The 144,179-nt window shown below is 40.5% G+C and overlaps 2 protein-coding genes across 5 annotated transcripts; one reads left to right on the top strand and one right to left on the bottom strand.

Moving 5' to 3' along the window:
- Positions 1–23,422: 23,422 nt before the first annotated feature.
- lsm6 (LSM6 homolog, U6 small nuclear RNA and mRNA degradation associated) lies at positions 23,423–25,544 on the bottom strand. The gene is made up of 4 exons (XM_058078974.2): positions 25,471–25,544; positions 24,696–24,810; positions 24,506–24,619; positions 23,423–23,593 (listed from the first exon to the last, which is right to left on the bottom strand). The coding sequence occupies exons 2-4, from the start codon at positions 24,787–24,789 to the stop codon at positions 23,559–23,561; spliced, it is 243 nt and encodes an 80-aa protein (XP_057934957.1). The 5' UTR covers positions 24,790–24,810; positions 25,471–25,544; the 3' UTR covers positions 23,423–23,558.
- A 23,655-nt stretch (positions 25,545–49,199) lies between these two features.
- On the top strand, positions 49,200–131,232 carry znf827 (zinc finger protein 827). Of its 4 annotated transcripts, none has more exons than XR_013628152.1 (15): positions 49,205–49,691; positions 76,849–78,090; positions 83,573–83,745; positions 84,956–85,445; positions 95,761–96,033; positions 107,881–108,114; positions 110,866–110,920; positions 111,593–111,693; positions 115,913–116,050; positions 118,034–118,208; positions 120,238–120,404; positions 126,417–126,629; positions 126,686–126,872; positions 127,929–127,979; positions 128,206–128,304. XR_013628152.1 is itself a non-coding variant. In XM_058066947.2 (15 exons), exons 1-14 carry the CDS (start codon positions 49,649–49,651, stop codon positions 127,975–127,977), a joined length of 3,531 nt encoding a protein of 1,176 aa, XP_057922930.2. In that variant the 5' UTR covers positions 49,206–49,648; the 3' UTR covers positions 127,978–127,979; positions 128,206–128,352. The 4 variants fall into 4 exon arrangements, 3 of the variants coding, with proteins under 3 accessions (XP_057922756.2, XP_057923014.2, XP_057922930.2); XM_058066947.2 differs by having other exon boundaries at positions 49,206–49,691; positions 126,686–126,863; positions 128,206–128,352; XM_058066773.2 differs by lacking the exon at positions 127,929–127,979 and having other exon boundaries at positions 49,200–49,691; positions 126,686–126,863; positions 128,206–131,232.
- The last annotated feature ends 12,947 nt before the right edge of the window (positions 131,233–144,179 follow it).

Here is a 144,179-nt window from a genome sequence, read left to right as displayed (position 1 = left end):
AGAAACAATAATAGTGTTTACTGTATTCCTTTCTTGTCACCCCCCCCTCACCCCCTCTCCCCCTGCCCCCGTTGTCCATCCCGGGCGGGAAAACAGGCAGCGGGGACGCGAGATGCCGCACGGAGGAGTATGAAAAATTGATCAGCGTTTTCCATTTGAATCCAAGGTAGGCATCACTCCGGGTAAGTAGGCCTGTCTCTTTAAATCAGAGGAACTGTCGCCAGTCTGATTGGCTGTTTACAAAATAGGAGGCTGAAAATGAGACCTGCTCCCTGCGGACAAGCTCCTTGTCGAAATATGAATAATGAAAATTAGATAAATAATTTCCGGCCCTTTTAAATAATGCACGCAGCCACCAAAAATTCACTTACACCGCTCCAAAGTAAGTTGTTTGCGCTGGTACAATAGGGGGCGGGGTCATCGGGGGAGTTTGTGGTGACCCCGCGTCGCCCCCTGCGTGCTTGCTCGTGTGCATGCTAACGGCGTGTTTGGAATCACGTTTCATAAAGATAAGAGAAAATCTCTTCTAAAATATCCGATTTTTTCTGCAAAAAAACAAAAATTAATTTCATCTATGATGTCATGGAATTACCTAAAAGCGCTTAGGTAAGAAGAAAACAATGACTGCTCACAGCCACTAGGGGGCGCCAATGTTGTGTGGTATAGTCCTGGATTTACAGTATGTGCTATTTCGATTAACAGCAGGATATGCAGTTTATATTTGTATTTTTTAAAATTATTTATTTATGTATTGTACTTACATTTTTGTTGCTATTTTTCTAATATTTTTGGGATAATTTATTTATAATGTTTTAACCCTTAACACATTTCTTTTTTACTTTTTTAAAGTACTTTTATTTTTATTATTATTATTACATTATTAGCATTTTTTGCTTGTATCCAAAACACAATGAAATTTTCTGGAATAAAACAAGAAAATTATTTATGTTTTTATTATAATTAATCATATTTTATTTTATTATTATTTATTATTATTATTATTTAATAAATAAAAATAAATAATAATAATAATTAACAATTTTCTTACATTACATTATGTATTTTTTTACATATTACTTTTCTTTACAAACACATTTATTAACTTTAACATTTTTTGACATTCTCATTATATTTTTAATAACTTTATACAAGTCTAAGGTCACTTTATTTCACTTTTGAACTATTATTATCATAATATATTTATATTTTATGATACAGTTAGTCGTATCGCTGTTCATTTCCAGACTAACGGCTACATAATTAACAGAGAACCATTGTAACAAACACACAGTTAACCTTTGAGTTAGCTGGGGTAGGCTCCAGCTTCTCCGTGTGCCTGAGCAGGATAAACGGTAGAAAAAAATGTATCAAATTTTTGCATCACCCAAAAATTTTGCCCCCCCCCACCACCCAAGGCCCACCTGTACATTCCGCATTTGGAGGACAATGATGCCAGCCTCCTCCGTGTGTCCTCTACAGCCGCAGCCGATGAAGAAGTCATGTGATAAATGGCTCATTATGGGACGTCTTGTTCCAACGCTAAAACTGTAATTAGCCTTAATTGGCTAATTGGATAGAGTTTGGTGGATGGCATCAGCTTAATTGCCCCCCCCTCCCCACCTCCTCGCCCTTCTTCAAAGCTTTTACTGTAAAATGGAGTTCCACTGAATCAATTAGTTGGACTCGGGGCTTCCCAAAAAGGACCGCCATAACCCGTTTGATTGACGAGGTGGATCGTATAATAACGCCATCGAGCATTCACACCCTCCAAATAGGTTCATGTAGGGGGGGGGGGGCATCTACCATTAAGCAACAACATTAACTGGCCTGACTGGTTCAAGTGAGAATGTGAGAAGTCGCCCCAATATTTATCTCATAACATGACAAAAAACATAAACATGGCATCCATTGGAAGTGGCGCTATGTACTACGTATACTGGGGGTACTTTGGAGCTCTTAATACATAGAAATATATATCATATACTATATTATATTTGTCCTGTCATTTAACTACAATGGGCACATCGTGGCAAATAGTGATTAAATAGGGAATAATTAGTTTGGGAATTGATTAATTTGATTAAAGAGAGGCGAGGTACACCCTGGACTGGTTGCCAGCCAATTACAGGGCATTTTTATTTTTATTTTTATTTATTTATTTATTTATTTTTATTTTTTTTTATTTTTTTTTTTTTATTTTTATTTATTTATTTTTATTTTTTTTTTTATTAGATTTTTACCAGATTACATGGACAAATCATTTTAAAATGTTTTAGATTTTTTTATATATATTTGTACATATATATTCATATGTTGTTTTATTTATATATTTTTTTAATAAGAATTTAATATGTCTTAATTCAAAATGACATACTGTTAAGTAATATGTATTTCAGTATAAAACATTACAATAAGTTGCCACATTGAACATGAAATCAGATTTTATGAAGCAAACCTGCCCAATTTTATTCATTTCATTTTGTACCGTACATAAACTCTAATGGATGCTAAAAAGTATATATTTATTCTGAACAATACAAATTATGTATCAATGATAAGTGCATTGTATGTGTAGTCTATGAATAAAGAATAAAAATTAAAAAAATCAGTTCTTTATAAACATATTTTTGTAGTTCTTCTTTCATTAATTGATGTAAAGTATTGGCATTTTATTATGTAACTTATATATGTGCAATTAAAAAAAAAAGCTATTTAAAATTGTTTGTTGTTTAAAAAGGATATTGATTAAATTTTAATTTGGTTATTTTTATTTTTAATATTTAAATAATAAATTAAAATATTTGTAAAAATTATAGAATAATAAACATAATAATAAAAAATAATAATATTATTATTTTTATCTATTTTTTTTATTTTATTTTCTGAGTTGGTTCATTCATAGCCATACTTACCATACTTGGTGTTAGCCTGACCCCTAGTGGACATCCGGTATTATTGTGTTGAAAGGGGGGGGGGGGTAACTCAACTCCATTCATCACACAAAAATCTTTCCAAAGAAAACAAGCCATAAAGTTGTTGTATTTTCTGCGGTTAAAAAATAAATAACGTATCCAGAGACGGGATTTTGATTCAGCGGGCGATACGTTGTCGCCCGTGTCGCCCTGGGTCGTCTGCCTTGTTGGTGTGATGTCAACATTTATTCTACTGTGTAGCATAAATGAAGCCATTATTCATCAAAGTCAGGAAATGAAACTGTAGCTTAGCATGTTTCACAGCAACTCATACATGAGTGGAGTTGTAGTACCATTAGCCACCACTAGAGGGTGCTAAAGTCAAGAGGAACCATTTGCCAGGGTGGAAGCTCATTGCTGCCAACTCGCCTTGGCCTTGACCGCCCACTGGGGAGGCAGACTTTTATTTTTGGAACCCTGGATGGTCACAGTCGGGTGGGGGGGGGGGTGTTAGGAAAGGAATGAGGAGGGAGATGTCAGGAAGGATGCAGGGAAGCGAAAAGAGTATGGAATTAAATATGATAAGGAATGAGGACATACAGGATGCAGGGACAAGGAGGGGTGCAGTAAGACGGAATAGGACATGAGAGAGGGTACTTAGGAGAGGAAATAAGGAGACGAGAGATGCAACAGGAGGACAGAGGAGAAAGGTAAGGATGCAAAGTCAACGAGGTTAAGGAGACAGAAAGGTAGCAAAATGAGGATAAGGACAGATGGTGAGGAATGAGGTGAGGTGCAAGGAAACGAGGATAAGGAGGCATGCAAAAGGGGGGTAGGAAACTAAAGTAAGGATCACGGTGACACAAAAAGCCTTGTCCTGATTTAGGACTTGTGAGCTTTTGCCTCCCTTTTGGCCTAAGATGGTTCTCATATTTAATTAGCACAAACCCACCCACTCCCACTTCCACACCCACCCACTCTCACTCACACAATGGTCATAAAGTTGTCATCAGACTTTCATGTCGAGGAGTTAAAGCAGCGATGAGTCACGGAGAAAGCTGAGTGTGATTCATGGCTGCAAAGGGACAAATAAAACCAATGAGGAGTAGGGAGGAGCAGCAGGAGGAGGAGGAGGAGGAATTGATCCTTAAATAGACTTTATGTGGCCCGCTAGCATTGCTACATGGCGTACTATATTACTATGATTTATCATGCGTTATACATTTGCTCCACGACTGACTAACGTTAGCTTTAACGCTACAATTAGCATCCACGCTCAAATTTTCTATGCCACGTGCTGGAGCCTATCCCAGCCAATCACAGGGCACATATAGACAAACAACCGTTCATACTCATATTCATAGCTATGGACAATTTGGAGTCACATTAGCATTTTATTAATATTAACTAAGCTACAGTCATATTGTTATTGTAGGATTTAACACTGAAGAACTACTTTTCTGGCGTAGTGACACAGTGCACAACACTGATTACAGATTGGAGACCAATACTTTGTCCAAATATGTTATACATTCATCTGTCCATTTTTCTTTCATTTATTCTCATGAGGGTCATGGGCGTTCGATCCCTTTTATTTTATTTTATTTTATTTTATTTTATTTTATTTTATTTTATTTTATTTTATTTTATTTTATTTTATTTTATTTTATTTTATTTTATTTTATTTTATTTATTTATTTTATTTATTTATTTTATTTTTTAAAATTTTTTTTCATTTTATTTTTGTCACATACCGAAGTATGAGGTGATATGACCATACAATAACATAATGGGTACCATAATAACTGTCACGGGCACATTGTGGCAAATGGTGATTAATCAGGATTAATTCGTTTGGAAATTGATTTAATTTGATTAAAAATGTTCATTCATTCATTCATTCAATTTCTACCGCTTATCCTCACGAGGGTCGCGGGGGTTGCTGGAGCCTATCCCAGCTGTCTTCGGGCGAGAGAGGCGGGGTACACCCTGAACTGGTGGCCAGCCAATCACAGGGCACATATAGACAAACAACCATTCACACTCACATTCATACCTATGGACAATTTGGAGTCGCTAATTAACCTAGCATGTTTTTTTGGAATGGGGGAGGAAACCGGAATACCCGTATAGAAAACCCCAAACTCCACACAGAGAGGGTGGAATTGAACTTGGGTTTCTTAGCTGTGAGGCATGTGTGCTAACCACTCGACCACCGTGCAGCCAAAAGCAAAAAAAATTGTGTCAATATGAAAGTTATGCTTGAAAAGTATCTTTTCATAAAATGTTGTTTTGTTTCTTTTTGTTGGGAACCCATATTTCCCTGAAACTACTTCTACTGCTGAATACTAAAGAATGTGAAAAAGTTATAAACTTTTCTGATAAAAAGACAAATCTAATTTTGTTTTTGGTAGGTTCCGTGTTTATATAATCATATCACAACTTGATAAAAAACAACATTGGGTTAAAATATGAACCCAATATGCAAACCACCACCACAATAGCAAATATGTCAGTCAAAAGAAATCATTTTTTACGTGATTCAGCTCCGGCGTCGAGTGTAAATAAGTCATTAAGTTTGATTTTTTTTTTTTCTTTTTTCTCCAATAACTAGAATCTTCTCATTTCAATTTCAGCATGTTTTCATCGAGTGACCTTGTAGAGGAGGTGCGGTATCGATCCTCTCGGCGGTGATGTTGATGATGTGGCATTAATACGTAAACCGCTCACGCCGATATCATCTTGTTTATTGTTTTGCACGTGTCCCGTTTGTGTACGATTTCTGACTTTTTTTTTAAAAATCGTTGTCTATAAGTTTAACACGGCAACAAAGTCGCTGTGAATATTTTTACCGTCTCAAGGCGCTATGGAATAAGGATACACACGCTCGGATAAATATATGCCTTCTTCAATGAACTGACATCCAAATGTATCGAAATTCCCATCTCCATTATCCGGGAAAATGCATATTTCTTAATTATTCATCGAGCAGGCACATTGAAAGCACCCAGGTCTTTTTAATTTTTCATTTCTGCACAGCTTCAAACAGGCATCTTATAAAAGGGGACCCATTTTTGGGGTGGTGCTTGGGGGGGGTGAAGGGTGGGTATGGGAATTGCTGCGGGGGCGGAGCTGACAGGGATTTCTTGTTTGTTACGCTGCGGCAAAGGAAACCTATCCAGGTCAATTCATAATAAAGGACAAGAACAGGGAGGCCTCACTCAGTACAGGATGCTGGAGGATGGGGTGCACTGCTGATGTTGGCCACTAGATGGCACAAAAGGATCAGGCTTTGAAGAAGAACTGGGTTGGAAATAATACATAAAAAATAATAATATAGAAATATGACGTTTTTTCCTGCAGGATTAAAATAATCTTATTAATATATAAATATAATTTTAATTTTATTCATATAAATAATTATATATATATATACAAACTTAAATATCTAAATACATCAATAAAATATGAAATACAAATACGTTTTTATATGCACTTTAAGCAATACAATAACAGTAATTATAATATTTTTTTAACTAGACTACATTGAGTTGCCGTCCACACAAAAGAAGAAGAACTAGGTTTGAAATAATACATTAAAAATAATAATATAGAAATATGACGTTTTTCCTGCAGGATTAAAATGATCTAATATTAATATAATATTAATTTTATTAATTTATATAATTACATATATATATATATAGACTTAAAATATCTAAATACATCAATAAAATATTAAATATTAATTGTATTAATTTTTTAAATTATTTTATATAATATATATGTATATATAGACTTAAAATATCTAAATACATCAATAAAATATGAAATACAAATACGTTTTTATATGCACTTCAAGCAATAAAATAACAGTAATTATGATTTTTTTTTAACTAGACGACATTGAGTTGCCGTGCACACAAAAACCACAACAAATTTGACAACAATAATACACATTTTCCAGTCATTGATCATGTTCAATTTTCTGTGTCGTTCAGAAATAATTTGGGACTCCAGCAAACCACAGTGAGAGATATTATCCTTCCCAGGAGTGGCCTCACTTGATTCAGTTAAGGTCAGTGTTCATGACTCCACTATACGAAAGGTTCATTAAGGCATGTATCCCAACATAGCAACAGTAAAATATGGTGGTGGTAGTGTGATGGTCTGGGGCTGTTTTGCTGCTTCGGGACCTGGAAGACTTGCTGTGAACTTTTTGGAAGGCGTGTATCCCATCATAGCAACAGTAAAATATAGTGGTGGTAGTGTGATGGTCTGGGGCTGTTTTGCTGCTTCGGGACCTGGAAGACTTGTGAACTTTTTGGAGGGTGACACAGTAAAATATGGTGGTGGTAGTGTAATGGTCTGGGCCTGTTTTGCTGCTTCAGGACCTGGAAGACTTGCTGTGAACTCTTTGGTAGGCGTGTATCCCATCATAGCAACAGTAAAATATGGTGGTGGTAGTGTGATGGTCTGGGGCTGTTTTGCTGCTTCGGGACCTGGAAGACTTGCTGTGAACTTTTTGGAAGGCGTGTATCCCATCATAGCAACAGTAAAATATGGTGGTGGTAGTGTGATGGTCTGGGGCTGTTTTGCTGCTTCAGGACCTGGAAAACTTGCTGTGAACTTTTTGGAGGGCGTGTATCCCATCATAGCAACAGTAAAATAAGGTGGTGGTAGTGTGATGGTCTGGTGCTATTTTGCTGCTTCAGGACCTGGAAGACTTGCTGTGAACTTTTTGGATGGCGTGTATCCCATCATAGCAACAGTAAAATATGGTGGTGGTAGTGTGATGGTCTGGGGCTGTTTTGCTGCTTCGGGACCTGGAAGACTTGTTGTGAACTTTTTGGAGGGTGACACAGTAAAATATGGTGGTGGTAGTGTAATGGTCTGGGCCTGTTTTGCTGCTTCAGGACCTGGAAGACTTGCTGTGAACTCTTTGGTAGGCGTGTATCCCATCATAGCAACAGTAAAATATGGTGGTGGTAGTGTGATGGTCTGGGGCTGTTTTGCTGCTTCGGGACCTGGAAGACTTGCTGTGAACTTTTTGGAAGGCGTGTATCCCATCATAGCAACAGTAAAATATGGTGGTGGTAGTGTGATGGTCTGGTGCTATTTTGCTGCTTCAGGACCTGGAAGACTTGCTGTGAACTTTTTGGAGGGCGTGTATCCCATCATAGCAACAGTAAAATATGGTAGTGGTAGTGTGATGGTCTGTGCCTGTTTTGCTGCTTCAGGACCTTTTATGTGGCTTGTCAAAAGTGTCAAAGTGACACACCCCGGAAAAAGTCAGGTGACAGTGACAGAGGTGTGTATAGGGGGTGTTTGGTGTCACATTGAATTTAATGGTCTCTTGTTCCTGCCAGAAAGCAAGGTCCTTGGTCTGCCTCGTAATATGTTGTCATATACATGATCACACACACACGTATGCTGGCCCACGTCCAGATTACATACTATATATATATATATGTGTGTGTGTGTGTGTGTGTGTGTGTATGTTTTTGCAAAACGAATGTGTGTGTTGACTCTCCTTGCGACCGCCCTGACAAGTCGTAATTCTCCAGTCTGGCTTTTTTTTTTTCTTTACCCTTGAGCAAGATCACAAACGGCCTGGTAACCGCGGGATCAAACCCGCTCTTTAGCGCGGTTACAATATGTATGATGAGTGTTAGCGCTAGCTTTGAAGCTACGATGCACATGCAGCTTTTCTGGCCAAAGATTATGTTCTCCTGTCAGGGTTAGAACCCGACTGATTTTATTCTTCATCAGAAAAGTTGATACCTTTTTCACATTCTTTAGTAATCAGCAGTAGAAGTAGTTTCAGGGAAATATCGGTTCCCAACAAAAAAAGAGACAAAACAGCTTTTTTGTGAAAAGATACTTTTCAAGCGTAACTTTAATATCGACACAATTGTTTGGCTTTTGGCTGCACGGTGGACGAGTGCTTAGCATGCAGGCCTCACAGCTAGGAGACCCGAGTTCAATTCCACCCTTTGCCATCCAGGTATGAATGTGAGTGTGAATGGTTGTTTTTTATTATTTAATTTTATTTAATATTTAATATTTTATGTTTAATATTTAATTAAAAAATAAAACGAATAAATAATAAATTAAAACGAATACATAATAATAATAAATAAAAAATAAATAAATAATAAATAATAAATAATAAATAATAAATAATAAATAATAAATAATAAATAATAAATAATAAATAATAAATAATAAATAAATGTAATTTTTAATAAATAAATATATTTTTAATAAATAAATATATTTTTTAATAAATAAATATATTTTTTAATAAATAAATATAATTTTTAGTTACGAAAATAAAAATTTAAAAACTTTAATTATATTATTATTATTATATTATATTCGTACTTCGATATGTGACTCAAAATAATAAAAAAATAACAAATAAATTTTTTTTATTATTTTTAATTAGAAAAAAAAACCTGAAACTATATTATGAAAGCAGGAAGTGAACAAATGTAACAGTTACTGATTGTAAAAGTACCAGAAGGAGGGGTAGGATTTAATAAGCTTTGCTTCTTCCTACTCCTTTTGGACATGTGGAACTGGGAACTGATTCAATTGTAATCTGATACATGTTCAAATGAAATTAAACCATTACCATTACCATTACCATTACCATTACCATTACCATTACCATTACCATTACCATTACCATTACCATTACTTGCATAAACGGAGATGAAAGGTCATCCAGGTACATGTCAGTGACCTACATGAATGAATGAGCAATGAGAATGTACGCCATGATTGATTAGTTTCCAAAGTTGCTTCTTGTTTTGGCGCCCTGTGACCCCCCCCCCAACCCCCCCACAAGCTCTTTATTTAGCCTGGAGGACGCTCGACCTTCACCAGAAATGCGACCCTTCCCCTTCTTCTTATCCGGGAGGAAGCTATTCTCAGGCTTCCGTCATGCAGCCTGGCTCCGAGTGGTGGCGGGCGTGATGCAGATGGCGAGGTCAGAGCGGAGCGTAACCAGCGCGCCCTTCAGGAAGCCCGGGAACAAACAGTATTGTAGCTCTTGCTGAGCCTTCATATGTTGCGTGCGAGCTAGCTAGCGTGAGTGAGTGAGTGATGGCGGATGCAAAGCAGGCGGGAGAAGTCTCATCAGCAAGAAGAGAAGCCCATTCACAAAATTGTTTGAGCCCGATTATGCAAAAGAACATAACGCACACAACTAATTATTGCAAAATATTGAATTTTAATAATCTATCTATCAATATTTACTCGTGTAGCGCCTTTGTATAGCGCTTATTATCAACAACTAGTTTACAAAGTGCTGTACACAATGCAATCATCCATCCATTTTCTATGCCGCTTATCCTCACTATGGTTGCAGGGTATGCAGGAGCCTATCCCAGCAGAGGTTGCTAAACACACATACTTCCATACAAATAGTTTATGGTGTTATATATGTCAATGTCTGGGACATTTATCTTCACAAAACGCTGTTTTTCTACCTTTTTTTAGTTGGGAACATATATTTTCCTGAAACTTACCAATGTTCTACAGCTGAAAAAAACATTCTAATGAAAGACAAAAGTGTCATTTTTCTTTTGGTTCCATGTTTGCATGGACATACTACACAATATATATTGTACTGTGAAAGATCGAATTACCGGTACTGAAGGAATTAAAAAAAATTAATAAAAATGGCTGGAACTGAATGAGTTAATAAGATGTATAACTCAATATTTACACATTATGATTTGCTTGTGTACTGTATAAACCAGAACTTGTTTTAAATAGCCGAGCAGTCAGCTATCCACAGTCGGCATCGTTTAACTGTAGTGTTTTTGTATCCTTGTTATCAGGACTGTTTTTGCTGGATGTACATACAGAGCTGAAATGGAAATATTTGGACACATCTTCAAGTCTCAAATGAGTATAGGACACACTCTAATGGTAAGTAAACACGATAACACACATGTAAAAGATCACAGATCTAATACACCACAAGGACGCAGAATAGAATACACCTTAAACTGTTAAAAACGGCAAATTTTTGTGGCTATTTTTATTTTTTTTATGAATGACTTCATAAGATGTATAACTCATTATGGTTTGCTTGTGTACTGTATAAACCAGAACTTGTTTTAAACAGCCGAGCAGTCAGCTATCCACAGTCGGCATCGTTCAACTGTAGCGTTTTTTGTATCCTTGTTAAACATATTACTGCTGTAGTAGTATCTTACTCCTTCTCCTGAAATGAACCGAATATTAATTTCCAGTATTCCATAATTGCGATCATACAACTATGTGTACGAATGAGATTGTTTGACAATGGTCCACAGTAGAACAAAACGGGTTCTCCTTTAGCCAATCAGGACTGTTGTTGCTGGATGTACATACAAAGCTGAAACGGAAATATTTGGACACATCTTCAAGTCTCAAACGAGTATTGGACACAGTCTACTGGTAGTAAACACGATAACACACATGGACGCAGTCAGCTATCTACAGTCGGCATCGTTCAACTGTAGCGTTTTTGTATCCTTGTTAAACATATTACTGGTGTAGTAGTATCTTACTCCTTCTCCTGAAATGAACCGAATATTAATTTCCAGTATTCCATAATTGCGATCATACAACTATGATCACACGATAAGATCACAGATCTAATACACCACAAGGACGCAGAATAGAATACACCTTAAACTGTTAAAAACACCAAATTTTTGTGGCTATTTTTATTTTTTTTATGAATGAGTTAATAAGATGTATAACTCAATATTTACACATTATGATTTGCTTGTGTACTGTATAAACCAGAACTTGTTTTAAATAGCCGAGCAGTCAGCTATCCACAGTCGGCATCGTTTAACTGTAGTGTTTTTGTATCCTTGTTAAACATATTACTGCTGTAGTAGTATCTTACTCCTTCTCCTGAAATGAACTGAATATTAATTTCCAGTATTCCATAATTGCGATCATACAACTATGTGTACGAATGAGATTGTTTGACAATGGTCCACAGTAGAACAAAACGGGTTCTCCCTTAGCCAATCAGGACTGTTGTTGCTGGATGTACATACAGAGCTGAAACGGAAATATTTGGATTATTGGACACACTCTAATGGTAGTCAACACGATAACACACGATAACACACACGATGACGCAGTCAGCTATCCACAGTCGGCATCGTTTAACTGTAGTGTTTTTGTATCCTTGTTAAACATATTACTGGTGTAGTAGTATCTTACTCCTTCTCCTGAAATGAACCGAATATTAATTTCCAGTATTCCATAATTGCGATCATTCAACTATGATCACACGATAAGATCACAGATCTAATACACCACAAGGATGCAGAATACAATACACCTTAAACTGTTAAAAACACCAATTTTTTGTGGATATTTTTATTTTTATATATATATATATATATATATATATATATATATAATGGCTCGTACTCAGGTTTGCCTGCGACCCGTCGGAGATTTGTTTGAAACACAAACTAACCCTGCACTCAAGCAATTAGCCTCCATTACTCTGGCACGCAGATTGCCAATTTGTCTGCCGTGCAAAGTAATCCACAGAGTGTCTGGCAGCCGCCCAGAACTGTAATATGTTTAGAGAGAGGGGGGGGGGGGGGGGAGAAAAAAAAAAAAAAAAAAGAAGTAATTTGTTGTTTTGCTGCCAGGCTAAGCACCGAAATACGGCTGCTGTCATTGGATGAGTTGCATCCTCGCACAATTACCCAAATGCCTGCTAATGCTACTGTGTTTCCTAACATTTGCATTGATGGAAATGATGAGACAAAAAGCCAAGCGTTTGTCCTTGTCTGATGTGAAAAGGCGAGACGGTCATGCTGCAGTGATCAGTCAGGGTCAAAGTCATACCCCCCCGCCCCGCCGCCCCCCCCCATACACACACACACACACACACCGCCCTCTGTCGCCGTGTAGTGCTGCAGCTCAAGCAGATGGTGGTGCTGCAAGCCTTAACTGTCTTTACGTTGCTTTTTTTTTTGTTTTTTTGTTTTTTTGTGTTTTTTTTTTACAGCTCCTGTCACCTAGCCTTACCTCCTTTGTCCTCTCGCCTCCATCGCTCACCTTTGTGGACAGACCTCCGCAGTGGATGATGCATGCAGGACACAACATTAGGCACACCTGCTGCACAATCCCAGCACAAAGATAATAAATGATCGCTTTTGGAAATAGAATACTTGTCGTCGATTGATGTTTGTGTATGTAGCTTAACCACCAAATTGATTATTAGTACAGTATTTTCCGATATCTGCACTTTGCTTGATTAAGCTAACTGATGCTTCCGGACAGGTGCTAAATGCTAATTCTAAAATACTAAACAAATAATAATAAAAGGTACAAAATTTTATTGTTACTATATTATATTTTTATGAATTAATACTAGAATAAAATAGTATTTTTAAATGTATGTTGAGGAATTTAATTCCTTTTAAAAAAAATGATAATTTAAATTTACATTATATTACACTATGACTAGTTGTTTTATTTAGAAAAGAATTTAAATAAATTCAGTAAATATTACATAATTATATACTGTATTGTGTAAGTTACTAAAAAAATTTAATTTGTATAAAAATAAACAAATACTAAAAATAATAATGTAAGGGGTTAGTATGTCGTTTTTTTCATTTTTTTCAACTTGCTTCTAATGCACTTTTCTGGTCAAAAAAACAAGGGAAACCTCACACACACTCAACAGGGGCCCCAGGAGCACCCAAAAATGGCATAAAATGCCAAAATTTTAGGGCGTACATTTTTGAAAAAAACGTAAGGTTAGTATGTCGTTTTTTTCATTTTTTTCAACTTGCTTCTAATGCACTTTTCTGGTCAAAAAAACTGGGGAAACCTCACACACACTCAACAGGGGCCCCAGGAGCACCCAAAAATGGCATAAAATGCCAAAATTTTAGGGCGTCAATTTTTGAAAAAAACGTAAGGGGTTAGTATGTCGTTTTTTTCATTTTTTTCAACTTGCTTCTAATGCACTTTTCTGGTCAAAAAAACTGGGGAAACCTCACACACACTCAACAGGGGCCCCAGGAGCACCCAAAAATGGCATAAAATGCCAAAATTTTAGGGCGTCAATTTTTTAAAAAAACGTAAGGGGTTAGTATGTCGTTTTTTTCAGTTTTTTCAACTTGCTTCCAATGCACTTTTCTGGTCAAAAAAACTGGGGAAACCTCACACACACTCAACAGGGGCCCCAGGAGCACCCAAAAATGTCATAAAATGCCAAAATCTTAGGACGTCAATTTTTGACAAAAAACGTAAGGGGTTAGTATGTCGTTTTTTTCATGTTTTTCAACTCTCTTTTAATGCACTTTTCTGGTCAAAAAAACTGGGGAAACCTCACACACACTCAACAGGGGCCCCAGGAGCACCCAAAAATGGCATAAAATGCCAACATTTTAGGGCGTCAATTTTTGAAAAAAACGTAAGGGGTTAGTATGTCGTTTTTTTCAGTTTTTTCAACTTGCTTCTAATGCACTTTTCTGGTCAAAAAAACAAGGGAAACCTCACACACACTCAACAGGGGCCCCAGGAGCACCCAAAAATGGCATAAAATGCCAACATTTTAGGGCGTCAATTTTTGAAAAAAACGTAAGGGGTTAGTATGTCGTTTTTTCATTTTTTTCAACTTGCTTCTAATGCACTTTTCAGGTAAAAAAAACAGGGGAAACCTCACACACACTCAACAGGGGCCCCAGGAGCACCCAAAAATGGCATAAAATGCCAACATTTTAGGGCGTCAATTTTTGAAAAAAACGTAAGGGGTTAGTATGTCGTTTTTTTCATTTTTTTCAACTTGCTTCTAATGCACTTTTCTGGTCAAAAAAACTGGGGAAACCTCACACACACTCAACAGGGGCCCCAGGAGCACCCAAAAATGGCATAAAATGCCAACATTTTAGGGCGTCAATTTTTTAAAAAAACGTAAGGGGTTAGTATGTCGTTTTTTTCATTTTTTTCAACTTGCTTCCAATGCACTTTTCTGGTCAAAAAAACTGGGGAAACCTCACACACACTCAACAGGGGCCCCAGGAGCACCCAAAAATGGCATAAAATGCCAAAATTTTAGGGCGTCAATTTTTGAAAAAAACGTAAGGGGTTAGTATGTCGTTTTTTTCAGTTTTTTTCAACTTGCTTCTAATGCACTTTTCTGGTCACAAAAACAGGGGAAACCTCACACACACTCAACAGGGGCCCCAGGAGCACCCAAAAATGGCATAAAATGCCAAAACTTTAGGGCGTCCATTTTTGAAAAAAACGTAAGGGGTTAGTATGTCGTTTTTTTCATTTTTTTCAACTTGCTTCTAATACACTTTTCTGGTCAAAAAAACAGGGGAAACCTCACACACACTCAACAGGGGCCCCAGGAGCACCCAAAAATGGCATAAAATGCCAAAATTTTAGGGCGTCAATTTTTGAAAAAAACGTAAGGGGTTAGTATGTCGTTTTTTTCATTTTTTTCAACTTGCTTCTAATACACTTTTCTGGTCAAAAAAACAGGGGAAACCTCACACACACTCAACAGGGGCCCCAGGAGCACCCAAAAATGGCATAAAATGCCAAAATTTTAGGGCGTAAATTTTTGAAAAAAACGTAAGGGGTTAGTATGTCGTTTTTTTCATTTTTTTCAACTTGCTTCTAATGCACTTTTCTGGTCAAAAAAACTGGGGAAACCTCACACACACTCAACAGGGGCCCCAGGAGCACCCAAAAATGGCATAAAATGCCAAAATTTTAGGGCGTCAATTTTTGAAAAAAACGTAAGGGGTTAGTATGTCGTTTTTTTCATTTTTTCAACTTGCTTCCAATGCACTTTTCTGGTCAAAAAAACTGGGGAAACCTCACACACACTCAACAGGGGCCCCAGGAGCACCCAAAAATGGCATAAAATGCCAAAATTTTAGGGCGTCAATTTTTGAAAAAAACGTAAGGGGTTAGTATGTCGTTTTTTTCATTTTTTTGCAACTTGCTTCTAATGCACTTTTCCGGTCAAAAAAACAGGGGAAACCTCACACACACTCAACAGGGGCCCCAGGAGCACCCAAAAATGGCATAAAATGCCAAAATTTTAGGGCGTCAATATTTGAAAAAAACGTAAGGGGTTAGTATGTCGTTTTTTTTCTTTTTTTTCAACTTGCTTCTAATGCACTTTTCTGGTCAAAAAAACAGGGGAAACCTCACACACACTCAACAGGGGCCCCAGGAGCACCCAAAAATGGCATAAAATGCCAACATTTTAGGGCGTCAATTTTTGGAAAAAACGTAAGGGGTTAGTATGTCGTTTTTTTCATTTTTTTCAACTTGCTTCTAATGCACTTTTCTGGTCAAAAAAACAAGGGAAACCTCACACACACTCAACAGGGGCCCCAGGAGCACCCAAAAATGGCATAAAATGCCAACATTTTAGGGCGTCAATTTTTGAAAAAAACGTAAGGGGTTAGTATGTCGTTTTTTTCAGTTTTTTCAACTTGCTTCCAATGCACTTTTCTGGTCAAAAAAACTGGGGAAACCTCACACACACTCAACAGGGGCCCCAGGAGCACCCAAAAATGGCATAAAATGCCAAAATTTTAGGGCGTCAATTTTTGAAAAAAACATAAGGGGTTAGTATGTTGTTTTTTTTCATTTTTTTCATTTTTTTTCAACTTGCTTTTAATGCACTTTTCTGGTCAAAAAACAAGGGAAACCTCACACACACTCAACAGGGGCCCCAGGATCACCCAAAAATGTCATAAAATGCCAACATTTTAGGGCGTCAATTTTTGAAAAAAACGTAAGGGGTTAGTATGTCGTTTTTTTCATTTTTTTCAACTTGCTTCTAATGCACTTTTCTGGTCAAAAAAACAGGGGAAACCTCACACACACTCAACAGGGGCCCCAGGAGCACCCAAAAATGGCATAAAATGCCAACATTTTAGGGCGTCAATTTTTGAAAAAAACGTAAGGGGTTAGTATGTCGTTTTTTCATTTTTTTCAACTTGCTTCTAATGCACTTTTCAGGTAAAAAAAACAGGGGAAACCTCACACACACTCAACAGGGGCCCCAGGAGCACCCAAAAATGGCATAAAATGCCAAAATTTTAGGGCGTCAATTTTTGAAAAAAACGTAAGGGGTTAGTATGTCGTTTTTTTCAGTTTTTTCAACTTGCTTCCAATGCACTTTTCTGGTCAAAAAAACTGGGGAAACCTCACACACACTCAACAGGGGCCCCAGGAGCACCCAAAAATGGCATAAAATGCCAAAATTTTAGGGCGTCAATTTTTGAAAAAAACGTAAGGGGTTAGTATGTCGTTTTTTTCAGTTTTTTTCAACTTGCTTCTAATGCACTTTTCTGGTCACAAAAACAGGGGAAACCTCACACACACTCAACAGGGGCCCCAGGAGCACCCAAAAATGGCATAAAATGCCAACATTTTAGGGCGTCAATTTTTGAAAAAAACGTAAGGGGTTAGTATGTCGTTTTTTCATTTTTTTCAACTTGCTTCTAATGCACTTTTCTGGTCAAAAAAACAGGGGAAACCTCACACACACTCAACAGGGGCCCCAGGAGCACCCAAAAATGGCATAAAATGCCAACATTTTAGGGCGTCAATTTTTGAAAAAAACGTAAGGGGTTAGTATGTCGTTTTTTTCAGTTTTTTCAACTTGCTTCCAATGCACTTTTCTGGTCAAAAAAACTGGGGAAACCTCACACACACTCAACAGGGGCCCCAGGAGCACCCAAAAATGGCATAAAATGCCAAAATTTTAGGGCGTCAATTTTTGAAAAAAACGTAAGGGGTTAGTATGTCGTTTTTTTCAGTTTTTTCAACTTGCTTCCAATGCACTTTTCTGGTCAAAAAACTGGGGAAACCTCACACACACTCAACAGGGGCCCCAGGAGCACCCAAAAATGGCATAAAATGCCAAAATTTTAGGGCGTCAATTTTTGAAAAAAACGTAAGGGGTTAGTATGTCGTTTTTTTCAGTTTTTTTCAACTTGCTTCTAATGCACTTTTCTGGTCACAAAAACAGGGGAAACCTCACACACACTCAACAGGGGCCCCAGGAGCACCCAAAAATGGCATAAAATGCCAAAACTTTAGGGCGTCCATTTTTGAAAAAAACGTAAGGGGTTAGTATGTCGTTTTTTTTCATTTTTTTCAACTTGCTTCTAATACACTTTTCTGGTCAAAAAAACAGGGGAAACCTCACACACACTCAACAGGGGCCCCAGGAGCACCCAAAAATGGCATAAAATGCCAACATTTTAGGGCGTCAATTTTTGAAAAAAAACGTAAGGGGTTAGTATGTCGTTTTTTTCATTTTTTTCAACTTGCTTCTAATACACTTTTCTGGTCAAAAAAACAGGGGAAACCTCACACACACTCAACAGGGGCCCCAGGAGCACCCAAAAATGGCATAAAATGCCAACATTTTAGGGCGTCAATTTTTGAAAAAAACGTAAGGGGTTAGTATGTCGTTTTTTTCAGTTTTTTCAACTTGCTTCCAATGCACTTTTCTGGTCAAAAAACTGGGGAAACCTCACACACACTCAACAGGGGCCCCAGGAGCACCCAAAAATGGCATAAAATGCCAAAATTTTAGGGCGTCAATTTTTGAAAAAAACGTAAGGGGTTAGTATGTCGTTTTTTTCAGTTTTTTTCAACTTGCTTCTAATGCACTTTTCTGGTCACAAAAACAGGGGAAACCTCACACACACTCAACAGGGGCCCCAGGAGCACCCAAAAATGGCATAAAATGCCAAAACTTTAGGGCGTCCATTTTTGAAAAAAACGTAAGGGGTTAGTATGTCGTTTTTTTCATTTTTTTCAACTTGCTTCTAATACACTTTTCTGGTCAAAAAAACAGGGGAAACCTCACACACACTCAACAGGGGCCCCAGGAGCACCCAAAAATGGCATAAAATGCCAAAATTTTAGGGCGTCAATTTTTGAAAAAAACGTAAGGGGTTAGTATGTCGTTTTTTTCATTTTTTTCAACTTGCTTCTAATACACTTTTCTGGTCAAAAAAACAGGGGAAACCTCACACACACTCAACAGGGGCCCCAGGAGCACCCAAAAATGGCATAAAATGCCAAAATTTTAGGGCGTAAATTTTTGAAAAAAACGTAAGGGGTTAGTATGTCGTTTTTTTCATTTTTTTCAACTTGCTTCTAATGCACTTTTCTGGTCAAAAAAACTGGGGAAACCTCACACACACTCAACAGGGGCCCCAGGAGCACCCAAAAATGGCATAAAATGCCAAAATTTTAGGGCGTCAATTTTTGAAAAAAACGTAAGGGGTTAGTATGTCGTTTTTTTCATTTTTTTCAACTTGCTTCTAATACACTTTTCTGGTCAAAAAAACAGGGGAAACCTCACACACACTCAACAGGGGCCCCAGGAGCACCCAAAAATGGCATAAAATGCCAACATTTTAGGGCGTCAATTTTTGGAAAAAACGTAAGGGGTTAGTATGTCGTTTTTTTCATTTTTTTCAACTTGCTTCTAATGCACTTTTCTGGTCAAAAAAACAAGGGAAACCTCACACACACTCAACAGGGGCCCCAGGAGCACCCAAAAATGGCATAAAATGCCAACATTTTAGGGCGTCAATTTTTGAAAAAAACGTAAGGGGTTAGTATGTCGTTTTTTTCAGTTTTTTCAACTTGCTTCCAATGCACTTTTCTGGTCAAAAAAACTGGGGAAACCTCACACACACTCAACAGGGGCCCCAGGAGCACCCAAAAATGGCATAAAATGCCAACATTTTAGGGCGTCAATTTTTGAAAAAAACATAAGGGGTTAGTATGTTGTTTTTTTCATTTTTTTCATTTTTTTTCAACTTGCTTTTAATGCACTTTTCTGGTCAAAAAACAAGGGAAACCTCACACACACTCAACAGGGGCCCCAGGATCACCCAAAAATGTCATAAAATGCCAACATTTTAGGGCGTCAATTTTTGAAAAAAACGTAAGGGGTTAGTATGTCGTTTTTTTCATTTTTTTCAACTTGCTTCTAATGCACTTTTCTGGTCAAAAAAACAGGGGAAACCTCACACACACTCAACAGGGGCCCCAGGAGCACCCAAAAATGGCATAAAATGCCAACATTTTAGGGCGTCAATTTTTGAAAAAAACGTAAGGGGTTAGTATGTCGTTTTTTCATTTTTTTCAACTTGCTTCTAATGCACTTTTCAGGTAAAAAAAACAGGGGAAACCTCACACACACTCAACAGGGGCCCCAGGAGCACCCAAAAATGGCATAAAATGCCAAAATTTTAGGGCGTCAATTTTTGAAAAAAACGTAAGGGGTTAGTATGTCGTTTTTTTCAGTTTTTTCAACTTGCTTCCAATGCACTTTTCTGGTCAAAAAAACTAGGGAAACCTCACACACACTCAACAGGGGCCCCAGGAGCACCCAAAAATGGCATAAAATGCCAACATTTTAGGGCGTCAATTTTTGAAAAAAACGTAAGGGGTTAGTATGTCGTTTTTTTCATTTTTTTTCAACTTGCTTCTAATGCATTTTTCTGGTTAAAAAAACTGCATTCTTTTTTATTATTATTAATGTATCTTAATATCTATTAGGATTGTTTTTATTATTTAAAAAAATTACTGAATCAAATAATTTGGAATTTAATTTTTTATAAATTAATTATAGAATTTTTTTTTTATTGTTTATTGTAAAATATGCATACAATTTGCAATAAACAAATAACTTGCTATAGACTATAGACATAAATGACATCAGACAAAAATCGGTGTCGGTGATAAAGCATCTGTTTAGTTGTTTTTTTAAGTAGCGTGATGTCACGTCACATGTGTGAAACCTATTCACTAATTGGGTTCGCCGGCAGGTCGTGCAACAGCCAGCGGCTCAGTTATGGCTCCAGTGGGTAAATATTTGCCTGTACGAACGCCATCGCCGGGCGCCATAATGCATCCCAGTGTGTACACGTTAGTCAATGCCGACATCTTCCTCTATAGCTCCTCCCTCCCTTTGCTCTGTTTTTTTTACAACTGTAGGGCCTGATCAATAACGTGTCCTTCATCCTCGAGTCAAGTCTGACCTTGGCAGCCCTTTGTCTCCTTGCAAGGGGCCAGAGTGTGCATGAACAGGTTGAAAAAGCTTTATTTATAAAGGGTGTTTTCAACAAAAAGAGAAGAATCAATGGCCGTGCTAGTATGTAACATACAGCCTTCTTCTTCTTCATGAATCCCATTAAAGATGTCTCCAGCTGAATGATGATGCTTTGGAAAAATGAACAGTCGCAACATTTTCAACGCCATGGTATCATGCGAAAGAGGATCTTTTCTTGAAATCTCAGATTATTTGAAGTTTTGGTCATAACCGCCATTACCTGAGACAGCTATGAAAAGGAAAGCCTTACAAGTCATGCATGCGTGGGTTTTTTTCAGACAAAATGAAACATAAAAATGTTTATGAATAAAATATTTTTAAATGTATGTTGAGAAATTTTTTCCTTTAAAACATTTTTTTAATTAACATTATACTACACTATGACCAGTTTTTTTAGAAAAATATTTAAATAAATTCATCAAATATTACGTAATGTTACTAAAAACAAGTATTATTTAAATTTGTATAAAAATGAACAAATACTAAAAATAAAGTACAGTATTTATATATTATTATAAATTAATTTGAATTAGACAAAAATGTATATTCATGAAATTGTATTTTACAATGTATTATGATACATTTGATACATTTTCTTAAAAAATATCTAAATAAATTAATGATTGATGGATGATTTGAAATGACTTGAGTTAAATTTCTTTAAAAAACAATTTTAATAAATTAATACAATGTTATATAATAACAATTGTTATTGAAAAAACAAAGAATTCATTTTGGTTAAATATTAAAAATTATAAACATTTTAAAGAAACATATTTGCATTTGTTTGAAAAATAAATGTAATTATTGAAAGTGAAATATTGTCTATATTATATTATAATAATTATTAATATTAATTGTATTAATATAACAAAATGTTATTAATATAATACATTTTAATAATTTAATAAATTTGATTAATATTACAAAATTTTATTAATAAAATATATTAGTAATTATATTAATAATTATATTAACATCAAATATTAATAACATTCACCTTAAAAATGCATAATGCCAAAATGACTGTTTACTTTCGTATTCCATATAAATCCAGCCTAATAATCTCTGCCGTTTAGTAAACAACGGTCACTATAAAGAGCAAATCCAGTCTTGCATCCAAAGGGTGTACAGCAGTTGAGAGAGGGGGCGGGCTCGTGGGAGTTGATTGACAGATCGGTGTTCACAGACCTGTACACAGACTGCAGGTGGCAGCCATCCTGCAGCCACGCTCCCATTGTGCATGGAGCTAATGGGATATTTGAATGGCCGCATAAGTGACGGACTTCCCCCGCATTGTGCAGCATTTCCACGGCGATCCTCGCCGCAGCCTGTAGCACGAAGTGAAGCGTTACAACACGGAAGCGTTGGGCGGCGTGTCAAAAAATCTTATCTGATGTACAAATGCGACTAGACTGCTTCTATATTTTCTTCTGCGGGTTGCTATGAAATGAGCGCAACACAAAAGGTCATCCAGTAATGAGTTTCTCGGTGCAAGCAAGTTCTTATCAAGATCAATTACAAATTTATACACACACACACACAATATTATCTGTTTGAAGCCTTGTGGTTAAAAACAGTAGTAGAAACTGGCTTTATTGCTCGCTCCGGGGATAGAAACTTGGAATGATTTTGTTTCATTTAATGCGCCGCTAAACTGCCACCGGCTGTGGAGAAGATTAAGATATTATTCCTAAGAATTTCATCTTAGGAGGTAATTTAAAAAAATACTAAGTACTGTTTTACTATTGAAATTATTGCAATATACATTTGATATTTGTACATAGCACTAGAAAGGATTACACATGCAATACCAACAAAAATGAAAAAAGGTGATGATAACCATAGAACAGGAATATGCCATTATAATGCGGCAGAAGAGTATATATATTATTTAATAATATAATTATTATTATTATATACTACATTATATATAACATAATATTCAATTGGATTTTTTGAGAACTTCACAATGAAGTGAACCCGTTATTTATTTATGCGCTGGTGGTGGTGATAACTTACATCTGTAGCCACAACGTGCTCTACCTCCTGAACCACTACCACACTAATGAATTTCCCTCCATAATGGCGAATATGCAGATGATTAATGTTAACTTCACGCCTATGTTAAATGACGCAAGACGCATGGCGTCAAACTGCTTAGAGTATGCCACGTCTTCACGTGCTCCATGGGGTATGTTGCTTAGCTTATTTTTACACTTGTAGGTCTAAAAATGTTTGATCCTGGAAGTAAAGAATTTTCCACAATTGCAAACAAAAACAAAACGATTGTACTTATTTAAATGACTTTCAGGAATCCAAAAATGTTAGCAAACTCAAATCTAAGTCAAAACTCAGGAGGATTTATTAGCAATTTCCACTTTTACAAAAAAAAAATTCACAAAAAATTGCTCAGTACTGAAGATTCAAACACAATATCTCCACAAGAACAAAAAGAAGAAAAAAAAGTCAGTGGGCTAGACTTTCCTCTTCTGTGTGCTGATATAGAGAACTGTGGAGACAGGAAGCAAAGACAAAGGTCAATGAGCAACATGATGACACGGTGACAAAACATCCTGAATTGAGGGTGTTTGATGACTTAAAATCAACTGAATAATAAAATTAAACAGGTTTAAAAACATTTTTTTTTATAAAATTTTGTGAGAAAAATTATATAAATAGAAACTCACCAACTGCCACAAATTCTAACTCAAACATACAGTTTTAGTACTATTGAAATTATTTTTTTTCTGGATGAGTCATAAAATAATGTTATATATATATACATATATATATAAAAGGTCAGTAACTTGAATATTATTTGGAAATGTATGGCTAGAAATTTTATAATTTGTTTCAAAATATAGTTAAATTAAATTATTGAAAGACTAGTTATAAATTATGACTGATTATTCTGAATAGCGTCAATTAAGATGGTATTATAAATGTACTGAGAGAATTATCAAAAATATTTAAAATATTTTTAAATAATTTAAAGAATTATTTAGGAACTAGAATTAATTAAAAAACTATTAAAATTATCAAAATCGAATACAAGTTTATGAAATGATTGAAAATTGAAAAACATCTAACATTTTAATATGCATTATAGTTATTTTAAATAGACTTTATACATATTTTTTCTTTTATATATAATTTAATGATTAGTAGACTATCACAAAACAGCAGAGTACATGTTTTTTAAATGATTGTAATATTTAACAATATTTTATTTTTAAAATGCTACATTTTGTAATATAAATATTAAATGGTTAATTAATGTGGAAAATCATGTGACATTTTAACTTACTACTGTAAAAATGATATTAGATGATAAGCAAAACACAGTATTTGCAGTGCATTGCAGTACATTTTATTTTTATTATTTATGTTTGTAAAAAACTCCAAAATATTGAATGCTTACCGTTGTTTCCTCGTAGAAATGCATCCCCATATTTGTTCTTGAGCTGTCCATTGACATACTCCTCTGTCTGCTCGATGGCGATGTTCATGTAACCATCCAGACAGGCCAGGACACCTGTACAAATATTAGTATCACTCTTGTAGATTATTTCTTTCAAAAGCAATCCATAATAAATCATAACAATAATTACCTCGGTAGTCGACACCTGAGTTCAGCTTGACCACCACCGGCCTGCCGATGATCTGCTTCAAGAAATCACTGGGTGTTTGTTTTCTTAGACTCATCCTTACTTCGTGTTTGGAATTCTACACAGAAAAACAACGTTAAATGATAAGTTGGCTAACAATAGTAGTTGCTAGGAATGTAAACATATCACGAAGAGCTACTTCCGCTAACCACCTGCTGTCGCTAATTTCCGTTAACCACAATGGCGCTTGACAGGGCCTGTGAGCTGCTGCTCTTTACCATTATTCGGATATTCGCACATTAGCTGCTGCGTTTGTTAAAAATATAAGAAGTTGCCCTGGAAAACTAGCTACTAATGCTATTATCCAACTCCACATAGACGGTTTAATATACATTAGCGGTTACTTCCGGTAACCAGGCTAGCTAACATCCGGTTACCCATATTAGCCGCTAACGCTGCTAACCAAACTAGCTGCAACACTTCAGATACACACATTTTATTTACCTTTACCATTTTATTTTTACCTTTACCTTTAAAAGAGCTCGTTTCACGTGTACATGTTACGAGTGAGGCCGAAAGTAGTGGCTGTGAAAGGTGCTTGCTAATAGCTACCTAGCTAGCGGCTAAACCGGCTAATAATAGAACTCGGTACTGCACAAAATAAGGAATTAAATCCGGGCGAGGGGGTTTTCTTATGTTAGTAATAGAGTCACATTAGACTATACACGATTCTACACTCTACGTTTCATTATTGTTGAAGACGAAGCCGTCGCATTACCTTGCTTTATCCTTTAAACGCTGCCCAAACGACGCCAGCATGGAGTAGAGGAACCGTACGGCGGCCGAGTGAGGACAAAAAGGATTACACGGCAGCAATACAGTGTGATGGCACGATAGTCGTATAATTCAAAATAATTTATAACAATATAATAATATATAAATACTGTACATTATTATTTTTAGTATCTGTTTATTGTATACAAATTTTAATAATATTTCTTTTTCATGCAAACTCCACACAGAGATGGCCGAGGGTGGGATTGAACTCTAGTCTCCTCGCTGTGAGGTCTGCACGCTAACCACTCGTCCGCCGTACAGCTGAAATTAAGATACATTCATAATTTAAAAAAAAATGATTGCATTTTCAGTTCAAATAATTAAATTAATTTTTTTAACAAATGTAAATATGTTTTCTTTGTCATGTTTATAATTTTTAATATTTAATCAAAATTAATTATTTGTTTTTTAATAACAATTGGTCATTATATAACATTGTATTAATTTATCAAAATTGTTTTTAAAGAAATTTAAAACAAGTCATTTCAAATTATACATCAATCCTTCATTTATTTAGATATTTTTTAAGGAAATTTCATGAATACACATTTTTGTCTGATTCAAAATAATTTATAATAATATAAAAATATATATTTACATTAATAATTTAAAAAAATGATTCCATTTTCAGTTTAAATAATTAAATTTATTTTTTAAACAAATGTAAATATGTTTCTTTCTTTAACATGTTTATCATTTTTAATATTTAATCAAAATGAATTATTTGTTTTTTAATAACAATTGGTCATTATATAACATTGTATTAATTTAAAAATAATTTTGAAAGAAATTTAAATTTTTCTCAAAATTATTTAGATATTGTTTAAGGAAATGTATCATTGTAAAATACAATTTCATGAATACACATTTTTGTCTTATTCAAAATAATTTATAATAATATACTAATATATAAATACTATACATTATTATTTTTAGTATTTGTTTATTTTTATACAAATTTAAATAATATTTGTTTTTAGTAACTTACACAATACAGTATACATGCTAACTCCACACAGAGATGGCCGAGGGTAGGAATTTCAAAAATATGTTTTTCTTTATGTTTTTCGTGCTGCCTGAAGTTAGAAAGCCGGTATATATTTATAGCTATGGCCTCCACTCTACTTGATGTCACGTCTCAACCAATCGCAAGAGCGACGTCTTCCCAACCTTCAGTAATTAGCTACCTGGGTATATATATATTGGGTGTGTGACCAAAGGTCTCCTCTCAAATAGATACCTTACTTATGTAGAAACAAATGTCCGGTATTCCATTTGAAGCAACCTTGAGGTCTTACTTGACTTTTTTTTTCCCCGTCATTGTCATTACTGCTACGTCCAGACAGTTTACAGCAAAGGGTTAAGAGTGAGCGTAACGTCTGATAACACCACGGTCACACAGCTCCGGCGGTACATGAAAAATGATGTCCAGGAGGGCTTGAAAAGATAAAGGAGGAGGAGGACGGAGGGAGGGAAGGAGGGAAGGAGGGAGGACGTGCTCGCGTGTCTCGACAGGTCTCTTGTTAGCAGGGCATGGCTAGCACCGCTGAGGCTAGAGGTTAATTTGCTATCTGGCTCGGTGTCCAACGCGGGTCACTGCTACAAGTCCTTAAGTCATAAACAAGAGTGGTTAGGAGCCACATCTAATGAATATTCCATGGCGGTTTATTATTTATTATTTTACTTGTGGTTTTTAGGGGGAAATTGGAATAGTAATGGTTTTATTTCATTTGAACATGCATCAGATTATAATTGAATGCATCCCATAATCAGTTCACAGTTCCACATGTCCAAAAGGAGTAGGAAGAAGCAAAGTTTATTAAATCCTACCCCTCCACCTGGTACTTTTACAATCAGTAACTGTTACATTTGTTCACTTCCTGCTTTCATAATATAATTTAATTTTTTTTACTTTTACTTATTTTTTTAATTTTATATTTTTTTCACGTACCAAAGTACTGGGTGTTTTTTTAGTATTTTTTTAAATTAAAAATGTTTTTAATTTTTTATTTTTTATTTTTAATTTTTTAATTTTTATTTTTTATTTTTTACTTTTTACTTTTTACTTTTTACTTTTTATTTTTTATTTTTTATTTTTTATTTTTTATTTTTTATTTTTTATTTATTTTTTATTTCTTATTTATTTTTTATGTTTTATTTTTTATGTTTTATTTTGTATTTTTTATTTTGTATTTTGTATTTTGTATTTTTTATTTTGTATTTTGTATTTTGTATTTTTTATTTTTTATTTTTTTTTTTTTATTTTTTTTTTTATTTTTTATTTTTTATTTTTTATTTTTTATTTTTTATTTTTTATTTTGAGTCACATACCCAAGTATGAACTATATCAGCAAGTTGAAGTATTTATGATTTTAGAAATAAAGAGTTAGTATGTTCTCTGTAGGCGGCATTATGAATTATCCTTACTGACCTTTTTTTTGCAGTACATTTAGCCAGTGAAGATTGCTTTTATAGTTATTAGCCCATATTTCCACACAATAAATAAGATATGGTAGAACCAGAGAGCAATAAAGAGTGTGGAGTGATTTCTGATTTAGAACAAATTTAGCTTTGTTCAATATTGAAATATTTCTTTCCACCTTATGTTGTATATTTGTAATATGAGGTTTCCAGATCATATTTTCATCTATTGTGATCCCCAGAAATGTATTTTCGTTCACCCTTTCAATGTCTACACCGTCTATTTGTATTTGCTGGTATGTGTCCTTTCTGCTGTTAGCAAACAGCATGATTTTAGTTTTATTTAAGTTCAAGCACAATCTATTATCATCAAAGCATCTTTTTAGTGTTGTTTTAAAAATTGTTATTCAAAGTGCTTATTCAAAGCGTCATGTGTATGTTTTTATGTTTTTATGTTGCACAAAAGCTGTTGAAAATTTGTATAGCGCTTTTCAAAATACTCAATATACACAAAATAATACATGTAGCAGTGTCCAGAGGAGCACTTGAAAATCCATAAACGCTTGTTAATAATTGAGGATATAATAGGAGGGCGTTAATAGTATCCGCTGACACTCGTCTGCATCACATGACATGACTTCACATTACGCACCAATGATGGAGGGTAGCATTCTGCCGCTAAAACACTACAGTGTTTTCAAAAAACGAGGGAAAAAAACGCCACGGCGTTCAGTTGGATTTATATTTTTGCTTCTACTGACCAATTAGTCCCGCAGTCGATATATTAGATTTAGCATTTGTAGGCTTTTAGCAAGTATAAGCATTGCATGTGTTTTTTTTTTCTTTCTTTTTTTTAAGCCGTGATATATTAAGTCTAAAATAATGCTACCTCTTTAGCTGTTTTTAAATGTGAAACAATCTTTGTGGCTTTTATAATTTACACTAAATCAGTTTTGTTTGTTTTGTTTTGTTTATATCAGTGGTATACATATTTTTCCCACGGAAGGCCAAATATTGGAAAATGAAAAGATGCGAAAAACTAAGAAATCTGTATCTCAGTTTTGTGACATCAGTAAGAAAGTCATCAGTAGGCATGAACTTCTGTCTTATGTACATTTTTTTTGTTGCAATATAACAACTTTATTTGCAGAATATTTTGACTTTATAACCATAGTATTATAATTTTTTTTAAACTTTCAATATTTTTGTAAATGTATTTATATAAATTTATGTATTATCATGACTCTAGTCCCATAATATTTTGATTTCCCATGATGAAATTTTCAGAAAATTTGCAACTTAATTTGTTCTTTTTTTTTCACATAACAAGACCAAAAAAAATTAATAAGTAAATATTATGCAACTGAAATTTTTCCTCATAATAGTACAGCGTTATTCTTGAACTTTTTTTGTTAGAGTACAACTGTTTTGAGTAATATTTTGACTTTTTATTTTGATTGATTATTGATTATTATTATGTATATTATATAATAATATTATTATTATTATATATTTGATTATTATTGATTATTTTGATTTTTATATATTAATACGACTCTAGTCCCATAATATTTTGATTTCCCATGATGAAATTTTCAGAAAAATTGCAAATTAATTTGTTCTTTTTTTCATATAATAAGACAAAAAAAATTAAATATTATGCTACTGAAATGTTTCCTCATAATAGTACAGCGTTATTCTTGTATACTTACAACTTTTTTTTGTTAGATGACAACTGTTTTGAGTAATATTTTGACTTTATTCTTGTAAAATTACTGCTGTTTTTTTCCATTTTGGTTGCAGTTTTCTCGTTAAATTACATTATTAGAGTGTTTTTTTTTTTTGCCTGAACAATTTGCCACTGTTAGCTAGCCTGTTTGATTTGCCAAAATACAACAAAAATGGTGGCTTTTTATGTAATTATTTACAAAAGAAATATTTGGAAAAAAACGGGAAAAAAGACCATCGTTTTGGAGCCGACCCGTGTAAAAATGTATGTTCATCCGGCATAGGCAAGAGGTTATGTTTTGATCACAATTTTCTGGCGTAATTTAGTGTTCTTGCCTGTTTCCTGGTATCTCTCGTAACAGTTTGTCATATTTAGCGAAAAGTTCTTTAACTGTTTGCGCAGATGAAAAAAAAAAAAAACTTTAATATTTCAATTATTTGCTAGTTAAAAACGACTTTATTTTTCCTCATAATATTACAAGTTTATTCTGGTAAAATTGCGACTATTTTCTGTGTCTTTTGCTTAATATTTTAACTTTCAATATTCTTGTAAATGTTCCATTTAGATAATATTTTGATTTCCCACGATGAAATTTTCAGAAAAAATGCAAATTAATTTGTTCTTTTTTTCACATAATAAGACAAAAAAAAAATATAATTAAATATTATGCTACTGAAATTTTTCCTCATAATAGTACAGCGTTATTTTTGTAAACTTACAACTTCTTCTCGTTAGATGACAACTGTTTTGAGTAATATTTTGACTTTATTCTTGTAAAATTACTGTTTTTTTTCCATTTTGGTTGCAGTTTTCTGGTAAAAATATATTATTAGAGTGTTTTTTTGGAGCCTGAACAATTTGCCACTGTTAGCTAGCCTGTTTGATTAGATAGATAATATTTTGATTTCCCACGATGACATTTTCAGAAAAATTGCAAATTAATTTGTTATTTTTTTCATACAATAAGACAAAAAAAATTATAATTAAATATTATGCCACTGAAATTATTATGATTTATATATTATTACGACTCTAGTCCCATAATATTTTGATTTACCACAATGAAATTTTCAGGAAAAATTGCAAATTAATAAATTTTTTTTCACATAATAAGACAAAAAAAATTATAATTAAATATTATGCTACTGAAATTTTTCCTCATAATAGTACAGCGTTATTCTCGTAAAGAGGCATAGGCAAGAGGTTATGTTTTGATCGTATTTTGCTGGCGTAATTTGGTGTTCTTGTATTGGCGTCTGTCGTATTTAGCGAAAAGTTCTTTAACTGTTTGCGCGGATGAAAAAAGCGAGCCGAATAAGTCGTAACAGCTTTGTCGAGCATTTTATTAGAAGCTGCCGGGAATTAAGGATGCAACCTTTTTAGTTTTATCACTTCCGAGCCATTACCCGAAGAAGAAAAAAAAGGCCGGGTTCTATTCCGATCTATTTCTCTGTCCACGCCTGTTTTTATATGAAAACACCCTCAAGCTTTTTCCATTATCCTCTCCATATCAAGCTTGACCTCCAGAGAAAACCTGGCCTCGGAGGGGTCACCGCCGCCCAGACGCACTTTGCCTCATCTTGCACCGGCGCCAAGCCCCACCTGTGCCCCCCCCGTCCCTGCTTATTGCTTTAGGATACAAGACCCCCCCCACCCGCCTCGATGATGCCGCCCCCCTGCACCAGCACCTTGCGCCAACTCTCCTCACATCGATTCTTTTGGTTCCCTATTTCCCACCTACAATGGCATCTCCAGTCAGTGTAATCTTTCTATTTCACGAGGTGGTCTCTCGGGGGGGTTAAGGGTCCCGGAGATGGAGCAGAGATTTGTCTCTCAATTGATGGCGCTGCTGTTGCTGCTTTCTGTCTAACAAGTCTTATCCTGGGTGGTAGCCGTGCTACATGGTTATTATTATTATTATTTTTTATCTTTAAAGACCACAAACTCATGTATCAATGCCACAGCAATTGTGGAAATAAGCAAAAATTAATGTTTTTCAAATACAGGCTAGCGACTAGCACATTAGCCGCAGCCCAAATGTCAATTTTTTACCTGAGATGCTAATGCTAATTCGGTTAAACAAACAAGCCGGCTAACATAGGCACTGTTTTTAAATGTTTCCACTTACAAAATACATTCAGGCATCGAAATAAATGTTGCAATTTTTTGACGTTTTTTGGCAGCTTCAGCTAATCAAACAAGCTAGCTAATCTGGGCTAAATTTTTTTCATGCTCTTCAATCATGTAAACAAACAAAAACATTTTTTAGCGTACAGTGTATAAGAAAGCTAACCAAAATGGTGGCTGCTTTGGCTAATCCCTCAAGCTAACTAGCCTGGGCGAACATTTTTTAGGCTACGATTAAACAAACAAAGCTAAAAAAAAAAAAAAAAAAGCTTAAAAGCTAACCATGCTAGCTGCAGCACCACTTTTGTTGTATTTTGGCAAATCAAACAGGCTAGCTAACAGTGGCAAATTGTTCAGGCAAAAAAAAAAAACACTCTAATAATGTAATTTAACGAGAAAACTGCAACCAAAATGGAAAAAAACAGCAGTAATTTTACAAGAATAAAGTCAAAATATTACTCAAAACAGTTGTTATCTAACAAAAAAAGTTGTAAGTTTACAAAAATAACGCTGTACTATTATGAGGAAACATTTCAGTAGCATAATATTTAATTATTATTTTTTTTGTCTTATTATGTGAAAAAAAGAACAAATTAATTTGCATTTTTTCTGAAAATTTCATCGTGGGAAATCAAAATATTATCTAAATGGAACATTTACAAGAATATTGAAAGTTAAAATATTAAGCGAAAGACACAGAAAATAGTCGCAATTTTACCAGAATAAACTTGTAATATTATGAGGAAAAATAAAGTCATTTTTAACCAGCAAATAATTGAAATATTAAAGATTTTTTTTTTTTCATCTGCGCAAACAGTTAAAGAACTTTTTGCTAAATACGACAAACTGTGTCGAGAGATACCAGGAAACAGGCAAGAACACTAAATTACGCCAGAAAATTGTGATCAAAACATAACCTCTTGCCTATGCCGGATGAACATACATTTTTACACGGGTCGGCTCCAAAACGATGGTCTTTTTTCCCGTTTTTTCCAAATATTTCTTTTGTAAATAATTTTTGTTGTATTTTGGCAAATCAAACAGGCTAGCTAACAGTGGCAAATTGTTCAGGCAAAAAAAAAAAACACTCTAATAATATCATTTAACGAGAAAACTGCAACCAAAATGGAAAAAAACAGCAGTAATTTTACAAGAATAAAGTCAAAATATTACTCAAAACAGTTGTCATCTAACAAAAAAAAGTTGTAAGTTTACGAAAATAACGCTGTACTATTATGAGAAAACATTTCAGTAGCAGAATATTAAATTTTTTTTGTCTTATTATATGAAAAAAAGAACAAATTAATTTGCAATTTTTCTGAAATTTTCTTCCATGGGAAGAACATGCAAACTCCACACAGAGATGGCCGAGGGTGGAATTGAACTCGGGTCTCCTAGCTGTGAGGCCTGCGTACTAACCACTCAAACACAGTGCAGCCAAAAGCAAAACAGTTTCAAAATGAAAGTCATGCTTGAAAAGTATCTTTTCACAAAAAACTGTTTTTGTCTCTTTTAGTTGGGAACCGATATTTCCCTGAAACTACTTCTACGGCTGAATACTAAAGAATGTGAAAAAGGTATCAACTTTTTTGATGAAAGACATGAAAAATTAAAAATGAAACAAATTGACCGGCTCTGATGCTGCAGGAGACGGTACCTACACCAGGAGGGGGGCGCCTCAAGTTCAAAGGTCTGGGGGTTTTGTCAAATCAGATAACCAAGGGGGAAAATACCACTATGTGGCACGTAGTACATGCAACCATCAGGCTGGGGGGGGGGGGGTTGACCCTGATTCCAGCCATGCCAATGACGCATGGCACCAGAACCGTTTAATGACTCAGCTTTGACAACTGACAGTTTCGTCTCAGCCCCCCACCCCCCTACCCCCCTACCCCCCTTGGCGCAATGTCATTAAAATAAGGAAGAATTCCACTTTATCCCGAGCTGGTCTTCTTCTCCCCGGCAAGCCTCAGTAGTGAAGTTCAGACATCCAATTCTGTCGACTCGGCGTTCCCCAAGGGGTCAGCTCATGCAGGGGACCATCGCGCCTCAGCTACCACCCTGGAGCTACGTTCCCTCCCCAAGGATCGGTGCAGGCAGACAGCCCGGCTGGCTGTCCTGTGCTGCACACGACACAGGGAACAACTCTCCTGAGGTTTTCTCCACGGAATGCTGGCTGCTCTTTTCTTTGCTCCTTTCTTTCCGGCATCATCCCTCCACCCATCTTGCACCATCTCTTTTTAACATATGAAGGGAGGTTTGGGTATTAGCGGCATACATGAAATATAGCATATTATATTGGACGCAGGCCTCCGCCAAGGCTGAATTCATACAAATTATATCCGGAAAAAGTATGGAATTTTGAAATGCCGACTTGGTAGGAATCCTGTACCTAAATTTACTGTAATGCTGTATATAAATACTGTAATATTAAGACCATGCAACACCCCTCCGCAAACCATCCATTCAACCAACATCATTTTGTTTTCATGCAATCCATAACTATGCTATCAAAATACCATATTTTCCGGACTGGAAAGTATAATAATTTTATTTAATAATAATAATAAAATAATAATAATAATAATAATAATAATAATAATAATAATAATAATAATAATAATAACAATAATAATATAAAGTATTATAAATAATAATAATGATAATATAATAATATAATAATATAATAAAATATTATAAATAATAATATAATAATAGTAATAAAAATAAATTAGTATTATTATTATTGAATTATTATTGAATTGTATAATATAATATAGATATAATAATAATTTATTCTTATTATTATATAACAATAATATAATAATAAATATATAATAAATAATATATATATATTATATTATTATATTATATTATATATATTATATAATAATATAATAAATCAAAACATGAATGAATGAATAATTTATTATTATTATTATTATTATTATTATTATTATTATTATTATATAACAATAATATAATAATAAATGTATAATAAATAATATAATAATAAAATAAATTATTCATTCATTCATTTTCTACCGCTTTTCCTCACAAGGGTCGCTGGGGTTGCTGGAGCCTATCCCAGCTGTCTTCGGGCAAGAGGCGGGGTACACCCTGGACTGGTGGCCAGCCAATCACAGGGCACATATAGACAAACAACCATTCACACTCACATTCATACCTACGGACAATTTGGAGTGGTAAGTGATTTTTTTGCAAAGTAGTATTCGATTTTAACAAGCAGAATATATTTGTAGTTTTTACCATGATTAGAGCTTTGTAGATATGAAGTAGCACCCCTATAGTCACTTTTATTCTTTGTTTACCCCACATTTGTCCTTATTTGGGTCCTTAATGTATTATTAGTGTACATCATCAAGTCATTTTAAAGCCCTGATTTGGTGACAAACTGTGGCTCGATCGCCGACGAGGTCTTTTGTTGGCTTTTGTCAGTGTGCCACCAAGTTGTCAAAGTGACGTTGTAGTGTGTGTATGTGTGTGTGTGTGTTTTTTTTAATACTTGATAGATGGTGAATGGTGCTTATACAAGGAGCCACTCCAGAGCGCCCATAAATATGCAATGGTGACATTTGGAACAAAGCCACTCGTCCTCTCTCTTTCCTGATGAGCTGTGCTCTGGGCATGCTATAACATATTGCCATAGCGTCCCACCTTGTGTTTCATAGCCAATCTCTCTGTTCATCAACTTGGCAGATAACCTCCAGACGCTGACAGATGATGTGGAAGAGCAGAGGGGCGGGAGAGGGCCGTTTGCGCAAAAGCGCCAACGTTATTTCCCTCAAATTGATGCTAATACAAGTAATTAATGGTCTGTGCGCTGTCTGTTCTCCAGACAGTTTGGAGGTGAAGGCCGTTACATTTCGCTATTGATTGCCAGCAGGTCAGTTTTCCTTTTTTTTTTTTTTTTTTTTACAAGGAATGACTATCCGAGATGGCCGGAAGCGATTTCTTTCAAATCCCACACAAATGCTAGCTTTTTGACTGCCCGTGCTTCCTGACTCAACGGCCGGAATAAAGTACTTGAATATTCATAGCAGACGCTAGTAGCCGTCCATCTACGTTTGGATCAAAGGAAGTGCGTTCCGGAGATGTAGGAATGTCATCCATGTTGGAAGGCATATTAGGGAATACTGACACTAGGCCAGTGGTGTCCTCATGAGGACTACTAAGACTAAACATAATAATAATAATAATAATAATACAGCTGGGATAGGCTCCAGCACCCCCGCGACCCTCGTGAGAAAAAAGTGTTAGAAAATGAATAATAATAATAATAATAATAATAATAATAATAATAATAATAATAATAATAACAATAATAATAATAATAATAATAATAATAATAATAATAACAATAATAATACAGCTGGGATAGGCTCCAGCACCCCCGCGACCCTCGTGAGAAAAAAGTGTTAGAAAATGAATAATAATAATAATAATAATAACAATAATAATAATAATAATAATAATAATAATAATAATAATAACAATAATAATAATAATAATAATAATAATAATAAAAATAATAATACAGCTGGGATAGGCTCCAGCATCCCCTTGACCCTCATGAGAAAAAAGTGGTAGAAAATGAATGAATGAATGAACGAATGAATAATAATAATAATAGTAATAATAATAGTAATAATAATAGTAATAATAATAATAATAACAATACAGATGGGATAGGCTCCAGCACCCCCGCGACCTTCGTGAGAAAAAAGTGGTAGAAAATGAATAATAATAACAATAGTAATAATAATAATAATAATAATAATAATAATAATAATAATAATATTAATAATACAGCTGGGATAGGCTCCAACATCCCCGCGACCCTCATGAGAAAAAAGTGGTAGAAAATGAATGAATGAATGAACGAATGAGTAATAATAATAATAATAATAATAATAATAATAATAATAATAATAATAATAGTAATAATAATAATAATAATAATAATAATATCAGAGTACCTGGAGAAAACCAAACTCCATACAGACCTCCTGTGCGGCCTACATGCTAACCACTCGTCCAGCGTGCTGGAGCCTATCCCAGCTGTCTTCGAGCGAGAGGCGGGGTACACCCTGGACTGGTGGCCAGCCAATCACAGGGCACATATAGACAAACAACCATTCACACTCACATTCATACCTATGGACAATTTGGAGTCGCTAATTAACCTAGCATGTTTTTGGAATGTGGGAGGAAACCGAGGGTGAAATCGAACTCAGGTCTCATAGTTGTGAGGCCTGCGCATGAACCACTAACCACCGTGCAGCCCTATATTTTCACAATAAGACTTTTTTTAATTGAGTAGTGATATTTTGCTGATGTTCTACTGCAGATTACTAAAGAACAGAAAAAGGTAGAAAACAAATTTTTTGTCTATTCTTTCTTTTTGTATATTCCATATCTATATTGCGCAATAAGAAAATATTGAAAATCATCAAAAATGGCCAGCACTGAAAGGGACAGTGCTGGGATTGAATGAGTTAAGATAATTATTAATAACACAACATATTGTACGCTAACCAGAGAATGGACACAAACCAGGACAAAAGTATGTTAACCAAAAAAAAAGCGAGCAAGATGACTGCTTTCAACACAACTTCACTCCCTCTGTCCTGGCATTCCCTTTTTCACAGGTGCCGTCTGTCCTCTGTTAGGACACGGATACCCGGACGGCTTCATCCCTCCATTCCGAGTGTCAGGAATACCAAAGATAGTCGCCATCCATCTTCCATCCCGCCACATTCATATAAAAGGAGGTGCGTCGGGAAGGATATACGGACGTAATGGAACATTTTAAAATGACCAAAGAGGAGGGGCATGAGGTGGGGTGGGGGTGGGGGGGTGTTGGGGGGGGGGGGGTGTTTTACACTAATTCCCTCATTCCTTTTCGCAGGAGCGCCATGTTACAAGAGAATTCCTAAGGCGAGCCAATGGCCCGATAAATCTGCCGGAGCTCGTTCCCGTCTCTCTCTCTCTCTCTCTCTTTCTAACTCTCCGTCAATTTGTCTCCACGGAATGTCACTTGGCGAGCGTCCAGACACGGAGAAGCTCATTTCACAATGCGCCAATCTAGCAGACGAGATCCCAACATCGGAGCCGGCGTGGATGAATTCATTTTAGCCTTCATCCGGAGCATCTTTATATGAAGGCCGCTTCCGAACGCTAACCCGGAATGCTGACACGGACAGGAGAGGATAAAAAAACCAAGAGCAACGCTCCGACACATGCTCTGCCAAAATGCTTGAGTGAAACACAAAATGGTCCTGTTTTGGTGTCGCTCCCACATAGCCGGGTCCAGGTGGCGGAATGGCAGAGTGGGAGAACAGACTATGTTTGTGTGAAGATGCAACAACTATCTCCCTCTCTCTCTCCTCTCTTTTTCTCTTGCATCCTCTCCTTCCTTCTTCTGCCATCTCTGGTCAAACCGTCTTTGTTGTCTATTTAAAGGTTGCCTTTTGTCATGGCTGGAATCGTCCATTCCTTGACATGGAATCATCCATTCCTTGACATAACATCCGTGCATTCTATTTTCCATAGACAAAAACAGTAAATCCTGACTTTGACACCGCGCTGCAACTTTAAGGGTGTTTAACTCAATCACCGTGAAATCTTCACCTTCAGCCGACAGATGGAGGGATGACCTGACGTTGGATGCTGTGAGCAGACAATGGAGGCACATACACGAGGAGGGCGGCGCCCGACCGTGGATGGTGGAGGCGGGATCGATTGATTTTTAGCAGACAGGCCAACGTGGACGCACACATTTGGACACATTTGGTGTACTCATTTTGCCGGTTTACCCTTACTTACTCTAACTCCTACTCTTTTGAGTTCAGTCTGTGAAATCTGGTTAATACTCCGGTTAATACTTTGGTTAATACTCCGGTTAATACTCTGGTTAATACGCTGGTTAATACTCTGGTTAATACTCCGGTTAATACTCTGGTTAATACTACGATTAATATTCAGGTTATTACTCCAGTTAATACTCTGGTTAAAACTCCAGTTAATACTCCGGTTAATACTCCGGTTAATACTCCGGTTAATACTCCGGTTAGTACTCCGTTTAATACTCCAGTTAATACTCCTGTTAATACTCTGGTTAATACTCCGGTTAATACTCTGGTTAATACTCCGATTAATATTCAGGTTATTACTCCAGTTAATACTCTGGTTAAAACTACAGTTAATACTCCATTTAATACTCCAGTTAATACTCCGGTTAATACTCCTGTTGATACTCTGGTTAATACTCCTGTTAATACTCTGGTTAATACTCTGGCTAATACTCTGGTTAATACTCCGGTTAATATTCAGGTTATTACTCTGGTTAATATTCTGGTTAATACTCCGGTTCATACTCCGGTTCATACTCCGGTTAATACTCCGGTTAACACTCCGGTTAACACTCTGTTTAATACTCCAGTTAATACTATGGTTAATACTCCGGTTAATATTCTGGTTCATACTGCGGTTCATACTCCGGTTAATACTCTGGTTAATAATCCTGTTAATACTCCGGTTAATACTCCTGTTAATACTGCGGTTAATACTCCAGTTAATACTCCGGTTAATACTCTGGTTAAAACTCCGGTTAATACTCCGGTTAATACTCTGGTTAAAACGCCGGTTAATACTCCAGTGAATACTCCTGTTAATATTCTGGTTAATACTCCAGTTAATACTCCGGTTAATATTCTGTTTAATACTCCGGTTCATACTACGGTTAAAACGCCGGTGAACACTCCGTTTAATACTACTGTTAATACTCTGGTTAATACTCCGGTTAATAGGTTAATACTCCGGTTAATACTGCGATTCATACTCAGGTTTATACTCTGGTTAATATTCCGGTTAATACTACGGTTAATACTCCGCTTAATACGATGGTCAATATTCCGGTTAATACTCCGGTTAATATTCCTGTTAATACTCCAGTTAATACTCTTACCTCAGGAAAAAATATAGCATTAGCATCACGCACTGTAAAGACTGTAGAACATTGTAGACTTGTAGAACTTGTAGAACATTATTTCCTGTGTGTTTATGACTCCTTCCCTTCTGATTTTGGATCAACATTTGCAATAAAAATGACCGGGTGGTTAGTTGACCAGACATTGGACATCGTCACCATCTCCAGGCGTCCCCTAATACTATCATTGGTATTATTTCACCTTATTTGAGAAAATGATACCAGACTTTAGTCAAACAAAGCGCACCAATAAGGTCACGACAACGCAGCGTGTGCGTGTGCGTGTGCGTGTGCGTGTGCGTGTGCGTGTGCGTGTGCGACGCTTCGACGGAAGGAGCGAATGACGCAGACGGCGGTTGCAAACAACAGAGGCCAGCTCACAAATGTATTTAAGGGGTTCATGTTACTGCGTGACAGTTGGCACGAGCGTGAACCAGACGAGCGCCAAGCGGCGCTGCCAGTAGCTCAGCATGGCCGCTTTTAATATTTGAATGTGTTTCGCTACAACACTACGGGGCCAGATAGCCTTTCTCACACACACACACACACACACACACACACACACAATTGTCCACAAATGAACAAGATTATGTGACACAGCTCCCCCAGCCACTTATCTGATGGTAGCCTAGCAACAGATCCCTGACCTGGCTTTGACCTGCGCTGGATAAGGTCAACACCTGAAGGCGCTCCCATTGGAGGGCTGCCTTGCAAAGAGAGGCGGGGCTTAGGGGAGCTATAGGGAGACAAAGGAGCGTACAGAGCAAAGAAAGGTTGCCTCTATTCTGCATACACTTCCCTGCACCCTGCTGATAAAAAAAAATAAATAAAACTGCGTACATTTGCCGCTACGCCAACAAATACACATTAGCAAATTACCAAAGCAGTGCCAAAAAATGACCCCCTCAACCTTTATCGTAAAGGAAACTATTACCATCACAAATAGAAAATAACGCCAAAAAAAAAAAAAAAAAAAAAAATGCAAGCGCTGAGTGTGGCATTTATCAGCGAGCTAGCCCGTCTGTGTCGTTTATTTGAGCGCAGCGATATGGAAGTTAATCCAAATTGTGATCGTGGCAATATCCTATTAAAGCGTGGCAATAAAAATCAAGCTGAGACTGGTAGCGCATTATGGAGATCAGACTGCTCCATTAGGCGACGGGGGTCCTGTTATGCACACACACACACACACACACACACACACACACAGGCATAAAATGCAAATCATACGCAGACGTAGCAAAACCTTCATAGTCTGTTCAGCGACGCTGAAATTGTTCTAGTTTTGAAACTGGTTCTCTCATTTCAACTCAAAACTGAATTCCGTTCATCCATGCTTAATAAAACCTTTATTAACGGAATCAATATAGATTATGTGCAAAACAATACGCTGCTAAAAAAAATGACGTACTCAAGAGGGAATAATAGGTTAGCTATAGCAATACTATCACCTAGTGGCGTTTTATAGGTATTGCTAGAATCGCAATGCACATTAAGTGTAGTTCTGATAGGTCACATTCATTTGTGTATGGAATTACTCGATTCATGTGTCACAGCGTCCTGTTCTATGGCTATCATCACCAAAACTTTTTTTTTTGTATTTTATTTTATTTTTTTTTACTTTTTATGCAGTTTTTTCCCCCCAAAAAATGTATGTTGAACTGTACCAGTTTTGCAGTAAAAAGTAATTTTGGTAATGTAATACATGCCACATCCAGGAATTATTCAAATAAGGATCCTGATTAATCCTGATTAATCAAAGACATTTGGAAATTTTTTCTTTATTCATCACATTGTAGTGCACTTTACCCCCCCTTTAACATCATCACCTGCAATTTGTATTTATTATTAACTGATTATTTACTTACTTTTTATCATTTAATTAGTTTTATTTATTTATTATTCAATTCATTATTTGTAATTATTTATTAATTTGTATTTATTATTTGCTTTTCTTTATTATCATTTAATCGGTTTTATTTATTTATTATTTAATTACTAATTTTTAATTATATATAAATTTGTATTTATTATTTAATTTCTTTCATTATAATTCAATTAGTTTTATTTATTCATTATTTAATTACTTGTTTTTAATTATTTAATAATTTGTATTTATTATTTATTTACTTTTATTATTGTTTAATTAGTTTTATTTATTTATTATTTATTTACTTATTTTTAATAATTTGTTCATTTGTATTTATTATTTACTTACTTTCATTTTCATTTAATTTGTTTTATTTATTTATTAATTATTTACTTATTTTTAATAATTTGTTCATTTGTATTTATTATTTATTTACTTTCATTTTCATTTAATTTTTGTATTTATTTATTATTTATTTACTTATTTTAAATAATTTATTAATGTGTATATATTATTTACTTACTTTCATTTTCATTTAATTTGTTTTATTTATTTACTTATTTTCCTTATAATTTAATTAGTTTTATTTATTCCTATTTATTATTACTTACATATTTGTAATTTTTATTTATTTAGTTTAATTTATCAAATTTTATGTGTATTTTTTGAACAGTATTAAATGACCATATTTCACTGCAGTCATTTTGATGTAAAACAGCAAACTGTTTTACATGAAGTTGGATTTTGCCCAAAAAAAAAATGCGGCGCTAATTTCCACAAACCAATGTAGGGTGATGATACACCATGGAAGAAACCTTCCAAGTTTGGTGAGAATCTGGCTAAAGGTGCAGAAACAGGACTCTCATCCCCAGGATTATAATGGTACAACTTGGCTTTTACCAACCAGGAAGTAGACTACTAATTAAGAAACATGTGGACACCAAAATACATTTTTTCCTTGCTCGTTTAAATAGTTCATCCTTGGCGGTGGCCTGCACTCTACGAAACGGCGTCATCACGATATTGTATCCGCCTCATGAAACATTAAAGACTTTTGCAGTATCGCACGACGTCGCTGTATAATATAAGTTATAATAAAGTTTTAAAAGTTTTTTTTTCATTGTGTATTCCACAGCAGCACTTGTCCAGGTTGCGTCCTTCCGAGGTTTAAAATAACTCTCGTGTCCTCGTGTCATAGGACCTTCACTTCCCTCCAGAGGCCTTTCACAAGACCTCTGGCCCAGTTCACCCGGGGCAACCTAGGCTCCTCCTCTGTGCGTGTGCAAATGTGTGTGTGTGTATGTGTGTGTGCTTGTACTGTCTCTTTACTGCAGAGCGACCGTTGAAGGTCAAAGGGCAGGAAGTTGGCCACCTGCCTCTGTCACGCTCGTCAGCGAGGAGGGAGGAAGTGGTTGCGAGAGACTTGACTGAGAGAGACTTTGAGAATGAACAAGGTCGTCCCCGATAAGAACGCACGGCAGGATCACACGGGGGACGTTGGGCTGGCCGAGCCAAACCGCGTACAGTATCGACAATAGCGCCTCCTACGGGATCCAAACCCGCTTTTCCCATATCGGGAGTCGAGGAAATACAAGTGTAAAAATAAGTTAACCACCATTAATATTCCAAAGTAAAAATAACCAAAATAAAAATGATGCAAAAAGAAGCTCACCACTAAAAAATAAAAACTCAGTGATTGGGAAAATTGGATTTCAACCAACATTTTTCAAAAAAAATAAAAATAAAAGTCACACAAAAACTTGTCAGTGGTCGGACAAATTAATTTGAACTCAACCAAAATGTCCCATATCGGGATTCGAGGAAATACAAATAGTCCTTTCCAGGGTCAAAACCTCCATTTAGAAGTACAGGTATAGTTTTAAAGCAACATTTTAATGTTCTTGACAGTCATAAAAGTGTAAAAATAAGTTATCCAACATTAATATTCCCAAGTAAAAATAACCAAAATAAAAATTATGTAAAAAGAAGCTCACCACTAAAAAAAATAAAAACTCAGTGATTGGGAAAATTGGATTTCAACCAACATTTTTCCCAAAAAAATAATAATAAAAGTCACACAAAAACTTGGAAACTGTTACCATGTGAGATTTCAGTGTCAGTGGTCGGACAAATTAATTGCCAAAATGTCTAAATATCGGGATTCGAGGAAATACAAATAGTCCTTTCCAGGGTCAAAACCTCCACTTAGAAGTACAAGTATAGTTTTAAAGCAACATTTTAATGTTCTTGACAGTCATAAAAGTGTAAAAAATAAGTTATCCAACATTAATATTCCCAAGTAAAAATAACCAAAATAAAAGTTATGTAAAAAGAAGCTCACCACTAAAAAATAAAAACTCAGTCATTGGGAAAATTGGATTTCAACCAACATTTTTCAAAAAAATATATATATATTAATAAATAAAAGTAGAGGTTGCACGGTGATCGAGTGGTTAGCGCACAGACCTCACAGCTAGGAGACCAGGGTTCAATTCCACCCTCGGCCATGTTCATGCATGCGTGGGTTTTCTCCGGGTACTCCGGTTTCCTCCCACATTCCAAAAACATGCTAGGTTAATTAGTGACTCCAAATTGTCCATAGGTATGAATGTGAGTGTGAATGGTTGTTTGTCTATATGTGCCCTGTGATTGGCTGGCCACCAGTCCAGGGTGTACCCCGCCTCTCGCCCGAAGACAGCTGGGATAGCGGTAGAAAATAAATGAATGAATGAATGATGTTTTGTTGTTTTGCTAATTTGGAGTGGTCAGACTGGAGCAGGAGGGGATAGAAAAGAAGAAAAAAGAAAACAGACAAGGGAGTGCATTTTTAGACAAAATGTCTAAACAACGATGCCACAACGATGCTACTCCCGTTTTCTCCCACATTGCAAAAACATGCTAGGTTAATTAGCGACTCCAAATTGTCCATAGGTATGAATGTGAGTGTGAATGGTTGTTTGTCTATATGTGCCCTGTGATTGGCTGGCCACCAGTCCAGGGTGTACCCCGCCTCTCGCACAAAGGCAGCTGGGATAGGCTCCAGCACCCCTGCAACCCTTGTGAGGATAAGCGGTAGAAAATGAATGAATAAATGATGTTTTGTTGTTTTGCAAATTTGGAGTGGTCAGACCGGAGCAGGAGGGGATAGAAAAGAAGAAAAACATGACAACAGGTCAGCATTACAGTCGTTACACTGGATTGATATTCCTTTTCTCTCGCCCCCCCCCCAACCCCCCTCCAAAGCGAAATGTGCCAGCCGTGTCGGTGTACCTAATGAAGTGTCCGCTAAGCGGTAAACAGAGGCCTGCAAACAGGGCCCGGTTCCCTCGTTAGCCTGTGTTTGCCTTCCAGCTGGGAAATGTGAGAGCTGTTGATGGTTACATATCCCAGGAGCCCTGACGAATGACCTTTAGGTTCAACCCCGGAGCGAGGTCGTGGCAGCGTTGCCATGGCGACTATCGGCCAGCCCCGCACCGTTGCCAGCATTACCTCAGCGGCCTGGCATTGTCGGGGGTCGGAAAACAGGCTGTGACCTCCAACGAGGAGCAAAATATAAAAACAACAGCTCTTGTGTTACGTTGCCTTTAGTGTATTTCTTCATCATGCTTACGCAGATGTGTCGGGAACCCGGTTCGATTTCACTTATTTTATCGTCGTGTTGGAGTTCACCAAGAAATTGGACACACACAGTTAGCAGGATTTGGTGGAAAAATCTTCCTTTTAAATAATAACGAGTGGTTAGCGCACAGGCCACACAGCTATGAGACCCGAGTTCGATTCCACCATCTCTGTGTGGAGTTTGCATGTTCCCCCCGTGCATGCGTGGGTTTTCTCCGGGTACTCCGTTTTCCTCCCACATTCCAAAAACATGCTAGGTTAATTAGCGACTCCAAATTGTCCATAGGTATTATCTATATTGTCTATATGTGACCTGTGATTGGCTGGCCACCAGTCCAGAGTGACAGCTGGGATAGGCTCCAGCACCCCCGCAAGCCTTGTGAGGATAAGGAAAAAAATGAATCAATGAATCTTCTTTTTACACTTGTGGGACTTAAAATAGATTTTATGGTGGTCACAGGTTGACCCTGGAACAGATGAATTCATTTGCTATGGAGGAAATCTTTGTTATTTTAAATTGTATGTTGAATTGAATTTCATCATCCATAGTGAATATACACTACCGCTTTTTTGCACGGTGGTCTAGTGGTTAGCGAACAGACCTCACAGCTAGGAGACCAGGGTTTGATTCCATCCTCGGCCATCTCTGTGTGGAGTTTGCATGTTCTTGTGCATGCGTGGGTTTTCTCCGGGTACTCCGGTTTCCTCCATCATTACAAAAACATGCTAGGTTAATTAGCGACTCCAAATTGTCCATAGGTATGAATGTGAGTGTGAATGGTTGTTTGTCTATATGTGCCCTGTGATTGGCTGGCCACCAGCTGTCTCGCCTGAAGACAGCTGGGATAGGCTCCAGCACCCCTGTGACCCTTGTGAGGATAAGCGGTAGAAAATGAATGAATGAATGATGTTTTGAAAATTTGGAGTGGTCAGACCGGAGCAGGAGGGGATAGAAAAGAAGAAAAAAGAAAACAGACAAGGGAGTGCATTTTTAGACAAAATGCCACAATGATGCTACTCCCGTTTCCTCCCACATTCCAAAAACATGCTAGCTTAATTAGCGACTCCATATTGTCCACAGGTATGAATGTGAGTGTGAATGGTTGTTTGTCTATATGTGCCCTGTGATTGGCTGGCCACCAGGGATAGGCTCCAGCACCCCCGTGACCTTTGTGAGGATAAGCGGTAGAAAATGAATGAATGAATGATGTTTTGAAAATTTGGAGTGGTCAGACCGGAGCAGGAGGGGATAGAAAAGAAGAAAAAAGAAAACAGAAGGGGGAGTGCATTTTTAGACAAAATGTCTAAACCACGATGCCACAACGATGCTACTCCGGTTTCCTCCCACATTCCAAAAACATGCTAGCTTAATTAGCGACTCCAAATTGTCCATAGGTATGAATGTGAGTGTGAATGGTTGTTTGTCTATATGTGCCCTGTGATTGGCTGGACAATTGGCCGGGGTGTACCCGCCTCTTGCCTGAAGACAGCTGGGATAGGCTCCAGCATGAAAATGAATGAATGAATGAATGAATTCCACATTGTAAGTCCAGTGAACAATAGAACCCATTCCTGATTTTTCATTTTAAAGTGCTTAACTTGAAATATTTCTATATGATACATCAATATCACAAATGAATATAATAATAGATGTAGTAATATATGGCCCTAATATAGAATAACTATATCATCAGTCCAATCATGTTGTTCTGTTTCCTCATTAGCAGAAATACAAAGTGTCTTTGTCACCTATGGGCAGCCAAGAGGGCTAATTTGAGCTCTTTTTTTGCACTAATTGCCACGGTAACGAGCCTCCTGCGCCTCCACTGTGTATGTGTGTGTGTGTGTGTGTGAGAGAGAGAGAAAGAGAGGAGAGAGAGGAGGTGGAGGGAAAGACTGAAGGATGGAGGGATGAAGACATGAAGACACAGTCCTCCTCACACACGCGTCCAAGGTGTGAAAGAACGCGGCAGGCCAAAAGGAGGCAGCCCGGAGGAGTCCAACGGCGAGGAGCAGCATGAGCTGTGAAAAAAAAAAAAAAAAAAAAAGCAGAGAGGAGGAGGAGGATTCAGCTTAGGCCATTTTTTTTTTTTGGTCTCCTAACTTTGATGAGAGGATGAGACAGAGGACGAGATAATTGCTGGACGTTATTCTGACACCTTTTATTGTAGCCATGTGATTTATTTCTGCTACCTTGTTACTGCTCTTTTTAAAAAGACACTTTTTTTGGTATAACTCAGTAGGCAGTCGTTAAATTAGGAGGCCTGGCATGTATGGCGCCTTTGTAGGACAAGTTGGTGTGTACAATGTTATGGTGGTGGTACAACAACATCACCGTGCTTATACTGGGCCTGAAATACTTCAACGTTCTGCACCAATCGCAAGTTCTAATCTTAGGAGAGGATGCTACACAGTATATGCTAACCAAATAAGTACTTTCATTAATTATTTCAAAAGTTATGAGACAATTTGTCATTCGACTGCATGAACAAGTGACCGGTAAAATATATTAGATACTTATACTTATGTACTTATGTCTAGATCAGGGGTGGGCAAATATTTTGACTTGTTGGCCGCAATGAGTTAACAAAATTACATAACATATATTTATGTTTATATTTATATTATACATTTATAATATATTATTATATATTAATATATTATATTTAACACACACACTATTTTGTGCTTATAATTTTCCTTGAATTATTTCTCTAATTTTATTACTAAATATCAGACCACATCAAACTATGTAATTTAATTTTACTTTTTTTTAGTTTTTTTTTTTTTTTTTTTTTTTAATAAATAAGACATCCGACTTGAAAGTCATGTTGCCAGTTTGCACGTTAAAAGTTGAAATACTTAAAAAGCAACTAGCGGGCCGAATTCAGACGCTTTGTGGGCCGTATGTGGCCCCCGGGCTTCAGTTTGCCCACCCCTGGTCTAGATGTACTATAGCAGATGTAGAAGGCAGCATCGTGATTTATAAATAATAATAAAAATAATACTAAAATTTTATTATAAGAGTGAATAATTTAATTTTACTTTTTTTTTTAACGTAATAAGACATCCGGCTTGTAAGTCATGATGCCAGTTTGCATGTTAAAAGTTGAAATTGTGGACCGTATGTGGCCCCTGGGCCGTAGTTTGCCCACCCGTGGTCTAGATGTACTATATGTAGAAGTGTAGAAGGCAGCATCATGATTTATAAATAATATAAATAAAATAACATTACGCAAATTAGACATGAATGTGTCAGTATGATGCAGCAAACTACAGGTATTATAATAAAAATTGATTATAAGAGTGAATAATGATTATAACCTATAATAAACATTGTTTATAATAATGAATAATGATTATTATTAATCATTATGCAAGCAAAGGCACATTTTTGGTGGGTATATTATTGTACCATTTGCCCAAATAAAGTTGCCATAGCGTGTGTAAATTTACATGACAATATTAAAACCAAAAACTTGTCCAGTTATGTAACAGTTTTGTGATGTAAACAGTTCGAATCCATTTACTATACATGCATTACTATGGGATACAATGGTTTTGGTCACAATTGTGTTATTGTTTTGCTATTGTGGGTCATTGTTTCATAGTCAAATGTACCTGTTGTTAAACATGTACGTCATAAATAATGACATTCGTGTTAAAAACGTCACATTAAGAATGGAACACGTCACTGTTTTATTCAAAAAGAAAGTCAATTTCTTACTGTGATAGACGTAAAAAAAAAATACAATGATGCCATTTTGACGTGTAATTTGACCTGTCCAATATGGTGGCCGCTGTCAGACACGTTTCTTTTCCGGTAGTACCCGCTCGAGAGCTTTGGGGGGCACCTTGTCCGTACGCCACTCTCGGGGGCGAGCACGTGCGTGCGAGAGTAAAGCGAGCGAGTCAGCGAGCGAGGGAGTGCGTGAGCGCGCGCGCACGCCCGCCCGCCCGCGTCTGCTCTGCTGTTGCTGCCCTTTGATCCCTGCATTAGTGTTAGTTAGTTGGGGGCTCCGAGGAGACACAGGCAGGCAAAGCAAGGCAAGCAAGCGGCGGCGGTGGTGGTGGTACTGGTGCTGGTGCCTCCTCCTTCCTCCTTCTCCTCCTCCGCCTTGCCCGGGCTCCCCTCTTTCCCCCTCCTTGCCCGACGGTCCACTTGAAGACAACCAGCCAGCCAAGCCAGGTGCACGACCGCAAGCCAGAGAGTCCACCCCCCCGTTGCCGTCAAGCTCCCGGGCTCCCCGGCGGTCTCCTCAAATGGGGAGCAAGCCTCTTCCCTTCGTCGCCCCGCAGCAGGACGAGGAGAATGTGATTTAAAAAAACAACGGAGGAGGAAAATGCCAAGGAGGAAGCAGGAGCAACCCAAGCGCCTGCCTTCACGTAAGTCGTCTTTTTTTTACGCCATTCTCGCTGTAGTTGTCGAGGTTAAAGAGGTGAAAGAGACAAAAGGCTGCCTTTTTTTTTAGCGGGTCCGAGCGAGGCAGCCATGTTGTTAGCATAGCGTCGCCTTTTATTATTACGCGATTACAAAAAAAAAATAAAGAAGAAGCAGCTTCTCAAAGGTTGCGCTCACTTGGCAACAATGTGTGTCGCCTTCTTCGCCCACCGCCGCCGGGGGTGTTTTTTCGCTAACATGTCCGCCTCTTTTTACCTCTTCTCGGGTACGGAGAGGGGGGGGTATATGATCTGGTGGAAGTGTGGCCGCAATAAAATGAAGGGTCAGCCGGATCAGACGAGCCGGAGTCTGGCTGCCCTGCTACTCGAGTGGTCCCTGTTAGCATTAGCATTAGCTCAACTTCATTCCTCGTCACTCTTTAAACAGACATATTTTTATGTTTTTTAATGTTTTTTTTAGCTATTAAGAGTGCTGTCTGTTAAGAAATGTGGCCATGATCGGTCACCTGAAGTTTAGGGTTTTCCCCTCCTCCTCCTCCTCTACTCCTCCTTCTGCTCCTCCTCGTCTTCTTATTCGTCTTATGCCTTTGCAGCCATTCATTGCAGACAGACTCCGATCAATAAGACCAGGAGGGACAAATGCTACAGCCGTGCTGCAGTAGCCACCTTTTAATAACATGTCTCCTTTCTTGCTGTTGGCTTGCTTTTTAAATGTTGACCCTCCATAATAACGGATGTGTCCTGTTTGGATCCCTTTATCAGTGCAGGGAATTGGGGGAGGAAGGCTGCAGTTACACACTCTGATCGCTAGGGGACTGTTTTGCGGTTGCAAAGATGAGTGAAGGAATGATTCTTTTTTTTTTTTGCATCTTTTTTTCAGTTTAGTCATATTGGTATGCAAATAGATGGAATCATTGAGTGATGCGTCTGATGTGATGAGTCAGTGTAACCACAACATAAGCTCTCTTTGACCGCAGAGCAGTTTATTAACAAGTTAGAACACAGTAACAACAGAACCAATGTTGTAATTATGGTAAGGCGCAGGAGTTTTTCTCTTTCCGAATGACCTTTCCGAAAGCAATGGTATACATGGAAAGGAATATTCCAATCGCGTGTCTACATGCGCCGCTATAATCAATATGGTCATCATATCTATCTCTGCATGCGCATTAAAATATTGGTTGTACTTCTTAGTTCTTGGTATGAAACTCATGTGTTGCCGTTCTATTGTTTAACTCCGATAAACAAGGTATTACTATGTAGTTGTTAATGACGATGTGTTTCCCTTTTTCCACTTTCTCACGTGCTCCAAATCCAGGTAAATATAAGCTCTGGCAATAATTAATTTTTATTTAAGGTAACCACATAATTCTGACTAAAGGATTCGGTAAACCCAAATCCCAATCAGTCTAGTCTCAAGTTATCTTCTGTGAACCAAGAAGTAGCCCACTAACTAACAGATAGCTAAACAACAACATTATTGACATTAGCCACGTTTACATGAGTTTTTCTCTATCTGAATGACCTTTCCGAAAGCAATGATACACATGGAAAGGAATATTCCAATTGCGTGTCTACATGCGGCGCTATAATCAACCAGAATAGTCAACGGGGCATGCGCAGTAAAACGTAAACACCAACATCACGTGATACCGGGTCATTTATGAACAATTATTACAACACAGAACCAATTTTGTAGTGGCAGTAATGCGCAAACTGCTCAGTCTGCATTAATACCGCTGTTGTAAACAACAGTACAGCAAGTGTCACACGGACGCTAACCACTCGTCATACTTCAAGTTGCAGACATGTACAGTATGTAAATATTTAAAATGTAAAAAATAAAATATTAATAAAATAAAAAAATAAATAAAATTACAATTAAAAAAAAATATATATGTATAGCAGTTGTTAATGCACACATGTACAATGAGATTTAAAGCAACTCCTTGCAGACATGTACAGTATGTAAATATTAAAAATGTAAAATCCTTCTTTTTAAATTCGTGATGAGATTGGCGGTATTAAACTTGCCACCACGGGAAACATGTGAATGACAGGTTTTGTTGTTTTCGGACCTTGAAGTAAAACAGACTCACAGCTGCTAAACATGCTAGCACACACTGTTATGATCACATGGTTTGTGTGCTGAAGCGAAGGCCTGGTACTCTTGGACTGCTTGCTTGGAAGTTTTAGATACAGGTTGATATATTCCGATATTGGACCAATATCTGATACCAATATTGGTATCAATATCCTGGTTTTTGTTCAACTTGGGAGGCATATTCATTCGAAATATTTTAGCTGTCCAATCTGGAGGTGTCCCACTCAGGTGCGCCACCCCAACTTGAACTTGCAGACAGACTGCTGTCACAGGACAGGAAGGACGACGTGCATATGGAACTGTGAAAGAGATGTTTGGCTCGCGAGCCGATGCGCAGCTAAAGGAGTAAAGGAAGACCGGTTTTCACACATGAACTGGCGGGACGTTGTGGCAGGAAGAATCAGCTCGGTGTTGTCATTTCACACGTGCCGCAGACAACGGGACATTGTGCTTGTCTGGCTAGTTCTCACCTACTGAATCATAAAAACACAAGGAAGGTATGGGAAAGAAGGGACTTGTGTTGGTACAAAACAACTGTCATGCAGATGTTTGATACTGGCTTATAAACAAGTGTTGAAGCTATTCTTTTCATTTTTGCGGAATAATTTAGATGTCAGACATTTTTTTTCCCACCATCTTTGTAGTGTATACTCCTGTCTCAGTGTGACAAAAAACAGTCTTCAACATGTGCATATAGACTAGGATGCTGTGGCAAGTCCATTTTAATATTGTTCCATCAGGCTTTATTTTGACTGTTCTGCTGAACTGTTATATTATTATGGTAATGGTTTTATTTCATTTGAACATGCATCAGATTACAATTGAATACATCCCATAATCAGTTCACAGTTCCACATGTCCAAAAGGAGTAGGAAGAAGCAAAGCTTATTAAATCCTACCCCTCCATCTGGTACTTTTACAATCAGTAACTGTTACATTTGTTCACTTCCTGATTTCCTAATAATAGTTTTAAGGTTTTTTACTTGATTAATTTTGCTTTTTTTTTTAGTTTTATTTATTTTTTTAATTTTATTTTTTGTCACGTACCGAAGTAGGAGGTGATATGAGCATCCAATGACATAATGGGTACCATAGTAAGTGTCAATATAGTGATATATATAGCACATCATGACTGGTTCAAGACTCTTCATCCTTGTATTTAGCAAACATCAACTGCTTGTATTGTTTCTTGAATTGGCTCATCGTTGTGCATTGTTTGAGGTCCTTACTCAATCCATTCCATAGTTTGATTCCACATACTGAAATGCTATGCTAATGCTAACGTAGTCCTAGCATATAAGTGTTTCAAATGTACTTCTTCCCTGAGATCATATTTCTCCTCTCTAGTAGAGAAGTATTGGATGACATTTTTAGCTAATTGGTTGTTTTTAGCCTTATGCATTATTTTAGCTGTTTGAAGATTAGCTATATCAGCAAGTTGAAGTATATGTGATTTTAGAAATAAGGAGTTAGTATGTTCTCTGTAGGCGGCATTATGAATTATCCTTACTGGCCTTTTTTTGCAGTACATTTAACGAGTGAAGATTGCTTTTATAGTTATTAGCCCATATTTCCACACAATAAATAAGATATGGTAGAACCAGAGAGCAATAAAGAGTGTGGAGTGATTTCTGATTAAGAAATTTTGCTTTGTTCAATCTGGAATTATAGCTACAGGTCGATTTAAGTATCTGAAGCTATGTTCATTCTGCAGGTCTTTTCCTGTATCTGATGTTTTTCATGTCAATGTGAACAGCACAATTCAGATTTTTTCAAACGCAAGTCAGACCTCATTGGTATGTGGATATTATAATCCGATATGTATGCAATGCAACCGCAGTATTAAAGGTCAGGTCGCATATATCCGACGTATATGTCATAGAGAGCCGTGTAATTCCATGCTTCCCGAGAGGTCAGTCAAGGAAAAGCGTGATTTTTCCATGCAAAACTTAGATATACTCTAGGAACCGATCACCGATGTCGGCAAAAGTTCTTCTTCACATCCACAAAGTAGCTCTCGTCATGTATCACCACTCCAGCCACCCACACCCACATCCACATTGGAACACAGGCAGCAGCATGTTGTCTATAAATTGGCATAGCCCAAATTCCAAAAAGACTGGAACGAAGGAAAAACTGGCAATACGGAGTTATTCCGACAAGTGAAAGAAAAACTGGAGGAAGTCGGTATCACGTGATGTTGGTGTTTACGTTTTACTGGGCATGCCCCATTGACTATTCTGGTTGATTATAGCGCCGCATGTAGACACGCCATTGGAATATTCCTTTCCATGTATACCATTGCTTTTGGAAAGGTCATTCGGAAAGAGAAAAACTCATCATGAAAACGTGGCTATTGTTGTTTTTTTCAATACACAAATGAGGAAAAATTCAGAAAGTAAAAATAAATATGGCAATTTCCGAAATAGTATCAAATGTGTTGATACTAGTCATCTTATGCAGCAATCACATTTTAGTCTGACAAATCTTAAGTACCTTCCAAATGACATGCGCCTTTTTGTTTAAATGAAAGCCTTTTCCAAATGACATTCCGGTTCTCCTCCTCAGTTAACAAACTGTCAGCGAAAAAACTGTCAGAGTTGGACGTGTCCACAACCCATGTCATTTGCTGTCAGTCTGTGTGTTGTCATTATCCAGCCAACAACACCCTAGCAGAGCCTCACATATATATATGTATGTGTGTGGTAGTGGGGGGGGGCATCTTTACACAGACTTTACACACTCTCTGTGGCACAGCTAGTGAGTGGAGATTAAGCATTGGCCAGTTACTAGTTTCACGGTATAAAGAAGTCACAAATGAGGTAAAGTGGAGGTTTGATGTGTTGAAACCACAGGGGTGGCCGCTGTTGCCAAAAGTTGTGCCATTTCGGAATAGATAACAGCGACGTTAGGTGCCTTGTTAGCGTCGAGCTGTGCTGCCGCGCTGATGTCGGTCGACATATTACTCACGTCGAGGGTCACCAAATGTGGAAATGTGATTGAGAACAAGTCAGGAGTTGAAGATAAGTGGTGTAAACAGTTTACACTCTACCGAACAACAAGCAGCAACCGCCATCAGATATACTGAGCAGGGGTTGCTGGAGCCTATCCCAGCTGGCTTCAGGCGAGAGGCAGGGTACACCCCGGACTGGTGGCCAGCCAATCACAGGGCACATATAGACAAACAACCATTCACACTCACATTCATACCTATGGACAATTTGGAGTCACCAATTAGCTTAGCATGTTTTTATTTTTTGTAATGTGGGAGGAAACCGGAGTACCCGGAGAAAACCCACACATGCACGGGGATAACATGCAAACGCCACACTGAGATGGAATTAGGGTGGAATTGAACCCTGGTCTCCTTGCTGCGAGGTCTGCGTGCTTACCACTCTTCCACCGTGCAGCACCGATGCCCATATTAATATTCATTCATTTTCTACCGCTTATTCTCATGAGGGTTGCGGGGGTGCTGGAGCCTATCCCAGCTATCTTCGGGTGAGAGGCGGGGTACACCCTGGACTGGTGGCCAGCCAATCACAGGGCACATATAGACAAACAACCATTCACACTCACATTCATACCTATGGACAATTTGGAGTCGCCAATTAACCTAGCATGAACCCAGCAGGCCGAGGGTGGAATTGAACCGTTATTTAACGTTATTTATTTTAAATACATGTGTTCAACTTCAGGCTGCACGGTGGTCGAGTGGTTAGCACGCAGACCTCACAGCTAGGAGACTGGAGTTCAGTCCCAATCCCACCTTTGGCCATCTCTGTGTGGAGTTTGCATGTTCTCCCCGTGCATGCGTGGGTTTTCTCCAGGTACTCCGGTTTCCTCCCACATTCCAAAAACATGCTAGGTTAATTAGCCACTCCAAATTGTCCATAGGTATGAATGTGAGTGTGAATGGTTGTTTGTCTATATGTGCCCTGTGATTGGCTGGCCACCAGTCCAGGGTGTACCCCGCCTCTTGCACGAAGACAGCTGGGATAGGCTCCAGCACCCCCGCAACCTTTGTGAGGATAAGCGGTAGAAAATGAATGAATGAGTGAATTTCTAAATACCACATTTTTCATAGTAATGAACTGTGATAGTGTAAAACCATAATACTTTTGCCTAAGGTTATCATGCCGTCAAATCTTTTACCCGCTCCTGCTTTGGGAAGACTCATTGTTTATGTGCGGCATGTTAAAGAGAGCATGCAAATGTGTGTGTGTGTGTGTGTGTGTATAAGCCAGCAATGGAGGTCACAGTACAGTATGGCGCCTTCACTCTTGACAAGTAAACATGACCTCAGGTGCCATGGTGAAAACTACTCTTCTTCCTTCTGTGACCTTGCCGTGTGTTTTTGCATTTGTATCATTTTACTTCCTTATTAGCAGGCCCGTCCATAAATTCCACCAGGAACATTCAAACGATGTTTCCACTGTGTATTGTAGTACACTTCACACAACTGTAAAGGTCAGCGCCTCCTCTGTCTCAAGGCCTTATAAGGCATAAGGCATTGCAACAGTTCTAAACTACCAGAGGTGATGCCCCACTAAGGCATCAAAGCACATGTTTAGGTTACAATTAGACTGCCTTTATTTCCCCATCTGTCACACAGCTTGCTGCCTATGAGGCGGCATCATGACATCAGTAGCTGTCATCCAAGTAACGTAGTCGTGTCGCGAGTGACTCACATCAGCCTCTGACAAAATGGAACGTAGAAACTTTTAGGTTAGTTCAAAGTGGATGTTTGGTTAGTTTAATTCTTTGGCCGCAATATGTACACTGAACGGCTACATTGGCTAAAACAGTACAGTACAGTAGCCACGTATACATGGACCCAAATATTCTGATTCCATTCGGGTTATTTGCTCAAACGGAAAAAATCTAACCATTGTGTACACCTCATTCCGAAAGAAAAGCGCCAATCCGAATGAATATATAATCGGATTCACAGGGGTGGAATATTCCTTTCCCCAATCCGATTGAGGTATCTTGTACCCGCTCAATCGGAAAGTTGTCAGACTGCGTTCTTTTTCTCCTTCTGTTGTTTATTGGCGGTTGGCAAGCAGCTTTCGTGTGCATTAGCGCCATCTGTGGAACAGAATCTAAACCCTTCTATACGCCATTCACAAGTCCACTTTTATTAAAAAATAAAAAAATACATATCTATATAAAACATGTGCCGAGCTTAATTATAAAATATTAGCAAGATTGAACGTTATCTTTTCCTGTTCCCGGGTGCGACCAAGCTAAATAACTATTGACATCTTGTTTTTAACAGGTATCTCCATCGCCCACAAGAACTGTCCTTAAAAATTATGTCACCTCACACATTGAATTTGTTTTGAAGATATGCAAAAATGAGTATGATTGTAAAGACAAAAGCAAATCAAGGACAGATTACAAATATTACACATAATGCGTATAATAATGGCGTTGAGAAGATGGACATTACTGGTGCTGCAACAGTTTTAGCCCCTAGCGATGTCCATCCATCCATCCATTTTCTAGGCCGCTTATCCTCATGTTTACTTCTGTTACTCGGTGTTTAAGTATGTAGCATTAAAGCGGTTAGGTTTTTCTTCAAGGTCTGACAAAAGGTATTCAGGATAAATGCAATATTAATAATTTATTGACAAATTATGGGTGTAGGAGTTTGGTGTCAACTAAAGATAGGAACCGGTTTTGTGGTCGAGGTATGTGTCAGAGCACTGGACACAAAAATAACATCACCTTGTTTCCATTGGTTGTACTAGTCTCGAGAGAGAAGGTTTTGTCTTTCAACCATCAATCTACGTGATTGACAAGAATGATTTGTTACGCCGCTGTTCCAGATATTTTTTTAATACGCATACCTATCCTACCTACATAATAGAAACTCATGTCATGAATCTCAGGTGTGCCGTCTTTGCCCTGATGTTAATGCCAGAGGAAGTTAGGAACCCTGTAGTTATTGAGTCAGCACAGCGTTGGCGACTTTTATGCACCTCGGCACTCGGTGACCCCACGCTCCGCGGTCTGCAACGTTGTGCGGCTGAGCTGCTGTGGTTCGAGTACAACACCTACTTTTTGAGACTAATGCTGCTTAGAAGATTGTGGCATATCCGAGAGGGAGGAGATGACACAAGACAATTAGTTGCAATTGAGGCATCCTATTACAATGTGACTCTAAAAAGTCAGGTTTTGGTTCTTCAATGGCAAATGAGACTGAACGTCCATCCATCTGTAGGGCTGTGGGTATGCTGGAGCCTATCCCAGCTGTCTTCGGGCCAGCCAATCACAGGGCACATATAGACAAACAACCATTCACACTCACATTCATACCTATGGACAATATAGAGTCACCAATTAACCTAATTAACGGGCTGCACGGCGGTCGAGTGGTTAGCGCACAGACATCACTGGGTTCTATTCCACTCTCTGTGTGGAGTTTGAATGCTCTCCGTGCATGCGTGGGTTTTCTCTGGGGACTCCGGTTTCCTCCCACATTCCAAAAACATGCTAGGTTAATTGCCGACTCCAAATTGTCCATAGGTATGAATGTGAGTGTGAATGGTTGTTTGTCTATATGTGCCCTGTGATTGGCTGGCCACCAGTCCAGGGTGTACCCCTACTCTCGCCCGAAGACAGCGAGGATAGGCTCCAGCACCCCATGTGGCCCTCATGAGGATAATGAATGGATGGATGAATGATGTTTTGTTGTTTTGTAAATTTGGAGTGGTTAGACCGGAGCAGGAGGGGATAGAAAAGAAGAAAAAAGAAAAGGAGGGGGTGCATTTTTAGACAAAATGTCTAAACAACGATGCCACAACGATGCTACCCCGATTTCCTCCCACATTCCAAAAACATGCTAGGTTAATTAGCGACTCCAAATTGTCTATGAAAGGTATGAATGTGGGTGTGAATGGTTGTTTGTCTATATGTGCCCTGTGATTGGCTGGCGACCAGTCCAGGGTGTACACCGCCTCTCGCCCGAAGACAGCTGGGATAGGCTCCAGCACCCTCAGACCCTCATGAGGACAAAGAAAGAAGGTAGAAAATGAATGAATGAATGGTTATACATTTGGTAGAAGATGAATGACAGTCACTTCCCAAGTGTCCAAAGTATTTCATGCGATATTCCCAACATAAAACTACACATTGAAAGACATGTATTCCAAGTTCAAGTACAACGGATGATTCTAAGTCACCCCGGTGTCTATACGTGTGCCGTCATTTGTCTGGAGCTGCAAATAAGGTTAACATTTATGTGTCAGTATTGATCCAAACATAGGGTCCTTGCTGCTTTGGTGAAACCGGGCCCATTAAACCTTACCCCGCCAACTGTTAATCCTCATCAGCCCCAATGATTTCAGCTACTATCAAATAAAACACAGCGCAGCGCTGCCAATGAGAACGGATGCCCTAAAAGCGAGTGTTTGTGCTCCCTGTGACAGCGCGTGGTGTGGATTCATTTCCCAGTTCAAGCTTGTGTATCATTTTTCGCTTGAGCTGCGATCGAACGACATAGACCAGAGACCCCAATGACCATCCATCTGAGCAGGCAGGGCTCGTGTGTGTGTGTGTGTGGTGTGAGAGTAGGGGGATTCTTGGCAGAATATTTCCCTTAAATTTTATGCCAAGGGCGAAATGGAAACCTCCTCTCATTTTCCTTTCCTCTTAATCCAGTGTTTTCAAGTCCGGGCCCCACCAAGGTCATTATAATCATAGCCAGTGGAAGGCAGCCAGAGAGCCGCCATGGCGGTAAGGTAGACCACGACCCAGCCGTCAGCTGTTTGCTGACAATGGAGGGCAGAAGAACTGGCAAGTGGCAATGTTAAATGTTTCGGATGGGGATATACGGTAGCGGCGATAACGAGATGAACCGCCGAGTCAACTGTTGTTGTCGTGTTCGTGGTCTACAAAGGCAAATAACCGCCATTTCTAATTGGCGCCAAATCATAAAACTTCGGCATAAACTACAGCCATGGTTGTAGGCAGGTTTTTTTGGAGTACTTCACATGGTCATCATATCTATCTCTGCATGTGTATTAAAATATTGGTTGTACTTCTTAGTTGTTGGTATGAAACTCATGTGTTGCCGTTCTGTTGTTTAACACCGATAAACAAGGTATTACTGTACAGTTGCTAATGACAATTTCCCTTTCCACTTTCTCACGCGCTCCAAATCCATTATTAACTCTTTGAGATAAATATAAGCTCTGGCATTCATTAATTTTTATTTACAGTAACCACATAATTCTGACTAAAGGATTCGGTAAACCAAAATCCCAATCAGTCTAGTCTCAAGTTATCTTCCGTGAACCAAGAAGTAGCCCACTAACTAACAGATAGCTAAACAACAACAATATTGACATTAGCCACGTTTACATGAGGAGTTTTTCTCTATCCGAATGACCTTTCCGAAAACAATGGTATATATGGAAAGGAATATTCCAATCTCTTGTGCTGCGGAAAGTTTGTTTTCGATTCAAACTAAATTTCAAGACTGGAACGAAGGAAAAACTGGCAATACGGAGTTATTCCGACAAGTGAAAGAAAAACTGGAGGAAGTCGGTATCACGTGATGTTGGTGTTTACGTTTTACTGCGCATGCCCCTTTGACTATTCCGGTTGATTATAGCGCCGCATGTAGACACGCCATTGGAATATTCCTTTCCATGTATACCATTGCTTTCGGAAAAAGAGAAAAACTCCTCATGTAAACGTGGCTATTGTCTAATTTGCACAGTTGTCCCGATGTTGATGTTGGATATTAGCCAGACAAGCAAAAAAATAAAAAATTACATCTGCCATATAAACAAGGAGCGGGAGTGATGGCAGTAAATGGCCGTGTGGCAGTAGAATGACACTGCAGCTAAGTGCAAAACTTGCCATGCACAAGTTTCCTGTGGTGGCACAGAACTGTTTAGAGGTTTAGTACGATGAAAAAGTGATAATGGGAGTCCTTTTAGGTGGTCACTGGTCAGTAATGCTGGGTTTAAACCCAGAACACGAAATCATCCTGCACTGTTGTTGCTGTCAAGTATTTTGTATTTCGTCTAATTATCTGATTGCTGGAATGCTATGTTACTGTGGGACAGGGCGGTAATATTACATTTTTGCTGTTTTTTTTGTATGAAATGCACCGGTGAATAACTGTAATTGGCCAATTCCAGACCTGCACACAGCAGATCTTAGCATCCCTGTCTACTTCATCAAGAGTGATCTCCTGTGAAACATCAAAGTTTTCCTAATGGATCCAGTTCTGTGTGGTATTAATCAGAACTCGCACCACGTTCCTCCTGTGCGGAATGGAAGTGCTTGAGTTTTGCTAACGATTTTTCCCCCCCTGTGTTGACAAGTCACAACATGGAGATCTACAGCTCGGAGAGCAGCCCTTTGGCTAAGCAGGAGCCTCGCTCGCACTGAGTAATAGCAATCTCACAGGAGTAGCGAGCTTTCAGCTGGCAGCGTTTCATACGGAACAGCTCGCCGGTGCAGCTGGGAAAGACAGAGCGAAGAGCGATAGAGCGAGCTGGTGGTGGCTGCAGCTAGAGAGAGCGAGAGAGAGAGCGATGGAGAGAGGAAGTGGAGAGGAAAAGCTGTTAAGAGCTTTGGGCGGTTTCTCTGTTGTTGTACCACACAAGTGCATCCAGGCCCTGCAGGACAAGCCTTTAACAGGCATGAGGGATGGGGAGAGCATGAGAGAGGCGGAGGAGGTGGAAGCGGTGGCGGTGGTGGTGATGGTGGTCCTTTTGGAGCCCGGGCTGGTTGGTCTTGCCAGACGACCACTCTAAACAGCGTGGTGATTTATTGCTGGACACTCACGTTTCGCTCCTAGAAAGCCACTAAATTACTTTGTAGGGAAATAAAGCACAGCTTAAATCATCTTAAGAGGAAGGAGCGGATGGCCTGTGGGTTTCCGGATAAATCCAGAACATGCATAGCATTCCTAACCAATGTGTGAAATTGGAAAGTTTGCACATTTTAATTAAGTTTTGAATTCAAAATGACTTGGCCCGTGTTCCCACATACTGTACACGGACTGCTTACTTAAGTGGTATAATATTGTCTAAGCGCTAGTAATCAGCAATGTATACGTTTTCCAGGCTGCTTAAAATGGCTGCTGGCCAACACGTTGATCTTTGTCCCTCTTCGCTGAATGCACTCTGCTTGGCGTAGTGCTATGAGATGACCTCACTTCCTGTGTGGGTAGGCGAGGGCAGCAGGCATCTTATGCACTCTCTCGTTGCACAGCCTGCCTCTATTTAGCCTTTAATGCGCTAGCCAGGCTAACCCCCATCTCCGCTCTACTCCTCTTAGTGTGTTTTCACACTGGCCAAGTCAAGAGGAAGCCATAGGCTAATGTCTTTAACTAGCCTGGCTAACATCTGTGTGCCTGCAGCAGTTAAACAGGGACAACGTGTAGAGTCGATGTGGAGGTGATGTTATTTTATTATTATTTTTAAACCCACCGACGTGGGTTAGTAGCTCTTCAGGGAAACACTATCACCTCTAAAAAGAGTGAAAGTGTTTGGCAGCCGGACAAAAAAAAAAAAAAAATCCCGGAAAATCATCAATGTGATGTCATCTCTCAGAGAAAAGCCATTGTCGGTGCGGCGGAGAGGGTTATTTATGAGGTTCCAAATGTAGTTGGAATCATCCAGGGATATTTAGGAGTAGAGAACATCACAGTTCGAGTGTACTTATAGGCGTAATATAATGCAGGCCTACAGGGTGCGCTGTTTCTACAGTTATGTTGTATCATTTGGCGTCATTTTGGGTGAGGAGCTTGTGGAACATCTTAATTTTCCTCTTGTGTTAGGGTCGACACCGACCCGTTTTACGTTTTAATGCATAACAAGAATCACATAACATTTGTAGGAAGAAGCAAAGCTTATTAAATCCTACCCCTCCATCTGATACTTCACTTCCTGCTTTCCTAGTTTTTTTTTTTTTTGGCGACATTGTGAACTGATAATGAAGGTGGTTAACAAGCTACGCAAGTGACGACTGTCATGGTTGCTCACCGGAGAACACGCTGTTCCCTGATTTTTCAGTGGATATTTGCTCAGCACTCGTCCTCAGTGCAGAACATGGAAACGTCGGACGGGATGGCATTGTGACTACGCAGAGGCGTAAATCAAGCTTTAGTCACCATTGTTCACTAACGACAAAGGAAGCTAACAAGTTGACGAGTGATGAGTGAAAAAACATCCTGTACGCACAGATCTTTGAAAGCATCTCAATTATCGAGCCCTATGAAGTGTTATTTATTTTCCCCCAAAAAAATTTCCGCCTGCATGAAACACCTATATGCTAGGACTATGTTAAAAAGCCATAGCATTTCAGTATATGGGAATCAAACTATGGAATGGATTGAGTAAGGACCTCAAACAATGCACAACGATGAGCCAATTCAAGAAACAATACAAGCAGTTGATGTTTGCTAAATACAAGGATGAAGAGTCTTGAACCAGTCATGATGTGCTATATATATCACTATATTGACACTTACTATGGTACCCATTATGTCATTGGATGCTCATATCACCTCGTACTTCGGTACGTGACAACAAAAAAAAATTTGAAAAATAAATAAAACTAAAAAAAAAGCAAAATTAATCAAGTAAAAAAACCTTAAAACTATAATAAATAAAAAAAACTTAAATTATATTAGGAAAGCAGGAAGTGAACAAATGTAACAGTTACTGATTGTAAAGAAGTGGTCAACACAACACGATGTAAACACACTCATGCAACCAGGCTAACCTTGCTAGCTTCCCTTCACGCTTTGTGAGCGTTGTCTTTCTAAATGTTCACGCCAACATTCACCAGTATTTCCAGTATTACCAGTACAAATAGTTTGCCACACGAGCGCACGTTGTCCTCACAACGACAGCATTTTATCCACAATTTGTCAATTTCAGGGAGATCCCGCGTTTAAGAGCAGACTCGGTTCACGTGGAGATCATAGGGCCCGACAATTATATTCACAAAATGTGTTCTCATAGGTTCCCACTCTGGTGTTGTGTTTTGAATGGGGGCCATGTTGGTTCTTAATCCCCCTTACTCTGCAGGGGAGTGGTCAGTGGCAGATGCATTTGCTTTTTCTCCAGAAGGTTTTTGAGATTAGCACAAATCCTCCTAAAATACACTCTGTCGCTCGCCAAAGATGACCACCATCGCCACTTCCTGCGTGACGGCGTATAATTGTTTAAAAACTCTTGTTCTTGTCCTGTCGCGGGCGGTCCACTTTTCCCACCTTCAGCGCGCTCTGACCTTGTTGTATCCAGCAGCTAGCAAATGAGATCATCAAGAGCGGAGACGAGAAGCTGACACGTCTCCTCCACCTACCCGCGGCTTTAAGTGATGGTTGTCATAGCAATCATTATGCCACGGAGCCGACTCGGCGGGTGAAGGATGGCTTTGAATGCGGCAGCCTCGGGTCACAACCTGGTTATGGCAGGAAAGATGGAGCGGCCGCTTTTGCAGTATTCACAGAGTAAACAAGCGCATACTGTATGTGGCGGTGTCTTTATGCCGTGGAAGAAAGCAAGGCAGGTATCCGTGGAACGGAGTGGGAAAGAGCAGCCGAACAATGCCTCTCATTCCCATCAGCTGCCCCGGCCAGCATTTAACATGGAGATTGGAAACGGAATAAGCCCCCACCACCCCTCCCTCCGTCCTCCATAGACCTGCATGTAAATGAGGTTAGCAGTTAGCATTTCCTGCTGTGCCACGGCCATTCCTCTCTCTGGCTGGTCTGCCCTTTTCCTCTTTTTTTTTTGTCAAGTCTGAAAGTGATACCTAGCCTTTCCTTGGGGTAGAGACCGGGACAAATCCTGATTAGTGTTCTTGTCCTGAGCGAAAGTCCAAGGAGACACTGGCCAAAGAGATGTCAAAGCAACAACACCGCTGAATAAACACCCATTTTTTCACTTCTTTTCGAATACTGGGGAAAGAGCACTTGTGTGGGGGGGTACGATTACTACAACCTTAAGAAGGTGAAACCTGTCTCTTGAGTATTTGTAAAAAAAAAAAAAAATGTCAATAGAATCTCTGTATACACGAGGCAAAACATAATGTCTTTATGTATACGTTTGTGTTGTTTAGATACTGTAAATGCTTTAATTAAAGCCGCAAGTAGGCTATATCATTTATTCATTTTCTACCATTTTTCCTCACGAGGGTCACGGGGGGTGCTGGAGCCTATCCCAGCGGGGTACACCCTGGACTGGTGGCCAGCCAATCACAGGGCACATATAGACAAACAACCATTCACACTCACATTAATTTCTGGGACGCTAATCCATTATTTGTTTTCCCCATACTTTATTCATTCATTTATTTTCTACTGCTTTTTCCTCACGAGGGTCGCGGGGTGCTGGAGCCTATCCCAGCTGAGGCGGGGTACACCCTGGACTGGTGACCAGCCAATCACAGTGCACATATAGACAAACAACCATTCACACTCACATTCATACCTATGGACAATTTGGGGTCGCTAATTAACCTAGCATGTTTTTGGAATGTGGGAGGAAACCGGAGTACCCGTGAGAAAACCTGGGGAGAACATGCAAACTCCACACAGAGATGGCAGAGGGTGGAATTGAACCCTGGTCTCCTAGCTGTGAGGTCTGCGCGCTAACCACTAGACCGCCTTGCAGCCTTAAATAAAGTAATCAATGAAAATGATCATCACATAATTAAATAAATAGTGAATACATTTTATTTTTATGTATTTATTGTTATTAAATATTCATTCATTCATTTTCTACCGCTTATCCTGAGTATAAAATAAAATAATAAATTATAAAAATAATAATAAAATAAATAAAAAAAATAGGAAAGCAGGAAGTGAGCAAATGTAACAGTTAGTGATTGTAAAAGTACCATATGGAGGGGTAGGATTTAATAAGCTTTGCTTCTTCCAACTCCTTTTGGACATGTGGAACTGTGAACTGATTATGGGATGCACTCAATTGTAATCTGATGCATGTTCAAATGAAATAAAACCATTACCATTAGCATATATGCTGTAATAAGGGCTATGATGTAACAGAATTGACTAAATCGCCACTGGTTGTGGTTTGAGAGTGTCACATTTGTACATAGTTTGTCACACTATTTAGCACCCTTTCATTGGCTGCAACAGAACCCAACAGCGTGAGACACTGCGGTCTTTTGCAAGTCGACAGCAACACTGGATATTAAAGCGATGTTCCTCTATTTGCGTATCTGACGCAGCTAACTCGCCTACGCGCTACACGGGAGAAACGCACGCCTGATCCAGGTTTTTCCCGATATGAAATACGATAGATGATGAATCCATCCCAACGATGCCACAACTACGGGGAACACAGTGTTCCCTGAAACATAAAGGAAGACATAAAGAATGACCTCACTATGCCACCATCTCCCTGCGGAATACGCTTCGTATCCCCCCCCGGGTGGACTGGCAGCTATAAGAGCCGACTGTCCCTTTTCGCCAGTATGGCAATTTCCAAACAATACATGGACGCCTCACACACTCCCACCTTCCACCCTCCTACTCTCTCTCTTTCTCTCTCTCTCTCTCTCTCGCTTCTCTTCCACAGACACACAATCACCTCTGTGAGACGCTTTGGCATGCCAGAAAACTACACAGCAGGGTGATGGCCTGTTCTTTTCACACTTCTTTTTTTTATTCATCCAAAAGAATTGCAGCCTGTCTTCCTGAGATTGCCACTTTGACACCTGCGTGTCTTATGTGAATACATTTTTTTCTCGACATCGTCTTTAGTATTTAATGGTAATAGTAATGGTTTTATTTCATTTGAACATGCATCAGATTACAATTGAGTGCATCCCATAATCAGTTCACAGTTCCACATGTCCAAAAGGAGTAGGAAGAAGCAAAGCTTATTAAATCCTACCCCTCCATCTGGCACTTTTACAATCAGTAACTGTTACATTTGTTCACTTCCTGCTTTCCTAATATTTTTTATTTTTATAATTTATTATTTTATTTTATTTTATACTCAGGATAAGCGGTAGAAAATGAATGAATGAATATTTAATAACAATAAATACATAAAAATAAAATGTATTCACTATTTATTTAATTATATAATTATTATTTTCATTGATTACTTTATTTAAGGCTGCACGGTGGACGAGTGGTTAGCGCGCAGACCTCACAGCTAGGAGACCCGGGTTCAATTCCACCCTCGGCCATCTCTGTGTGGAGTTTGCATGTTCTCCCCGTGCATGCGTGGGTTTTCTCCGGGTACTCCGGTTTCCTCCCACATTCCAAAAACATGCTAGGTTAATTAGCGACTCCAAATTGTCCATAGGTATGAATGTGAGTGTGAATGGTTGTTTGTCTATATGTGCCCTGTGATTGGCTGGCCACCAGTCCAGGGTGTACCCCGCTTCTCGCCCGAAGACAGCTGTGATAGGCTCCAGCACCCCCGCGACCCTCATGAGGATAAGCGGTAGAAAATGAACGAATGAACGATGTTTTGCAAATTTGGAGTGGTCAGACCAGAGCAGGAGGGGATAGAAAAGAAGAAAAACGAAAACAGACAAGGGAGTGCATTTTTAGACAAAATGTCTAAACAACGATGCCACAACGATGCTACTCCGGTTTCCTCCCACATTCCAAAAAACATGCTAGGTTAATTAGCGGCTCCAAATTGTCCATAGGTATGAATGTGAGTGTGAATGGTTGTTTGTCTATATGTGCCCTGTGATTGGCTGGCCACCAGTCAAGGGTAGAAAATGGTATAAAAATCAGTAGAAAATGAATGAATGCTTCATGTTTGACTATTTCCTATTATTAGTAAAAATGATGGAATACAAATCAGTAGTAGTAGTAGTCTGGTCACGAGTTTAGAAGAAATAAATAAGAGGCTATCGTTAACTTGCGATATGCTAGGAACGGCGGCCACCTTTATGTCCTTGCAGTGATCTCGCCTTGTCTCGTTCTTGCGGACCCCAGCTTGTGTGTCACGTGACATCCCTACTCAGTACTAATACATGCCTGTGTGTATATTTTTGTGGTTTCTCTAATACCGAGATCAGATGTACGACTAGTTGTGACTTATCCAGGGAATGTTCAGTAAAGTTCGGAATATTAAGCCATTATCTGTTTTTGTCATCTTGTGTCGAAAGACGTGACCTACGACTTCGCCCCCCCCCCCCTTCAGCAGCTTAGTCCCATTGACTCGACGACACATCTAAGGCTATACAACCCAGACTGTGCATGCATGTGTGTGTGTGTGTGTGTGTGTGTGTGTGTGTGTTTTCTTTTTTACTCCTGTAATGTGAGATGCCAAAAATGGAGGAGAAAAATAAACCATGGGGGTAAAGTGCACTTCATCTGCAATGAGGAATTTCAGAGGGTCCAGGGAGCTTTTCAGTCGTCTCATTCTCCTCCAAGAACACTTCTCCTTCCTGTTTCACCTCTGGCGCGCCGCCCGAAGAAAGCCACAAACCACCGAGGCCAAGGCCAAAAATACACAGATGGTAATTTGCACTACATTTCAATACAAGTCAATGACCATTTATATATATATATGTAAACATATATATACATATATATACAGCCCTGCTAGCTGATCCTCATCATTGAAGGCATCATCTCACCTCAGATGGCAGCTAAAAGATGCACTTTTTAGGTCTGCTAATGGAAGAGTAGAACGGTTGTCCAACAATTCAATGTTGCTGACCGATGATAGCAGCACTTGACAACGATGTTGTTGATGGTCAGTGTCACATGACATCGCCAAGGTTTAGCTAATGGCCGTTCAATTGAAGGATTACTGGTGTAAAAAAAAAATACCATCATAACATTGCACAGGACAATCATCAGCTCATAGCAGATTGTCCACCTTTGTACCATCTAGTGCTCGTGTTTGGGGTAAAATTGACCTTTTCCGACGTTCAACCAGGATGTCAAAGTGGAGTCTGAGATGAATAAAGTGTCTACCTACTGACCTACTGTGGTTAAAACTAATAATAATAGAAGTTCATCTCATCATTTCATGCCTACAGGGCTCTAATAACATTAAAAAACATTTAGAAAGTCAACCTGTTTTTTTATGCTTTAATGATGAAAATATTCTGTTTATTAATATTGAATCTTAATTTGCGGAAATTCATTCATCAAGGTCTGGTCTGGAACCAATTACATAGGATTAACGAGGGAAGACTGCACAACATTGGAAAACATTCTGGGACGCTAATCCATTATTTGTTTTCCCCATACTTCATTCATTCATTCATTCTCTACAGCTTTTTCCTCACGAGGGTCGCAGAGGTTGCTGGAGCCTATCCCAGCTGGCGAGAGGCAGGGTACACCTCGGACTGGTGGCCAGTCAATCACAGGGCACATAGAGACAAACAACCATTCACACTCACATTCATACCTATGGACAATTTGGAGTCGCTAATTAACCTAGCATGTTTTTGGAATGTGGGAGGAAACCGGAGTAGCATCGTTGTGGCATCGTTGTTTAGACATTTTGTCTAAAAATGCACTCCCTTGTCTGTTTTCTTTTTTCTTCTTTTCTATCCCCTTCTGCTCCGGTCTGACCACTCCAAATTTGCAAAACAACAAAACACCATTCATTCATTAATTCATTTTCTACCGCTTATCCTCACAAGGGTTACGGGGGTGCTGGAGCCTATCCCAGCTGTTTTCGGGCGAGAGGCGGGGTACACCCTGGACTGGTAGCCAGCCAATCACAGGGCACATATAGACAAACAACCATTCACACTCACATTCATACCTATGGACAATTTGGAGTCGCTAATTAACCTAGCATGTTTTTTGGAATGTTTATGGTCGAGTGGTTAGTGCGCAGACCTCACAGCTAGGAGACCAGGGTTCAATCCCACCCTCGGCTATCTCTGTGTGGAGTTTGCATGTTCTCCCCGTGCATGCGTGGGTTCCCCTGAGTACTCCGGTTTCCTCCCACATTCCAAAAACATGCTAGGTTACTCTACATTGTCCATAGGTATGAATGTGAGTGTGAGTGGTTGTTTGACTACAGTAAATATGCCCTGTGATTGGCTGGCCACCAGTCCAGGTTTGTACCCGCCTCTCGACACATCGTCAAATGATCAATTTACAAACAAATACAGTAGTAACTTATTGCAGTCATCAGCCATCTTTTTTGTTAACTTCTAATTGGAACGTTTATGGCGGAACCTCATAAGCCGTAAGTGGGCAATTTCTCAGCAGTCTCGAACGCGGCGCGAGTCCTCGCGGTTCCTGGTGACAGGTGATGGTGACATTAAGAAGAGTGCGAGGGAGTTCGAGTGAAGGATTCTTGACGAAGCAAAAAGGGAAGCCATCCTGATCCGGCTTGTCCCAATTAATGGAATTACCTTCCTCCTCGGGAGGACCGTTAGTCATTTGCCAAGACTCGGGGCCCGTCAGTTCGTGCGTCTCTCCCACCATATTGCCCGGCTAGCGCTAATAAGGCAGCCCTGACCGCCGGGGTGTGCTCATTAGCATAGCCTGCAGCCGTGGCAACCCCTGCCAGGGCCCGGCCGGACACTTAATTACTGCCTCCGCTCCTCCTTCACGACATCCATACTCGCTGCCTTCCTTCCTGTGTTGTCACCCCCCCCCCCCTCTCCCCGCCCTAACCTTCTTAACCCACCCACGAGAAACTTCACCGTGGCGTACATTTGACCATGTGGTTTAGCTTCGCTGTCGTAGCCGTAGCCGCTCCCTTGTTGCGGTATTAGTTCACCGACTCTCCTTTTTGACATGGCTACGGTATTGATGCACCCCCCCCCGTCCCCGTACGCCCTTAATCGGCTAATGGCCTCTTCTTCTTTTCCAAGCCCTCCCTTCCCCATCCTTCTATCTGTCCCTTTTGCCTTCCCGTCTCATAGCCTCTCTCCACTGTTCAGGCCCGAGGTCAGCGAGGCCAATTTTCATGCCTGGCTAAGTGACAGAATGGCTTTGTGTATCTACTGTATGGGAGGGAGAGGAGAAAGCAGGAATACGTTACGCAGAAGCCTTGCACAAGTCATGTGGCTGCTGACCCCCCCGTCCCCCCCTCCCCTTCCGACGACCTACCTAGTCCGTGTTTTTCCCCTCCTATTTTACTGACATGACCTCTTCCTTTCTTCGGTAATGACAGTCACAAGACATGGCGACGTGTGTTGCAACCTAGTTTCAAGTACAAGTACTATAGGACTCACAGGACTATAATGCTGTCCATTACTGTTTTCATTATTTCAATGTATAGTAAATAAGCTTAATTCAGCACATTTACAAAAATAGCACAGCGGAACCTTGGTTAGCACCATTAATTGGTTTCAGAATATATGACTCTAACTAAAACAGACCAAATTCTCCCATAAGAAATAATTCATTCATTCATTTTCTACTGCTTTTCTTCATAAGGGTCGTGGGGGGTGCTGGAGCCTATCCCAGCTGTCTTCGGGCCAGCCAACCACAGGGCACATATAGACAAACAACCATTCACACTCACATTCATACCTATGGACAATTTGGAGTCGCTAATTAACCTAGCATGTTTTTTGGAATGTGAGAGCAAACCAGAGTACCCGGAGAAAACCCACGCATGCCCGGGGAGAACATGCAAACTCCACACAGAGATGGTCAAGGGTGAAATCGAACTCGGGTCTTTTCGCTGCGTGGCCTGCGTGCTAACCACTCGTGGTATTGCTAACACAATATTTATTCATTCATTCATTTTCTACCGCTTATCCTCACGAGGGCCGCGGAGAGTGCTGGAGCCTATCCCAGCTGTCTTGGGGCGAGAGGCGGCGTACACCCTGGACTGGTTGCCAGCCAATCACAGGGCACATATAGACAAACAACCATTCACACTCACATTCATACCTATGGACAATTTGGAGTCGCTAATTAACCTAGCATGTTTTTGGAATGTGGGAGGAAACCGGAGTATGAGCGGGTACAAGATACCTCAATCGGATTGGGGAAAGGAATATTCCACCCCTGGGAATCCGATTATATATTATATATTCATTGGCACTTTTCTTTGGGAATGAGGTGTATCCAAAGGTTAGATTCTTTCCGTTTGAGCAAATAACCTGAATGGAATTGGAATATTTGGGTCCTTGTATACGTGGGTACTGTTGATAATGCGGCGCGGCGATGTAACATCCAAGTGTTTTTACTGTATTTACAGGGTTTGACTCCCTGCCGCTTTACTTGTGAAAGGTTAATACAGCCAACATCGCTCTGGCACCACAGTGGACTGTACGGTCTACCTTTATTGGCCCGCTATTTGTGCGGCCTGGCTTTGCACTCTGACTCCATACGGCTCCCTCTTTGTCTATAATGTGCCGGAGTTCTACGTCCGTGTGACCCACAGAGAACATTCCTGGCCACCGCACCACTGAATCACTTGCGTGTGTGAGTGATAACGCGTCCAGACTGTTGCGCGCCCTGCAGCTGTTTGTCTCAACATGCATTACGCTGCTAAATGCTTCCCCTTTCAGTAGCAGACGCTCGCCGCCTCGGCCCGTAGCGCCCCGGCTCCATCACTGGAGTAAGGGAGGGGGCGGGCTTGCAGTTACTGTTGCCGAGCTCTAGCCACTGTACCGGAGGCTAAGCAGTTGTATGTGTGCTCTGCATGGAATCGCATCCTCTGCCAGGTCTGGTCAACGGGCGACCCGGGGGCCAAATCCAGCCCATAAATGACATCAGACCGGCCTAACGTCGTTGCAGCAGATTCCTAAAAACACCAGAGCTCTCTTGTTATATATATATATATAGGACCTCTTCGCTTTCCTTTTGTCAGTAAATACCCCCTGTGGAATATCCGTTTTCTGGATTTTTTTTCATATTCTGTCTGCTTCAGTTACAATAAACAAACCATCTCTTTAAGGGGCTAAATGCACATTGAGTACTACTTATATACAGGATCTTAGCCATGCTTTTTTAGCAGGCTGTCCTTCATATAGTGGATCTTTAATTAGCATTTTGTGGTCAGTCCATATTGAGGATCTTTGGTTAGCTCTTTTTCTGAGTCATATGCAGGATCTTTGATGGGCGTAAACATGTTGATTCTATCTTATGATTTTATTTATGACTATACAGCCATGCAAATAAATATTACATCACTGTGTTTATTCTGTTTCTTGTTCATTTTAATGTCTGGTACAACTAAAGTTACAGTTGTTTGGACAGATATAAGTTATATTTTTTGTATAAATTTTGTATATATATTTTTGTATACATTTTTTATATATTCTTTTATTGTTCTACCTAATTATGCATTTTTGGCCTTTTGCGACTTATACTCCAGTGCGACTTATGTATGTTTTTTTCTACCCAATTATACATTTTTGGCCTTGTGTGACTTATGTATGTTTTTTTCTACCCAATTATGCATTTTTGGCCTAGCGCGACTTATACTCCAGTGCGACTTATGTATGTTTTTTTCTACCCAATTATGCATTTTCGGCCTTGTGTGACTTATGTATGTTTTTTTCCACCTAATTGTGCAATTTTGACCTTGTGCGACTTATACTCCAGTGCGACTTATGTATGTTTTTTTCTACCTAATTGTGCATTTTTGGCCTTGTGCGACTTATACTCCGGAGCGACTTATAGTGCATAAAATATGGTATACATTATTACTGAATACAAAAGAATAGAAGTGAATGTTCCTTAACATTTAGAAAATATGGCCCCCAAAACAGCCGTATGTTTGAAGCATGACGTTGCTGTCTTGACAGATCTCATTTGGACCCGAGTGAGATCGGATGTCAGTGATGTGTCCACAACTCCATGCCCCACCTGGAGCCTTTACTTGACCCCGTGAAATGTCATTGGACCCACATGGTGGCTCACCTGTGATGAGACAAAGCCCCACGTAGCATTGTTGTTGCTAAAGCAGAAAAGGCACAGTATTGAACTTGCGTCTAGCCCCGAGGTTCAAGACGGAGGTTCACCCTCAAAGCAGCAGACCTTGGGTCAGCAAGCTAGTGAATTGACACTAACCACATTAGAGCCATTAGTGGCTCTCACTTTTTTTTTTTCGCATGTCACATGGAAATGGGTCAAGCCCCTGCCCTGCATGACTCACATTGGCTCTTTCACTTACTGGTCTTTCTTTGGTTCAAGCCAACCCTGCTCGGGTTGCAAAATGGCCTTGGTATACCATGTACAGTAACCCCTCGTTTAGCACGGGTAATTGGTCCCAGATCCAACCAGGATAAGTGAATTTCCATGCCGTGCCGCTGTTTTTTATTGTTATTTATTTTTTGTCACATCTGTTACATTTGTTCACTTCCTGCTTTCTTAATAGAATTTAAATTTTTATTTTTTATTTATTTTTTGTCACATCTGTAACATTTGTTCACTTCCTGCTTTCTTAATAGAATTTAAGTTTTTATTTTGTAATTTATTAATTAAATTTTTTTTTGTCACGTACCAAAGTAGGAGGTGATATGAGCATCCAATGACATAATGGGTACCATAGTAAGTGTCAATATAGTGATATATATAGCACATCATGACTGGTTCAAGACTCTTCATCCTTGTATTTAGAAAATTTATTTTATTTATTAATTTATTTTATTAATTTTTATTAAAATTTTTTGTTTTTTAAAATTTATTGCATTTTTAAATTTTGTTTAGTTTTTTTCACGTACCGAATTACGAGGTGATATGAGCATCCAATGACATAATGGGTACCTGAGTAAGTGTATATAGTGATATATATAGCACATCATGTTTTCCTAATATATATTTTTTATTTTTAATTTATGTTTTTAAATTTTATTTTATTAATTGAAATTTTTTTATTTTATTTTTATTACATTTTTTTATTTTATTTTAATTGTTTTTAATTTTTTTGGTCACATATTTGTATTGGCCAATTCCGATCGCAAATTCCGTTATTGCGCAAATCATAGGGCCCTCTACATGATGATTCCTTGTACCACATTTGGGGTCTTTCCAGTGGTCATGGAGGGGAATACAAATTGTATTAAAGTGCTTGGACATGAGGCAGACATTAATATTAATATATGATGCTTGTGTAAGATACATAACAGTATTTCTTTCATCAAAAAGATTGTTTACAGCCAGTATATAAAGAAGTGCAACACCGAAGTCTGCATGGGATGTTGAATTGTGGTCCGGTTCTTTTGGAACCCGTTTCATATCACATTGCAGGGGGAAGGTGGGGGTTAGCGGTCGTGGCGGGTTTGTGATTGTGGTCACCTTTTTTCATGATCACGGTCAGCCGTCGCGGGCCAGATGTGAGTCAACTCTAATGATCCCGACCGGCTGCCGGCCTCGGTTTCCTGGCAACTGTTTTGCCTCTGATTGTAAACACAAAGCAAAGCCACCAGGCCGCTGTTAGCGCTGCAAAGGTAAAAATGCAGAGGGATTCTAGCATCCGTTGTTTTTGTCTTTTAGTAAGATCTTTAAAAGAGTCACCTAGAGTGGAGGAAAAGTCGGTTTTGACATTAGGTTCCGCCCAGGCGCCACCGTCTTGACTTCCTCATGTGGCGGTTTGTTAATATGTATCAGGAATATTCACTTTTCTTTGTTCGCCCTTGTCTGGCAAGCTGTAATATTTTGCTTATGAATATTGATACATGAAGTGTATATTAATGACCCTTGCTGACCTTAACCCGATCCTTATTGGCTCCCCCGTTGGTATCTGCCGGCTCATGAATATTAATCAGGTTCCATAACCTCCATTACCCTAATCTTTGCTGTCTAGCCTCCCAGAAGGACGCGTTGTCATGGCAACGCTTTTACTCGACTCCCATAGACCAAGGGTGGGAAAATATGGTTATTAAAAAAAAAAAAGGATGGGGGGGGCACTGAGAAATCAAAATTACTCCCAACATCTTCTCTGAGAGAGCAGCTACTATATAGAAGTAATACCAATTTGCTTTGTAAGTGCTTTTAGTGCTTTCTGGAGTACTTCTATTTTGATTTATTGTGGTAATTGTGACTGTTCACAATGGACAAAAATGTTAATGGTGTTCATTTTGAGCATCAAATGGTCTTTGTAAATAGCTTCTTTCACACAGAGATCCCGCAATATTGCTACAAATCCGAGCTGTAACAGGAGATTCGGCCTGTGACTTTTGTACAGAACCCTGTGGACATTGCGACTGGTATGACTTATACTCCAGTGCGACTTATGTATGTTTTTTTCCTACCTAATTATGCATTTTTGGCCTTGTGCGACTTATACTCCAGCGCGACTTATGTATGTTTTTTACTACCTAATTATGCATTTTTGGCCTTGTGCGACTTATGTATGTTTTTCTCTCTCTAATTACGCATTTTTGGCCTTGTGCGACTTATGTATGTTTTTTACTACCTAATTATGCATTTTTGGCCTTGTGCGACTTATACTCCAGTGCAACTTATGTATGTTTTTTCTCCCTAATTATGCATTTTTGGCATTGTGCGACTTATACTCCAGTGCGACTTATGTATGTTTTTTACTACCTAATTATGCATTTTTGGCCTTGTGCGACTTATACTCCAGTGCGACTTATGTATGTTTTTTTCTACCCAATTATGCATTTTTGGCCTTGTGCGACTTATACTCCAGTGCGACTTATGTATGTTTTTTACTACCTAATTATGCATTTTTGGCCTTGTGCGACTTATACTCCAGTGCGACTTATGTATGTTTTTCTTTCCCTAACTACGCATTTTTGGCCTTGTGCAACTTATACTCTAGTGCGACTTATGTATGTTTTTTACTACCTAATTATGCATTTTTGGCCTTGTGCGACTTATACTCCAGTGCGACTTATGTATGTTTTTCTCTCCCTAATTATGCACGCTAGAGGGATTATGTCTCACAGCTGGCCTAGAAACGCCTTGGTGTCTTCCCAGTGGAGCTGGGGGAGGTGACTGGGGACCGGGAAGTCTGGGCTTCCCTACTAAGAAGTCTGGGCTTCCTGACTAAGACTGTTGCCCCCATGATCCGGACCCGGATAAGCGGAGGAAAATGGATGGATGGATGTATTTTGTTTACGTTTACGTGAATATGGATCTCTCTCTCTTACGTCTAGATTTGGACAGCAATGACGAAGGAGGGCCTGACGGCAGCGCTGTGGAGGAGGAAGGCTGGTATGGGAATGCTTCCGACACGCGCTCTGAGTCTTCATCCTACGGCGACACCCAGGACGAGCTCTTCCTGCAGAGAGGGTCGTCCCCCGATGGCGTCAACCATGACGACTGCGGAGGCGAGAGTTCGGCGGGCTGCCCCACGCCCGTCCACCGTGCCTCCTTGGAGCTTCTCGGACTGGGCGGGGGCGCCTTCTCCCCCCAGGACACGGTCTCGTCTGTGGTGTCGTCGCTGTACGGCGAGGCGGCGTCTCGCGCTCTGGGGAAACCGCTCAGCAGCAACCTGCGGCGCCTCCTGGAGGCCGGGTCGCTAAAGCTGGACACGGGGGACCTCCTTAGTCGAGCATCCAGGGGCGGTGCAGGAGGAGACTCACCTCCGGTAGGTCTAGCGTCACCCTTGCCCCTGTCCCCGTCGTCCCACCACGCTCAGCAGTTAAGTGCGCTTGCTCGGAAACTGGCCAATAACAACAACAACAGCGGCTCGGCCTCGCCGGCCTCGTTGACGCCCTCGGTCACCAACATTAAACAAGAGCCGCTTGATCACTTGAACTCGGTTACCCCGAGCAACGGCGGCGGCTTCGTATGGGCAGGTGTCGCGGATAAATGGCCGCCAACAGGCTGCTCCACGCCGTGCGGTTCCAGCCTCTCCCCCGACTCGGCCATCCAGAAGTTAAAAGCGGCGGCAAACGCGGTACTCCAAGACAAGAACGGCATCTCCTCCACCGCCACCACGACATCCTCCACGTCCGCCTCGTCCGCAGTGCCGGCCCTCGGCCGAGGAGACGACGCGGTGCGCTTTGATGCCTTCAACTCCCCGTTCAGCCCTCAGTCGGCGAGCTCCACCTTAGCCGCGCTTTCCAAGAAAGTCAGCGAGCGGAGCCACGCCTCGTCCACCACGTCTGCCGCGCCGGCCGACCACCAGAACTCTGCAAGCTCATTTCTCTCGCTCGTGTCGATGACCTCCTCTGCTGCCTTGCTCAAAGAGGTGGCAGCCAGGGCGGCGGGGAACATGCTAGCTGAGAAGAAGGAGGGGTCTCCGCTGGCCGCCGCAGGGGTCCTCCAAGAGGATGTAAAGCCCCTGCTGGACAAGAACCAGAAGGCCACCACGCCGTCAACACCCACCCAGGGCCTGGACTTGTTGCTGCCCTCCACGCCCAAAGGACGAGGCAAGCCCAGCAGCCAAGCAGGTAATTTAACAGTAACATTTTGACAAAGACAAAATTTTGATGCAGAAATTTTACCTTTCCATGATGAGGTAACAATACGCTCTTGCAGTGTATCGATTTTTAAATTATTATTAAAATATAGCCGCTATGAACGCCATTTTTAATAGCATAAAGACAATGACCTCATGGTTTGAGTGGCAATCCATCCATTTTCTATGCCCCTTATAGTCACTAGGGTTGCGAATATGCTGGAGTCTATCCCAGCTGTCTTCGGGCAAGAGGCGGGGTACACCCTGGACTGGTGGCCAGCCAATCACAGGGCACATATAGACAAACAACCATTCACACTCACATTCATACCTATGGACAATTTTAGTTGTCAATTAACCTAGCATGTTTTTGCTATGCTGATATGCTGGAGCCTATCCCACCTGTCTTCAGGCAAAAGGCGGGGTACACCCCTGGACTGGTCGCCAGCCAATCACAGGGCACATATAGACAAACAACCATTCACACTCACATTCATACCTATGGACAATTTGGAGTCGCTAATTAACCTAGCATGTTTTTGGAATCTGGGAGGAAAAACCGGAGTACCCGGAAAAAACCCCACACATGTATATATTAATATATATATATATATATATTATATAAGCAGAGTACATGCAGTGAAATTGCCAACAAAATGTTGTTGCCTGGCTCCCGTGTAATAATAAATAATAATGTGGAGAATAAATAGATGACATCAAATATGAACAATGTACAGCGTAAACAGTAATTTGTACAAATGATTTAAATAATTGTATTATTTAAATTATTAATATTAAAATTATCATATTATATATATTATTACTATATAAGCAGAGTACATATATAAAATATTATATATATAATATTATATATTATATTAGCAGATTCAATATATTATTTAATAATTTAATATATTCATATTTATATATTTAATATATTATAAAATAAAAATAAAATATATAAATATATAAAATAATATATTTAATAAAATGTAATATATTATATTAAACAGATAGATCTAAACATTTTGTATAAATTGTGAATAAAAACTAAGTAAAATATTCTGACAAAGTAGCCGAGCGTTCTATTATATATTTAATATATTATAAAATATAAATAAATAAAATATATAAAATAATATATTTAATAAAATGTTATATATTATATTAAACAGATAGGTCTAAACATTTTGTATAAATTGTGAATAAAAACCAAGTTAAATATTATGACAAAGTAGCCGAGCGCTCTGCAACCTTCTATCATGCTAAAGCTACTTACATAAAATGACAACAGCCAAGAGCTACTTATTTTGGTAACACTTGATTCCATAGCTTATTTCAACCAAAACAAACTTAATAAGCATGTATAATATGTATAATATATGTATAATACTGCAGAATATAAACCATGACTGATGTTATAGCGGTAAAAATTTCAAGTGAGTGCAACTTATGGAGTTAAAAATATACGGTTTAATAACAGCACCACCATGTGCATGTGCGGCGTATTAGTCAGAAACATAATTACACAGGAAGCATGACAGCCTGCCATTGAGTGAGCAATCAAGTATCTCCAATGTTTTCATCACTTTCTAATGGCTTTGCTCTCACCTCACCGACTAGTCATGAAGCACCGAGATGCGTAGCCTCAATTTAAGCAAAGAGAAAGCCTCAGAAACCATTCTAAGGGCTCAACGGGGGGTCCCGACTGAGCCCTCGCTGCCTTCCCAGACCAGCTCGTTTGCGGCGCGGGATGCTGCAAAAAAAAAAAAAAAAAAAAAAAAAAGGTCTGAGGGTGTGCACTCCACACAGCGGGGGAGCCCTAACGTCCATAGATTCTCCTCCCGGCTTCAACCTCCACTAACTAGACTCCTCAGCAGGCTGATCAGCGGGGCAGACCTCAGGCCAAAACACGTCATCCTTTTTTCCACTGACTGGATACAGATGTGTGCTCGTTCAGTTCTTTCCTCGCTCCCGTACTCGCATGTAGTTTATTCTGGAAGTGCGCTCTGTGATGTGGACATGTAGCCCAAACAAGGGCGCTTACACAGATCTCCTCTGTCCTACAAGGGGAGGGAGAGAGCGAGCTTCAAAGTGCAGGCTCTAACTAAGTAGCCTTTAGGGAGAACGGAATGTTTTCAAAGAGATGGATGGGCACTTTTGAAGGATTGTGTCACAACCCCAACCAAATCTAAAATGGCGGGATGAAATTGACTTCAGACGGATGAAGCAGCCGATGTAATATTGTGTGATCTGCATGCTAAAAAGGAGAGGTGGGGCGGCACGAGTAGAGGTGGGGGGGGTGTCTGCTGTAACCCGGCAAGCCGTCAAGGTCGAGCGGCGCTGTAAAAAAATGCAGGTAGTTTGTTTGGTTGCCAGACTGAAAAATGTGACCTTGATTATTGACTGCCATGTCTTGGTTTTTTTTATTGTCGTCCCTCACCGCTTCCGCCATGAAGCCCATTTAACCGGTAGTAGTCATTTTCTCCGCATCTTTTTTTTTTTTACATTTAGGAATAGCGCTGGCTACAATATAAACTCCCTTTTTATCGTCCGTATTCGTATCTTTTGCGGTAGTAGTTTTGCAGGAGTACTTCCTTAGTCAACGCTGATTTCATTCATTCGTCAATCTAATTGACTAAAAACATGCAGTGGTAGAATTATGGGAATAAAGTCAGCAGGCAAAACATTTTAAAAAGAAGAAAGTTCTGTTTTGACGATTAAATCAGTATCCCCCCCCCAAGTATAAAACACCAAGTCATAGTATATAGTAATACGTATGACTAAAAAGGTTGTACTACCATTTTTTTAAAGCAATGATGTTGTATTTTTTTTGTGTTTTTCACGTTTTGAGTAGAGTCATAATTATGAGAAAAAAGCCACAATATAAAAATATGTAGAACAAAGTCATAGTATTAATATATATAATAATAAGAGTAGATTCATAATTTTGAGAAAAAAAGCCGCAATATAAAAATATGTAGAACAAAGTCATAGTATTATACATAATATATATAATAATATGTACTATATATAATATGATATATATGGTGTTATGTAATAATATATTACAAATAATTACAAAAAAATATGTTATTTCATAGCATGGTGAATATGCAGGTCACAATTTTTTTGTGTATTTGCAGGGTTGTGTATTTTTGTTTTGATGTCAGTATATATGTCATCCATTCATCCATCCATTTTGTTTTGCTTATCCGGGTCCGGATTTAAGAGTATTACAGTCGGACACATGGTGTCATTAATACAAATAACACTAAACTCATCACACAGCAAGTTAACACACAAAAGGTACACCTGATAAACATACAAACATGTATCAATGAGTTTAAAATATAAAACGTTTTCCCGTAATGCGTTGCGTCTGAACAACCCATTCATTGGGACGCTGCAATAACGTCAGCCTCCCTCTGGGGGATAGAGACCACATTGCAACGCCATCCACCAACAGCTGGGATTGAATGATGGAAATTCACTCGCAGTGGTTGGTTCTGGAATAAGTTAACGGCGATAAACACGGGACTGTATAAATTGGACTGTTAAAATATTTTAACATAACATTTTTTTTTTTAACATATACAAGAAGCTTTCTAGCGCGGGGGCGTTCGGTTTTCTCATTTAAAGCCATAAATCCGCACATGAAACATGATGCTGATTTGCATCCAGTATATGTATTTTCAAGCAGCGCAATTGAAAAAAGACGGCCTCGGATAAACGGAGCCAAATAGAAAAGCCCCTTTCACAATCAAACATGACCCTGCGCAAAAAGCCTTCCAATAAATACTCTTATTTTCACCGCGCCCCTGAGGTGTTGATTTAATTCTGTAAATTTTCTGAAGCCTTTATTGAAGTTGTGTATTCCGTGTAATACTCTCAGTAAGAGTGTTAATAGCTTATACATGGCCATGTGATATATTGTACATGATGATATCTTTGGAGTGGAGCTGTTACGACACCGTGTAAACTAGACAGCAAGCTATTGCCCCCCCCCCCCCCCCCCCCCGCTGTCTGCTGATGCCCATAAAGACGCTTTTTTTTTTAATCAGCGATATTGTATCGGTTATTGTTAATGACGTCAGTATAGTTTCTATCTGCACTCTCCTCCTAAAACATATTGGCAAATAAAACTAATGTGTTTGTGTGCTCCGTTGGCCTCCATTCCGAGTAAGCAGAATTCATTCTTTTGCATTGTGAGTCGGTCTCGGCTGTGCTCTGAGAGCTCTCGGGCTGCAGATGGCAGTTTATTGTCGCAAATAGACCGTCTCGAGGTTTTACACCTCAGGTCAATGAATGGCTGAGCGCAGTCGTTTCACCAAACACTGATTACCAGATGTTTTTGCGAGGAACATCGCCGGAATACTCATGAAGACGTCCTGACTGTGGGGGCCCCCCCGTGTAGAATTTGTAATGCAATCATGCCTCTTTCTAATAAGACCAATTAAACGGTAATGGATGCCGGATATAAAGCCAACAACGATAATCGAGACGCTAAGAGTATTTGCTCCTGTCATTTTCAAACCTCATATTACAAATACATAACATAAAGTGGCCAGAAATATTTCAGTATTGAACAAAGCAAAAATTTGGGCTATAAACTATAAAAGCAATCTTCAATGGCTTAAATGTACTGCAAAAAAGGTCAGTAAGGATAATTCATAATGCCGCCTACAGAGAACATACTAACTCCTTATTTCTAAAATCACAAATACTACCCACAATACTACCCATAATACTACCCACTGGTCATCCTCCAATTGTTAATGGTACTATATGTGTAGTTTTGGTCCTTGTTGATATTTCAACGACTGTTACAATCACTTTTGATTTTTGAGCGATGAGCAAATTCAAGAAAAAATACAAGCAGTATATCACTATATTGACACTTACTATAGTACCCATTATGTCATTGGATGGTCATACCACCTCGTACCTCCGTACGTGACAAAAATGTAATAAAATAAAAAATAATAAAAATAATAATAAAAAATAAAAAACAAAAAATAAAAATAAAAAACATTAAAAAAATAAAAAAAAATTGTTCACTTCCTGCTTTCCTGGTATAATTTAATTTTAATTTTAAATAAACAAATTTAAATTAATAAATAATTTAAAAAATAAAATAAAAAAACTTAAACTATATTAGGAAAGCAGGAAGTGAACAAATGTAACAGTTACTGATTGTAAAAGTACCAGATGGAGGGGTAGGATTTAATAAGCTTTGCTTCTTCCTACTCCTTTTGGACATGTGGAACTGTGAACTGATTATGGGATGTATTCAATTGTAATCTGATGCATGTTCAAATGAAATAAAACCATTACCATTAGCATTTTCATCGCTTGCAGCTGGCATTGGAACATGGTAGTACAGTACCAGTGCATAAAACACCAGAGTCGAGCTTTAGAAATGTGTCTTCATTGCTTTGACCTTCTTCTGAACATTGTTGTCCCCCTTCAAGGTTCTCCGGAGGACGTTGGGAAACCATTCCAGTGTCCTGTATGCGGCCTGGTCATCAAGCGCAAGAGCTACTGGAAGAGACACATGGTCATCCACACGGGCTTGAAAAGCCACCAGTGTCCTTTGTGTCCCTTCCGCTGTGCTCGCAAAGACAATCTCAAGTCCCACATGAAGGTGAGATGGCCCTGGCACTCTGGTCACCGCTTAGTAAACATTTGTAAACAGCCCATAATGTCATGTGGCGGTGAAAGGACTTCTTTTGGCCGATACCGCTGCACAGCTGTACTCGCTATCCATGCTTTCCCACTGGCAATAACGGATGCTAACAGATCCTAAGTACTCTTGGACCTAGCCAGCCGCGGGTATAAAGCATAAGTTGATACCATATGGGTGAAATCAACCCCTGCCCGTTGCTAATTGGTTGAACAAAGGTGTGTCTGAACTTTTGCCACTTCCTGAAGTACGGAAAATTTCTGATAATATTGCAACTTCCTATAATTTCCCATTATTCATTAATTTTCTACCGCTTATCCTCACGAGGGTCGCGGGGGTGCTGGAGCCTACCCCAGAGGCGGGGTGCACCCCGGACTGGTGGCCAGCCAATCACAGGGCACATATAGACAAACAACCATTCACACTCACATTCATACCTATGGACAATTTGGAGTCGCTAATTAACCTAGCATGTTTTTGGAATGTGGGAGGAAACCGGAGTACCTGGAGAAAACCCATGCATGCATGGGGAGAACATGCAAACGCCACACAGAAATGCCCGAGGGCAGGATTGAACTCGGGTCTCCGAGCTGTGAGGTCTGCGCGCCAACCACTCGACCACCGTGCTGGTGTTTGACGGGTACTATTTAGTGCAGCTGCCAGGTGACGACCTGTGAGGCGTTCCGCAGCGTTTTTTTGTCCTTGTTAGACCCAGTTTGTGCTGCTCTCTGAAGAAAGTAGTTAACAGCATGGTAAGAGATTTTAGTTTTAGTTTAGATTTTTTTTTAAATGGGTTTTCTAATAATCTATTAGCCTTATAAAATGATGAACTTGGATTAGCAGCCATACCAGGAGATGCAAAGGACTGACAGTTGTTGATAGTAGGCCTCTATGCAAAAATGTACATCCTTCTTTGAAAATCATCTGATTCATTTTCATTGATTCATTTTCATTTGTCACAAACTGAGTCTAACAAGGACAGAAAAACGCTGCACAACTGTGCAAGAAGACAAATATCTGAGAGTGTGTAGTTTAAGACAAAGACGCCTCACAAGTCGTCACCTGGCAGCTGCACTAAATAGTATCCGTCAAATGAGGTTCCCCGTTTCCTGCACCGCAGTTATAATAACGATGAGTGTTCTAATTTGGCACCTTGGCCCTCTCTCTCCAGGTACATCAGCACCAAGACCGGGGCGAGACGTTTCAGTGCGAACTCTGCCCCTTCACCTCCTCGCGCCACTTCAGCTTGAAGCTTCACATGCGCTGCCACCAGCACTTTCCCCGCACTGACGTCAAGGTGAAAGAGGAGCTCACTACCGACACGGAGGGCGAGGGCTCCCTGATGGGTGACACCGGTTCCATGGAAATGAGGGGGACTCAGGTGTCCCCGTTACATGCGGACCTCCGGCAACAGTCGTCGCCACCGGGCGAGGCGTCAGCCAATCACGTCCACATCAAAGAGGAGCCGCTGGAGAGAGACCTGTCTGTGCTCTCGCCCTTCAGCATCTGCAGGGAGCGTCCCGGCAGCAGTGCCAACTCTTTGGACCTGCCCGGCATAGGCGGTGGGGTCCGGTCTAGCCCGAGTGGTCCAACCACGGCATCCCTCTTCAGCCCGGACATCACTACCAAGACGGCCACTGATCTGCTTATGAAGCTATCGGGTTAGTACGGGTTTTCAATCATTCCTTCTGTAGAAATCCTCCCCCTGAGGACTCTAAGTGGGTTAGGGAATCTTAAAGAACCAAATTATAGAATGAGAACCAGATTGTTTATTCCTGACAACAATACCAAATACAGATGTCCAGGCTTATCTGCAGTCCCTGTATACCTACAAGTAAGCGGGTCTTATTACAGCACAGCTGCAAAAAAGCACCCTTCCTTTCCCTGCCCGGCCTTTTATACACTCAAGGCTGGAGTCCTGGACCAAAGTGGGTTTCGAATAGAGGATAATGGAATCTTAAAGAACCAAATTATAGAATGAGAACCAGATTGTTTATTCCTGACAACAATACCAAATACAGATGTCCAGGCTTATCTGCAGTCCCTGTATACCTACAAGTAAGCGGGTCTTATTACAGCACAGCTGCAAAAAAGCACCCTTCCTTTCCCTGCCCGGCCTTTTATACACTCAAGGCTGGAGTCCTGGACCAAAGTGGGTTAGTCGAATAGAGGATAAGGGAATCTTAAAGAACCAAATTATAGAATGAGAACCAGATTGTTTATTCCTGACAACAATACCTAATACAGACGTCCGGGCTTATCTGCAGTCCCTGTATGCCTACAAGTAAGCGGGTCTTATTATAGCGCAGCTGCAAAAATTGGGCAAATACCTTCACTTCTTGGGTCTGACCCATGGGACCCCACCATTCCAGTCCTTCTAGTTCCTCACCAATGTTCAGGGTCTATCACGCAGAAGGTAACCTGTCCCGAGTGTCATGTGATGCTGCTTCTGACGCCGCGTACAATATGTTAGCGAGCTCTGAAGAGGATTTGAACGCAGAATACCACGCGTCACCACGCCAACCATTCCATGTAGAGTCGCTGGATCTGTAATGCGCTAAATTATTGGGACCTTGACAGCAAAAGGTGCGCCGGAATCAGCAAAAGAGAGAGCGACATTTTTTTTCTGCATGAAATCAAATCATATCCTACCATCCAGAGGTTAGTAAACCAGCTGGGAATTCTCCGTTTCACATTTATTCCGCGCATAGAAAAAGACCGAAACTACTCAACACTGGCTTATGAAAAGTATATAAAAAAAAGATGATAAACGGATATAAAAGGGTTCATTCAGGGGCTCTACACCAGCTAATGACAAGCTGCTGTTCCTGTTGAGAATAAAATACTTTTTACTGCAATTTGAACTCAACTGCTTCGCATAAAAAAGTATTATATATAGTACGGATATGGAAGTATTGCTGCCATGGAATACCAAGTCCTGTCGGTGTTTAGATGCATTTCACCATGTTGCGGAATATCAAAGGACGAGCTGGGAGACGACGGCGAGATTGATGGAAAAAGGTTAGCAGAGGTTCAGCTGCCGGGTCAAGGCTACGGCTGCCAATCTCCAGCTTAATGCTGCGTAATTAGATTGAGATCTTCAGCGACAACGGGACGCAAAAACCCTGGGAACATTAGATTAATTAAAAATGTATGCATAATTCATAATTAAAAAGGAATTTATAATTTGAAATGATTAGCACCCTCGGCGCCATACTATGACCCCGGCAGGATGCGCAGGGACTGGGCCGACTTAGTTAGCTTCCCCCCCCTCCCCCCTTCTAGCTTGGCTGCCCCCGACTCCAAATGGATGCCCCCTGGGTGCCAGTTGCACTTCCCTCCCAGACTGCACAATCAAGCCCCGGCTACTCCCAAAGGAGGCGGGATGACTCCTTCCAATGTCAGTCCAGTGTCAAGTGGCGGACATGTTAGTCAGACCATCATTCAAGGAGAATGTGGGAGGATATAAAAAAAGACAGGATGAGAGGACATTGAACTCGAATGCATGATTATGGACTTTAATGAATACCGCGCCTTTGATCACAAAGTTCCTCCTTTGTCGAGGGGGGGGGGGGGTTAAGAAAAAAGAGGGGCTACTTAGAAGAAGTGGGCTCAGATCTTCGAGACACGCCATGATGCAGGCAGGCCAGGGAAGGTGAGGGAGCTTCTCTCGGGACCTCTGGACTCTTATTTCTTTTGGCCCCCCTGCCAAGTTCACAGTTCCACATGTCCAAAAGGAGTAGGAAGAAGCAAAGCTTATTAAATCCTACCCGTCCATCTGGTACTTTTACAATCAGTAACTGTTACATTTGTTCACTTCCTGCTTTCCTAATATTAAGTTTTTTATTTTATTTTTTAAATTTATTTAAAAACATGTTACATGTGTTCACTTCCTGCTTTCCTAATTTTAATTTTAAGTTTTTTTATTTTATTTTTTAAATTTATTTAAAAACACATTTTTGTTTTTAATTTTTTTAAATGGTTTTATTTCATTTGAACATGCATCAGATTACAATTGAGTGCATCCCATAATCAGTTCACAGTTCCACATGTCCAAAAGGAGTAGGAAGAAGCAAAGCTTATTAAATCCTACATCTCCATCTGTTACTTTTACAATCAGTAACTGTTACATTTGTTCACTTCCTGCTTTCCTAATTTAAATTTTAAGTTTTTTTAATTTTATTTTTTTAATTTATTTTAAAACATATTTTAGTTTTTAATTTTTTAACATTTTTTTATTGTTTTATTTCATTTGAACATGCATCATTACATTTGTTCACTTCCTGCTTTCCTAATTTAAATTTTAAGTTTTTTTATTTTATTTTTTTAATTCATTTTAAAACATATTTTTGTTTTTAATTTTTTACATTTTTTTAAAATTGTTTTATTTAATTTGAACATGCATCATTACATTTGTTCTCTTCCTGCTTTCCTAATTTAAATTTTAAGTTTTTTTATTTTATTTATTTTAATTCATTTTAAAACATATTTTTGTTTTTAATTTTTTTTACATTTTTTTAAATTGTTTTATTTCATTTGAACATGCATCATTACATTTGTTCACTTCCTGCTTTCCTAATTTAAATTTTAAGTTTTTTATTTTATTTTTTAATTTATTTTAAAACATATTTTTGTTTTTAATTTTTTTTAATTGTTTTATTTCATTTGAACATGCATCATTACATTTGTTCACTTCCTGCTTTCCTAATATAATTTAAGTGGTTTTTTTTAAGGATATTGAACTTGAATGCACGATTATGGACTTTAATGAATACCGCGCCTTTGATCACAAAGTTCCTCCTTTGTCGAGGGGGGGTTTAAAGAAAAAGGGGCTACTTAGAAGAAGTGGGCTCAGATCTTTGAGACACGCCATCACGATGCAGGCAGGCCAGGGAAGGTGAGGGAGCTTCTCCCGGGACCTCTGGACTCTATTTCCTTTGGCCTCCCTGCCAAGCCAGATTGAGTGTGTACACCAGCAGCTCATTCCTTCTGCTTTTACACCGCCGGTTCCGTGCTGCAGTCCCTCAAGGCCGGTGAAGGAGGTTGAGTGGGGTGGTGGTGTGGGGGGGTGGGGGAGTGAAAAAGATATAAAAAAGAGACAGATGAAGTGACATCTGAGGGAGCGAGCGAAGGCAAAGTGGGAGTTGCATCCAGTTCCTCGGGCATGAAGAGCCAGTGAACTCTTCCTGACCCCTGACATAATAAGCATTTTTTTTTTTTGTTTCCCGTTGAGCGTTGCAGTGATACGCTTTGATTTGTATCCTTGCATGCTGACAACCGTTAGCTATCCGGTATGATCCACATTTTGATTCAAAGATGAAAGCCACCAGGACACTTTGAAATGCACCAACCCCCCCCTTCTTATTTCCCCTGCGCCCAGCGGACCAGATTTAATCATGACAGTGGGCACCCTCCAGATACCCCCCATCTTCTGCTGCACTGGCATAGGCACAACAAGTTTGACCTTGACTGGGTGTGAGTAATTGGCATGCAGGGGGACTGTGGGAGGTGTCACATCTCTTATGATTGTTGTCTCATCTTTTTTTTTTATTTTTTTTTATTTTACTCCCCCAGGAGCACATTGTTCATGCTATGTTTCCCTACGCTGAGCACGCCCATAGGCATTAGTAGCTTAGGGGTCTGCATTGGAAACTCCAATACAATCCAATCTGTTTGCATCCCCTGTCGTTGCACATCATTATTTGTTAGTTATAGTTATTGTTATTTCACATCAGGGTTGCGTTTTTATTTTATTTATCATGTTAAAATCGTCTCAAAGTAATGCTAATGGTTTTATTTCATTTGAACATGCATCAGATTACAATTGAGTGCATCACATCATCAGGGTTACATAATCAGTAACTGTTACATTTGTTCACTTCCTGCTTTCATAATGTAGTTTTTTAAAGTTTTTTTTATTTTTTTGTCACGTTTCACGCAAAGAGGCTGGAGGCTATTATTTCTGTATTGATTCTACATTTAACTGCATAACTTGACGTACATTGGATTGTAATGGTAATGGTAATGGTTTTATTTCATTTGAACATGCATCAGATTACAATTGAATGCATCACATAATCAGTTCACAGTTCCACATGTCCAAAAGGAGTAGGAAGAAGCAAAGCTTATTTAATCCTACCCCTCCTTATGGTACTTTTACAATCAGTAACTGTTACATTTGTTCACTTCCTGCTTTCCTAATATAGTTTTAAGTTTTTAATTTTTTGTATTAATTTAAAAATTAAATACTTTTTTTTAATTATGCAAAAAATATTTTTTTTGCATTGAAATTAAAATTTAATTAAAAAAAATGAAAATAAAAACCTTAAATTATACTAGGAAAGCAGGAAGTGAACATTTTTTTTAATTATTTTATTTATTTGTATTTTTTGTTTTTTATTATTTTATTTTAGTCACGTACCGAGGTACAAGGTGATGTGAGCATCCAATGACATAATGGGTACCATAGTAAGTGTCAATATAGTGATATATACGTTATTTGCCCGAAACACTCGTTACTAACGATACTATATCAACAAACAATAACAGCAGTGAAAAGTCACTATAGGGATGTTATTTCCTCTCTACAGGGCTCTAAAAATTTATGAACATATTCCGTCGAGTCTGGAACAAATTAATAGTAATAAATGAAAAAAAGGAAAATAAATAACTTCAATTATACTAGGAGGAAGTGAACATTTTTTTAATTATTTTATTTATTTTTAGTTTTTTATTTTTCTTTTTTTTATGTGTTTTTAGTGATATATACGTTCTTTGCCTGAAACACTCACGTTACTAATGATACTAAACAATAACAGCAGTGTAAAAGTCACTATAGGGATGTTATTTCCTCTCTATGGGGCTCTAAAAATTTATGAACATATTCCGTTGAGTCTGGAACAAATTAATAGTGATAAATGAGGGATATTTTTCTTGGCCTTGATGGAGGTCTGTGAGCACCCCCCGCAACACTCGTGAGGAAAAGCGGTAGAAAATGAATGAATTATGTAGACACATTTGAGCATTATGTAAAAAAAATAAACAAATAGTCCAATATATTTCAAATACTCAAAAAAAAAAGCCAAGTTGAAGTAGGCATACTCCTGAGTATAATCCCCATTGGTGACTTCGTACTTCGTACTTGAAATGTCTTATGTTTAGAGTCTGGGTTCCTTTGGTCTCTTTCTCGGTACGTCGTCTATAATGTATCTAAGCAGACCTCCGTTTCTAGCACTACTGCATGGGCAGACACGAGAAGGCCTTTCCGAGCGTGACCTCTTGTCCGTACATCTCCTTTGCAGCTATCAGTATCACTGTCCGCCGTCTAGCGTCTACCGTCAGCTCGTGTTGGGGCTCCTCTGGTATAAAACAGCAGCCAATTGTCAGAGGGAGAACAGGCCGGCGTGACAGAGGTGGAAAGCTAATGAAGTTATTTGACGGCAGGCCTGGCCACGGAGCGAGAGGTGAGGCGCAGTGGACAAGCGCCTGGCAGCTAGACGGATGAGGCACAAGATAGAAGCAGGAGGTGTGTGTGTGTGTGTGTGTGTGTGTGTGTGTGTGTGTGTGTGTGTGTGTGTGTGTGTGTGCAGGCAAAAGAACAGCAATGTATGGAGTGTTGGTGGCAGGTGTCAGAAGGCTGCGATAACACGCAGACAAACCGATAGCGTCGTCAAAAAGCACGGCGAGCTGGAAGCGGCTCACGCAGACGAGATGGCCAGTCACCCAGAGACAACCTCCACCCCCCCCTCACCACCCCCCCCCATCTGCTTCTCGGCTCTGTGCTCTCCCTCACAAGATGACGCGCGAGAAAGTGGACACTCGTCTCTCTGTGTTGTGTTTGTGAAATTCTGACAGACAAAAGGCCGGAGTGTGATGCGTTTGGCGTCGTAGGCTGAATTGTTACTTCTGCTGTTTTGTTGTTTTTGTCGGGAGCGCTTGTTCTTTTTTTGTGACTGGAGCTGGAGAGGAAGAAAGATGTCAAGTAGCGTTACCATGCTAAATAATAGCACAATTGACCGTCAAAGCGCAAATCTGAAAATCAATTCCGGGCGTGGTGACAAAAATATACAGGTAATGTTTAACATTATTTAATATTATTATTATTATTTTTATTTAATTTTTATTTTTTGGTTTATTGATTTATTATTTATTCATTAAATTTATTTATTTATTAAATTAATATTATATATAATATAGAGAATATACAGTGCCGTTCTTTTTTTAAGGATTTTGAAAGTGAGTGGGGAAGAAGGGCAAAGAAAAAAAGCCAAAAACTACCACTTCCACACAGAATTGGAGAAGAATGTTTTAGATGATTCCATGCAGTGCAAGTTAAGGCAATGTAATGTAAGGTAATATTTCATCAGTGTAACATTACTGACGCTTAAAGGATCAGGATACTACAAGTATTATTATTATTATTATTATTTGGGAGTGCTTGTTCTTTTCATTATTATATTATTATTATTATTATTATTATTTAATATATTCAAGCATAGTTACTACGATTTAAACATGGAGTGAACCTTAACCTTGGACAAGTATTGCATGAGGTTACATTATTTAATATTATTATTTATTTATTATTTAATTTATTAATTAATAATACATAAAATATATAGAAAATGGGAAAAATTGCAGTGCCGTTCCCTTTTAAGGATTTTGAAAGTGAGTGGGGAAGAAGGGCAAAGAAAAAAAGTCAAAAACTACCACTTCCACACAGAATTGGAGAAGAATGTTTTAGATGATTCCATGCAGTGCAAGTTAAGGCAATGTAATGTAAGGTAATATTTGTGTAACATTACTGACGCTTAAAGGATCAGGATACTACAAGTATTATTATTATTTGGGAGTGCTTGTTCTTTTTATTATTATTATTATTATTATTTAATATTATATTCAAGCATAGTTACTACGATTTAAACGTGGAGTGAACCTTAACGTTGGACAAGTACTGCATGAGGTTACATTATTTAATATTATTATTATTTATTTATTATTTAATGTATTAATAATATACAAAATATATAGAAAATTGAAAAAAATTGCAGTGCCGTTCACTTTTAGGATTTTGGAAGTGAGTGGGGAAGGAGGGCAAAGAAAAAAAGCCAAAAACCGACCACTTCCACACAGAATTGGAGGAGAACGTTTTAGACGATTCCATGCAGTGCAAGTTAAGGCAATGTAATGTAAGGTAATATTTGTTTGATTGGGTATAAATCAGTCCAGGGATAAGCTGTAGAGAAAATATGATAATTAAGGCTTGTATCGTTGTTCTAGATAAGTAAAAACATAGCTAAGTTAGCCTGAGTTTTTATTAGGGCAGGCTAATGTGCACCACATCCTCTGGTTGCTCATTTATTTCCATGTGTGTTTGTAAAGTCGGGACCAAAAGTCCTGTCCTCGTCTGATCCAACATGGTCCGACACGCTTCTAATTAGAGGACGTCCTTCCAGGTGCTGACCAGGTTATACTTAGCTTGCCCGCTGACATCTGACTATGTGACATTTCCAGCTGGTGCGGGGTGCAACCCTGCAACCACTGCCCATGAACTTGAAGGTCAATGTAGCAGTGCCGGTATCATGCACCCCCCCCACTGTGCTTTTCCTCCCCGTTGAACTAAACCCGCGACCTGCCATGGTGTGGCACTGTGGCATCACAGGATGCCGCATAGGTGGTCAGAACACCGAGACCTCTACCCCTTGCAGCATCGATCGTCATTAATCAAAGGGGCTGAAGTCAGCACAGATGGATGATGTGGGCAAGGGGGCAGGTGGCCTATGGTGGTTAGCGATGTTAGGTGATGGTGGTCAGGTGGGAGCACATCTGACCATAAACGATGGCATCTCTCGGTTTTAGCGCCTGAAAAAAAAGACATGTAGTCACAGTTTCTCTCCAGGAGGTAAGAGTTGTCGGTCAAACTCTCATAAACTCTTGTCTATGAGAAAATCTTTGTTTAAGCTTGTGTGTGTAATGGGACGTGACAATGAGCTATAAAGACGAGTTGTTCTTTTCTCGGCGGCGATCAGAGGTGGCGCCGTGGCTAATTATTAATTATTCATCTAAGGCGGATTAGACGTGGCCCAGTTTCTCTTGAAGATGTCTGTAAAGCCGCATGTGACAGCCACACTCCGCCGAGCAACCGAGCGAGGCTGCACCTTGCAGAGATGCCAGATAAGGACGACGATCAGGCTCTGATTTGGATCGCAACTTTTGCATCCTACGAGGATTCGCGCAACGCCGAGGATTGTAGACTTTTAAGAGGGTGGCAAAGTTGAGACTGAAGTCAAGGAAATAAAAGTATGGTAGGACCACAGGTATGCTAATAATAATTACTAATTTCGAGGTAATTTAGTCTTATAAATTTAAACTTGATAACCGCAAAAGTCATAATTGGTTTGACTTCTTGGACTCATCACTGAAAACATTGTTGCAGTATACATTATGTACACTCAACAAAAATATTAGGGGCTGCACGGTGGACGAGTGGTTAGCGCGCAGACCTCACAGCTAGGAAACCCGAGTTCGATCCCACCCTCGGCCATCTCTGTGGAGTTTGCTTGTTCTCGTGCATGCGTGGGTTTTCTCCGGGTACTCCGGTTTCCTCCCACATTCCAAAAAAAAACATGCTAGGTTAATTAGCGACTCCAAATTGTCCATAGGTCTGAATGGCGACCAGTCCAGGGTGTACCCCGCCTCATGCCCGAAGACTGCTGGGATAGGCTCCAGCACCCCCGCGACCCTCGTGAGGAAAAGTGGTAGAAAATGAATGAATAAACGATTATGTCTACCATATTTAAAAAAATTATTAAAAACTATTATTAAAATTATATTAGGAAAGCAGGAAGTGAACAAATGTAAGAGTTACTGATTGTACCAGATGGAGGGGTAGGATTTAGTAAGCTTTGCTTCTTTCTATAAAGTTGAGGCTGCACAGCGACCGAGTGGTTAGCGCGCAGGCCTCACAGCTAAGAGACAGGAGTTCAATTCCACCCTCGGCCATCTCTGTGTGGAGTTTGCAATTTCTCCCTGTGCATGCATGGGTTTTCTCCGGGTACTCCGATTTCCTCCCACATTCCAAAAACATGCTAGGTTAATTAGCGACTCCAAATTGTCCATAGGTATGAATGTGAGTGTGAATGGTTGTTTGTCTATATGTGCCCTGTGATTGGCTGGCCACCTGGACTGGTGTATCCCGCCTCTCGCTTGAAGACAGCTGGGATAGGCTCCAGCACCCCCGCGACCATCGTGAACAAAAATATTAGCGCAATACAATGATTATCACACAGACTGGCCACAATAAAAGGCTACTCTCAAATGAACTGAGTGGCTGGCAACCAGTCCAGGGTGTACCCCGCCTCTCGCTTGAAGACAGCTGGGATAGGCTCCAGCACCCCCCGCGACCATTGTGAACAAAAAATATTAGCGCAACACAATGATTATCGCACAGGCTGGCCACAATAAAAGGCTACTCAAATGAACTGAGTGTTCATTTCTCCATCATGAGCCATCACCAGAGGTTTTAGGGAATTGGCAGTACAGTGAACCGGCCTCACAACCCCAGACCATGTGTAAACCCACCACACCAGGACCTCCACATCCAGTATTTTCACCTCCACAAATCCAAAGAAAACACAATAAATAGACTGGGATGCTACGGAGTTTAACTGTTTTATCTCGTTTTTCTCGGGTTCTGGACTCCCGTGATACTTTTAGACTGTAGAGTCATTGGGATTTTCAGACTATTTCTGAATTAGAAAAGCTAAATATTAGAATTAGAACGTGAAATCCTAGTAGTAGGCAGGCTCAGTCGGATAGTATTTTGATTGGCTTTTATCAAGGCCCTTGACTAAGTGCCTTAATGACAACAGGGTCTGTTTACATGAGAACGATCTGTACTTCATGACCATTCAGTACTTCCTTATTCCCATCAGGTTTCTTATCCTCCCTTTCAATCTCTTTCCTGTTTGATTACAGCGGCCAACCAGAGGGAGGCACTGAAGTCTCCGTTCCACTTAAAGGAAGAACCCAAAGTGGAGGAAGCCTTGAGTCCCAGACCGGCATCCCAGTGTCACATTCAGCCGAGCTTCCCTGGAACGTTCTGCCAGGACGGTCTACCTGGTGTCCCGGCAGCCTCTGAGCGCCCAGGGTCGCTAAAACCCGGCGAAGGAAGTCCCTCGGCTAAGAACACCTTGCTGAGCCAGGATATCAACGTGAAAGTGGCCTCTGAGTTGCTGATGAAGCTTTCAGGTAGGATGGAATCTAAACCAATCAATGAATCATATCCATAGTTATAGAAAAATACCTCTATGGGGGTCGAAAAGGAGTCTCCAGGTTTAATTAAACATTTCCGCGATGCTCCTTGACCTCCACGATCCAAAGTTCAGTTTGTGTAATTCTACTCACAAAAACAAACAAAAGAAGCGTGGGTGAAAAACCCCCCAAAATGACCTCCGAGACTGGATGTATTTCATAAACAGTCACTTGTACAGAAGGAATTCTCAGAGACGGTTCCAGGTCACGCACCGTCATTGATATTTGCTGTGCTGTTCTGCGGTTTCATCAGCCAGCAGCGACTCGGGTCTTTAGCTTTTGGCCGGGATGACCACTTTTACAGACTTGTGTGGTTTTCATTTGCTGTACACTTTAACCAAGGAAACACCAGGGTCTTCTCAAAGGTCGGTAGAAGCATATCTAAGGTGCAAAGGTGTCTTTTTCTCTATTAAGTCTGTTTCGGATACAGCTAGTCAACTATTCCTATGGGGTTTTACCCTCAATGCTCGAACTTTTCAATTGTTTTCTCATGTGAGGCAGATGATGATACACAATTTTTATTTCTGTTCCGCATACCCCCTGGTCAGGCTGTAATGTTCCAAAGTGGGTTTAGCCTCTGAACCTGCATAATCAAGAGCAGAAACTAGCCAAACTGTAAAGCAAAGTGACCAGTCAACGCCAGGTCTTGTTGAAGTGTGTTGTTTGACCGCTGTGATTGACTCTGGAGCAATTTAAAAATGTCACTCTGTACCAAACAGTGCTAAAAGGTCAGTGTGTGTACTTGGTATGTTGAAAACATCCAAAAACAATACAATTATGCCGTATTGTAATACCCATGGTGCAGTTTGGGAACAGATCTGACACTAGGATGGCTCTGTCGGCAAACACTAGCCACGTATACAAGGACCCAAATATTCCAATTCCATTTGGGTTATTTGCTCAAACGGAAAGAATGTAACCTTTGTATACACCTCATTCCCAAAGAAAAGTGCCAATCCGAATGAATATATAATCGGATTCAAAGGGGTGGAATATTCCTTTCCCCAATCCGATTGAGGTATCTTGTACCCGCTCAATCGGAAAGTTGTCAGACTGCGTTCTTTTTCTTCTTCTGTTGTTTATTGGCGGTTGGCAAGCAGCTTTGGTGTGCATTAGCGCCATCTGTGGAACAGAATCTAAACCCTTCTATACGCCATTCACAAGTCCACTTTTATTAAAAAAGAAAATACATATCTATATAAAACACGTCCTGAGTTTAATTATAAAATATTAGCAAGATTGAACTTTATCTTTTCCTGTTTCCGGGTGCGTTCTTTCAGCAAATGCTGAGATATGACGTAACACGCAGCTCCAGACGTTCTTCGATTTAAAAAAAATGGAGGCGAGCAATCGGCACTGGACTGCTGTGGAAAGTTTGTTTTTGATTCAAACTAAATTCCAAGACTGGAACAAAGGAAAAACTGGCAATACGGAATTATTCCGACAAGTGAAAGAAAAACTGGAGAAAGTCGGTATCACGTGATGTTGGTGTTTACGTTTTACTGGGCATGCCCCATTGACTATTCTGGTTGATTATAGCGCCGCATTGGAATATTCCTTTCCATGGATACCAATTTTTTTCGGAAAGGTCATTCGGAAAGATTCCATTCGGAAAGAGAAAACTCTTCATCATGTAAACGTGGCTAGTGTGACGTTGTAGTATTAGCCAATAACGGACGCCATCCCGCATTTGGTGTTTCTTATTTTGGTAAGATGATAAGCTCTGTTTGAAGGGGTGAGCAGGTAGGGGAGGTCCTGTCGCGTGCATCCTGGTGCTCGCTCCGGACAATTGATTGACAGCGTTGGCTTTTGTGTGCCGATTAGTCGAGTACATTAATCTTCTAACATACCACTTCCACCTCTCTTGTATATGCTTTTTGCATTATTAATTCGGTTCAATATTCATTTGTTTTCTGACGTTATCTGCAGTGTAGCGTAGTGCCCCCCCCCAGTCCGTTTGCCTAAAGTGGCTCTGCAAGGTTGACCCAAGTTAAAGAAAGACGCCCAAACATTCATCCGCCTCCCTCTCTCCCCCGTGCTCGTACTTGTCCTCAAAGTGCAGTGCCTTTCCATTGCCATGGCAACAGTGGGGGCGGTAGATGGAGAGGATTGTGGAGAGTGACAGCCTTGACAAGAGTCTGGACCCTGAAGTGACCCCGGGGTGGGGGGAAGGGGGACGCAGAAGGCCGGCGAGGAGGGGAGAAGGGAGCAGAGCCAGGGAAAGGTCAGCGCCTTCACAGTCACATGTGATTACAGTCATGAGGTTCAAGGGCATCGAACACAATCACCTCTCTCTGTCCACTGTTAAAAGGTCAGTGGCTGAGAACCATAACGCAATAAGGATACATAATAGGCAAATCGCATCTTGGCCACAATACAAGACTTATTTCCCTTCTTTTTTTAGTCGACTTATACAGGAAGTCAGCACGGCCTAATTAAATGCCTGCCACTCACTCGTCCTCGACCGTGCCGCAGTCAGAGCATGTGCGGGGTTGTCATCATCGCTGCCATTGTGCGGTAACATGGGTTGCATCATCCCTTTTTTTTAACTAGGTCACTTCTTACCCCCCCCCCCCCCACATCCTCCATCGCCTCCTCTCTTTCTTATCAAACATCGGATGGTCATGTTTGAGTCGCTCGGCTCTTGCAACCTCCCCCCACATCTGTTCAAAAAACCAGGCTGCTGGTGTCTGGGGGCTAATTATACCGGGCTAAATAGTCCCCGGCGCCAGCGGCTAAACGTGCGCCACCAGATGGGCACTGGTGTTGCGGGGCAAAGAGGGAGGGAAGTAAGTAAGGGAAGGGTGGCCAGATTGAGCTGTACCGGGGGGGGGAGGGGGGGGCCCTAGGTGGCGCCCCGGCAGACTGGCATCATGTGGGTAACAGCCGTGTGCCACCCACTCACCAGCTAGCCGCCACCACTATAGGTGTGAAATCACACTTTGTACTCGCTTAGCTCCTCAGGAACAGGCCCGTCTCTTGGGATTTTACTGGCACGTTGTCTCTTTGGTTACTGAGCAAATTAAAAAGCAGGCTGACCACCATGGAGCGCATCGGTTTCTGACGATGATTAAAAAAAAATGACCTTTTATAGAGCTGAAACCACAAAAAAAACATATACCAAGTGTTGAACGGCACGTATGAGCGGAAATGGTAAATACCAATGTCTTCATGACAACGACACGGCAACAACTGATAAGGTCACATGACACAGATGCACAGCTTGCTAAATTTTTGCACGACACTTTATTACATTAAACAACAAAAAGCCGAAGACACCTGAAGGTTGCAGTATCCTTGGGCAAGATACTGAACCCTCAGGTTGCTCCTGATGCTGCGTCATCAGTCGATGAATGCGCTAACTAACAGTAGCCATGTTTACATGAAAAGTTTTTCTCTTTCCGAATGGAATCTTTCCGGATGACCTTTCCGAAAACAATGGTATACATGGAAAGGAATATTCCAATGGCGTGTCTACATGCGGCGCTATAATCAACCAGAATAGTCAATGGGGCATGCCCAGTAAAACGTTAACACCAACATCACGTGATACCGACTTCCTCCAGTTTTTCTTTCACTTGTCGGAATAACTCCGTATTGCCAGTTTTTCCTTTGTTCCAGTCTTGGAATTTAGTTTGAATCAAAAACAAACTTTCCTTAGCAGTCCAGTTCCGATTGCCTCCATTTTTTAAAATCGAAGAACGTCTGGAGCTGCGTGTTACGTCATATGTCAGCATTCGCTGAAAGAACGCACCCGGGAACAGGAAAAGATAATGTTCAATCTTGCTAATGCTAATATTTTATAATTAAACTCGGCACATGTTTTATATAGATATGTATTTTCTTTTTGAATAAAACTGGACTTGTCTACATGCGCATGGTATCGTTTATCACAAAGTGTTATCATCATAGTGCGTCATCCCTATACAGTGGTATGAAAAAAAATCTGAACCTTTTGGAATTTCTCACATTTCTGCATAAAATCACCATCAAATGTGGTTTGATCTTTGCCAAAATCACACAGATGGAAAAAAAACAGTGTCTGCTTGAACTAAAACCGCCCAAACATTTATAGGTTTTCATATTTTAATGACGATAGCATGCAAACAATGATGCAGAAATTTTTCAAACCACTGTACATACATCGCTGGAGGTTTTCACTGTATGCTGTCAACATGTGAAATGTAGACACGTCACATGACAGGATTGGACCATCTGCATAACACACAAACACACACAAACACACACACACCATGCAATATAATCATCTGGCCGTATAAATGGACAACAATGGCGGTAATCTGCTTCATGGTGTCCTCGCCGTGCCCCTCCGATGTTGCCGCTCGTCACTCCCAACCTCAGCGCCCGTCTTTCTATCGCTGCATTTGAATTGAATCCACAGAAAAAAACTGCATTTTCTCTTCATTGCTTGTTTTTTTTTTTTTCTGAGCTGCTAGCTGCGCAAGCGACTGTCACTTCCTCCTTGACCTTATTTGGTGGCGCCTTAGTGCTTGTTCATGAGCTGCGGCGAGCACTTTATGTTTATGGCCACTTTACAAAAGGTTGGGGCTCTTTATGAGTTGTTGATCAAGCATGCGGACATTTGCGGCGGCGGAAGGTGCCGGCAGTAACGGAACGGGCTGGTTCCGGCATTGGCGGTAGTCGCTGTAGCGGTAGCAGCAGCGGTAGCGGCAGCTGTGTGTGAAGTCTGCAGGCTCCCACATGACATGCCGTCTTCCACACTGCAGCCTTTGAAGCACATGAACTCTTCACCCCATGTCTGAGCAGGTCGGCGAAAGAGCGGCAGAGTGGAGGAATGGGGATGGGCGGGGGGGGGGGGATAGAAGTATAGAGGGATGCGGAATAACACAGCAAGGACAGGGGTAAGACTTGGATATAACAGGAGTAGGACGTGGGGTGGGGGGTGGGTGGTGTTGTCACTTCGGATCGAGCCGTTCCATCTCCCTTCTGTCGTTCCGGAGCTCTTCCCCTCTCGTCCCGATTTCTCCGTTCCTCTGCCTTACCCCCCAGGTGTTCTTTTTCTGGCACCGTTTGACAATGTTTTCCCTCTCTTCACCCTTTGCTGCTGTGCCTCCTCCTCCTCCTCCTCTTCTTCGTCGGCCTGTCTCCCACGCGGCCACCCAGTCCAGGTTTTCATACAAAATACACGTGGGGCAGTAAATGCACTTGGCAAGCATTAAGTTATTAATGACTTTATTTATCCGAGTGCAAGCCCAGACGCTTATATAGTTCACTGAAATCGTTGTCAAAGGCGACACAGGAAGTCAGAGCTTATCGCTGGAAACACTAACAACCTCGGGCGATTTGCAACTTAGTGGTGGACTTTTACATGACACTGTATGTATAGTGTGTATGTATAGTGTGTTTATATAGCGCTTTAGCATTGGTGCACATTCTTGTAGGGTGAATGAAATTTGCCATATGCCAATCGCTGCAATAGGATGGCAATATCTGCATCATATTGGGAGCAAGGAAATGCTAACAATGAATGAAAGCACAAATGCAAAAATGACCCGGTCAGGTTGTTTTCTTGAAATATCTTTGTAATGACATTTTTTCATCATTTCATATTCCAGGTATTCCTAAAAAAACATGTTTTTGATATCATACCATTCACATTTTTAACTTAGCTTTTATAAATTTTAAGAAATTTTAGTTTTTGTGTTACTACCCTAACCTTCCATAAGTGGGTCAAAAATGACCCGGTCAGGTTGTTTTCTTGAAATATCTTTGTAATGAAATTTTTTTTTATCATTTCATATTCCAGGTATTCCTAAAAAAACATGTTTTTGCTATCATATCACATTTTTAACTTATCTTTTATAAATTTTAAGAAATTTTAGTTTTTGTGTTACTACCCCAACCTTCCATAAGTGGGTCAAAAATGACCCGGTCAGGTTGTTTTCTTGAAATATCTTTGTAATGAAAATTTTTTAGCATTTCATATTCCAGGTATTCCTCAAAAACCATGTTTTTGATATCATACCATTCACATTTTTAACTTAGCTTTTATAAATTTTAAGAAATTTCAGTTTTTGTGTTACTACCCCAACCTTCCATAAGTGGGTCAAAAATGACCCAGTCAGGTTGTTTTCTTGAAATATCTTTGTAATGAAAATTTTTTATCATTTCATATTCCAGGTATTCCTCAAAAACCATGTTTTTGATATCATACCATTCACATTTTTAACTTAGCTTTTATAAATTTTAAGAAATTTCAGCTTTTGTGTTACTACCCTAACCTTCCATAAGTGGGTCAAAAATGACCCGGTCAGGTTGTTTTCTTGAAAAATCTTCGTAATGAAATTTTTTTATCATTTCATATTCCAGGTATTCCTAAAAGAACATATTTTTGCTATCATACCATTCACATTTTTAACTTACCTTTTATAAATTTTAAGAAATTTCAGTTTTTGTGTTACTACCCCAACCTTCCATAAGTGGGTCAAAAATGACCCGGTCAGGTTGTTTTCTTGAAATATCTTTGTAATGAATTTTTTTTTTTATCATTTCATATTCCAGGTATTCCTCAAAAAACATGTTTTTGATATCATACCATTCACCTTTTTAACTTACAATTTATACATTTTAAGAAATTTTTCCCAACCTTCCATAAGTGGGTCAAAAATGACGTGCATGCATTTTCTATGGAATCCAATAGAAACCTTTGATTCTTATGAACTTATCAACTCCTAAATATAATACTAAATATCATACAAGTCATTATTCCTAACCAAAAATTGGCATAAAAAGGCATTGATTCTAGTATGGGTCATTTTTGACCCACTTATGGAAGACTGTAGGGTCCAGTCACTCGTGCATCTAAGGGTTAACAACGTGGACAGATGTATACCTCGCATTTGGATGACTTGCTGCACTTGCGTGGTGAATATTGTTGTAAATATTGGTCCGAATTTAAGTAAACAGAGAATAATACCCCAGAAGCAAGAGTATATATGTATTGAAGTAGGGTAAAAGCATAAGAGGACTGCTTTTTATGGCAATCGAACATTAGGTCACGATCCAAAATGGAGAAAAGTATTATCAGTGTGGGAGTGAGGCAGTTTTTTTATGTGGTGACAAGTAGACTTTTTGATACGGGATATGTGTAGTGTGTCCACAACCAGATACCCCCCCACCACACACACACACACACACACACACCTCACCGCCTGCTATGCGCCATCTCCGGGTAACGCTTGTAAACATGTTTGTGTCGGGGAGTGGGGAGTTCAAGTTCACGTCGTGACATTTAGTACGTGTTTTTTTTTTTTTTCCTAGCGCAGCTCCTGCTCGGGCCTCTGTTGTTACGACTGGCGATCCAATGATGGATGCTCGCGCGTCCTCTGGTTGACCCCCTTACAGTGCAGTGCCCCCCTTAAAGCCCACGAAACACACACTCCCACCCACCCCCCACTCTGACACCGCCGCCACCTCTTGCCTCCTCTGCTTTGCCCATCCAGCCGCCTCTCCTAGGTTACTGCTGGCCAACCCACACCACCTGATTAGGGGATTAGCGAGCGTTTGATGGTTGTCAGTGTCGCCCTCTCCCAGCCCCCCTGCCCCCTTCCCCTGTTTGTCCTGCCGTCCAATAAACCTGACACCTAGACTTAGACGAGCACACCAACTAGGCGGGGTGACGACATTTGTACATTGTTATTAAACAACATTAAAACCTGACATTTTGGTTGGTGTGACAGAAATTTAACTGAAATTTTAACCTCAGAAGTGAAGTGAGGTTGGCACTGCCTCGACATTTTTTGTCAACATTTTAATCATGTTTTGTGTGTTTGTAGCAGTACAGTTGTCGCTCGTTTATCGACAATTAACTGGGTCCGCAAAGTAGAATAGTTTTGCACTTAGAGCAGGGGTGGGCAAACTACGGCCCGGGGGCCACATCCGGCCCGCCAAGTGTTTGAATACGGCCCGCCCAATCTTTCCAAAGTATTTCATTTAAACTCAACATACAACCTGGCATCATGGCCTTATGGTTTTATCAATTTCGTTTTTTGACATGGTCTGTTGTTCACAAAGTGCTCCTGAAAAAAGGGACACAAGCACATAATAATAATAATAATATTATTATTATTATTAGATTATTATAATTATTATTAGAACTATTATGATTATTATAATTATTATATTACTGCTAATTATTATATTAATTATATATAATATTATTGTTATATTTGCATATTTTACATAATAATATAATAATTATTATTTTAATTTTATTGTAATGATTATAATATTTTATTATTTTTCAAATATTTAAATATAAATATAAAATAATAAATAATAATAGCAGATTGCATGACAATTTTACAGATACAATAATACCAGGTGGACTGTTACATACATACATACATACATAGTCTGCCCCCCCCCGGTAAATTTTGTCATATCAATGCGGCCCGCGAGTCAAAAACTTTGCCCACCCCTGAGTTAGAGCATAAAAACCTGTTTATGATCTTCTAAATACGGGGTTGGGGCTGCACGGTGGATGAGTGGTTAGCGCACAGACCTCACAGCTAGGAGACTAGGGTTCAATTCCACCCTCGGACATCTCTTGTTTTGAGTTTGCATGTCCGGGTACTCCGGTTTCCTCCCACATTCCAAAAACATGCTAGGTTAATTAATTGGCGACTCCAAATTGTCCATAGGTATGAATGTGAGTGTGAATGGTTGTTTGTCAAAATGTGCCCTTTGATTGGCTAGCAACCAGTCCAGGGTATACCCCGCCTCTCGCCTGAAGAAGACAGCTGGGATAGGCTCCAGCACCCCCACGACCCTCGTGAGGATAAGCGGTAGAAAATGAATGAATTAATAAAATTGTGTACACTTAATTAAATTATCTATAATTATTATTTTCTCAGCTGCACGGCGGTCGTGTGGTTAGCGCGTAGACCTCACAGCTAGGAGACCCGGTTTCAATCCCACCCTTGGCCATCTCTGTGTGAAATTTGCATGTTCTCCCTGTGAATGCGTGGGTTTTCTCCGGGTACTCCGGAGAAACTTCTTTCAGCGAATGCTGACATATGACGTAACACGCAGCTCCAGACGTTCTTCGATTTAAAAAAAAATGGAGGCTAGCAATCGGCACTGGACTGCTAAGGAAAGTTTGTTTTTGATTCAAACTAAATTCCAACGAAGGAACGAAGGAAAAACTGGCAATACGGAGTTATTCCGACAAGTGAAAGAAAAACTGGAGGAAGTCGGTATCACGTGATGTTGGTGTTTACGTTTTACTGGGCATGCCCTGTTGACTATTCTGGTTGATTATAGCGCCGCATGTAGACACGCCGTTGGAATATTCCTTTCCATGTATACCATTGCTTTCGGAAAGGTCATTCGGAAAGAGGAAAAACTCTTCATGTAAACGTGGCTATTGATGAGCTGAAAAACCACCTCCCACCCTAAACCACCTCCCACCCCCAAACAACTGTGTGACCTCCTGGTGCCCTTTTGACCTAATAAACGCTCAACGCGATGCTAACCGACTTCTCTTGGGGGTTTATGAGGGATGCCGGTTCTTTTGTAGCTCTAATTCCATTCTTTCACCATCTTTGAAAACAAATGATGAATGTGATTGACAAGGAACGGGTGTTTGGAAGTTGTATACAGTGGAATAACCTTTTTTTTTTTTTTTTGATGTTATCACTTGAGTTGAAGTGTATGTGTGTAATGAATGCTAGCTCATGTGGCGGTGTGATTGTACTGTAATGCCCCCGCATGTGGTCAAGGAGAGACAGTCGCCGATGCACTTTCAATCGCTTTGTTAACAGGCGGAAACACAACCCACAGTCATCACATTCACCCGAGAGCTGCAATCGGACACAATATACTCACTCACACACACACACACACACACACACACACACACACACACACACACACACACACACACACACACACACAACGCAAACCTGAGCTCACACAGCCAGCTTCCATGTTGGTTTGCCAACGCTAAGAGTCACAGATATTACAGTACGGTTTGTAGTAGGGGTGTGTATTGGCAAGAATCTGGCGATACAATACGTATCACGATACGATATATCACGATACTGTTAACAAGGCGATATTTTTGTTGTTTTTCTTGTAGTTAAAGATTATTTCCTGGAAAAACTGAATTACACCAGCAATATGCACTTACTAAATACAGTCATGATGTGCTATATATACGTATATCACTATATTGACAGTTACTATGGTACACATTATGGCATTGGATGCTCATATCACCTCCTACTTTGGTACGAGGTGCATTTTTAAAAAAAAAAAAACTTAAACTATATTATGGAAAGCAGGAAGTGAACAAATGGAAAGCAGGAAGTGAACAAATGTAACAGTTAGTGATTGTAAAAGTACCAGATGGAGGGGTAGGATTTAATAAGCTTTGCTTCTTCCTACTCCTTTTGGACATGTGGAACTGGGAACTGATTATGGGATGCATTCAATTGTAATCTGATGCATGTTCAAATGAAATAAAACCATGACCATTACCATTTTTATTCCTTTAGAACAGTATGTTATGCTGTATCACAAACTTTCCTCTGTAAAAACTTAAAAGTGTAGCATTTGGATAAATAAAGCTTTAACATCCAGCTTTAAATGTACAAAAAAAAAAAATGCTGAAATCATTGGAAAATAAAAAAAAAACAAACAGCAGAAATGGGGAAAAAAACACTATTTTGAAAACAAAAAATGTGTGCTCTAATAAGAAAAAAGTTGCAATTTTAGGAGAATAAAAGAAAAAAGTAAAATAAAAATAAAATAACACAAATAATTACATTTTAGTAGCATAGAGTTGAACTTTTAAATGTTGTCATATTATGAGAAACAAACTAAACAAAATGAAATTGCAATTTTTGGAAATATTATGGGAAAAAGTCATAATTTTTCTTGTAGTTAAAGATTATTTCCTGGAAAAACTGAATTCCACCAGCAATATGCACTTACTAAACACGTTTTTATTCCATTAGAACAGTATGTTATGCTGTATCACAAACTTTACTCTGTAAAAACTTAGTGTAGCATTTACATAAATAAAGCTTTAACATCCAGCTTTAAATTTACAAAAAAAAAAGAACAAAAACAAAAATGTTATTGTGAATAAAGCCATAATTACCAGAAGAAAATTTCCAAGGACAAAGCTGAAATCGTTGGAAAATTAAAAAAACAAAAAGCAGAAATTGAAAAAAACACTGTATTTTGAAAACAAAAAAATGTGTGCTCTAATAAGAAAAAAGTTGCAATTTTAGGAGAATAAAAGAAAAAAGTAAAATAAAAATAAAATAACAAAAATAATTCAATTTTAGTAGCATAGAGTTGAACTTTTAAATGCCATATTATGAGAAACAAACTAAACGAAGCTGAAGTCATTGGAAAATTAAAAAAATAAAAAAAACAACACTATTTTGAAAACAAAAAGTGTGCGCTCTAACAAGAAAAAAGTTGCAATTTTAGGAGAATAAAAGAAAAAAGTAAAAACTTAAAGTGTAGCATTTGGATAAATAAAGCTTTAACATCCAGCTTTAAATTTACAACAAAAAAAAACAAAATGTTATTGTGAAGCTCTATTCAAATGCTAAATTATTCAGTACCTATAACTCTTCAAAATATGTACGCTAGTAGTTTTGTCACTCGGTGTACTAGTACTGCAAGGCTTTTTGTGTTTTTATATACTTCAATTTACATACAGGAAAGGGGCGGTAGAAGCACTTATATTCAAAAGCCGTCCTCTGGGTCGTTCTTCCTCTGCAGAGAACAACAAAGATGCCCACTTCCAGAAGGTGAAGGTAAAAGCAGAGCCCATGGAGGTGGACCCGGCCCCCGCAGAGCTCACTCCGCCTGCTTCTCACCTGCTGGCCTTCAGCACTTTAGGGGCGAGCGAGAAGACCGAGCCCATACCGGAGCCTCTAGCCCGCCCCCAGAAAGACCTCTTCTCCCAGGACATCTCGGTCAAAATGGCCTCCGAACTCCTCTTCAAATTGTCAGGTATGTTCCTGCCAGGCACGACACCTACCCCTCCGTTAAAAAAAAAAAAAAAAAAAAACACGCCAACACACACGGATGCTTTGCTTTTTTTTTTTTTTTTTTCCTGCTGCTATGCAAGCGATACTTCAAAAAAAAAAAAAAAAAAAAAATCCGCGCTTCCATTTCCATCCTCTGGTGGCGCCGTGGTGAAGTCAAGGACATGTGACTTGTAATAACATCCTGCCTCTTTTCGTGACATTGACGCAGACACACCACCATTTTTTTATTTTTTTTTTTTGTGTTTCTACATTAAGACGCAGCCTTTGCGTGTGTCCGTGACACCCCCACCCGCCCACCCCAAAAAAGAAAGACGCAGGTGTGTGGTCAAGCTTATCGGGTGGGGGGGGGGCGGCTCGCTCGCTTGTCGCTAAAGTGTCTCACACATGGTTAGCTTTAGCACATAGCTTTTGCATGCGCACCTTTACACACTCGCAAACGCCCCCGTGGGGAGCGGTGTCTGTACAAATGCCCCCACCAAACACCCACCCACTCGCCGTCGTTCTGTCTCCCTTGACTCGTTTTCAGACATGCCAGCTCAAGCACACTTGGCTGCACACGCTCCCCCCCCCAACCCTCCAACCGCCGCACACCCCTTCTCATCTTCCTCCCTTTACATTTCTCCGTGCGGCATCACCATGGCAACGTGGAAAGAGACCTCTGTCCTTGGCGAGCGGTGTGACAGAGTGGGGGTATTTGGTGTGGAAAGGAGGGGGGGGTCAGTTATAGTAGAGGTGTAAAAGCATAGTAGGGGGGGGGGTGGTACGCAGGATGCCCACTAAGGGAAAGAGAGAGACCAGGGCATCAGTGGCAACTGAACTGCCCCTCCCCCCCTTCTTCCACAATAAAGGAGTGTGTGGGGGGGGGGGGGGGGGTGCAACAGAGCGGGCGGCTGTCACACAATGAGCAATCAATATGAATTACCCAGAGCAGTAAGACCTCAGAGACGCATCAGTAGCAAGGTCGCGGTGAACGCAGAGCGAGAGAGAGAGAGAGAGAGAGAGAGAGAGAATGCTCGCTAGCTTTCAAATTTCGCTTCCATCTCCTTGAAAGTCGCACATCGCACTTCTTTTTTTGTCTTCACGCGCACTTGAAAGTGGCGTTTTAATTAATACATACAAACCTGTTATTATCCCGATAAATGTGAATCGGGCAAGGCGAGAGAGGTTGTTTGGTTCAATGCTCGCTAGTTAGCCGGATTGCACAAAGTGGTGCACGGGAAAAAGAAAGAGTACTTTTTTACTTTTTACTGACTTAGTCAGTTAGGGATCGACGATTTTTTCGGGCCGATGCCCATACCGATTTTTTTCCATCACCGATTTTGCTTGGGCCGATATTTGTGGCCGATACTGCTTTTGCTGCCTCAACTGACATGAAAAAATGACAATGATAACAAATATTACAGGTCTCAAGTTTAAACAAATATTTATTGAAATGTAAACACTGAACACAGTAGGATTCAGCTTTCTTAAACACACATTCGGCGGAAAAATACATCGGCGAAGCCATGCGCGTATCGGCGGATACCGATTCAAGTAAATAACGCAAATATCGGCCCGATATATCGGCCGATTCTTAATTGTAATCTTACCTTCCATGGATCAGTAATAGCCGATGTGTTTGTAAATCATGCGTCGGAAAAATACATCGGCGAACCCACGCATGAATCGGCCAATACCGATTCAAGTAAAGAACGCAAATATCGGCCCCTATATATCGGCCGATCCTTAATTGTAACCTTACCTTCCATGGATCAGTAATAGCCGATGTGTCTGTAAATCATACGTCGGAAAAATACATCGGCGAACCCACGCGTGTATCGGCCAATACCGATTCAAGTAAAGAACGCAAATATCGGCCCGATATATCGGCCGGCCGATGTATCGTTCGATCATTAATTGTAACCTTACCTTCCATGGATCAGTAATAGCCGATGTGTCTGTAAAATATGCGGCGGAAAAATACATCGGCGAACCCATGCCTGTATCGGCCGATACCGATTCAAGTAAAGAACGCAAATATCGGCCGATCCTTAATTGTAACCTTACCTCCCATGGATCAGTAATAGCCGATGTGTCTGTAAATCATACGTCGGAAAAAATACATCGGCGAACCCATGCGCGTATCGGCGGATACCGATTCAAGTAAAGAACGCAAATATCGGCCCGATATATCGGCCGATTCTTAATTGTAACCTTACCTTCCATGGATCAGTAATAGCCGATGTGTCTGTAAATCATACATCGGAAAAATACATCGGCGAACCCACGCGCGTATCGGCGCAGCATCTACCCGAGTCAAACACTGGTTGCTTGGATTTTAGTTTTTACGCCAAAGCCGTGTTTTAACCAAGAAATACGGTTTGGTTCTGTTCTGTACCGAATGTATTGAATTATTATAATTTATGCCGTTGTATTTAATGATATCGTTAAAAGTGCATCTGCGGTCTGGGCTAAACTTCCAGCCCACAGGTCAGCAACCCCACTAGAGGGACTCCCATCACTCCAGATGGCCAACGTTCCCTCGCTGCCAGGCTAAGCTGAAAATAATGCAACAATCTGGCTATCGCTGTATAGTTCCATGTGTTCTTTGATGATATATATATATATATATATATATGTGTGTAAAGAACTTGTCGCCAGCATTTCCTCACCGATGGAAACTGGCTGTAAAAGTTCCAGATGAGAATGAATGATGGTTGTTTGTGTTTTCCAGAAAAAGTCAGCAAAGCCAACAACCATAAAGACGGTAACATGGTGGGAATTAGCAGGTGAGTCTATGACAGCAACAATGGCGGAGTTTCAGAATGGCTGACACATTAGCCACGTATACATGGACCCAAATATTCCGATTCCATTCGGGTTATTTGCTCAAACGGAAAGAATGTAACCTTTGTATACACCTCATTCCCAAAGAAAAGTGCCAATCCCAATGAATATATAATCGGATTCCCAGGAGTGGAATATTCCTTTCCCCAATCCGATTGAGGTATCTTGTACCCGCTCAATCGGAAAATTGCCAGGGTGCGTTCTTCGACGTAACACGCAGCTCCAGACGTTCTTCGGTTTAAAAAAAATGGAGGCGAGCAATCGGCACTGGACTGCTAAGGAAAGTTTGTTTTTGATCCAAACTAAATTTCAAGACCGGAACGAACGTAAAACTGGCAATACGGAGTTATTCCAACAAGTGAAAGAAAAACTGGAGGAAGTCGGTATCACGTGATGTTGGTGTTTACGTTTTACTGGGCATGCCCCATTGACTATTCTGGTTGATTATAGCGCCGCATGTAGACACGTGATTGGAATATTCCTTTCCATGTATACCATTGCTTTCGGAAAGGTCATTCGGAAAGATTCCATTCGGAAAGAGAAAAACTCATGTAAACGTGGCTAATGATGCTACATTCGCTGTAAATGCGACTCTGGTTTTCTCCACGTTTCAGTCCGTTCTTGGATGAGTGCTTTAGACAATCACCCTTCAACTCGCGCTCCAAAAGCTCTTCCCCCGCAGAGGCCAGCTCCTCCACCAGGGCAGCTTTCCACGGTAAGTTTTTTTTTTTTGTTTTATTTAGCCACATACTTTTTTCCACAAAAGGCACACACATCTCAATTAACCACCTTCAACCTTCAGTCCAGTTGTACCTCATCTCCCTGCTTGTATCTCGGGTGCGGGCCGCTGGCCGCTGGCGCTGTGCCCCCTTGCCCAGGGCATCATCCCCTCCGTCTCCTTTCTCACAACCCGCCATCCTCTGGCGTTTTGCTCCCGTGGCAGCGAACGAGCGATGGGGAAGGTTAATTAGCCTGTGCCAGCTTTACCTGTCCCTCTGCCAGTTAATGGAAATCTGATTGGCTCCTGGGTGTCAAAGAGTGTCCTGAAAGTTAATTCGCCAGTCCACCCCCCCACCCCACCCCCCTCACCACTGTTCCCTTGTGTGCCTTTCAACCTCTGCTTGCCCCCTTTAACTCTGCACTTCTCTTTTTGACTCGTTATCTTTTCTTCTTCTTTGTGTTAGTCAAGCTCTTCCTCATTTGGTGTCTTTTTACTCTTAGACTTTTTTATATAAAAAGACAGACTACATGTTATCTTGATTTATTCTTATTCCTGACAACTGCTGTAGCAAAAGAGTTGGGCTGGAAACATTGCAGTCTGTTGCCTGGTCGACTGGGAATTCTTAATTCAACAGGAATTGAACAGGAAGAACTGTAGGAGTTGCATTGTCAACCAAAATCGGTACAGGGCTCGACAATAACGACGTACCGATGGCACGGGGCAAGTTAAAACAAAATTCGGGCAAGTAAATCCAATCAGTGATATTCCCGTCGGGGAAGTGCACTTTGGGTTTTTTTAAAAGCGGTTCTTGTTGGGTGTTGGTAAAACACGGACTGCGTAATTCTGGTCGTAATTTGCAAAGCAATCCTTGCAAATCTTGAAATGGACCAATCAGAATCGTTTATTTAGACCGCGGTCCACGTTTTACCCACACCCGTTCTTGTTCGCGATCAACCAATCAGCGATGGTTTGACTAGGAAAACATCCATCATGGCGTCCCTGCCAACATGGTCCCTACCTCCACTGGCTTCCCATTCCCCAACGCATTCACTTCAAAATTCTTATCATCACCTACAAAGCCCTCCACGATCTGACCCCCCCACCCTCTCCATATCTCACAGACCTGCTCCATCCACACAATCCCCCGCGTCCCCTTCGCTCCTCAGACTCAAACCTCCTGGCACTCCCCTGTAAGACCAAGCACCGAAACTTGGGGAGACTGAGCCATCTCCATCGCTGCCCCCACTCTCTGGAACTCTTTGCCCCATTCACTCCGTGCTTGCCCTGACCTTCCCACCTTCAAAAACCAACTAAAAACCCACCTCTTTAAATCTTTTTATATCTGACTGCTGTGCCCCGCCCTGCTTTTACTCGTGTTTTAACATGTATTAACCAATGAACGTTCGGTTTACTTGCTTTATTCAACTTCATTCTTCTGTAAAGTATCTTTGAGTATCTTGAAAAGCGCTATACAAATAAAATGTATTATTATTATTATTATTAATTCTTCAACAACTTCTGAAGGAAAACATCAAAAAAAGTGATGAACCAGTGCCTCCTAAACAAGTATTTTATTAGCGGCAGCCAATCAAATGATGGCACAGGTGAGTGAATCACATTGCTGTGACAATTTGAAGCGGTCACAATGAAACACCGCCGATTAGATACCAATACCAATAAGTGCTGATTTTGCACAAGCTACAAAATCTTCCATTTCTCTGTGTAATTTTTCTCACCTTTGCTTCACAAATTATTTGTTTGACCATTGAGCAGTTTTTTTTTCTGGATTAAAAATGTAATGTACTTTTATTTATCAAGGCAAAGTGCCTAGAAGTCTCTTGACGATCCAGATTTCCATGCAACGTCATGATCTATGTCGGAAAACAACCACAAGAAATGATAATCATTTCATCTTTATTTGAGATTCTCATGTGATTCCACAAAAATGAGATGATATCTTTTCATTTTACATAGTTCTCACCTTAAGGATTCCCCATGGGCAAGTCGTTTTTGTTTTTAATGTCGAGCCCCGCGGTACCATACCCAACCATACCGTCGCAAACGGAACTGAAGTGTACCGCTTGAACTGAGGTTTTTTAAGTTGTCTCCCTAAGTCCTCCCCCTAAGTCAGGGGGGCTTAAACACAATCCTGTATCTCTAGGCTGGTGTCCCTCTTGTTCTTAATGGAACTAATTATACAATTACCCACATGAAGGCCCACACCGCTAACCCTAATTGGCTTAATCAACTTGGTGTTTGTCAGGTCACGGCCCCCCCTGAAAGCTCTGACCGGCTTCTTGTCTCCTGACGTGACCGGGGGCCCGGTGTCTTTGTTCTCACCTGCACAGCTAATGCTTTTATGCGCTTATACCTCTACAGGTGGCACCCAAATAGGGACTTTGGAGGACAGTGGTAGGTTCAGGTCAAGTCAGGAGCTCCAAGACCAGTAGATTTGCCAAACATGTTTCCTGTTGTGACACGTTGTTGTTGCAAATGTGCAGAATTCTCCTTTTTGCAAGTGGGAAGGAAGTTACAAAATAGATGGCAAGTAGAATAGAACCACAACCAGAATTTACAAGTGACACAATCCAGTTTGCTTTGTAAGGTACCGAAGGACTAAAGCTGGGGATCACAATAGTTGAAAATATGAGCCGGAAACCTAATATTACAAATATACAACATAAGATGGCCAGAAATATTTCAATATTGAACAAAGCAAAAATTTACACTCTTTATTGCTCTCTGGTTCTACCATATCTTATTTATTGTGTGGAAATATGGGCTAATAACTATAAAAGCAATCTTCACTGGATAAATGTACTGCAAAAAAGGTCAGTAAGGATAATTCATAATGCCGCCTACAGAGAACATACTAACTCCTTATTAGTTCATCTTCAAACAGCTAAAATAATGCAATTGGCTAAAAATAAGCAATTAGCTAAAAATTTCATCCAATACTTCTCTACAAGAGAGGAGAAATATGATCTCAGGGAAGAAGTACATTTGAAACACTTAAATTATATTAGGAAAGCAGGAAGTGAACAAATGTAATAGTTACTGATTGTAAAAGTACCAGATGGAGGGGTAGGATTTAATAAGCTTTGCTTCTTCCTACTCCTTCTGGACATGTGGAACTGTGAACTGATTATGGGATGTATTCAATTGTAATCTGATGCATGTTCAAATGAAATAAAACCATTACCATTACCATATTAGCCACAACACAATAAAACTAGCATGTGGCCCAAAATAAATAAATAAATAAATATAAAAAAGAAATACTAAATGAATAAAAAAATACATAAATATATCTAATTTTTAATAAAAAAAAATAAAAGAATGCATCCCATAATCAGTTCATAGTTCAACATGTCCAAAAGGAGTAGGAAGAAGCAAAGCTTATTAAATCCTACCCCTCCATCTGGTACTTTTACAATCAGTAACTCTTACATTTGTTCACTTCCTGCTTTCCATAACACAGTTTTTTTTTAATTATTAATTTAAATTTTTTTATTTAAAATTAACTAAATTATACTAGGAAAACAGGAAGTGAACAAATTTTATTTTATTATTTAATGTTTTTTATTTTTCTTTTTTTTTTTTTATTACATTTTTGTCACGTACGGAGATACAAGGTGGTATGACCATCCAATGACAATGATGCTCATATCACCTCGTACTTCGGTACGAGGTGATATGAGCATCCAATGACATAATGGGTACCATAGTAAGTGTCAATATAGTGATATATAGTGTGTTTAAATGTGTTTAGTGTAATTAAGTTTTCCCAGGAAATCATCTTTAACTACAAGAAAAACAAAAAAAAAATATCGCCTTGTTAACAGTATCGTGATATATCGTATCGTATCGCCAGATTCTTACCAATACACACCCCTACTTCAGATGTAGTATCACTGTTGTAACAGAGGCAGGACGCTATCTGTGTGTAAAGGTATTCCACAGTATTCCGCGTTATTGAATACTCCACGCCAGTGACATCATCACACACCTAATAGACAGTTCAACAATACGCCATGCCGCTGGGTTTTATGGGAAAACGCCACAATCAATTAAATGCTGGCACTGCCGTTTTTTGCATGAAAGAGGCTGATACAGATTTGAGTAGTGTTGATGCCTACAGTATATTACTGCAGGTGGCACAATTGCAATGAACTATGGGTAAGCAGTGTGTGTGTGTGTGTGTGTTTTGCAGACTCTGAAAAGGATGACGGCGAACCAGGAAACGGGATTGCCCAGTGGAGACTAAACGAGCAGCTCTACCCGTGTCCCGTTTGCGGAAAAGTGTTCGGTAGACAACAGACGCTTTCTCGACACCTGTCCCTGCACACAGGTAACTTAAAAAAAAAACACAGTGTGAACATTAGCGACTGCTCGTTAGCAAGTGGACATGTTTGTCCACAGAAAGTAAATGAGGTTGACAAGACTAGATTACCCTTCCTTTAAAGAGATTACAACCGTGATTAGTCTCACTGGGAAAACTGCCCGTCTCATTACCTCGTCTGAAGGATGCACCACTCCACACACACACACACACACACACACGAATTTCTGATGAAGCTACCATTTTTTTCCCCCTCCCAAATTATCACTTCCTGTGTCCTGATCCCAAACCACTTCAATTGATCTGCAGCGTCACAGAATGTCCAATTAAAAAACCCTATGGAAAATGAAGGCGTCCTATTTGGAGGGTGTGGTGGGGGGGGGGGGGGGGGTAGGGATAGCACACAGAATCACAGAGAACACAAATTGAGACTCGTGTAACAAAATGCCCCCGACACAATTGGACATGCTTGCTCACACACACACACACACACACTAACACACACACCATCTGAGAGTGTTGGCTGTGAACAGCTTGGCCACACCACAGAGAGCAGAAGCGTGGGGGGCATATGTCACTGTGATGGTCTTTTTTTGGTTTCCCCAGCGACATAAAGGTTGCATGGCTTCGTGTCCTAGGGGGCAAATGAATGAAGTGCGTGTGTGTGTGGGGGGGGGGGGGGGTCCACAAAACCATGATATGATGCTGTGTTTTCATATTTGGCTATATATGCTGACATAATTGTCTCGGCTTGACTTGACGCCGTGCCTCAATAAACCTTCCTCTTATGTTAACGGGTTCGGTTTTGACCCATGTATTAAATCAGCTATAAAATACACTACAAATAATAACCATTAAATTTGCTTCTCATGTCTTGGTTACCTTCTTAGGCTTCCTCATTTAATGAAAATGTTGGTTTTCTCCAACGCCTACTCCCATATGTGCATCAGAGCTTTTCTTCCTGTCACACACACACACAGGTTATGATGATCATTTAAAAAATTATAATTTTTTTTTATTTAAAGGTTGGGTTTTCCTGCAAACCCTAACAGGTGGCCTCGAACGCCTACTCCCATATGTGCATCAGAGCTTTTCTTCCTGTCACACACACACGGGTTATGATGATCATTTAAAAATGATGGTGATTCAATGAAACAAAAAGCAGCTAATAATATGCTCAATAAAATTATTATTTTTTTAAGGTTGGGTTTTTCTGCAAACCCTAACAGGTGGCCTCGAACGCCTACTCCAATATGTGCATCAGAGCCTTTCTTCCTGTCACACACACACAGGTTATGATGATAATTTAAAAAATTATATATTTTTTTTAAAGGTTGGGTTTTTCTGCAAACCCTAACAGATAGCCACGAAAGCCTACTCCCATATGTGCATCAGAGCTTTTCTTCCTGTCACACACACACGGGTTATGATGATCATTTAAAATGATGGTGATTCAATGAAACAAAAAGCAGCTAATAATATGCTCAATAAAATTATTATTATTTCTTTTTAAGGTTGGGTTTTTCTGCAAACCTTTACAGGTGGCCTCGAACGCCTACTCCCACATGTGCATCAGAGCCTTTCTTCCTGTCACACACACAGGTTATGATGATAATTTAAAAAATTATATATTTTTTTTAAAGGTTGGGTTTTTCTGCAAACCCTAACAGGTGGCCTCGAACGCCTACTCCCATATGTGCATCAGAGCTTTTCTTCCTGTCACACACACACACACGGGTTATGATGATCATTTAAAAATAATGGTGATTCAATGAAGCAGAATCATGAAACTAAAATCAGCTAATAATATGCTCAATAAAATTATTATTATTTTTTTAAAGGTTGGGTTTTTCTTCCCAAAAATGTGTCTTGACAAAATGGTGGTCTTTTAATCAGGGTCAATACGGTAATTACATTTCATCTGGCCCATCGAGAGGGTGACGGACATTGGAAGTAACGCTGCCTTGTGTGTATGTGCTTTGTTTGTGGCAGAGGAGAGGAAGTACAAGTGTCACTTGTGTCCTTACGCCGCCAAGTGCAGGGCCAACCTCAATCAGCACCTGACCATCCACTCCGTCAAGCTGGTCAACACTGACACCGAGCAGATAGTCAGCGCCGTCACGGCTGCTGACGCCGCAGAGCGCAAAAACTGCGCCTACTACTACAGGTAGTACATTTGGGATCTCATCATTATGCTGAGAATGAATTACCAAGTTTAATTTAGGATTGGTCTGTTTTGTCATGAAATATGTTAGACTTCCGGTTTGGTTCAATTTAGAATTGATTTATATTCCTAATAATGTAAACAGAAATAATATGATCAAGGATCAAGCTATCACCATCATTACTATACAGGCAACTTTTTTTTTTTAGGTAACACTTCAATTCACTTCAATTACCTAGTTTAATTTAGAATTGGTCTGTTTTGTCATGAAATATGTGGGACTTCTGATTTGGTCCAATTTAGAATAGGTTTATTTTCCTAATAACGTAAACAGAAATAATCTGATCAAGGATCAAGCTATCACCATCATAACTTATACAGGCGACTTTTTTTTTTAGGTTAGGTAACACTTCAATTACCCAGTTTAATTTCGGATTGGTCTGTTTTGTCATGAAATATGTGAATAGATTTATTTTCCTAATAATGTAAACAGAAATAATCCGATCAAGGATCAAGCTATCACCATTATAACTATACAGGCAACTTTTTTTTTTTTTTAGGTAACACCTCAATTCAATTTAATTCACTTCAATTACCCAGTTTAATTTAGGATTGGTCTGTTTTGTCATGAAATATGTGAGTAGATTTATTTTCCTAATAATGTAAACAGAAATAATCCGATCAAGGATCAAGCTATCACCATTATAACTATAGAGGCAACTTTTTTTTTTTTAGGTAACACTTCAATTCAATTTAATTCACTTCAATTACCCAGTTTAATTTAGGATTGGTCTGTTTTGTCATGAAATATGTGGGACTTCTGATTTGGTCCAAATTAGAATAGATTTATTTTCCCTAATAATGTAAACAGAAATAATTTAATCAAGGATCAAGCTATCACCATCATTACTATACAGGCAGATTTTTTTTCCGGTAACGCTTCATTTTAATTCAATTAAATTCACTTCAATTACCCACTTTAATTTAGGATTGGTCTGTTTAGTCATGAATTTGGTCCAATTTCGAATAGATTTATTTTCCTAATAATGTAAACAGAAATAATCTGATCAAGGATCAAGCTATCACCATCATACACAGCCGTTTTTTTTTTTTTTTGGTAACACTTCAATATGCCAAACTACCGTAAAACGGGGTTATAAGTGACAATTTTCGGGGTAATAAGGCACAATGTTTGGGATTTTTTCAAGAATATATGCTTCTTAGAAAAAAAAACAACACAAAGCAGCTTCCTGTTTAACATGAAAAGGCAGAATTACATTTAAAAAACATTTTCCCAAAAATTGTCCCTTATGTCCCACTTTTGCAAGTGTAAAAAGTAGCTAACATGAGGCAAACAAACCCCACAAAAGGGTTTGAAGATGCTGAAGGAACTAAAGTATTGTGTGGAAAAATGTTATCTGTGATAGGTTGTTTACTTTAAAGGGAGAAAATAAGGAATGATACATTAAATATATAACTATATAATGGAAAAGAAAAAAAAAACCTTATATAAATAATAGGAATAATATTCCTCCTGTTCCAGCATTTTAATTGAGAGTCTGTTCTGGCACCAAACATTTGAGGATGCCATCTGTGTTATTTGGAATAAAAAAAAAAAAAAATCTTCCCTGTCTTTTGACTGTAAGGCAATAATAATTTTGTCCATTTTCAACAGATTTATATGTGATAAAAATAGATATTTTGAATAAGTACTTATACGGGTACGGGTTCGGTATGAGACTGCATCCCCTTACATTATGTGCAACCCAGAGATGCTAGCTTAGTTTAGCATCCAGCTGCTGAAGCATCCCTGTCAGGTGTAAGACTTCCTGTTGCCTCCGTGATTCCGACACTCGAATATACCGTCGTTCCGGACCAAAGCAATAAAGACGTGAAAAGAACATGGAATTCATCTTCACACGACTAATCTGCATCAACGCCAAGACCAAATGTGCGCTGGCACGACACATGTAGCGCCCCCCCCCCCCCGTCCTTCTTCTCATTCTCGCCCGTCTCTCGTCTCTCCGTGCAGCTGCCACGTGTGCGGCTTCCAGACGGAGCTCAACGCCCAGTTTGTGGGCCACATGTCGCTCCATGTGGACAAGGAGCAGTGGATGTTCTCGCTGTGCTGCAGCGTATGCGACTACGTATGCATGGAGGAGGGCGACATGAAGAACCACATAAGCACCGGACACGCAGGTACACCAGGAACACTTTTTCCACACTGGGGAGTGGGTGGTGGGCGACGACGTGCACGGCGCAGCCCAGAATAGGAATAGAGGCGCGGTGTCATCGTTGTTGTACGGGTGACACATCCTCTATTGTTTCACTTCCGACAGATTGGGTTTAATTTTAGATAAGCGAGGGTTAGAAAAGGCTGACTGTCAGCTTCAAAGTCTGCAAGATGCTACTTTCTGTGTGAAGCAAGTTCTTGCTCCGGGGGGGGGGGCGCCTTGCAGAATCACTATGAGCGTGTATGTATGTCCATGTCGGAACCAGGACATAAAACGAAGTACAATTTAGCAGCTATTCTCACATGACAATTGTACAGGAAGTAAACCAAACAGCTTTGTTATTGTGGACTACACCTCATAGTGAACATGGGTCCTGGGTGTGGATATTTAGTTATGGAGCACTGCCTTAATCCTCTTGGGCATGACATTCACTCGCACATACGAGGTGTGTTTGGGTTCCTTATCATTGCTGGAAAAGGCAGTTTCCGCTTCACAGCGCCACAATTCATGTACGGTACGAACTGCAGTTTGGACACCACCCGTGCAGCATCAGACCATGACATCTGCCAGATGATTATATTGTGTTGCTAGTAGTAGTAATAAATCTAGTAGTAGTAGTAGTAAATCTAGGCATCCAGGCTGTACACAGAGTACTCTAAAGTATATATATATGCTAGGTTAATTAGCGACTCCAAATTGTCCATAGGTATGAATGTGAGTGTGAATGGTTGTTTGTCTATATGTGCCCTGTGATTGGCTGGCCACCAGTCCAGGGTGTACCCCGCCTCTCACCCGAAGAAGACAGCTGGGATAGGCTCCAGCACCACCCACGACCCTTGTGAGGATAAGCAGTAGAAAAAGAATGAATGAATGATGTTTTCTAAATTTGGAGTGGTTAGACCGGAGCAGGAGGAGATAGAAAATAAGAAAAAAAAGAAAACAGACGGGGGAGTGCATTTTTAGACAAAATGTCTAAACAACGATGCCACAACGATGCTACTCCGATTTCCTCCCACATTCCAAAAAACATGCTAGGTTAATTAGCGACTCCAAATTGTCCATAGGTATGAATGTGAGTGTGAATGGTTGTTTGTCTATATGTGCCCTGTGATTGGCTGGCCACCAGTCCAGGGTGTACCCCGCCTCTCGCCCGAAGAAGACAGCTGGGATAGGCTCCAGCACCCCCGCAACCATTGTGAGGATAAGCGAAAATAGAAAATGAATAAATATATATATATATATATATATTTATTTGATTTCAGACATGCATACTATGTTACATTAATGTTACTCACATATACACTTACAATATCTATTTTTATACTTAAATATATGTACACACATATATATACATGCAGCATACATACACATATTCATACATATATATATATACACACACATACATACATACACAACACCTCATTACTACACATGTCTGAAAAGGAGCAGGACGAAGCAGAGCTTAAACTTACTTTTGCTAGCTTGACATTCTTGATTTTGAATCAACATTTGCAATAAAAGTGAGTGTTAGGTCCAGATTCAGCTCCAGACCACCACCCCCCCCCCCCCCGCCCCGCCCCGTCTCTTTTCAATTAGGAGAAGCTAACAAGCTAAATGCATAGAATCATAATATACAGATTGAAACCATAAATATGCTTCACACACTTTTTAAACACTCGAATTGTTGAATAGAAGATTGGATTCATAATCTAGCCTTTAACTGGGCGTCAAGCTAGCGCTACATCCGCGCTTCCGCCCGTTGCGGCTCATATTTTCATCTATTGTGATCCCCAGAAATGTATTTTCGTTCACCCTTTCGATGTCCACAAGATATGAAATATGAAATATGTAAGCCTTTTAGCATCCAGCCAGACAACAATCAATACTTTTTTGTACATTTAAAGCTTCTTGTGTGAACTTGTGTTGGTCGATGGTGCTGGTTTTTGTTTGGTCCAGTTTATTGCTGCTACACAAAACACCAGGGGTCTTTGAAGGGGCCCCGGCGGCCTTGTTTATCTACGAAGGTTGGCCCTTATGGGGCCTAAGGATGGGAGACCACCAGACTGTTTGGTTTTGGCAACCAACGCTGTTTTAACCCTCCAACCAGTCCTGAGACATGATCTGCCAAACTGGACCAGACATGTCCGCCACTTGGACACGCCCAGAGTAGCGGCTAGCGGAGCTCAGCAGGTGGCACCAGTTCAAGAAGCTTGACCCCCTCCTGTGGAGTCACAACTCAGTGGGGGTCTTTGTTTATTATGCCCTGGAGATTTTTTTTATTGTATCACAGAAGTCTGACTTGACCGCTAAGAAAGAGTTTAGGTGACTTTTTTATGTTGGGAGGTCATTGGATTGGACGTTAAGGATAGAATGGGGGAGGGGGGGCAACCCAGCATGTCCAGCTTCAGAGGTGGCATCGGATGTGGCATCAGGGTGGCATCAGGCGCGGCGTCAGAGGTGGCATCAGGGTGGCATCAGGTGTGGCGTCAGAGGTGGCATCAGGGTGGCATCAGGCGCGGCGTCAGAGGTGGCATCAGGTGTGGCGTCAGAGGTGGCTTCAGGGGTGGTTTCGGAGGTGGCATCAGGGGTGGTTTCGGAGGTGGCATCAGGGGTGGTTTCGGAGGTGGCATCAGGGGTGGTAACAGGGTGGCATCAGGGGTGGTATCAGGGTGGCGTCAGAGGTGGCTTCAGGGGTGGTTTCGGAGGTGGCATCAGGGGTGGTATCAGGGTGGCATCAAGGGTGGCGTCAGAGGTGGCTTCAGGGGTGGTTTCGGAGGTGGCATCAGGGGTGGTATCAGGGTAGCATCAGGGGTGGTATCAGGGTGGCATCAGGGGTGGCGTCAGAGGTGGCTTCAGGGGTGGTTTCGGAGGTGGCATCAGGGGTGGTATCGGAGGTGCCATCAGGGGTAGTATCCGAGATGGCATCTGGGGTGGTATCGGAGGTGGCGTCAGGGCTGGGGTCAGGGGTGGTATCAGGGTGGCATCAAGGGTGGCGTCAGAGGTGGCTTCAGGGGTGGTTTCGGAGGTGGCATCAGGGGTGGTATCAGGGTAGCATCAGGGGTGGTATCAGGGTGGCATCAGGGGTGGCGTCAGAGGTGGCTTCAGGGGTGGTTTCGGAGGTGGCATCAGGGGTGGTATCGGAGGTGCCATCAGGGGTAGTATCCGAGATGGCATCTGGGGTGGTATCGGAGGTGGCGTCAGGGCTGGGGTCAGGGGTGGTATCAGGGTGGCATCAAGGGTGGCGTCAGAGGTGGCTTCAGGGGTGGTTTCGGAGGTGGCATCAGGGGTGGTATCAGGGTGGCATCAAGGGTGGCGTCAGAGGTGGCTTCAGGGGTGGTTTCGGAGGTGGCATCAGGGGTGGTATCAGGGTGGCATCAGGGGTGGTATCAGGGTGGCATCAGGGGTGGCGTCAGAGGTGGCTTCAGGGGTGGTTTCGGAGGTGGCATCGGGGGTGGTATCGGAGGTGCCATCAGGGGTATTATCCGAGATGGCATCTGGGGTGGTATCGGAGGTGGCGTCAGGGCTGGGGTCAGGGGTGGTTTTGGAGGTGGCATCAGGGCTGGCATCAGGGGTGACGTCATAGGTGGCATCAGGGGTGGTATCAGGGTGGTATCACGACTGGCATTAGAGGTGGCATCAGGGGTGGTATCGGGTAGCGTCAGAGGGGGCATCAGGGGTGGGATCGGAAGTGGTGTCGGGTGGCATCAGAGATGGTATCAGGGGTGGTATCAGGGGTGGCATCAGAGGTGACATCAGGGTGGCATCAGGGGTGACATCAGAAGTGGTATCAGAGGTGGTATCAGGGTGGCATCAGATGTGGTATCAGAGATGGTATCAGGGGTGGCATCAGAAGTGGTGTCAGAGGTGGCATCAGGGCTGGTATCAGAGATGATATCAGGGGTGGCGTCAGGTGGCATCAGAGGTGGTTTTGGAGGGGGCATCAAATATGGCATCAGGGGTGGTATTGGAGGTGGCATCAGGGGTGGTATCGGAGGTGGCGTCAGGTGGCATCAGAGGTGGTAGCAGGGGTGGCATCAGAAGTGGTGTCGTGTGGTATCAGAGATGGTATCAGGGGTGGCATCAGGGCTGGCATCAGAGGTGGTATCAGAGATAGCATCAGGGGTGGTATCAGAGGTGTGCCAGTGAAATTGTGAATTATTCAAGTTCAAGTAGTTCATAGCAGAGTTATTGTGTGTCTATTATTACATAAATTGTAATCTAATACCAAATTGTACAGCATAGTACTAGTATTTTAGTATGCCAAAGTAATGTGTAGTGAGTTAGTACAACCCCTTAAAGGTAATACTTTTACTTTTCCAGCTGCTCTTTGGGAAAGAGGCTATTGAATTCCTGACATGGTAGCTTGTCATCATTCCTGCCATTTCCTTTCCTTCTCGCTAGCCAAGGTCCTTTGTTGAGCTGTGCCCTAAGATCTTGCCGCCATCTTAGCTCCTTTGGCCATGACCTGCACACACACACTCACACACACACACACACACACACACACACACACACACACACACACACGCCTCACTTCCAATTCTCTTTGCTTCCCAGTGAATGACAGACTTGGATCAATAAAAGCACGCTGCTTCTTGATTGGCTGTGCTAGCTAGCAGGGCCATGAATGTGTGTGTACTTCATTCTACTGTTCATGTGTATGTGTATGTGTATGTGTATGTGTATGTGTATGTGTATGTGTATGTGTATGTGTATGTGTATGTGTGTATGTGTGTGTGTATGTGTATGTGTATGGCATCCATAGCATCCAAGCTGATATTGAAGCTGCTATTCAAGACTCATGGCTGATGCTACCTAGTCCCCCCCCCCCCAACACACATACATCAGTCACATGTACATCCTTTATCGTCAATCATCCAGGTTCTCGTTATTTGGTTTACTAAAACAAGTTATTAAAACTAATTATTGTCGATAATGAATATTATTAGCACTTCTTGTTCAGGCTATAGAAGGATGCTACAAAACAAAACAAATAAAGTTGTAATTTTTGAACAGGAAAAATTCCACCCTCGGCCATCTCTGTGTGGAGTTTGCATGTTCTCCCCGTGCATGCGTGGGTTTTCTCCAGGTACTCCGGTTTCCTCCCACATTCCAAAAACATGCTAGGTTAATTAGCGACTCCAAATTGTCCATAGGTATGAATGTGAGTGTGAATGGTTGTTTGTCTATATGTGCCCTGTGATTGGCTGGCCACCAGTCCAGGGTGTACCCCGCCTCTCGGCCGAAGAAGACAGCTGGGATAGGCTCCAGCACCACCCACGACCCTTGTGAGGATAAGCGGTAGAAAATGAATGAATGATGTTTTGTTGTTTTGCAAATTTGGAGTGGTCAGACCGGAGCAGGAGGGGATAGAAAAGAAGAAAAAAAAAGGGGGGGAGTGCATTTTTAGACAAAATGTCTAAACAACGATGCTACTCCGGTTTCCTCCCACATTCAAAAAAAAACATGCTAGGTTAATTAGCGACTCCAAATTGTCCATAGGTATGATGAGTGTGAATGGTTGTTTGTCTATATGTGCCCTGTGATTGGCTGGCCACCAGTCTCGCCCAAAGAAGACAGCTGGGATAGGCTCCAGCACCCCTGCGAACCTTGTGAGGATAAGCGGTAGAAAATGAATGAATGAATGTTTTGTTGTTTTGCAAATTTGGAGTGATCAGACCGGAGCAGGAGGGGATAGAAAAGAAGAAAAAAGAAAAGGGGGGAGTGCATTTTTAGACAAAATGTCTAAACAACGATGCTACTCCGGTTTCCTCCCACATTCAAAAAAAAACATGCTAGGTTAATTAGCGACTCCAAATTGTCCATAGGTATGAATGTGAGTGTGAATGGTTGTTTGTCTATATGTGCACTGTGATTGGCCGGCCACCAGTCCAGGGTGTACCCCGCCTCTCGCATAGGGTTGTTATCAGTGTACCGTATCGTCTCATTTTGGTGGCTCGCATTTTTTTTTGTCCAGGCTTGAACTCCAGGAGTCCCCTGAGCGAGACCAAGAGCACTTCCTCATCCCTCTCGGCTCTCAGCGATTCGCTAAACAGCTCCGAGGGCGGAGACCTCATCGTGCACGGCAGCGAACAACTCAAAAGCCTCCTCGCTCCGTCCTCGTCAGCCGGCAGCCAGTCCAGCTCCGGGAGCCACTCGGGTTCGGGGACGGAGGACAAGTCCGATAAAGGTAAAGGATTCGAAAACTAAAATGGCGGTGGCTAAATAGTTTGTTGTGCGCCACAGGATTCGAGTGCGTCTTCTGCACGTTTGTGTGCAAGACACGCAGCATGTACGAACGCCACCTGCAGATCCACCTGATCACGCGCATGTTCGAGTGCGACGTGTGTCACAAGTTCCTCAAGACGCCCAAGCAGCTGCTGGAGCACAAGAAGTGCCACACCGTCCCCTCCGGAGGGCTCAAGTAAGGAAAGCAAGTACAGACAAGAGGTTCCTAAACTCCGCCCGTCCTCACCCACGCCCCACGCCCCCCCCCTCACCCATCACCACGCTACACACGACACGCACGCTAGCTTACGCCGTACATTCGCTACAATTTGTGTCGATGTGTTTGAAGCTAAAGTCGAAATCGGGAGCAAAACTTTTCCGACTTTTGGGACCGTTTTCGCTTCCTAAAAACGTTAGCTTGCGGTCGTGTGTGGGATTTTGGGGGTTCATTTCTGGGCGTGAACCATAGCCGAGCCATCCTCACCCATCACCACGCCACACGTACACAACACGCACGCTAGCTTACGTCGATGCGTTTGTTTTAAGCTAAAGTCGAAATCGGGAGCAAAACTTTTCCGACTTTTGGGACCGTTTCCGCTTCCTAAAAACATCACCTTGCGGTCGTGTGTGGGATTTCGGGTGTTCATTTCTGGGCGTAAACAATGGCCGAGCCATCCTCACCCACGCCCCCCCTCACCCATCACCACGCCACACGTACACAACACGCACGCTAGCTTACGTCGATGCGTTTGTTTTAAGCTAAAGTCGAAATCGGGATCAAAACCTTTCCGACTTTTGGGACCGTTTTCGCTTCCTAAAAACATCACCTTGCGGTCATGTGTGGGATTTCGGGTGTTCATTTCTGGGCGTAAACAATGACCAACATTCCAAGTCTCATCAACCCCCGCCCCCCCCACTCCCTGATCCATGGAATGCCATCACGGTGATCGCCCCCCCATCTCGTCATCAACAAAGAACGGTGTACGTGGTGTGTTTGTGTCGCCGTCCGTGGCATTGATCACATGTTCGATTGTCTTAGTGAGGAACGGCTAACGACATGCTAACGTCCTTAGCTTGTAGCTAGCATCGGAAATCGGAAGGCAACATGGGAATGCAGTCAGGATGGATTCTCACTGAAGCAGTTGATTTTTTTTTTAATATGTGGTAGTGTGTCCAGCGTTTTGGGGGTTTTGGGGGCCGGGGGGCGGGGGCGGCGTGGACAATTTGGAGTTTTTTTTTCTGAGGTGATTCTGTTCTGCAGGGTTTGTGAAGCGCTTTGGGGCCCAGAGCAGATGAAAGGTGCTATTTAAATGTAAGTGCCACTTCATTCCTTCATTTGTCCATCTTTTCTACTTCCTGTCACATGACCCACCACCCCCAGAACCCCCCCCCCCACGCACACAAACACGTCCCTGATCTCACACACACACAAGCATGCATTCCACTCCTCTTCATTACTTCAAATATGAGTTTCCTTGGGGTGCTCGTCATCTTCAACCGTCGCTTGTGTGGCCCCCCCTGTCCCCGTCCCCGCTCAGGTGCCCTTTCTGCATCTATTCCACCAATCGTCCGGCAGCCATGGAGTGCCACCTGAAGACGCACCTCAAGATGGAGCACCGCTGCCGCATCTGTCAGGGACTGTGGCCCGACCGCCCCTCGCTGGAGGCCCACATGCGCGCCCACCGCCTGGGCAACCACTACAAGTGCGAGCAGTGCGGCTACCTGTCCAAGACGGCCAACAAGCTCATCGAACACGTGCGCGTGCACACGGGCGAGCGGCCCTTCCACTGCGACCTGTGCTCGTACAGCTGCAAGCGCAAGGACAACCTCAACCTGCACAAGAGGCTCAAACACGCGCCGCGCCAGACCTTCGCCTGCCGGGGGTGCGCCTTCACCACCACGCACCCTTTTGTCTTCAGCCGCCACCTCAAGAAGCATCAGGGCGGGGGCGCCAAAGAGGGGGAGGGAGACGACGGGACGGGCGCGGAGGGGACGTCACCGGTGGGCCCGTCCGCTCGGAGGCGCCTCCTGGGGAGCGCCGGCCTCGCCGCGTCCCAGGCGCTGCGCTCCGTCGCCCTGTCGCGCTCGCTGGCTCCCGCCAGCCCCCGCGGCTCGTCCCCTTCGGGCGCCATCGTGGACCGGTACAGAAACTGCGAGCGGGTGCGCCTGATCCCCCTCACCACCCTCTTCGCTCACGGAGACCGCCGCACATTCCGCCGCGACCGCCCCGTCCCCCTCTCTGACTCCCCCTCCCACAAACACTCCTTCCTGGCCTACCTGGGACTCATGGAGCGGGGCGAGACCGACCGACCGACCGACTGACCGACTGACTGACTGACTGACTGACCCCGCCCCCCCAAGACTTGTCCAGACCAGCACAACAAGCTGCTGGCCCCCATAAACACAAAGACTGAAAAACTAACGCATTTATATCAAAGCTGCTTTTCTTATAAGCTTATCCACCGCTAAGCTCCTCCCCCTTCCTCCCGTTTGACACGTCTGAATGAGCGCTCGCGAGGAATCTCGTTTTTTTATGGCTCTTTTTCTTTGGTCAGGAAAGACTTGCAAGTGCTGTCTTTGTCTGTTGCTACGACGCATTGAGACAGCATGCCCGATTCCGATTCCGTGTTCCCGCTCGCTCACTTTGGTCACGAAACGGAACCTCAACCCACGCACTTATTTATCAAATCTTGTACATACGTTTTGTAGCCCCTCCCACCTTTTTTTTCATTGGGTATGATGGTCAAACCATGTTGTTGTTATTGCATAGCTGCTGCCTGACGTCACCTCTGTCTCGGAATGTTTTTTGTTGATTTTTGTTTTTTTTTTAAAAGAAAGCTATGAAAATCAAATGTAAATACGGAAGAATTTGACAAAACCACGTATCCACATGGAATACCGTTTGCACTCGCGCAACCCGACGAGTCGCTTTAGAGATCGTCTCTGCACGAATCATGTGGCGTAGACCCGACTAGACGAGATCTACTACCGTGCTAACGGCTTATAGCTAAGGCGGACGATTCGGAGTAGGGCGGGTTAGCGCGGGGGGGGGGGGGGGGGTTATGCGGTCGCCACAGGGGCCGATTGAATGGTGCTTTTTGGAGCTTTTTGTAATTTTTTGTGTACAAAAAAAAACTGAACAATTAGAAGGAAAAAAAATGTTCCAAACTAAAAGACTTGAATGAATGTATTTTTGTTGATGTAAAAAAAAAAAAATACGCATACAAAAAGTCACAGGGACATTTTGTGTGCTGGGAAAGTTAGCATGTCTGGTGGCCTTTTTTTTTTTTTTTTTTGTTTTTTTTTACACTGAGCCTTTGATGTCATGAATTTATTTTTTACTAACATGATACGAAATAATTCCCTGCAGGTGCAATGATGAAGCAAAGCCATCTTGCTCGTACGGCAAACACGGTAACGTTTCAATCAATCATCAATGTTGTTTTTTCATTGAAACCGACTCAACAGCGCCTCTGCTGGCTGCAGCCAAGTAGTGCACTCCATTTTTTTTTTTTTTTTGCCTCCATGGTTTCCACACTGAGATCAAATCCACGATCAATTCCACACGATTGCCCGACCAAATCCTCAACGATCAATGAACGGTATTACGGCCCTTTCTTCTAACTCTTCATTTGCACTTCATTTTCGTGAATACTTCAAAAGCCAAAAGCACTTAAAAACCTGCCAAGTTGATGGGATAAAAAAAAGAAATGCTCGCAATCAAGCTGCCCCCCCCTCCCATCACCCCCCCAGCGCACAGCGTTGCACTTTTATTCCATTGATGATGAGAAGTTAGGTTATGAATTATGGACTCGAACAGGGGCAATGGGGCATTTTATTTAAAACATGTCATGACATAAAATAAGCTTTAGCCGTCGTTAAGTTGCCCGTGTGGCCTTCAAGCGCGCATCCCTTATTTGTAAAAATGACTTTCATTGTCGGCTTTATTGTCTACGTTAACGTTACGTGTGATTGGACAGAGAATTGTTTCGACCAAAATGTACGTCGCCGGAGGACATGATATTAGGATGTAATCCGTCATGTCCCGTTTTTTTTTTTTTTTTTTTTTTTTTTTTTTGCTTTAAGACTGTCCTGAAACTATTTCCAAAAAAAAAAAAAAAATTCCCGGTCCACACAGAGGAATTATTAAAAGAATGTTTTTTTGCACTCCTCTTCCACACCTTAAAATCCGACAAAAATGGCGCCCCCTGCTGGTCAAAGCACTTGCATGACTTCGCACTTAGTTCCCCCACTTCTGACTGCCGCCATTTTTTAATTGGCGCCGTTTTTCACGATCAGCGCCCCCTCCCGACCCCGCATCACCATCGTCCTTCAGTAAGGCTATACGCTGTAAAAAGCTTTTTTATATTATTATTATTATTATTATTATTATTATTATTACTCCATTGTTAAGGCTGTACAGGGTTGTGACAATAACTGGTAAATAGATCATTTGTACTTTTTTCTTTTTATTTTGTATTTGTTTTCTTTGGTATTATTTTTATGTTCGACTTGCCAGATTTAAATGTAACAGGATTTGAAAGTAAAGCTTACATCAGATATTACGTCACGTCTTCTTGTCTTCTATTTCGTCTGTCGCTTCGGTCAGTGGCGGCCATTTTGGATTTGCCTGCAGTCCATACTAAAGGATTGAATTTAACAACTAAAAAGTAACAGCCAAAATGTTAAAAATTGCAGTCATTTTGTAAAAACAAATGAAACTATTATGAGAAAAAAGTTATATCAAAATAAAATGTCCTAATTTAGTAGTAGATGGCTGCTCTGGAGCTGTACTTTTATGAGAATAAAGTCAAAATATGGGAATAAATTCATAATCACAAAGTTGCAATAGTTGGAGAATTTGTTCAAAAATTGCAGCAGAAATAGAAATTAATTTTACAAGAATAAAATATAAAATATTATATAATATTAAATATAATATTCAAATATTAAGAGAAAAAAAAGTAGTAGTAGGCTAGTATTAGCCTGCTTTTGCCCTATTATATAAAATTTGTCAGACATTTTTTTTTAAATAAAAAAATCAATGAAAAAAAATCAATAAAAATATCAAATTATTTAGGGGGGGCTTCAGAACTTTTTAAAATAGACCTAAAGACGCCACTGGCCCTTAGAAGTAAAAAAAAACATGCTAGGTTAATTAGCGACTCCAAATTGTCCATAGGTATGAATATGAGTGTGAATGGTTGTTTGTCTATATATGTGCCCTGTGATTGGCTGGCCACCAGTCCAGAGTGTACCCCGCCTCTCGGCCAATGAAGGCAGCTGGGATAGGCTCCAGCACCGACCGCGACACTCGTGAGGATAAGCGGTAGACAATGAATGAATGATGTTTTGTTGTTTTGCAAATTTGGAGTTGTCAGACCGGAGCAGGAGGGGATAGAAAAGAAGAAAAAAGAAAACGGGGGGGGGGTGCATTTTTAGACAAAATATCTAAACAACGATGACTCCCGCGACCCTCGTGAGGATAAGCGGCAGAAAACGAATGAATGAATGAATGAATGAATGAATGAACAACTTTAACGACAACTAATGACTTTGAAAGCAGCCTTACTAAATAATCTAAATAATTAATCTTCAAGTGACAAGCAGCTGTGCTTCCAATTCCAGTTTCATTTTAATGACACCTTGCCATCGGGAATATCACTACCAGAAAAGCCCCCAACAATTGGGAAATGAATTCCATTGAAAGCAGCGTGCCTTTGGGAAGCTATCTAGCATCTGGAAAAACAACCATGTTTGTCGTGTTCGTATTGTCGGTCTTGACGAGAGCGAAAGCTCCGCAAGTCACTTCCATTGTCTTCCTGACAAAAACTGGAAACATTTTGAAGGGAAGTCAAATGAAAAGATTCCCAGGTAGCATCGAGTTAGGAAAACCACGGATCATCTCAGGGGGGGGAGTAACTTTTCCTAATTTATACCCGCCATCATAATAATAATAATAAGCGATGGGATCCGTGGTGGTGGGTGCCGTTTTTTTACGAGGCCGAGTGAGGCGTTCGCTTGCCTGCCGCCGTAATGAAAGTTCCGGCACGTTCCCGGCCAGCCAAAGGTTGGCCCTGCCTAATGAAAACAGATGAAGCAGAGATAAAGTGTTTGCCGACATTAAGGGAGTCATTTATCAGCGTTAGAGCCCCCGCGGCTACGGAACACCTTGGCGGGGCGCGTGCCTTTCACGGCCCCCGGCGGTCTCTCGCCACATCAACAGCGGTTTGGCGGTTACCTCTTCATTCTCCGTGTTTACTGCTCGATTCTTTTCACGGGTGGGAAGAGTTTAAAGCGTTATTCTGTTAAAGAGGTCCGGAAGTCCTCGTGACCTCCCACCCCCCCGCGCGCCGGGTTCAAGCGCCATCGGAAGCCCCGATCTTCCTGTGCCCCGCTCTCATCTCGTTGGCGTATTAATGAATCTTTCTGCTACGTGTTTTAAAGCTGCTTAATTAAGTTCAAAGCGGGGCTCGGGGCGGCGGGCGGCCGCTTGCCTGACCTCCCCTGTGAGTGGAAGTGTTGATTAAGGCCCTGCAGGAGGGGGACAGGGTGTGGGGGGACGCGGCGTATCGATTGAAGGGGTAGAGAAAAACCCTCATTTGGATTTTTTTTGCGTCAAATTACATGTGCTGTTTTTCTTCGTTTCGACGAGAACAATTACTCAATTCCCGTCCGCCGGAATTGCAGACTAATTGCGCGATAAGACAAAACGCTTTTTCCGTCTCGGTTTCGCAATAACGAGCCCTCCACCCTCCGTCCGCCGCCCATGCTGTTAGCACAAAGGTGACCTTTCGACACCACCTTGCCAAAGTTGGCCGCCATCGATCGATAGCGCGTTAGCTTTTTTGTTTGTAGGTCCTCGGCGAGGCTTGGCTTTATTACAGCTGCGCGCCGTCACGGGGGAATCGTGCTCTCCGACAGAGGAACTCCCTCTTGTTTGCCAAAAGTGTAATCCCGCCGTGACCCGCCGTGACCCCCCCCCCCCCTCCGGTCTGAGAGGAAAGCTGCTTAGACAGAGACGGAGCTCCTGACTGCCTGATGCCTTTTGGCCGAGGTTCTTTGTTTTAGCTCCGCGCATCCTTTCATGGATTTTGCAGCAGGATTCGGCGACCGTCTTCCACCATGACACGATTAATCGGAGTTGGTCACGGTCTCGTCAGAAAGGAATGAAAGTTGAGGTTCTCAGACCCAATCTGGACACGGACCTTCCACAGAGACATGGTAATTGTAATGGTAATGGTTTTATTTCATTTGAACATGCATCAGATTACAATTGAATGCATCACATAATCAGTTCACAGTTCCACATGTCCAAAAGGAGTAGGAAGAAGCAAAGCTTATTAAATCCTACCCCTCCATCTGGTACTTTTACAATCACTAACTGTTACATTTGTTCACTTCCTGCTTTCATAATATAGTTTAAGGTTTTTTAAAACTTTGATTTGATTAATTTAGTTTTTTTTTGTTTGTTTTATTTATTTAATTTTATTTTTTGTTACGTACCGAAGTATGACATAATGTGTACCATAGTAAGTGTCAATATAGTGATATATATAGCACATCATGACTGGTTCAAGACTCTTCATCATTCTTTTACAATTAGTAACTGTTACATTTGTTCACTTCCTGCTTTCCTGATATAATTTTGAGTTTTTTTGCTGTTTTAACTTATCTTTATTTTTATATTTGTGTTGTTTTTTTATCTTTATTTTTATATTTGTATTATTTTTCATTTATATTTTTATATTTGTATTATTTTTCATTTATATTTTTATATTTGTATTATTTTTCATCTTTATTTTTATATTTGTATTATTTTGTTTTACATTTATGTATTATTTTAATTTATTTTTTATTTAATTTTTAATTTTAATTTTAATTTTAATTTTAATTTTAATTTTAATTTTAATTTTAATTTTAATTTTAATTTTAATTTTAATTTTAATTTTAATTTTAATTTGTCACGTACCGAAGTACAAGGTGATATGACCATCCAAGTATTGGATGACATTTTTAGCTAATTGGTTATTTTTAGCCTTATGCATTATTTTAGCTGTTTGAAGATGAACTATATCAGCAAGTAGAAGTATTTGTGATTTTAGAAATAAGGAGTTAGTATGTTCTCTGTAGGCGGCATTATGAATTATCCTTACTGACCTTTTTTTGCAGTACATTTAGCCAATGAAGATTGCTTTTATAGTTATTAGCCCATATTTCCACACAATAAGTAAGACATAAATTGCTGATTCCGTGAAGGCTGAACGGGGTAAACTCAACGCTACTAATTATCGTCTCCCTTTTGTGCAGGTTATTGTGTGTAGCTGCTCTACAGGAGTCCACAACACAATACAAAGAGACCAAAATGAGTATGATGGTTTCTTTATGTTACGGAACATCATGTCATTCTTGACCATGGTACCTAAGTAAGTCCAAACCCGGTACCGAGGTCCACCCCACCCCCACCCCCCACGTTCTCCCCTTGCCGCTACCCTGCTGCGCCTCTTGGGGTGAGACGTCTCTCAACGGGGGGTCAACAGGATCCGATTCAGGACGCACAGTGGGTGGGAGTGGTTTTAGGGGCAGGGGGCGATAACCCCCAAAAAAGAGGTTGGCGTGTTTCCATGGGGGGGAGGGGTTGTTGAAGGGGTGCCCCCCACCCAGACAGACAACCAGGATTGACTAGGTTACCATGGCAATGACCCCGACACCGACTAGCCATACGTTATTGGTTGTTTATACACAAACCAAAACATTCCGACCGCCATGTATTTCCCCCAGTAACGCAATTACGTCCAATTCCGTTGCCCGTGCTCGGCACACATCTCCAAGTGCGGAGGGAGATTAACGGAACAGTCCGGGGTCGAGCCCAAACTAATCAAGCTCCTCATTTCCCTGCACGGACTAATGAAGTACAACAGTGACCTTCGGTTGACCGCCCCAAGGACTCGAACGGCTAAACACAGAAGCATGGAAACCAATTAGCCAAATAGAAATAATCATCTATAGGATGCAGCGCCGGCTGGAACGCTAACTCTGGAATCAGACGGCGGACTTCTTTATTCGAAAAAAAAAAAAGCGCTAACGTGGACTCCACTCCCTTAGCGGCGCACTTGAGCCTTTTAATGATTTAATTAGCGCTAACTCAATTCCAGTCTTCCATCAATTAAAAGGTGAAGCTGCAGTCATCCGTCGTCCAATCAGGAATCACTCCCATCCATTCTCATTTCAAGTAGGGCTGGGTTAAACCATTATTTCTGTAAAATGATTAATCTAGAAAATAGTTTTTCGATGCATCGATTAATCCCTGAACTTCTTCCATTTAAGGTTTTTTACGTAGGCCACTGTGCTCTTCGGAACCTTGAGTGCTGCAGAAATTCGGTACGTGACCAAAAAAATAAATAAATAAATAAAACTAAAAAAAAAACAAAATTAATCAAATAAAAGTTAAAAAAAAAAACTTACACTATATTAGGAAAGCAGGAAGTGAACAAATGTAACAGTTACTGATTGTAAAAGTACCAGATGGCGGGGTAGGATTTAATAAGCTTTGCTTCTTCCTACTCCTTTTGGACATGTGGAACTGTGAACTGATTATGGGATGCATTCAATTGTAATCTGATGCATGTTCAAATGAAATAAAACCATTACCATTACCATATTAGCCACAACACAATAAAACTAGTATGTGGCCCAAAATAAATAAATAAATAAATAAATATAAATACTAAATGAATAAATAAATATATCTAATTTTTAATTTAAAAAAATAACAATAAAAATATTAAATTATATTAGGAAAGCAGGAAGTGAACAAATGTAAGTTACTGATTGTAAAAGTACCAGATTGTATTCGCCACAATACAATAAAACTAGTATGTGGCCCAAAATAAATACATACATAAATAGATAAATAAATATAAAAAATAAATACAAAATGAAAAAAATACATAAATATATCTAATTTTTAATAAAAATAAATACAAATAAAAAATATTAAATTATATTAGGAAAGCAAGAAGTGAACAAATGTAAGTTACTGATTGTAAAAGTACCAGATTGTATTAGCCACAATACAATAAAACTAGTATGTGGCCCAAAATAAATAAATACATACATATATATATAAAATTTTAAATAAAAAAATACTAAATATTAAATATTAGGAAAGCAGGAAGTGAACAAATGTAACAGTTACTGATTGTAAAAGTACCAGATTGGAGGGGTAGGATTTAATAAGCTTTGCTTCTTCCTACTCCTTTTGGACATGTGGAACTGGGAACTGATTATGTGATGCATTCAATTGTAATCTGATGCATGTTCAAATGAAATAATGTCATATTTCAGCTATTTTTCTGTCAAGATGGTTGTGCTGAGTGTATACATTCATGAGGAAAAGAATGAACTTATATGCAAATGGCTGCAATGAAACAGAGTGAAAACATGAAGGAGGTCTGAATACTTTTGTATATGTATTAACTCTTTTAAGTACTTTTTTTCTTTTCAGCGTGGCTCTACTACTATTTGGTAAAATGTCCCATTAGACAGTAAACATGAAATCAAGTCATCTTCTAGAAATGGTTGCTATAGTTGTCATAGTTAAGAGATCATCCTCCTCCTTGGACAGGAGTTCATTCGGCCAACAAGAGACACCTGCATGCCACACAGCGCCAGGAAGCACAACGTCTGGCCGACAGTTGGCGGGGCCAGCGGTCCGGCACGCTTCAGAGCGGCTGGCACTGACAGCCGCCCATCTGCCCGAGTTGACGCGTCCGCCGCTGTTCCGCTTGTCCGGCGAGGACAAAAATGTGTCGCGGTGCCCTGGCAGAGCTTTGCAAAATGTCAATCTGGCGTGACAAACCCACGCAAGGCCCTCGCGGGGCTTCTGGTGGTGTTGTAGTGGCGGGTGCCTGGGATCAAATGGAGAGCCGGGCACATGCCAAGGTAACAACAACCTGAGCGATGCCATCTTGTCCTTAGCTTGTTGGGTGGAAAAAAAGAGGATGATTGGATGACACCGGCGGCTATTAGCTTGACAGTTACCTGCTTGCCATCAAGCTTCATGCTGGTACCGCAGCTTTAAATGCGGATCTGCATCCCATAGGCTCCGCCTATGGATACAGTCAAAGTGATTCGTTCATTAGGATCGCAGGGGGTGCTGGAGCCTATCCCAGCTGTCTTTGGGCGAGGTACACCCTGGACTGGTGGCCAGCCAACCACAGGGCACATATAGACAAACAACCATTCACACTCACATTCATACCTATGGACAATTTGGAGTCGCTAATTAACCTAGCATGTTTTTTTGGAATGTGGGAGGAAACGGGAGTAGCATCGTTGTAGCATCGTTGTTTAGACATTTTGTCTAAAAATGCACTCCCTTTTCTGTTTTCTTTGTTCTTCTTTTCTATCCCCTCCTGCTCCGGTCTGACCACTCCAAATTTGCAAAACAACAAAACATCATTAAATTCATTTTCTACCGCTTATCCTCACAAGGGTTGCGGGGGTGCTGGAGCCTATCCCAGCTGTCTTCTTTGGGTGAGAGGCGGGGTACACCCTGGACTGGTGGCCAGCCAATCACAGGGCACATATAGACAAACAACCATTCACACTCACATTCATACCTATGGACAATTTGGAGTCGCTAATTAACCTAGCATGTTTTTGGAATGTGGGAGGAAACCGAAATACCCGGAGAAAACCCACGCATGCACGGGCGAGAACATGCAAACTCCACACGGAGATGGCCGAGGGTGGAATTGAACTCGGATCTCCTTGGAATTTTTTTTTAAATCATTTATTTGACCATTTGTTTATACTGTAAATACTGGAATACTTGTTTATTTACAGTTTAGCATGCAGAATGTCTTCGGGCGAGACACCCTGGACTGGACTGGTGGCCAGCCAATCACAGGGCACATATAGACAAACAACCATTCACACTCACATTCATACTTATGGACAATTTGGAGTCGCTAATTAACCTAGCATGTTTTTGGAATAATGGAGGAAACCGGAGTACCCGGAAGAAAACCCACGCATGCACGGGGCGAGAACATGCAAACTCCACACGGAGATGGCCGAGGGTGGAATTGAACCAGTCAAAGTGATGCTTTTGTCAAATCGAACAGAGACAGCACAATTGTTCGAAAACTGTCTGAAAACCGAAAGACCTGTAATCAACTTGTTTTTCCATCAAAAGATCCAGCGATTAGACCGTGACGAAAGCTTCCTGAATGCATACACACACACACACACACACACACGGCAAATGCAACGTCTGCGGTTGCATCCACGGCGGAGAGGTTGCTATTAGGAATGAAATCAATTCAACTTTGCATGTCTTCTTAAAAAAGGTCAAAGCAAATTGACTCGGGAGGACAAATACATATTTCCTGTATGATATATTTGCTGTCAGCGCAGCAAGTGTGCAAGGTTATTAGTAAGTAGACCAGGCCAGTGGGGGGGGGGGGGGGGGGGGAGGAAGTCTATAGCGGTAATCAATAGACGCTTCACTGTGCTAACAGGACCTTCCTGCTAGTTACCATGGCTCTAAGAGGCCATTCCTTAGTGTGTAAACAAACAGATCTGGTTTTGTTCAGGTGGTACACAATTCCAAGTCAACATAAACATCACGAGTTGTTTCTATTTACTTACAGTTTGCCAAATTCAAACGTGGTTTCAGACTGAGGTTATGGTACAGCAGTCATCCATAAAGAAAGGGAGCAGTGGTGTGACGGGGGGGGTAAAGTGGGGGGGTTGTTCTTGCTGAGTGGCCGCCTATGACAGGCTGACCTGCACATTAGCAGGAGAGTGTGCGGCCCAGTGTTACCTGTCATATCTGGCACCCGTGTGACCGGGCCACTGGGCAGCCAAAAATAATAGAGACTGGCAAGAAGGGGCAACGAGGGGTCGTACACAGAGGTGTGGAGGGAGGGGGGGGGGGGCGTTCCGAGTAACGGGGACACATTCGGATGAGGGAAAAGGTTGTTTTAAAACCATTTATCCAGGTTTCTGTTCTGTATACTCATTGGAAAAGCGATGTGATATCGCTTCTGACCACCCAGAGATTAGCCTGCCCCCGTATGGGCGTACCACTTCATGGAAAACAGCTTTGTAAAAAAAAAAAAAGCAGGCTTCACAACACATCTTAAATTAGTCAAAAAAATACTAACAAAATGTACAAATTAATTCATTTTCTATCGCTTTTCCTCACGAGGGTCCAGCCAATCACAGGGCACATATAGACAAACAACCATTCACACTCACATTCATACCTATGGACAATTTGGAGTCGCTAATTTAACCTAGCATGTTTTTGGAATGTGGGAGGAAACGGGAGTAGCATCGTTGTGGCATCGTTCTTTTGACATTTTGTCTAAAAATGCACTCCCTTGTCTGTTTTCTGTTTTCTTCTTTTCTATCCCCTCCTGCTCCGGTCTGACCACTCCAAATTTGCAAAACAACAAAACATCATTCATTCATTTTCTACCGCTTATCCTCACAAGGGTTGCCTCCGGAGTACCCGGAGAAAATCCACGCATGCACGGGGAGAACATACAAACTCCACAGAGAGAGATGGCCAAGGGTGGAATTGAACTCGGGTCTCCTTGGATTTTTTTTTAATCATTTGTTTGCATTATAAATACTGGAATACTTGTTTATTTACAGTTTAGCATGCAGAATGTCTCCGGGCGAGACAACCTGGACTGGACTGGTGGCCAGCCAATCACAGGGCACATATAGACAAACAACCATTCACACTCACATTCATACCTATGGACAATTTGGAGTGGCTAATTAACCTAGCATGTTTTTGGAATGTGGGAGGAAACGGGAGTAGCGGCATCGTTGTTTAGACATTAGAAGGGTGGAATTGAACTCCGGTCTCTTAGCTGTGAGGTCTGCGCGCTAACCACTCGACCACCGTGCAGCCCACAAATATATACAACAATGAATAACAAATTTGTTTGGACCTCCAGTATGGACAAAAGGAGGCTGAAGTCACCTTAGGCGGGCCCGGATGCTAATTAAAGCGTGGGATTAAGGACGTGGCGCTGCCTGCCATGTTGGAAGGGCTCTCATTAACATGGCGGCTTCGGGGATGCGCCGAGCGCTGCCACAGGCTGCTGAAAAGTAATGGAGACATAATCAACCTCGATGTCTTCTACCTGGAGTGGGCAGGATTTTATAATAACTACGCGTGATGGGCCACGGGCCGCCAGTGGTGCTTGGATGAAGATAACCTCTTCCCTGACCACAGACCCCCTCCTTTGTGGCGCCCCAGCAGCGCTGGATTTCATTAATTGAGAGCTGGCAGCGTTGGGCCAGGGGTGAGTCATTCTGGTGGTGGGTCCCCCCCCCACCCCCTTACCACGATCCACCCGGATATCATCTTCTAACCATAACTACAAATAATTATTCACTCAAATCCATTACTGGAGGTCAATCAAGCATCCCAATCAGTTCTCAAGTCCAATTACCGCCGCCAAGGCTGGATACGTGCTTTCCTGCCAATGACGGCCCGGCCCACGGGCAGCACCGTTAAATTACACACTGCAAACATCGGCATGAGGTGGGTAATAAAGCAAAAAGGGGGGGGGGGGCACGCTGCGGCTGTCCTGCAGTGTCATCATCTCGGCAGAATTAGCGCATGCAGCGTACGACAAAGTCCTTCTCTGCGGTTCACACGGTAAGATATGTCTAAGGCCATCAGGGTGGGCTTAAAGAAGGCTGTGTGGGTGTGGGGTCGGTGGGGGGGTCTAAGCAGCATAACAAGCAGGATGTTGCTATAGAGCGATGCAGCTCTCCAAGCCCATTAGCCTAGCCTCTTCACGTGCACTGAAAGTGAGCTTGAAGCCATTCACACTATCGCTCACGGCGTTGCAGAGTGGCTGGACAACAAAGCATCCACTGTGTGTGTGTGTGTGTGTGTGTGTGTGTGTGCAAGTGACAGGCTTCTATGTAAGACATGCAGGGGCTGTGTTTTAAAAAAAAAAAAAAAAAAAGGGAGGGAGGGAGGGCGAGTGCGGTGTTATGTGGAGTCATGTGACAAGCACAGCAAACACTGAAGGCGACGCTTGGTTGGACCAGCTACGTGCTACAGCTAATACATGTACATCATCCCAGACACGGGCCCCCCCCATCACAGAACACAGACTTCCACCAAGGCCTGCTGCTAGTAATCCACAGTGGAACCTACACAAAGACAACAAAATTTACTGTTTTCACGTAGTAAAAACCCTAAAGTGGATTCCTTTTGAGAAACCTAATATTACTAATATACAACATAAGGTGGCTAGAAATATTTCAATATTGAACAAAGCAAAATTTACACTCTTTATTGCTCTCTGGTTCTACCATATCTTACTTATTGTGTGGAAATATGGGCTAATAACTATAAAAGCAATCTTCACTGGCTAAATGTACTGCAAAAAAAGGTCAGTAAGGATAATTCATAATGCCGCCTACAGAGAACATACTAACTCCTTATTTCTAAAATCACAAATACTTCAACTTGCTGATATAGTTCATCTTCAACAGCTAAAATAATGCATAAGGCTAAAAATAAGCAATTAGCTAAAAAATGTCATCCAATACTTCTCTACTAGAGAGGAGAAATATGATCTCAGGGAAGAAGTACATTTGAAACACTTATATGCTAGGACTATGTTAGCGTTAGCATAGCATTTCAGGATGTGGAATCAAACTATGGAATGGATTGAGTAAGGACCTCAAACAATGCACAACGATGAGCCAATTCAAGAAACAATACAAGCAGTTGATGTTTGCTAAATACAAGGATGAAGAGTCTTGAACCAGTCATGATGTGCTATATATATCACTATATTGACACTTACTATGGTACCCATTATGTCATTGGATGCTCATATCACCTCGTACTTTGGTATGTGACAAAAAAATAAAATTAAAAAAATAAATAAAACTAAAAAAAAGCAAAATTAATCAAGTAAAAAACCTTAAAACTATATTATGAAAGCAGGACGTGAACAAATGTAACAGTTACTGATTGTAAAAGTACCAGATGGAGGGGTAGGATTTAATAAGCTTTGCTTCTTCCTACTCCTTTTGGACATGTGGAACTGTGAACTGATTATGTGATGCATTCAATTGTAATCTGATGCATGTTCAAATGAAATAAAACCATTACCATTACAAAATTAGCCACAATACAATAAAACTAAAATCTTTGAAGAGGGATGCATTGGCGACTCAAGTGAAGAAGTGAAGAATGGGTAGTTGGGACACTATAGACAGATTCCAGGGGATGTGTTCATCACTTTCTTTATATGAATTTGGCTTTGTTTTCTGCATACTAAACAATAATTAAGATGTGTTTTGATATTGGGAATGGTTTAATTGGATTGACATTATTTTGTATAGAAAATTTGATTCCATGATCATATGGTTTGGTTTCCATTAGACTTTTTGGAATGAATTAATGACAAAAATCAGACGTTGTACTCTATTGGTAGAATGAATAATGTTATTTTGTCACATCAAGTGTGGCTTCATTGGAGGTGCAGCAGCTTGAGAAAATAAGAACTTTCAAATTTCAACCATAAGCTAACTTTTGTGACATCACAGTCCAAATGAATTGCTTTTCCCACCATGTGTGACATCACCTGCTCTGAACACCCGCACAACACATACACTGCATGCGTCCCCTCCTGTGATGAGGCTCCGCCCACAAATTGGACGACAAAGACAAGGAGTTATACAGCGGTCCTGCAATCGCACACGACAACCAAGAACCTGACTGCATCTCTACTCCGGACTGCTGACACCAAAACACACACACACACACACACACACAACCTCAGCACTTAATTGAAGCAATGCAGAGAAACGTTGCTCACACGTGGACAAGGCCAAGATGGCTGCCAAGTCCGAATGTATGTACGTGCAACCACAGCATGTGCGAGTCCACAGCTGCAGGAGAAAAGGCTACAGTGTGTCTTTGTGTCATCGGATCTTAATGAATCCATCTGCATTCAGCAGGCGTCATCACACTCCTCCGGTGCAGCCCCGACATCGACCCCGGAGGAGGCCATTCAAGTTGGATTGTGGGTGGTTCAGAATTACCGGTCAGGGTTTTTTTTTTTTGCCTCAAAAAGGCAGGCAACGGTGCAACAGTGAGTGATCATGTTTTCACCTCTGAGTAACTCAAAGCTTCCTGAGTGGAGAATGGATGGCAGCAAAGAGCAAGGGGGCGGGGCGTTAGAGTGGGTCCAATAATTAGGGCAATGACTACAACCTGGCCAGAGTAGTATTATGACGCCCTCTGGTGGCAACAGAAGATTTAACACCATACATGCTTACTGTCGCTGGGGGGTATCAAACTCCAAATTAGTCTGAGCCGCATCAAGTACTCACTTCAAATCATAAAAATCATAAAAGAACTAACGCTTTAATCATCACACAGTAACTTAACACTTTGTTAGCAGGTACTGTCGATAACACATACATACAACTGCTATTACTAGTGGGG

This window comes from Doryrhamphus excisus, linkage group LG9, assembly GCF_037039965.1.
Source record: "Doryrhamphus excisus strain RoL-2023G ecotype Guam linkage group LG9, RoL_Dexc_Guam_v1.1, whole genome shotgun sequence".
Classification (NCBI taxonomy): domain Eukaryota; kingdom Metazoa; phylum Chordata; class Actinopteri; order Syngnathiformes; family Syngnathidae; genus Doryrhamphus; species Doryrhamphus excisus.
This window is presented reverse-complemented; position numbering and strand designations above follow the sequence as displayed.

What these genes read in the sequence shown, in the direction of transcription:
- znf827 (XM_058066773.2), top strand. Translation starts at nt 49,649, where the DNA reads ATGCCAAGGAGGAAGCAGGAGCAACCCAAGCGCCTGCCTTCAC. An exon ending in GGAGGACAAGTCCGATAAAG is followed by an intron (nt 126,630 to 126,685) that starts GTAAAGGATTCG and finishes TGTGCGCCACAG; the next exon opens with GATTCGAGTGCGTCTTCTGC. An exon ending in GTCCCCTCCGGAGGGCTCAA is followed by an intron (nt 126,864 to 128,205) that starts GTAAGGAAAGCA and finishes GTCCCCGCTCAG; the next exon opens with GTGCCCTTTCTGCATCTATT.
- lsm6 (XM_058078974.2), bottom strand. Translation starts at nt 24,789, where the DNA reads ATGAGTCTAAGAAAACAAACACCCAGTGATTTCTTGAAGCAGATCATC. An exon ending in CTCAGGTGTCGACTACCGAG is followed by an intron (nt 24,620 to 24,695) that starts GTAATTATTGTT and finishes ATATTTGTACAG; the next exon opens with GTGTCCTGGCCTGTCTGGAT. An exon ending in ATTTCTACGAGGAAACAACG is followed by an intron (nt 23,594 to 24,505) that starts GTAAGCATTCAA and finishes CTGTCTCCACAG; the next exon opens with TTCTCTATATCAGCACACAG.